Source organism: Jaculus jaculus, chromosome 1 (genome assembly GCF_020740685.1).
Source record: "Jaculus jaculus isolate mJacJac1 chromosome 1, mJacJac1.mat.Y.cur, whole genome shotgun sequence".
In the NCBI taxonomy this organism is placed as follows: Eukaryota; Metazoa; Chordata; class Mammalia; order Rodentia; family Dipodidae; genus Jaculus; species Jaculus jaculus.
The window spans coordinates 334,296,792-334,436,766 of record NC_059102.1 but is presented as its reverse complement, the minus strand read 5'-3'; the positions used below and the strand labels follow the sequence as shown (position 1 = coordinate 334,436,766).

The following is a 139,975-nucleotide window of genomic DNA, read 5'->3' as shown; positions in this document are numbered from 1 at the left end:
GATGCTAAGTGAGCCAGCTTCTTTTGCCATGATTGAGCTTCCCACGGACTCTATAAGCCTGAAATAAACTCTTTCCTCCCATAAGCTGCTTCTGGTCAGATGTTTGTCCCAACAACTTGAAGGTAACTGCAACAATATTTTTGCTCTTGCAATCTTTTTGCCCTATGTTTTCCTCTTTTATTGTAGAACCAGATCAGGGCAGCAAAGGGTACCATGCCACAGATTATCTGTCTTGAAATTTCCCCCACAAAACACATTAGCTCATTACTTTTAAAAAATATTTATTTATGTGTGTGTGTGTGTGTGTGTGTGTGTGTGTGTACGTATGCACATACATGCACCAGGGCTTCTTGTCACTACAAAGGAATTCCGGACACATGTGCCTTTTGTGCCTGATTTTTTTTTTTTTTTTTTTTTGAGGTAGGGTCTCAGTCTAGCCCAGGCTGACGTGGAATTCATTATGTCGTCTCAGGGTGGCCTCGAACTCACAGTGATCCTCCTACCTCTGCCTCCTGAATGCTGGGATTAAAGACGTGCGCCACCACACCTGGCTTTGTGCCTGATTTTATGTGACTACTAGGGAATTGAACCCAGTCTGTCAGTTTCTGTAAGCAAGAGCCTTTAATGGCTGAGCCACCTCCCAAGCCACAGGCCATTATTTGTAAATTAAACTTGCAAAGCCTGATGGCTTTAAGTTACTTTAAGTTCCCAGGACATAAGTAGAAAGCAGTTTCATTGCAGAAATATCACATGAACTGCCTCTAGTTTAATTCCTGATAATATCTTTCCCCTTCTGAAACATCATGAGCCAAGCCTTCACAGTCCACATTTCTTTCTTTTTTTTTTTTTTTTTTACACTGAGAGAGAAAGAATTGGCACACCAGGACCTCTTATCAAACCATGTCCAGATACATGTGCCACTTTGTGCAACTAGCCTTATGTGCGAACCAAGGAATTAAACTCAGACCATCAGGCTTTGCAAGCAAGTGCCTTTAACTGCTGAGCCATCACTTCAGCCCTGCTTTTATTTTCTTTACTTTTCTTCTTCTCAATCTCCTTCTCTTTCTATTTATTTACTTATTTATTTATTTTGTTTTTTCAGTTTTTTGGGTTTTTGAGGTAGATTCTCACTGTAGCCCAGGCTGGCCTTGAATTCACAGCAAGCCTCCTACCTCAGCTTTCCAGGTGCGGGGATTAAAGTCATGTGCCACCACAACAGGCTCTCCTTAAAAAAAAATTACTTTTTACTTTCTTTGAGAGAGAGGCAGAGAGAGAATGGTTGTACCAGGACCTGTAGCCACTGAAAACAAACTCCAATAATATGTGCCACCTTGTGCATCTGATTTTATGTGAGTATTGGGGAATCGAACGTGGGTCCTTAGACTTTACAGGCAAGCATGTTAATAGTTAAGCCATCTCTCCAGCGCCCCCTCCCCCTCCCCCGGTCCCTTTTAGCATTAAGTTCTCATACTAGCACAAACTGATTTGGAACTCATTTTGGCCTTGAACTCATGATCCTGCCAGTTTGGAGTGGTTCTGCCCAGGCTGTGAACAGCACGGCTGGAGGGCAGAATCAGCAGGCATTTGAGCTGTGGCCTCTTTTTGCAATGAGAATGTTCACTCTGCGCTATTATGTGTATGTGACCTTGTGTTTTGATTCTGTAGGACTGTCTCTGTTTTCAGAAGAGACTTTGGACTTTTGACCAGTGTTGAGAATAGTAAAGGCTATGGTGATTTTTAAATTTATTTTTCTTATTTTTTATGGGAGAGGGAGAGAAGTGGCATGCCAGGGCCTCTGGCCACTGCACTTGAACTCCAGACATGCGTGCTATCTTGAGCTCATGCACCACCCTGTGTGCATGTGTCACCTTGTGCAGCTGGCTCATGTGGGTTCTGGGGAGTTGAACCTGGACCCTTAGGATTCACAGGCAAGCACCTTAACCACTAAGCCATTTCCCCAGCCCTTTTACGTTTTGTATTTGTTTTTACTTATGATTTTCTAGTTGGATTTCATGGTGGCTTGGATGTAAAAAAAAAAAAAAAAAAAAAAATGCCCCCATGGCCTCAGGTGTTTGTAATTAAGCCTTCTGCTCAAGCCCCAGCAGGTGAAGCCTTTGGGAGATGGAGCCTTGCTGGAGGAGGGGTGTTGCTGTGGGCAGACTTTGGGGTTGACTGGTCCAGCACCTGAGTGTTCAGAGCTAGCCTGCTCTTGCTGTTCCCTCTCTTGTGCTGATGAAGAAGGGTGTAAGCTGGTTGCCGTAATTTTCTCTGCCATGATGAAACTTCCCCTCAGAACTGTAAGCCTGAAATAAACTCTTCCTGTAAGCTGCTTTTGGTCAGGAGTTTTGTCACAGCAACAATAAGGCAACTGCAGCAGAAGAATAACCACTGACTGATCATATATTTATTCAGTGTTTTTAAAAATGCTTTAAAATTGTATTTGCTCTTGTGTGTATACCACTGAAATGGAAGGCCAGATGTATGTGCTATTTTTTATATTTTGCACTATGTTGGTACTGGGGAATTGAACCTGGACTGGAAGACTTTGTAAGCAAAAGCATTTAACTACTGAGCCATCTCCCCAGCCTTTGTTTGTTGTTTGAAAAAAACATTAGACCCAGGGTAGGGAGATAGCTTATGCAGTAAGCATTTGCTTCTGGGACTGGAGAACCAGTAACCATGTAGAATGTAGTGGCTCAGTTATCCCAGCACAGGGAGATAGACACAGAGGGATCCCTGGGGATCGCTAGCAGCCAGTGCAGCTTACTTAGTGAGATCTCTGTCAAAGAGAGAGCGAGTATGTAAAAAGACGGCAAGCATTTTTGAGGATGACACCAGAGATTGTCTTGAGGCCTTTATACACATGTGCACTCATATAAAACATGTGCACACATTAAAAAAAAAAAAAAAGTGGGGCCCGGCCGGGGAGCAGAGGGACGCTCTAGGCTGCGGGGCGGGGCTGGTGAGCACCGTGGTCTGGCTGAGGCGCTGGTACCATGAGGCGCCGGTATTTAAGAGATTATGTCCAACAATGTTAAAAACGGAACTCCTGTAATAACATTGAGGATCATTCCATTGATCTTCCTAGAAAGAGGATCTCTAATTTCACTAATAAGAACATGAAGGAGGTTAAGAAATCTCCAAACAGTTGGCTGCTTGCATAAGTAGAACAGTTGGACAAGTCGTGAAAAGCCCAGATAAAGTACGCAAGGTGATCTGTCGCAGAAAGAAAGGTCATCACCTATTTCTAAATCCCTGTTACCGAAACAAACAGTCCCCTAAAAGTGGGGTCTGTGACATGGCAAATAAAGAAAAGGAACTGGCTTGTGCAGGCAACCTGCCTGAAAAGTTAAGCCATGATAGTCGAACATTTTTGGTCAACTCTAGTGATTCCGGTTCTTCACAAACAGAAAGCCCATCATCAAAATACAGTGCTTTTTACTTGAGGTTTCTCAGGAGCATGAAACAATGGCCCAAGTTTTATTCAGCAGGAATTTGAGATTAAATGTAGCTTTAACTTTCTGGAGAAAGAGAAGCATAACTGAACTTGTTGCCTATTTGGAGAGGATAGAAGATCTTGGGGTTGTGGTAGATTGCCTTCCAGTTCTAACTAATAGTTTACAGGAAGAAAAGCAATATATCTCACTTGGCTGCTGTGTAGACTTGTTGCCTCTAGTAAAGTCATTACTTAAAAGCAAATTTGAAGAATATGTTATAGTTGGTTTAAATTGGCTTCAAGCAGTAATAAAAAGGTGGTGGTCAGAACTATCATCCAAAACGGAAATTATAAATGATGGAAATATTAAGATTCTGAAGCAACAATTAAGTGGATTATGGGAACAGGAAAACCATTTTACTTTGGTTCCAGGATTACTGGTAATATAGCTAAGGATATAGATGCTTATTTATTACAGTTGCATTGAGAAATTTCATCTACTACAGAGCTTTTGGTTACTGAAAACATCACCAGATTAAATGATTTCCAAAAGTAAGTCTCTTCTAAGAACTGTGGACTATGGAAGAAATCAAATCATTTTTTTTTTCTTTTAAAAGCCACATGATGAAACTACTAATGAAACCCTAACAATCTACTTCACATTGAAGTGGAAAGATAGCCAAAAGGAGCAGCTTCGGCGTCCCTGAGCTGACTGCACATGAGGAGGCTGTTCGCTGTTGCTGCATCAGTTTCTATGGCTGTCTGCAGTGTGGCGTGAGAACTGATGGGTCTTCATGCGGTCCTGCGCGAGACTATGATTTATACTATGCGAGAAAATAAGACAGGACTTACTACTAGGAACTACAAAAACTAATCATTAATTTTACTGTGTTTTATAACATAAAAAAAGACACTTCAATGTCTGCAGCTACTTCTGTTGAAAAGACTGAAAGTTTAAAGCATCAAAGTAAATAATCAGTATAAAATTGTTTTATCCCACACTGATACTGTGTATACAAAATGCCTTAATTATTAATAAGCCAATGTATTATTATACCAGTATCTCTTTTAAAAAAATTAGAAGACCCAATGCTTCTGGCATAATAAAATCATGGAATTAAATCAAGGGTTTAGCATTCATAAAGGATGTTGTATTGAAATATATCCCACACCAGTTTTTATTTTTTTTATTTTTATTTTTTTATTTATTTATTTATTTGAGAGTGACAGACACAGAGAGAAGGACAGATAGAGGGACAGAGAGAGAATGGGCGCGCCAGGGCTTCTAGCCTCTGCAAACGAACTCCAGACGCGTGCGCCCCCTTGTGCATCTGGCTAACGTGGGACCTGGGGATCCGAGCCTCGAACCGGGCTCCTTAGGCTTCACAGGCAAGCGTTTAACCGCTACGCCATCTCTCCAGCCCCTCCCACACCAGTTTTTAAACTTGAGAATATTTTATTGGCTCTTTTTTTTTGCCAAAATCTTCATATTATATTTGTATGTTTATTTTATCCTTATATAAAGGTAAAAGGTTATTATGTATTTGTATGAATGTTTAACTGGAAATGTCCATGGATTTGGCTAATTTATATTCACTTTTTATTATATATAGATTTCTAATATTTTTCATTTCTGTAACATTCAAACTTCTTTCATTTGAGCAAATTTACTAATTAGTTCTATTTTTTGCTTTTTTAATTGATTTTATATAAATTCCAATGCTTTTTCACTACGTGGATTTTTAAAGGTTACCTACAATGTTTTAGAGTTGTTTACAGTATGCTGATGTATTTGAAGTTCTGACACATTAAATTACTACCTCCTCTAATGGTTAGTATAAAATTCCAGCAAACTGTATGTATTATTTGTTTTGTTTTTATTTCCACTTGTAGTGTCAGTGAAACCAGTTTGAGAATGCTTTAACAGTTCTGGATTATACCTGTCTTGAACATGATTGGGGCTTAATACCACTGTTGGTTCATCCATCCTCTTTCTTGAATAACCTTAATAGATATCTGAGCAGAGATAATCAAATTACTCTTCATACCACAGTGAACATTAACACTTACCTAGTTAGTGACTACTGAGAAAAATCCTCAGCATCTTTCCTGTTTTAAAACATTGTAAAGGGCTGGAGAGATGGCTTAGTGGTTAAGCGCTTGCCTGTGAAGCCTAAGGACCCCGGTTCGAGGCTCAGTTCCCCAGGTCCCACGTTAGCCAGATGCACAAGGGGGCGCACGCGTCTGGAGTTCATTTGCAGAGGCTGGAAGCCCTGGTGCGCCCATTCTCTCTCTCTCTCCCTCTATCTGTCTTTCTCTCTGTGTCTGTCGCTCTCAAATAAATAAATAATTAAAAAAAAACATTGTAAAATGTTTACAATGTTCTCCTTTACTGAGCTCCATTTTTATATAGCTGTGTACTCCTCATGGTGAACATCATTGGTTGTAACTGCTTATAAATCTTGAGAATAATTCCAGATTACTACACTTTTGTGATTTGAGAAGTGAGTATTTAAGAAGTCATCAAGATATGATGATTTGAGCCCTAAACCTGTGATAGCTCTGTGAATCTTAAGGTGATGAAATACCACCTTTTTTTTCCAAAAAAAAAAAAGATTTCTCTCCTCAAACAAAATCCCTCCAACTATAGGATGGATGGATCATTTTCCTTATTAATCCCTCCAGCTTTCCCATTGCTTCATTCCCCGTGTCAGAGACTCCTGGTGAGGTCAGCTCTTGCTCACAGACTCCCAGAAAGAACTATAGGAGCCTGAAACACAGTGAGCCAGGCAATAGCCATCTACTAGAAATGAGCTCAGCCTGTAACTCTCAAAGCCTCTGGCCTATAGGGATAGGGACTCTTAACTCTGGAACTACAAAAATAAAAAAAAAAAATTTTAAAAACTAAATAACATAAAGGAGGAGAAAGAGAAAGAGGAGTTGGAAAACTGGGCCATGGTGATGTACGCCTTTAATCCCAGCACTCAGGAGGCAGAGGTAGGAGGATCACCTTGAGTTCAAGGACAGTCTGAGACCTGGGATAGAGTGAGACCCTGCCTTACAAAAAAATACTGAGAGATATCTCAGCAGTTAAGGCACGTGGCTGCAAAGCCTAATGACCTGGGTTCAGGTCTCAAGTACCCATGTAAAGCCAGATGCACAAAGTGGCACATGTATCTGAAGTTTCTCTCTCTTTCTCCCCCTCTTCCTCTCCTTCTTTCTCTCTTTGCAAAGAAATAAATAATTTTTTTGAGGTAGGGTCTCACTCTAGCCCAGGCTGACCTGGAAATCACAATGTGGTCTCAGGGTGGCCTCAAACTCATGGTAATCCTCCTACCTCTGCCTCCTGAATGCTGGGATTAAAGGTGTGTGCTACCACGCCCAACTTGAAACCGTTTTTTGAAAATACTTATTTAGAGCTGGAGAGATGGCTTAGCAACTAAGGTGCATGCCCGTGAAGCCGAAAGACCCAGGTTCAACTCTCCAGGTCCCACGTAAGTCCTACGTGGTGGCACGTGCATCTGGAGTTTGTTTGCAAGGCTAGAGACCCTGGCATGCCCATTCTCACTCTATCTGTCTCTCTTCCTCTCTAGCAGCTGTTTATTTATTTAGCTGGGTGTGGTGGTGAGACCACGCTGTGAATTCTAGGTCAGTCTGGGCCAGAATGAGTCCCTACCTCAAAAAAAAAAAAAAAAAATGGTTTCAGAGGTGAAGGAAGAGAGCACAAACCTGAATTTTATATCCTGACTACCAAAGTCGATAGATGTATTTCTATTTCAAAAGTCTGGACATCAGAACTAGAGGCATTGCTCAGTGGAAGAGCATTTACCCAGCAATTGTGAAGCCCTGAATTCATTCCCCAGTAATGTGAAAAAAGACAAAGCTTGGGCACCAAGAGTTCTTGAATTCATTAGCCCCACAGGTTAGTGAAAGAAAGAAAACCTAGCAAAGGTGGAGTACTCTGACCTGTCCATCAAGGAGTATTTGCAGAGCCCCCATCCTTCATCAGTGTAGATGGATGGGCTCACTGCTGTCAGACTGTCTATTAAGCCATCCTGTTATAAGTGTTATTTGCACATTAGCAAGTCCAACTGTATCATTAGACGGCTTGAAGATTGCAAAACAAAAAGAAAAAGGATTCACAAATACAACGATGTAGGAAGATAAGCTTGTCTTGGTGGTATATGTTGGCAACCCCAGACAGAGACAAGATTGTGACTTTAAGGCCATTCTGGGCTACAGAGCAAGTTCCAAGACCACCTGACCATACAGGAAGACTCTCTATCATAAACAAATAAATAAAACAATCATGCCCAGAATTGAGAAAACACTGCCAGACTACAGGGTTCAAAAAGAGAAAGGACTGTCACCATGACAACCTGAGATATTTTGACTGAGAGCAATACAGGCCACATAGAAACGCTGTCTGGCATTTGGAGGTGGGAGAGAATGAAGTACGGAGCCTGGGTGGGAGCTCACAGCAGCTGCACTTTGGTTTTCTTCCTTGTTTTTAGCCTTTCCTTGAGGTCCGCACATCAACCAATCCCATCTTATGTTAGCAAAGGACCAAAGTAATTTTATAGCCCACAATTCTATATGGATGCTATGAACGTACATGTATGGTGGTGTAGGTATTAATTTGGGAGATTTTTACTTAACAAATAAAAGAACAGGAGAAATTTACATTTATCAATAATTGAAAAGCAATTATTGTACAATAGCATACTCATTCTTTGCTAGAAAACCCCAAAATCTCAGAGGCATACTGCCCTTATATATTATTTTTACTTATTATTTTTGTTTTTAATCTTCTTTGTGCTATCTCCATAAAGTTTTGTTATATGTCATATATATATATAAATATATATATATATATATATATATTTTTTTTTTTTGTTTTTTGGTTTTTTTTCAAGGTAGGGTCTCACTGTAGCCCAGACTGACTTGGAACTCACTCTGTAGTCTCAGGGCAGCCTCAAACTCACAGTAATCCTCCTACATCTGCCTCCCAAGTGCTGGGATTAAAGGTGGGCATCACCACACCTGGCTATCAGTATACTTATTACCCAAGTTAATGTGTTCAACACTGCATACAAAGCTGGTGAAAAATACAACATTTTTGAAATATTATTTATTTAGTTCCATGTTTGCATATGGGTGCTTTAGGCCCGCTTGTTGCTACAAAAGGGAATGCTAGATGCTTTGGCCACTTGTTGTGTCTGGCTTTACATGGGCACTGGGAAATTGAACTCGGATCAGCAGGCATTGCAAGCAAGCACCTTTAATCACTGAGCAATTTCCCAAGCCCCAAACAAAACACTTTATCTTCCTTATAGCATCATTGAGTTTCAGAGTATTTCATTAAATAAATATTAGCACCCCTGTTTCACAGATGAGATAGCTGCTATCAAAGAGATGGTGCATAGCCCAATGCCACAGGTGGCAAATGTCAGTCTGTATACATATACTGTTTTTTTTTAATGTTTTAATGTAGGTAGTGTCATGAATATCTAGGCCACTTTGTGTCTGGAAAACAGTATTGTAAGCATTCCTCCCCTTCCTTTGGCTCTTACTTTGTTTTTTGTTTTTATTTTTTGCCACCTCTTCCACAGTGGTCCCTGAGCCTTGGAGGGTATGATAGAGATGTCTCGTTTAGTGTTGAACACTCCACTCTCGCTTTCTTGTAGCATTCTGGTGAAGTTTTAAAAAATATTTATTTGCAAAACAGAGAGAGAAGAGAGTGAAAAAGAATGGGCACACCAGGACCCCCCACCTCCATAAAGTCCAGACGCATGTGCCACCTCTTGCATCAGGCTCTACATAGGTACTAGGAAATTAAACCCTGGCCTGCAGGCTTTGCAAGCAAGTGCCTTCAACCACTGAGTCATCTCCCCAGCCCCTGTGGTGCGTTTTTTTAAGTTTTACCCTTTACTTATTGATTTATCTATTTATCTACTTATTTATTTACTTGGTTTTTTGAGATAGGATCTCACTCTGGCCCAGGCTGACCTGGAATTCACTATATAGTCTCAGGGTGGCCTTGAACTCACAGCAATCCTCCTATCTCTGCCTCTGAGTGCTGGGATTAAAGGCGTGCACCCCCACACCCAGAAAGGATTTTTTAAAATATTTTATTTATTTATTTGAGAGAGAGAATGAGGCAGAGAGGCAGAGGTAAAGAGAAAGAGAATGGGCATGCCAGGGTTTCCAGCCACTGCAAATGAACTCCATATGCATGCACCACCTTGTGCATCTGGCTTATGTGGGTCCTGGGGAATTGAACTGAAGTCCTTTGGCTTTGCAGGCAAGCACCTTAACCACTAAGCTATCTCTCCAGCCCTTTGATGAGTTTTGAGTCAACACTTTCTGAAAAGAGAAGCATCTCTAACCAAAAATGAGAGAACCATTAATATACAGGCACAAACATAAGTACGTAGAGGATAATTTGGTGGGTATAACATATCCATTTAGCTAGACAACATTAGTAGTTTTCCCCTAGGGCTTATGACCTCTTAAGCCATAGGCTTTTGATTAGGTTTTCAGTACCAGGCGAGAATTCCCTCTTGTGGAGTGGGCCTCAAGTCCAATCAGAGCAGCTGGTTTTCCCATAACAGTCATGCCACCATCACACCAGTTGGTACATTTGGCCTGGATGACCAGTCATAAAGCTTGCAGGGTCCACTGCTGGTTAAAACCATTGATGACTTTTTGTAATGTTCATACCCATATATTAATGCTACTCTCTCTTTTGGTTAGAGAACTTTCTCTTTTCGGATGGCAGTGACCACTGGGATGACTCAAAAGGCACCATGGTGCTGAGAAGTGATAGGAATGCTCAGCACTGAGACATCTCTGTCACACCTTCCAAGGCTCAGGGTCCATTGCAGAAGAGGTAGGAAGAATGTAAGATCCAAAGGAAGGATAAGACTCCTTACAATGCATTCTTCCAGACACAAAATGGCCTGGATATCCATGACCTCACAGTGTCTATCACTGCCTACACAAGACCAGTATAATAGGAGGAAATGATGATGACATCAAAATAAAAGAGAGACTGAGAGGGGGAGGGGATATAATGGAGAGAGGGGAGGGAATTATCATGGTTTATTGTCTATAATTCTGGAAGCTGTCAATAATAATAATAATTAATAAAAGACCATCGATGACATTTTTCCTCCCAATAACTGTGACTTGCATAGCTCTTTCCAATATCCTGATAGCTAGTCAACAGGGAGGAGGTTTCAGCTCAGCTCCAGCTTCAGTTCTCAGTGACCTGCAGCCCAGGCATATGAAATCTTCAGCAATAGAGTCTTAACATCTGGTTCTGGTGGACAGCCAAGAATCTTATCAATAGTTTGTAATGTTTTGAGAGCATCAGGGGCCTCCTTGGCAAACAACTTGCTAAATGGTATCCTGACACTGAAAATTTTTCTAATAACAATTTATGGCTTCTGGATATACCATTATTCACTTCTATCAGATACTTCTGCCCAAATTCTCTCTCTTTCTCTCTTGTTTTTATTTTATTTATTTATTTATTTATTATTTATTGAGGTAGGGTCTTTCTCTAGCCCAAGTGACCTGGAATTCACTATGTCATCTCAGGGTGGCCTCAAATTCATAGCAATCCTCCTATCTGTGCATCCTAAGATTACAGGCATGCACCACCATGCCTGACAAATGTGTAGCCCAGGCTGGCCTTGAACTCCCGATCCTCCTGCTTCTACCTCCCGCTCCACCTCCTTAGCAATTTCCTACCAGCATGTACCATTACAACCAGCTCTTCTTTTAAACATATATATTATTAGCTAGCAAAATGGGTTTACATGTGGCTTATTCACAAATCTTGAATTATGATTAACCTTCTTCCCACCTTCTCCCCTCTTATATCCCCTTTCCTTAGACCATCCCCCACTGCATTCTGCCCCCCTATTTACCACAACCTCCCTCAAGCCTTCGCCTCTCTTCCCTCCCTCATAGCACCTTTTCTTAGAAATCTTTGTATTTCAGGCTGGGGACATGGCTTAGCAGTTAAAGGCACTTACTGGCAAAGCCCAGTAGCTCTGCTTCGATTCCCTAGCACCCATATAAAGCCAGATGTGCAAAGTGGTGCATGCATCTGGAGTTTCTTTAGCACTGCAAGCGTTCCCAGCATGCCCATAGTCTCTCAAATAAATACTTTAAAAAAAAAAAAAGAATCTTCGCATTTCACTGTTGTGATTTTGTGGTTTATGATCAGAAGTATACATATTTGGTCTTTGGCCCTGCTTCCTGGTACACATTCTATTTTGGAATGAGCACTATTTCTTTGCTTTTTGTACCTGTTTTCCTGGCACACATCTGATAAAACATTCAGAATCTCTCAAGTAGCTCTGAATATCTGCTTGTATATTAACAGCTGGGCCTATGGCAGGGCTCCTTCATCAGGGCCTGGCCACCAGAGGGGAGACCAACTGGGGGTTTAGAGGATGATAACTTTCAGTCTATTCCCAACCTGCAAGTGAAGGAGGAGGTGCTAAAAGTTAAACTGACCATCGATGGCCAATGATACAGTCAGTAATATTGCAGTATCAAAGCCTTCATCAAAGCTCGAAGAGGTTTCACAACCCCCTGGATTGCTGAGCACAACAAGTGGGCGGGGGGGGGGGGCAGATAGGAATGAGAATGGATGCTCACTGCCTTCCTCCCTGTCTTCTATTTCTGGCTACTCTTCTAGAAACTGTGTAATGTTGACATGAGCTAAGGCCTACACACACCTTGACACAATGTCCTCACATAAAAAATTCTTAAGTTGGGCTGGGGAGATGGCTCAGTGATTGAGGTGCTTGCCTGCAAAACCCAACGACCCGGGTTTAATTCCCCAGTACCTATTGTAAAGGCAGGTGTACATGCATCTGGAATCTGTCTGCAGTGGCTGGAAGTCCTGGGGCACCCATTCTCTCTGTCTATTTTCTTTCTCAATCTAGCCCAGGCTGACCTGGAATTCACTATGTAGTCTCAGAGTGGCTTCGAACTCATGGTGATTCTCCTATCTCTGCCACCCAAGTGCTGGGATTAAAGACATGTGCCACCATGCCTGGCTTCTCTGACTCTTTTCTATCTCTCTCTGCTTGAAAATAAATAAATAAAAATACTTTCTTATAACTGAGGGTGAGGTGGCACACTCCTTGACTCTACCTCAAAAAAACAAAAAACAAAAAAAACAGAAAACAAAATAAAAACTTTTTAAGAAGTTCTCTTTTTTTTCTTTTTTTTTTTATTGACAACTTCCATAATTATAAACAATATCCCATGGTAATTACCTCCTTTCCTCCTCCCCCACTTTCTCCTTTGAAACTCCACTCTCCCTCATATCTCTGCCCCTCTCCATCAGGCTCTCTTTTATTTTGATGTCATCATCTTTTCCTCCTATTATGATGGTCTTGTGTAGGTAGTGTCAGACACTGTGAGGTCATGGATATCCAGGCCATTTTGTGTCTGGAGGAGCACATTATAAGGAGTCCTACCCTTCCTTTGGCTCTTCCATTCTTTCCACCACCTCTTCCGCAATGGACCCTGAGCCTTGGAAGGTGTGATAGAGATATTTCAGTGCTGATCACTCCTCTGTCACTTCTTCTCAGCACCATGGTGCCTTCTGAGTCATCCCAAGGTCATTGCCATCTGAAAAAAGAAGCTTCTCTAACCAAAAATGAGAGTAACATTAATATATTGGTATGAACATTGAGAGAAGTGCTTACTGGGCAGTTTGGTGAGCATAGTATATACTTTCAGCCAGACAGCAGCAGACATTACAACCCTAGGGCTCATGACTACCCCTGTTGTAAGTTTTCAGTATCAGGAATGTATTCCCTCCCATGGAGAGGGCCTCCAGTCAAGTTAGAGGGCAGTTGGTTTCCTCCATAACATATGTGGCACTATTATACCTGTTGGCTCATTTGGCCTGGCTGGCCACAAAAAAAAAAATTCTTAAGTTATCATGCAGGAGCTGCTGTTCCAATCCACTCACAGGTAACATGACATAGTAACATTCCCCCCCACCCTTTGGCTTTTATTTAAAGTTGAGTTCAGTCTCGTATCTTATATTTTTATTGAGTGTGTGGGGAGGGAGTAATATGTGTACGGTGGTGTGTGGCATGTGTGGTGTGCTGTGTGTGGTGTATGCATGTATTTGTGCAGGTGTGTATGACATATGCACCTGTGTATGTGCCTATGGAGGCCAGAGGAGGATGTCTGGAGCCCCCTCCACCTCTTCTCTTTGCTGGTGTTTTAGTGAACCCCATCTATCCTTGGGTCTCTGCTTCCCATAGGGCTGGGTTACAGACATGCATGCCCACACCCAGCAATTTATGTAGGTGTTGGGCAATTGAACTTAGGTGGTCTCAGGACCCCTCGTGGCCCACATGGTTGCAATGGAAAGTGCTCAACCAGTGAGCCATCTCTCAAGACCCGTCCCTCTTTTGTATTTTTATTCATTTATTTTTCTTTGAGAGAGATATAGAGTGCACCAGGACCTGGGGAACTGAGCCTCGAACTGGGGTCCTTAGGCTTCACAGGCAAGCGCTTAACCGCTAAGCCATCTCTCCAGCCCAAATAAAATATTTTTAAAAGATGAAACATACTGAGTCTGTTAGCACAAAACACATGGGTCTAATATCAAAGGGAATGAGAGAGAGTTTATTTCAGAGCCAAGTAAGAATGACCAGGGCCTAGGAACATACTTAGGTTATTCCAAATTCCATGTTCCAACATGTTAACAATTCAAACAACAATTCTATGTTACAAACAGAAGAAAATCATAAACCAAAGCACTTTTCAAAGACACTGATGGCAACGACAGGTGGACCAGCAAAATGGAGATGGGGGACTCTGCTGTCCGCTCCAGCTGTTATCTGGTGACATTCGTAAAGAAGCCTTTGGGTTGCTGGAAGCTGGTGGTCTGTTAGTGTATTCTTAAAAGGTTTCATTCTGCCGGGCATGGTGGGACACACCTTTAATCCCAGCACTTGGGAGGCAGAGGTAGGAGGATCCCCGTGAGTTCGAGGCCACCCTAAGACTACATAGTGAGTTCCAGGTCAGCCTGGACTAGAATGACACCCTATCTCAAAACAACAACAACAACATAAAAGGTTTCATCCTATCACCTGACAGTCACAAGGATGTTAGGTCAGACCCAGAGGTGGACCATAAGTGGCTACCGAAACAGCCCAAGATAATTTGGCTCTGAATATGTAACATTCCATCTCTCCACAATCACCGAAGCTCCGTCAGCCAGCCTTGCAGGATGTCTGGAGAATGTGCTGCTGCTTTTCAGAGCTTTAGTTTGCAACCTTGAAGAGCCGAGTGACCACCTCTACCTGTGTGGCAGAACCTGAGCCTTTCCTTTCTTGTCATCCAATCGTGAAGCAGCTCTGGGGCTGGGAAGATGGCTCAGTGGATAAAGTGGACCCCTAGCACCTCTGTAAAGCCCGATGCCTTAGCAGGCACATGTAATCCCAGAATGCAGAAGACAAGACAGGGGAGTTTTGGGGCCGTCAAGCCTGGAGAACACAGGGGTGTACAATGACAGAGCGTACCTCAAAAAGGAGGAGGGCTAGGAAACTCAAAGTTGTCTTCTGGTTGCCACACATATTCCACTGCAGGGGTGCACATTCACACGCACACACGCACACGCACGCACGCTCTTCCCTCTCTCTGAAGACAGAGCCTTGCCTGAGGGGGTGAGGCAGATTTGAGCTTTGTTTCTGGGCCTGTTATTTGTATTGGTCAACTGCTCAGTAGAGCTAGGTCTTTCTTTTGGCAAAGCCTGGCACTGTAATATTGGCTCCCATGCATGTTGGGCAGCCAGCCCTTGCTCAGAGTCAATATCCTTTATAATGTGCGAGTCGATGTGAGTAAGGTCTTTCCTTGACTTCTGTGAGCTGCTCCAGCAAATAACCAATCCTGAGGGGAGGGGTCACGGGAACCCCCAGTTTACAGCTGCTTGCTCAGAACTGTGGTCACAGCAGGACTGCCTGCTGGCATCTAAAGTGGAAGGCAGGCTGGCAGGGCGAAGCACTCGGCCTGTGAAATCACATGCTCTCTGCGTCTGAGGAGGCTAAGTAAACCCATTCGCTCCACCTGCTTTTGGTCAACTGGAAAAATCAGATCTCAGCTCACAGAGCTGTCTACTAGTCTTGTAACGGGGAAATTGGGGTTCTGAAGTGCTTCCTGGAACCCCAAGCCCTGCATTCATATCTGCAGACTAACCAAAGAAGTGGCAATTCCAGATTCAAGAGAATGAGTATTAAAATACCACATGTGATTCAGATTTTACAAAGGAGTACAGAAAGGGGAAGGCTGGGAGGTGAGGGGAGATGAACTGGGGAGACGAGAAGTACAGCATGTGGAGCCCCAAAGCCCATAAGGTTCACGTGTAGCTCAGGAGTCCATGTGACCAGATACAGATCTAGGGAAAATAGCATGGAAGGAAAAGAGAAAAGAAAGGTCAAGGAGCTCCTGCCATGTGGGGACCTGGAGGAGATAATGCACCCATGTGGAGAGTAAGGGCCAGGCCTCCAGGCTGGGCCTGGGCTAGGGCCTATGCCAAGCCCTTCCTGAGCCAGCCTGGCCCAGCCACGGGAAAATCTCACCCACAACTGGAGGTTTCCAAGTGATCAGAGAGAGAAAGAGAGCAAGAGAGACTTCCCTCCCCTTGCAAAGGGATTCATAACCGTAGGGTGGTGGGCTGTCTTTTTGGCCCAGGCGAACCAGAGGGCCAGCTGTTTGGTCAGGATTAGGGCTGGGTCAGGAAGAGATGAGCTCAGGCACCTTGAGTTCTGGGGAGTGAACACGACCAACCATGTTTAAATCCTATGAAAGACCTCCCTCCAGGAGGGGTCCTGACTGTGTCTCTAGGGAACTAGGCAAACTATAAGAAGTCAGCCTGCACTTTCACTCTGAGGGGTCCAGTCATCCTAACTCTACCTCCTTTTCAGTCTATCACTAATATTTCTGTAGGTGACATCTCTGATTGAACTCACCCTTGGAAATTTGGCTTTTGCAGGGCGTGGTGGCGCACGCCTTTAATCCCAGCACTCTGGAGGCAGAGGTGGGAGGATTACTGTGAGTTCGAGGCCACGCTGAGACTCCATAGTGAATTCCAGGTCAGCATGGGCTAGAGCAAGATCCTACCTCAAAAAACAAAAACAAGAAAAAGAAATTCTGCTTTTGTCTTCCTTACCTTTGCTTGGCATTCTAAATTCCAAAGAATAGCCCAATTTATTTATTTTGTTTCTTTGTTTTTGTTTTTGTTGTGAGGTAGGGTCTTGAGACAGTTAGGGTGACTGGGCCCCCAAAAGTAAAGGCAGGAATGTCCTTAAGTCTGCCCTTGCAATCATTACTTTGCTAGAGATCAAAAGATGATCTGTCGGGGCTTTTAGCAGGTCTTAGTAAAAGCTTTCTGATTTCAGAACACTTTGTGATTCTGCTGAGATCATGTTTTGAGAATAAAGGCGTCTGTGCTTATCCTGGGCTGCTGGGAACAGAGTTTGTGATGGCTGTCCTCCTGCTGTTAGGGACAGAGTTTGTGATGGCTGTCCTCCTGTTGTTAGGGACACAGTTTGTGATGGCTGTCCTCCTGTTGTTAGGGAGTCTCATGTTCATCTATAGTTTCAAGCCAGCCAGCATGCCTCTTGCTTCAGAGATAGGAAATCGGTGTCTACTTTGTTTTGTTGAAGCCACTATCTGCATAAATTGCATGAACCTGGCACACAGAGCTATTCTAATAAAAGTTCTACAGGCTGCTGCCTCTGGGCTCCTATGCAAAAGAAATTGCCTGGAGTGCCCTGGTTCTGTTGACTCACCCAGGCTCACAAATTCTGGCACTGGTCATTCAGGCCCTGGAAACAGGTCCAGTTGGCCAGCAGGTGACAACACCGACTTCTCATCTCTTACCTAAGGGAGTTCCCTAGGCCTGTTTTTCCACAAACCACCTAACCTGAGCCCCGCCTGAGGGAGTTCCCCTTTCCTAGATTTAAATCAGATCCTGACTTTGTGGCTGGTTAAGCTCAGCCCCAAACCTGGTGTCATGACAGTGCCTGGCCCAGAGCAGTCAGCCCTCACTCTGGCTCACCTGAGCCTGGAGGCAGCAGGAGACAAGCTCCTGAACATGCAGGTCCTGCAAGTCTCCCCTCACCTCAGCCCAGCTGAGGGGAGAACTGCTTCCCAACCTTATTCCCACACGGGCTCTCTGCCCCTCCTGACCTGCACAGGAAGGAAGCTCTCTGCACTTTCTTCACTTTTCTTCTCTCCTTTTCTAAAAATATACTTTATTTAGTTATTTGAGAGAGAGAAAGGAAGAGAGAGAAAGAGACTGGGCATGCTAGGGCCTCCAGCCACAGCAGGTATCCTAAGTTTTATCTTAATTTTAAAACTTTTATCCTAAATTTTAGGGTATCCTAAATTTATTGGTGCACTGGCATATTTGTGTATTGGCAAGGAACCCCACAATTCCCATTTCAGTCTCACTGTAACCCATGATGCATGTAGCATGGTTCTGAAACAGGGTGCTAGGGGTTTGGGAAAGTCCTTGGGCCCCAAACCCTGGGTTTGGGTTTGCATTTGGCCAAAGAACTGGGCAAACCAAACTGAGAAGAATAATTATAATTGCTAAATTATTCTATTTATTTAGAGAAGTACAGAACCAAGTGAAGGAAAATGAATACACCCACGTGGCTTGAGAACCCATGTGGTTGGCCTGGAAAAACCATGGAGAGAACAGAAAAGAAAGTACAAAAAGCTTCTGCCATGTGGAGAAAGAGCCCATGTGAAAAGTGAGGGTTAAGGGGGTTCTCCCCTGAGATGAGCCAAGAAGAAACTTGCCAGACGAGATGAATGGGCCTCCAAGAGAAAAAAAATAAAAAGGCTTGTTCCCTCGCAGGCATCTATTTATAACCTTATCGTGGTGGGCCCTGGCTTCTGGTTCAGGTGAGCCAGAGAGACAGTGAATGCTCTGGGCTTGGGGCTGTCTCAGGAAGAGGCCAGCTATGGCACCGAGCTCGGGGGCTGAACTTGACCAACAACAGTGCTGGGCTAGCTTTAAGTTCTAAGAGATACTCCTCTCCCAGGAGGGGCCCAGGTTGTTTGTGGAAAAACAGATCTAGGGAAAAGATAAGAAGTAAAGATCATACTTTGATCTCTAGCAAAATGGAGACTGCAAGGATAGGCCCAAAGGCATTCCTACTTTCAGGATTCCAGTCACCCTAACTGCCTCACAAGGCTACCCTTAAGACTCCCTCTTGGCTGGAGAGATGGCTTAGCGGTTAAGCACTTGCCCATGAAGCCTAAAGACCCCGGTTCGAGGCCCGGTTCCCCAGGACCCACGTTAGCCAGATGCACAAGGGGGGCGCACGTGTCTGGAGTTCGTTTGCAGTGGCTGGAGGCCCTGGCACGCCCATTCTCTCTCTCTCTCTCTCTCTCTCTCTCTCTCTCTCTCTCTGCCTCTTCCTCTCCCTGTCTGTTGCTGTCAAATAAATAAATAAAAATAAACAAAAAAACATGTATGTGCCACCATGTCTGGCTTTAAAAAAAAAATGACTCCCTCTTAATTTGACAGTGAGTCAGCAGGGGCTGTGGTGGTTTAGTGTTGAGTGGCCCTCCTTGATATGAGCCTGGTGAAGGGTCTAGGAATCTTCAGCTCAGTTCACAAACCATGCTTTCTTTTTTTCTTTTTGGTTTTTCGAGGTAGGGTCTTACTCTAGCCCAGGCTGACCTGGAATTCACTATGGAGTCTCAGGGTGGCTTCAAACTCATGGCGATCCTCTTCCTCCCAGTGCGGGATTAAAGGTGTGTGCCACCACACCCGGCTCACAAACCATGCTTTCTGATAAGATTTTTTTTTTTTTTTTCTGGTTTTCCAAGGTAGGGTCTCACTCTAGGCCAGACTGACCTGGCATTCACTATGCAATCTCAGGGTGGCCTTGAATTTATGGCCTCCTACCTCTGCCTCCCAAATCTCCCAAGTGCTGAAATTAAGGGTGTGTGCTACCAGGCCAGGCATAGATATGCCCATGTGTTTATGATCTAATCTGATACATTCATAACCAAGAGGTTATAGTTTATTTGTGCAAATAAGTTATTTATCAGTCCGGGTCTCATAGTTTGTGCTGGACAGATGGTGGCTGTTCACTTGTTCAAGCAAACATAGAATCATTCTGCCTCAGCATTCATGCTCAAAATGGAACAAATTAATGTTTTTAAAAAAATTTATTTATTTAAGAGAGCAAGACACACACACACACACACACACACACACACACACACACACACAGAGGCATGCCAGGGCCTCTTACCATTATAAATGAACTCCAGATGCATGTACCAGTTTATGCATCTTGCTTTATGTGAGCATTAGGGAATTGAACCCAAGCCCTAATGGCTTTGCAAGCCAAGCACCTTTAACTGCTGAATCATCTCTCCAGCCCAAATTCAAATTTTATAAAGTGGAGTCACTCAAGGCAAGGCAGCATCTGAATACGAGTTTTTTTTTTTTAATTTTGTAAAATATTTTATTTATTTGAGAGAGCGTGAAAGAGAGAAAGAGGTAGATAGAATGGGCACACCAGTTCCTACAGCCACTGCAAATGAACCCCAGACTCATGTGCCACCTTGTGCATCTGGCTTTACGTGGGTACTTGAAAAATGAACTCTGGTCCTTGGGCTTTACAGGGAAGCACTTGAATTGCTGAGCCATCTTTCCAGCCCTATATTTTGTATTTTTTTCCTCAACTTTTATTAACATTTTCCATGATTATAAAAAATATCCCATGGTAACACCTTCCCTTCCCCCACTTTCCCCTTTGAAATTCCATTCTCCATCATATCCCCACCCCATCTCAATCAGTCTCTCTTTTATTTTGATGTCATGATCTTTTCCTCCTGTTATGATGGTCTTGTGTAAGTAGTGTCAGGTACTATGAGGTCATGGATATCCAGTCCATTTTATGTGTGGAGGAAGGGAGCACTTTGTAAGGAGTCCTACCCTTCTTTGGCTCTTCCATTCTTTCTGCCACCTCTTCCGCATTAGACCCTGAGCCTTGGAAGGTGTGATCGAGAAGTTACTCAGTACTCCAGTCACTTCTTTCCAGAACTATGATACCTTCTGAGTCGTCCCAAGGTCACTGCTATCTGAAAAGAGAAGATTCTCTACCCAGAGTGAGAGTAGCATTAATATAAGGGTATGAATATTAAGAGAAGTGCTTACTGGGCAGTTTGATAAGCATACTATATACATTTATCCAGACATCAGCAGACGTTACAACCCTAGGGCTCATGACTACCCGTTTGAAGTTTTCAGTATCAGGGATGTATTCCCTCCCATGGAATGGGCCTCCAGTCCAACTGGAGGGCAGTTGGTTTCTACCATGATAGATGTGCCACTATTGCACCCATTGGCTCATTTGGCCAGGCTGGCCAATTATAAGGTTTTCAGTGTCCACTGTTGAGTATCTTCACTGGTGGTATCTCTTTCTCCCATTGAACTGCATGCAGAATGGCTTCTTCCAGCTTTCTATCAGCTGAATATAAGTTTTGTACCAAATGGAGTAACTCAGAGAAGGCCATGAGGTGATCTCTGAGATCGGGTGCATTCAGGGTATTATGGCCGTAGATGGTGAGGTGATCTCTGTGAAGCAAGTTGCTGGGAGGTTTAACTTGCAGATGGAACTAAGCACAGAAGGAAGACCCAGACTCGTGCCTTAGCAAATAAGATCCTGCAGCATGTGGTCTTTCTGGCCAGTTTCCTTCTGTTCCCCATTTCCCTCTCTACAAAACCATTTTGTGTTCCCTAAGAAGGAGCTTTGAGGACGACAGCCCACCACCTTCTCAGGACCGTGTCCTTGAATAAACATGATTTCCTTCCCACCAACGTTCCTCTCATTAGAATTTGCTTCTGAGCATCAAGCAGCCCAGACTTGGGTCTAGTAACAACAGTGTTGATATGGGAATTGGAGAGTGATGAAATCTTTCTCAGCATTTTTTTCTTTTTTGTTTGGATGGGGAGGTCTTTTAAGTCACAAATTAGGGTGCTAGGTGTTCAAACTCATACACAACTTCCACTAAGTCAGTGGTCTCCAAGTTCTTGTCTCATGAATTTGATGAATGAAATCCTTGGAACATAGAAAGTGAGGTTCAGGGGCTGGAGAGATGGCTTAGCGGTTAAGCGCTTGCCTGTGAAGCCTAAGGACCCCGGTTCGAGGCTCGGTTCCCCAGGTCCCACGTTAGCCAGATGCACAAGGGGGCGCACGCGTCTGGAGTTCGTTCGCAGAGGCTGGAGGCCCTGGCGCGCCCATTCTCTCTCTCTCTCTCCCTCTATCCGTCTTTCTCTCTGTGTCTGTCGCTCTCAAACAAAAAAAAAATAAATAAATAAAATAAATAAGAAGGTGAGGTTCAGAAAGATTTTATTATAGAGCTTAAGAGAAGGAAAGGAGGCAGAGCTTCTGTATGGTATGGGGTCACCAGATATGGGTATTGTTTTAGTCATTTCACATTGCTGGGATGAACATCCAAACCAGGCACAGGTGTGGGAAGGAAGGGGTTTCCTTTAAGCTTACAGACCCATGGGGAAGCTCCATCAATGGCTGGAGAGCTACTTCCTTCCAACCAAGCATGGAGAAACAACCAAACAAACAGCAGAAATCCAAAAGCAGCAGGCACACAGTTGACGACAGCAGAGACCCGGGCAGAGCTCAGACCTTTCTGCACACCTGGGGTTGGAATTCACCACCCCTGTGGGTTCCTGGGTTCTTGCTGGGGGCGGGCTGCCGTTCCCCCTGATGGCGCCCAGGCAACGGGGGGCGGGGGAGGGGGAGCAAGTGATGAGAGAAACACTCCCGGGAGATAGTTGAACAGCTCTCTCAGTTTATTGTCAGTGAGATGGGTTTATAAGCATCTGAGGGTGGAGGGAAGAGTCCTAAGGGGATTGGATGTACCAAGTTCATTTCTGATGCCTAATTAGCATATGGGGAAATTCATTCTAACACATAGGCAATGGAAGGGGGGTTCAGGTGATCTGGGGTCTCAGGGGGATGGGCTATGTGAAGGCTGATAAGGAGTTTCCTAGGCAACTGGCCAGAGGTTACAGGGCTATGGGCAGAGCCTAAATTCGGGGTGCTGGGCTTGGAGATGAGTGGCCTCCTGTAGCCTGGCGTCCTTAGCCATGCCTGGAAGCTCAGGCCCCTCTCCTGAAGGCTCCAGCCTGTGCCTGACACTGCCCGACACACCCCTAGTGAGACCCCCCCCCCCACCAGCAGAAATCTGCCTGCTAGGGACCGAAGCTGTAAACTCAATTTTAATAAGATACCTGAGTCTAAAGGCCAGGCATGGTGGCACACGCCTTTAATCCCAGCACTCAGGAAGTAGAGGTAGGAGGATTGCCATAAGTTCAAGGCCACCCTGACACTACATAGTGAATTCCAGGTCAGCCTGAGCTACAGTGAAACCCTACCTTGGAAAACAAACAAACAAAAAAAGCTATCTGAGTCTGTGGGGGAACACACATTCACCCTCCCAGGTATTCTGGGAAAGAAAATAAAGCAGAAAGCTCCCGAGTTGGGAAGGGTCCTAAACAGATAACTCACATGGTGACATAACCCTGAGGATGGAATTAGGCAGCGAGTTGAGATGAGCTTTATAGGCTAAGTTTAGGAGCCTGATTGGTTGGGAGGGTCAGGAAGCACAGACTCAGAATAATAAGCTTTTCTGTATCAGCAATGAGTTGGTCATTTCAGTTCTCACGCCAGGTGTTGCGTCGGGGTTCTAGAAAAGGGGATAAGGGAAAAAGCAGACCCTGCCTTTTGTCATTCTGGCCTCCAGCAAGATGTAGGCTGCTAAGGACTCCTTTTTTTCTTACAATCTAGGTCTTATTTATTTATGATATCTATTAAGCCATGAATTCACAGGGAACAGGCTCCCGCAGCCCAGGTGCTTTTCCATTAGTCCTCACAAAGCGCCCTTCTCTGGGCGGGCGGAGCGGGCAGCCGCGTCAGCCGCCCCAGGTTCCCTTCTCTTGGCCTCCTTCTTCTGGTCATTTTCCTTCACCCGTCTCAGAAACTGTCTCGGCTCTTGGGTGCTTAATATGCCCAATACACACATTAATGCTCTTGGCGAAAATCCTGCCCTTGACTCGCTTGTTCACAATAACGCCAACAGCATCCAGTCTTCCTGTGATGACATTTATGTGGCATTCCTTTTTGGATAGTACCCCTTCCCTTAATATCTACAATATCACCCTTCTTGTAGATTCGCATATACATGGCCAGTGGAACAACCCATGTTTCTAAAAGGCCTGGAGCACACGTGCCGGTGCCTCTCCTCGTTCCCTTTGTGTTTGTCATTTTGGCAAACTATTGGAAGATGACAGCTCCGGCCTAAAGGAACTGAGGACTCCTCTACGGAAGAAGAGATAAGGAAAACGCAGATCCATCCTTCCTTCCTTCCTTCCTTCCTTCCTTCCTTCCTTCCTTCCTTCCTTTCCTTCCTTCCTTCCCTCCCTCCCTCCCTCCTTCCCTCCCTCCCTCTCTCCTTTCTTTCTTTCTCTCTCTCTCTCTTTCTTTCTTTCTTTCCTGGCCCAAGCTGACCTGGAATTCGCTATGTAGTCTCAGGGTGGCCTCGAACTCATGGCAATCCTCCTACCTCTGCCTCCTGAGTGCTGGGACTAAAGGCGTGCACCACCATGGCCGGCCCTTTCTTTATTTCTTTTTATTTTTATTTACTTAGTTTTATTTATTTATTTATTTATTTTGGTTTTTCAAGGTAGAGTCTCACTCTAGATCAGGCTGACCTGGAATACACTATGTAGTCTCAGCCTTGAACTCACAGTGATCCTCCTACCTCGGTCTCCTGAGTGCTGGGAGTAAAGGAGTGTGCCACTGTTCCCGGCCAGATCCTTTCTTATGGGCTTAATATTTCCCACTTTTAGCCAAGAAGAAGAAAAAAAAACTGTTTACTTTTTGGGCCCTGCTATGCTAAAATGCCTAGACAATTTCTATCTCCTATTCTTCTTCATTGTCAGAATTCAGTTGAATTACAGGACATCCTGTTGGCATCCCCTGCAGAATTTGAAGCCACCAGACACATGGGTCACAGACACTGAAAAATCAAGCTGGAAGCTTCTTCCCTCCTAGCTAGCTGGTGTAGCGCTGCTGGGCAAGAAGGCTCATCAACAGGCTTACACAGCTGCTGGTCAACCTCTTGCTCCAAAGCTAGCAAGTCAGGTTACAGGGCCGGCCCTACCAGCACAATAGTGGCCTGACTGTGAAGGAGGTATCCGTAGGCCTTCCACATCTCACACCCACTCCATCAGAGGGAGTGCATGCCTGGCAATGAAATCCTAGTCAAAAGCCTTTTAAAGTAAAGTATGGCTTGGCACATAAAGCACTTACCTGGGAAGCCTAAGGACCCAAGTTCGATTCCCCAGAACCCATGTAAGCCAGATGCACACAGTGGTACATGTGTCTGGAGTTCATTTGCAGCAGCTGAAGGCACTGCTGTGCCATTCTTTCCTTTTCCTTCTCTCTAGGTCTCTTTTTCTGCCTCTTTCTTTGCCTATTTCTCAAATAAATAAAAACTAAAAAATTAATCAAAATAGAAAAGGGTCAATAAACATGAAAAAAAAAACAAAAAAAAATAGAAGAGGGTCTAGTTGGAAAGAAAGAGTTCAGTGGAAGGAAGGGTGGGTGAGGGAAAGACCAAAGAAAGTATTAGGAGAGGATTATGGTCAAATTATATTATGTTCATGGATGAAAATTGTGAAAAGTTAAAAAGAAAATAGGGCAAGCCAGGCACCATTAATCCCAGCACTCGAGGTATCGCTGTGAGTTCAAGGTCAGCCTGGGCTAGAGTGGGACCCTACCTCAAAATAAAAATAGGACAGCTTTGCGGGGAAAGTTTTTCCCTAGGGAGATGTAAACATGTCTCTTCACTCCAGACTGGGCTCAGACAACAGACCAAAGGATGCCTTCACCAAAAGCAGTTTTGGTGGTGAACCAATGAATTTGTTGAGATTTCTTACAGAGCAGGGTAAAGGGCGGCTTTCAAGAGCATGCATGACTCGAAGGCAGCTGCATCGCCAAAAATCCCGCCCCAGCATGGGTGAATCATAGAATCTGCATCTCTGGAGCACACCACAGGACCTGAAGGCAGCTGGGCTCCACTGGGGGACAGTCTCCTCCATACGCAGTTGTTTAACCTTCATGTGACCTTAGGAAGGAGTTTGCAACCTGTTCATCAGATCTGTTGACCTCTTGAGTCTCCCTCTTTCTGCTTTCAGGAGCGAACATTCACTTCAGAGAAATCGCTGTACAACACTGGTCAGTCTGCGCCTCAACAGTTGTTTGATGCTCCTATAACCTTGGGAAGTGGTCCTGTGACCTTTGTAAGTTTCAGCTCTGGGTAGACTTGTTGACCTCCTGACTCAGACAAGAGGGACTATTTCAATTCTGAGGAATTTGCTACACACTTAGGATGTGTTAGAAACAGTATCAATCTTCATTTGTGACTCTATATTTGCAAATTTGCACACTCCCTTTTTATCTGTAATTCTGAACTCAATATTGGTAGTGCTTTTGCTGTTACTCTCCAGTGCTGGGAGCAATGTAAACTTGTTGCTTGGTGTGCTTGCTCCTAGCTGAGGCAGAGCAAGGCACGCTTTGCTTTCTTGTTACAGTTCTCATACTGTATGAAGTGTCCATTTTACATCCTCTTTAGTGCCATTTTCCACCTGTCTCAATGAGGTGGAGTACAACTAGGGAAGACATCTGATATTGATCTTGGCCTCTATAAGCATGCATTCCCACATACAAACACACACACACACACACACACACACACACTTTAAAAAGTAATACAAGAAAAAAGTATTCCCAAGAAATTGCTACTGATCCCCAAATAAACTTACGAAAGCAGCAAACCTATCTTCTAGTATCTTCTGTTCCTTCCTCTCTATTCTTCCTGTGCATCTTTCTCTCTCTCCTTAATGCTTCCCAAGAAGGCAAGGCCCTATACAAGATTTGACAGCCGGATACTCAAGAAACAATGTTCATTTAAAAGTAGGATCTACTGGGCTGGAGAAATGGCTTAGCGGTTAAGTGCTTGCCTGTGAAGCCTAAGGACCCAGGTTTGAGGCTCCATTGCTCAGGACCCACGTTACCCAGATGCACAAGGGGGCACACGCTCTGGAGGCCCTCGCGCGCCCATTCTCACTCTGCCTCTTTCTCTCTCTCTGATCTACGGTTATACTTCCATAAAATTAATTGCAAAAGTCAATGTTGCAGTCAGCTTCGCATTGCTGGCAGAAATCATCCAACCAAGAGCAGCTTTTGGGAAAAAAAGGGTTTACTTTGGCTTTCAGACTCGAAGGGAAGCTCCATGATGGCAGGGAACACAACATGAGCAGAAGGTGGACATCACCCCCTTGCCAACATCAGGTGGACAACAGTAACAGGAGAGTGCGCCAAACACTGGCAAGCGGACAGTGGCTATAACACCCATAACCCCGGCCCCCAGCAATACCCTGCCTCCAGGAGGCGTTCATTCCCAATCTCCATCAGCTGGGAACCCAGCATTCAGAACACTTACATTTATGGGAGACACCTGACCTACCATCACAGGCAGTAAGACTGTATTTCCATGGAAACCCATAGAAGGATAGATCAACTTTGGCATCCACCTTTAACTCTGCCGAGGTATGTAATGAAAGCACCATAGAATAACATTCTTTTCTTCGCAGCGCTCATACAGCAGCTGCCCCGCATCTGTTCAGAGGCCCTGCTAAAGCTCTCTCCCTCTCTTCCTGTTGCTTTAAGAAGGCCGGGGCCTTTTGCCCTGTTCGCCAATGGCGGCCCTGGCTTCACACGCTCTGCGCATGCCCTGTGACCGGCGATTGGGCGAGGCGCAAGATGGAGACTTGGCGCGCGGCGGGACGCTTCTCCCAGCATGCCTTGCGGCGGGCCGGGATTGAGGCTCGGGGCGATGGGGAGCCCGGCGTGCGGGGCGGCGGGTCGGGGTTGAGGGGCGGCTGCGGGCCTGGGCGGCGTGCGCCCGCCGAGGGCGAAGATGGAAGCGTGGCGCTGTGTGAGGAGGGGCTACGGCCGCTGCGTGGCGGGGAGAGGCCGGTCAGTAGGGCTGGGCGGCCCGCGGGAGGGGAGGAGGAAGGGGCGGGCGGCCCGGGGCGCTCGGGGCGGGGCGCGGGGCCGGGGCGGGCCGCGGCGCGCCGGGACGGGACGGGAGCCCCGGGAGAGGTAACCCGCGCGGCGGGCCGGGCCGGGCCGGGGCGGCGGGCGGGCGGGCGGGCGGCGCCTCCTCCTCCGCAGGCCTGCGCGCCCGAGTCCGCCGCTCCCGCCGTCCCCGCCCGGCCCGGCCCCGAGCGGGCTGCGGGCGTCGCGTCGGGGGGTTGTCGGTGCGTTCGGGGCCCTCGCGCCGGGGCCAGGCCGAGCTTCCCGTGGCCCTGCGTGCCGGGAGCCCTGCCCTTGGCCGCCCCGCCTGGAGCGCGGGGCTCCGGCGTGTGAAGCCCGCACTCCCCCGAGAGGCCGGGGCGGGAGCATGGCTTCGAGTCCCCGGACAGCGGGGCTACCGCAGTGAGACCCTGACCCCAAACACGAGGATGAGCGTATACAATAAACTCACTTCTAAAAGCCCTGGAGTCCGTGTGGCCGGCATTAGTGTCCCCCTGGGTGCTTCCCACCTACTCAGTATGTATTTTCTCCCAAGAAGCGGTAACGTACAGACTTACCTGCGTATCAGAAGTCCAGAAACTTGTGTAACCTTAAGAACTGACTGGTGTGCCACGCATGGGAAATGCAGCGCTGTGTTACATAAGTCTCTGCAATCTGGCTGTAACTCCCAGAGGCCTGAGAGTGATGGCAGGTCAGCAGTGTTTCCTGAGTGCCAACTGTATGCCAGGCGCTTGTGAAGACAGATTACGGTGCAGGGGCCCTAAGGAGCTCAGTGCCTTAAGAGACATCTTAAAAGACATCTGTGTAAATAACCACAGACAACACGTGTTAGAGTGCAAGTTCCACATTGCAGTGTGATAGGTAATCAGCACCGGGACTGTGGGGACTAAGTTCGCCTGTATCCAGCGCTCAGGAGGTGATGATAGAAGGATTAGAAGTCAAGGCCAGCCTTGGCTACATGAAACTTGTCTCAAACTACATGAACCAGTGCCCAAATCCCCTTGACTACCTTTTAAGGTTGTCACAAAATGAGGTTAGTGCCCACGTCATGCCTTTAAAGATTTATACTTTAGAGAACATTCTGAAACTACATAAACTGCAAATCATTATATATATATATATATATATATATATATATATATATATATATATATATATATATATTAAATTTTTCTTTGGGTTTTTTGAGGTAGGGTCTCGCCCTAGCCCAGGCTGACCTGGAATTCACTCTGTACTCTCAGGCTGACCTCAAACGTAGCAGTCCTCCTACCTTTGCTTCCTGAGGGCTGGGATTAAAGGTGTGTACCACTGTGCCCAGCGAAAAGTTAATGTTAAGTGAAAGTAACATAGTAAGTGAAACCTAAGCATTGCTTCTATTAGGGATAGCCATTACTGACTTTATAATTGTAAGAATTCCAAAGGAGGGCTGGAGACATGGCTTACCTGTTCAGGCACTTGCCTGTGAAGTCTAAAGACCCAGGTAAGCCAGGTGCACAAGGGCCCTGGCACATGCATCTGGAGTTCCTTTGCAGTGGTTAGAGGCCCTGGCGTGCCCATTCTCTGTCTGTCCTCCACCTCTCTCTGTCTGTCTCTGTCTCTGTCTCTCTCAAATAATGAAATATTTTTTAAAAAAGAATTCCAAAGGAAAGGGGACTTCAGGAGCATAACATTTTTCCATAATAATAGAGTGAGGATTCAGTTTTTTTTTTTTTTTTTTTTAATTTGAGAGCGACAGACAGAGAAAGAGGCAGATAGATAGATAGAGAATGGGCATGCCAGGGCCTCTAGCCACTGCAAAGGAACTCCAGACACATGTGGGTGCACTTGTGCATCTGGCTAATGTGGGTACTGGGGAATTGAGCCTCGAACCGGGGTCCTTAGGCCTGACAGGCAAGTGCTTAACCGCTAAGCCATCTCTCCAGCCTGAGGATTCAGTTTTTAAGTTGCAGTGTTTTTTGAGAACCTGAGATCAACGTGTCTATTAAAACAATCTTAAGCACTGGGGAGGCTGAGATAGGAATGCCATGAGTTTTAGTTTAGCCTGGGGCTACAAGTGAGTTCCTGGGTTAGCCTAGGGTAGAGTGACACTCTGCCTCAAAAACATCAATAACTAGCGGGGCATAGTGGTACATGCCTTTAATCCCAGTACTTGGGAGGCAGAGGTAGGAGGAGCACTGTGAGTTTAGGTCCATCCTGAGACTGCATAGTGAATTCTAGGTCAGCCTGGGCTAGTGAGATCCTACCTTGAAAAACCAGAAAAAAAAAAGCCAATAATCATCTTAACAGTTTCTTGGAGACCCATTAGATAATAGTCAAATTGACGTGATTGAGTTTGGAGTGTTAATTACTGGCAAATAATCTCTACCTCTTTCATTTCCTCCAGGGAGCAGCATGCTTAAAAACAGGAAAAGAATGGAAAAGGAATTGTCTGCCCACTGATGAGCAAGAGAATTAGTTTTGTCAAGTTGGGACAGGCTTTTGTTTTTTACCTTTACAAGTGTTTGGGAAAATTTAACTTGGATATAAGAAACTATTCAAAAACATGTTTGGTTTTTTTCATTGTGTAGTCTCAGGGTGGCCTCGAACTCATGGCATCCTCCTACCTCTGCTTCCTGAGTGCTGGGATTAAAGGCGTGCACCACCATGCCCAGCTGGAAACAAGTTGGGAGATTAGCTTTTATTGTAGTTCGTGTTCAATATTTAAGTATTATGTTTGCTGTGGCTTTTATTTTTCCATAGAAATTTTATTCCTAGAAAACCACTCTGAATACTAGTTTCATAGTTAACTATCTCTCAGGGGGACTGTGGACCTTTTGAGAGGTATGTAGCACTTTGGGAGTATAAGTGGTAATTTCTTGTCAAGTATTGAGAATACTATTCATGGTTGTTTAGAGGGAGGATGAATACTATAGTTAACATGGGCATGTTTCCCTTCATCCTTGACAGATTTAGAAGTTGGTTTTATATATTGGATGCCATCTTCTCCAGAGAAAATAGATTTTGTGCCTGTAGCTGAGCAAAAGTGGTACCTCAAGGAATGTGTTTATTTCTTTTAGATACCCCATGTTTCCCCATGCATCGAAGAGTCTGGGCAGAGACTGGATGACTCCGTGGGAGGATCTGCAAAAGTGTTGTTGGAGCAGACATATTTCTAGTTGCATGAGGTGGCCTGGACACCCCTCACGTGTTCCTTACCCATACTTGAGCAGCAGGCATTTCTCTCTGAATTGGAGGCCATCTTGTTTGTTTGCATCCAGAACTCAATTTCAGTGCTGTACTTGGAGATCTGACCGCCTGAGCCAGACATCCTTGATTCATCTCTCTAGTTACGTCATGGACTCTGAGGGAAATGAGCCTTCATCCAAACGAAGAAAACTCCAAGGTAAAGGTGACATTCATCTTGGTGAGCAAATGGACATAAATGGTAGATTGACTTGAGACCTTTCATATCTAACTTACACATCCTGTGTGTTTTAGAGGTGTTCTGGTGCTTATTCCTAGCCAGTAGTAGTAGTCGGTTAGGAATAAATAGATCCTTTTTAAAATGATGTCTTTATTCTGCCTATAAAAGTAGAAATGACCTTAGATAGAATATACCTGGAAAAAGACGGAGAAAGAGATTAAAACACACAGTTTAAGAATAATCTCCACATCCAGTGTTTTTGAGAGAAGAGCTCTTTGATGGCTTAGAAATTTGTGATGCAGTCTTGTAAGTCATTGGTTTAAAAAATTAATTTTGTGGTTTTATTTTTTAAAATAACTATTTATGAGAAAGAGAAAAAGAGAACATGGGTGAACCAGGCCCTCTTTCTGCTGCAAAAGAGCTTCAGGTGCATGTGCCACTTTGTGAATCTGGCTTTACATAGATACTGAGGAATTGAACCTGGGCTGGCAGACTTGGCAAGCAAATGCCTATCTGCTGAGCCATTTCTTCAGCCCTGTGGTTTTATTTATTTAAAAAAATATATTTTTTTATTTATTTGAGAGAGACAGAAAGAGGCAGATAGAGAATGGGCACACCAAGGCCTCTAGCTGCTGCAAATGGACTCCAGATGCACATGCCACCTTGTGCATCTGGCTTATGTGAGTACTGGGGAATTGAACCTGGGTCCTTAGGCTTCCCAGGCAAGTGCCTTAACATCACTCTAGCCCTAGTTTGGTTTTGAGGTAGGGCCTTACCTAGGTTGACCTGGAATTCACTATGTAGTCTCAGGCTGGCCTTGAATTGACAAGTGATCCTACCTCTGCCTCCTGATATAAGGTAAAATGATTCTTTTATTAGACAGAATCATAAAAGAAGCATTTCCTTACAAAATAAGATTTGGCTTCTTTACTCTATTTCTCAGATTGAATCTACAAACGCAATCTTACATGCATGCAAGTATGCTTTACTTTCGTATTGCTGGTAGCTGAACCAGGGCCTTGCACATTTTAGGCAGGTGTTCTACCACTGAACTACATGGCTAACCCTGTAGGTAAAATCTTGAGTCTTTTAGAAAGATAGCTATAAATTCAGCTTTGAAAAACTTTAAAAGATATATTGATTGCATCTATTTTTCTCATAGTATTTACTTATAGATACCTTATATGCTCTCACCCTCAAATCTCACAATGTTGAAGTGAAGTATCTAAGAAGAATTTGAATTTTTCTTATTAAACTATAGTTTTCCATAAAGATAATTCCTCTTAAGATACTTGAGGAGGCCACATGGGTGTAAATGTGTAGCGGCTGGCATACAACTTTGTCAAAGGAAGATGGGTGTTAGGCAGAGACCCAGAATACAAGCTACAGGAGCTTATTCGCCAGTGTTTCCAGGCTCGTTGTGTCTTTGTTGTAGAAAGTAGTTTGAGGCACCAACTGGGATCCAGGCAGAGTTATGTTCAAGTAAATGTATCGTTTATTGCTATGCAATTACAAAGAGCTACTTAGAATAACAAACATATGGATAAAACACTGTAAGTACTTAAAAGTGAATCCTATATTACAGTATGTAATTACAGCATTTGGAGATAAATATTTGGGTTAATGAATGACAGGTATATTTAAAAGCATTAAAAACAATTCACGGTCTTTATATCCAGGTCTGTATACTGAAATTTAATTGCTTTTTTTTCATGTGATTTGCTGTTCATCAGGTCAACACCTTCCTCTTGTTTATCCTCTGGTAATTCTGCTAAGTGGAGTTTTGATGTTATGCCATAAGCATGGGCTTAAGAACCGCTCCTGCCTTCATTTATGCTCTACAACTAGTTGTTAGAACTGGGACTTCCTTGCTTGTAACTTCTTTGCTTCTTGGTTTCCAGGTGTAATAAATAACACTTCCTTTGAATATTAGTTGGGATAAAATAAGGTCAAAGTGTGTTATACACTCTTGGCTTTATAGTAGGTACCCAGAAAGTTATTGTTTTCCGGCTAATGGCTAGGGTATGACATTTGCAGACTAACAATCTCTTATTGCAACCTGACTCTTTATATGTCCATTCTTCCTAGGTGTTGTGAATAAGGAAAAGGCTCTCCGTTAAGCCACATGTGTGACTTCTGATATTTCACTAATACTTGCCAATCAAGAGAACAGCATTGCTAATTTGCGTATCACTTTAAAGTGGTATTTGAAGGATTTGTGTGACACAATTATGACTTTTTAATTAGGCGCCCTAAAAACCTGATAAGGCCTATTGCTTACTTTCTTTGATTCACCTGTCTTCTCTGCTGTGACCACTTGTTCCTCCTGACATGGAAGGTATCTAAGTTTTTGTAGTGTGAATTTTGTGTTGTGCAGTATATGAAGACCAGACACTTCACTGTGTGGTTTTTGAAGTTGTATCTGTAGAATCCTAGCACTTGAACACACTTCTGCATGCTTATGAAAAGCAAATGTGGTCAAGATAAAATGTGTCTTAAACTCTTACCCAGTGCTAGTCCTGACATGAAAGAAATCAGTGTTCTATGACAGGAAAAATACTACAAAGGGGTCTACAATGTGGAAGTCTGAAAGCCACTGTGTTATGTCAACCAGGTGATCAGTGGTTTCTGCTTAAAAGTGGAATTACAAAAAGGGTCTGTTGCAGTCCAGTTTGCATTGCTGGTAGAAATCACCCAACCAAGGAGTAGCTTCTGGGAAAAGGAGGTTTATTTTGGTTTACAGGCTTGAGGGGAAGCTTCACGATGGCAGGGGGAAACGATGGCATGAGCAGAAGGTGGACATCACCCCCTGGCCAACATAAGGTGGACCACAGCAACAGGAGGGTGTGCCAAACACTGGCATGGGGAAACTGGCTATAAAGCCCATAAGCCCGCCCCCAACAATACACTCCCTCCAGGAGGCATTAATTCCCAAATATCCATCAGCTGGGAACCTAGCATTCAGAACACCTAAGTTTATGGGGGACACCTGAATCAAACCACCACATTCCGCCCCTGGCCCCCATAAACTGATATCCATACATGATGTAAAATACAATGCATTCATCTCATTTTAAAAGTCCCCATAGTTTTTATCAATCTCAATGATGATCATACATCCCCATAGTTCAAGATCTTTTAACTGAGCCATAATACCAAAATATAACCTCAAAAAACCCATACTGGCACAGATTAATATTTACACTGCAAAAGATGGCATTGGGCATAGCAAAGAAACATTCAACCAATACAAGATTTAAAACAACCAGGGCAAATATCAAACTCTGTAGCTTCAAGTCCAGCAACTCTAGCCAGTGACAAATCTCCAAGTCCGATAATTCTAACCAGCAACAAGTCTCTGGCATTCCAATTCCACCCCTCCAGCTAGGCTACTCACAGTCCTGGGAAACTTCATTGGGGCCGGCAGCTCCTCGGCAGCCATCTCATGGTCCCGGCATCTCCACTGGGTCTCCACTGCAAGCCACGGTTCAATCCTCATGGCCCCATGGGGTCTCTATGCAGGCAACCAGCAAACCCGCTTCACACTGCCGATGGCCATTTCCAAAACACAAGACCGTGTTGCAAACTCAATGACCCTCTTTCCAGCATTTCTTATACTCCACAATACCAGGTAGGGTGCCAATTTGTTAATCCAGGGGGGAATAAAGCAGACTTTGAAGAACAGGACTCCTTGAGCACTCAGGCCCCTTCAAAAGAGTCTACATTCTTGTTGCCCCAGCGCAGGTCAGCTAGCCCAGTCTCAAAGGTTGTAATCTCTCAGTTGCAGCTGAACGGGCAATAGTTCACCCAAAGATTTTTCTTTCTGTGCCATATCCCTCTGCACACACCAGTTCATTTCTACGCAAAGCAACCCTGCACAACTTCTCAGGACATGGGCACAAGAGCAAGCTTCTCACACAAACTGCTAGCCCAGTCCAGGCAAAGCTTTTTCTCACCCTCATAAGCCAAACCTCACAGTCCATAGTTCTTACAGCCTTCAGGTCTTTCAGCTCTGACCAGATTAGTCCATCAGGCTGTACTTACAGTACTGCAAGGCATCTCTTAGGCCAAGATTTCAACTCCTTCCACATTCCTCTTGAAAATCAGCTACAAAAGGCTGAAGCCACATAGTCAGGTGTCCAGCAGCAATCCCACTCCTCCGTACCACTTTTTACTGTTGCAGTCCAGTTCGCATTGCTGGTAGAAATCACCCAACCAAGAGTAGCTTCTGGGAAAAAGAGATTTATTTTGGCTTACAGGCTCAAGGGGAAGCTCCACGATGGCAGGGGAAACGATGGCATGAGCAGAGGGTGGACATCACCCCCTGGCCAACATAAGATGGACCACAGCAACAGGAGGGTGTGCCAAACACTGGCATGGGGAAACTGGCTATAAAGCCCATAAGCCTGCCCCCAACAATACACTCCCTCCAGGAGGCATTAATTCCCAAATATCCATCAGCTGGGAACCTAGCATTCAGAACACCTAAATTTATGGGGGACACCTGAATCAAACCACCACAGGGTCGTTGACAAGCTCTTACTTGCATTTTTGTGCCACTGTATGTACATATTTTATAAGAAACTATGGACAAGGTTTTTTAGACCATTTTTTTTGTATTTTAATATAGCAGTGACATCAGGATAGTGCTGTCTTGATAGCTTACATGACTAGAGCGCTTTTTATCATATGTATATATAAGGTGAATTTGTGGCTACACCATCATAAGTAATTCCCAATTTGTGAATGGAGGTTCTGTACTCTCAGTGTAGCTTTGTGTGTGAATACAACAGCCTTAGTTCTGAGCGTTTGGGAAGATAATTCTTCAAATTGAGTCAAGCATAGGGGAGGGAGTAATTTCCTTCCTTTCCCTAGTCTGTAGACATAATTGTATAACAGTTGAAGATTTGTCTTTGGTTTGGTTTTGCTTCCTTCCACCTTTTTTTCTTCACCTTCCCTCAGCACCTTCATGACATCAACTCCTTTGCCTCATCCAGTCCTCACTAAGCATACAAATTATTTTCTGTCTAGTCAAAATACCTGTTCCTTCCATGTGGCAAGTAGAAGATACGTAATATTGAGGAAAGTAATCTCATTAACAGGTGTTTCAAAGTTATTAATTTATTGATAGCTATATATAGTATATTAATATTTTAATTGTAAATATTATTCTTATTTTAAAAATTTTTATGCAAGAGAGAGAGAATTGGTGTGCCAGGGCTTCTGGCCACTGCAGTCAAACTCCAGATGCATGTACCACCTTGTGTGCATGTGTTACCTTGTGTGCATGTGTCACCTTGTGCATCTGGCTTATGTGGGTTCTGGGGAGTTGAACCTGGGTCCTTAGGCTTTGCAGGCATGTGCCTTAACCACTAAGCCATCTCTCCAGCCCTATAGATACAGTTAATTGTAGAAGATTTAAAAGTCTTCCACAGTTCTATGGCTCAGAAATAACTTTTTGTTCTGTTTTGTATTGTATTATATTTTGTTTTTTGAAGTAGGGTCTCACTGTAGCTTAAACTAACCTGGAATTTACTATGTAAGTCTCAGGTTGGCCTTGAACTCATAGCAGTCCTTTTCCTTCTGCTTCCCAAGTGCTGGAATTAAAGGCATTTGCCACCACACCTAGCCAGAAATAACTTTTTATTTTAGATTTCAAGAGAGAGTGAGGGGGAGAGAGAGAGAATTGGCATGCCAGGGCCTCAGCTACTGCAATCAAACTCCACACACCTGCGCCACCTAGTGGGCATGCATGACCTTGTGCTTGCCTCACCTTTCTGTGTCTGGCTTACTTGAGATCTGGAAAATCGAACATGTGTCCTTAGGCTTTGCAGGCAAGCGCCTTAACCACTAAGCCATCTTTCCAGCCCAGAAATAACTATTTTAAAAAATGTTGTTATTTGAGAGAGACAAAGAGACAGAGAGGTGCACTGGGGTCTCTTGTCATTTTGTGCATCTGCTTTATGTGGGTACTGGCCTGGGCTGTCAGCACCTTTAACCACTGAGCCATCTCTCCAGCCCTAGAAATAACTATTTTAACAGTTCTAATGTATTTCCTTTTAGTTTTTGTTTGGCTACACATGTAAGTATATATCATATTTTAACCTGAATTAAAATTTATTTTGTTTTGTTATTTTTTTTTCCTTTGTTCTTTCTTCAAGGTAGGGTCTCACTCTTGCCCAGGCTGACCTGAAACTCACTCTGTAGTCCTTGGATGACCTTGAACTCACAGCGATTCTCCTACCTCCACCTCCCAAGTGCTAGGATTAAAGATGTGTGTCATTATGTCTTTTTTTAAAAAATTTTTTGGTTTTTGTTTATTTTATTTATTTATTTGAGAGCAACAGAGAGAGAAAGAGGCAGAGAGAGAGAGAGAGAGAGAGAGAGAGAATGGGCGCACCAGGGCCTCCAGCCACTGCAAACGAACTCCATATACATGCACCCCCTTGTGCATCTGGCTAACGTGGGTCCTGGGGAATCGAGCCTCAAACCAGGGTCCTTAGGCTTCACAGGCAAGTGCTTAACCACTAAGCCATCTCTCCAGCCCCCCCCTTTTTTTGTTACAGGGTCTCACACTAGCCCAGGCTAGCCTTGAACTTACGGCTATCCTTCTTCCTCAGCTTCCCTGAATGCTGATATTACAGGTGTGAGCCAACACATCCAGCCAGTGGTGTGTGTTTGTTTTGTGCTTGGTGATACTAGAGATTGAACTCTTGTCCTCATGCATATCAGGCAGGCATTCGGCCACTGAGCTGTATCCCCAACCCATGGTTGATTTTTCAGTTGTGATCCTTCATGCAGGACAGAGGAAGATTTTCTGTGACTGAAAGTTTTCATATAATCTCACCATGCTTGGTAGTCCATGTCCAAATTAAATTTTCTTCCCATTATATGTTTTCTTCTGATGAGCTCCTAAGCTTGCTAAAAATTCCATGTTTCATGGTTTTCCTGGCATTGTGTCTTTTTCGTTTATTTATTTATTTTTTAATATATTTGAGGTAAGAGAATGAATGGACAAAAAAATCAGGGCCTCCTGCCACTGCAAATGAACTCCAGACACATGCACCATTTTGTCCATCTGATTTTATGTGAGTACTGGGGAATTTAATTCAGGCTTATAGGCTTTGCAAGTGCTTTTAACTGCTGAGCCATCTCTCCAGCCCTAAGAATGTCATCTTTCATGGGGATAACAGACCCAAGATCCAAGGTGAATATATGTACTTGATTTCTTTCCAGTTTTGGATATTGAGCCCAGCATCTCAACACATACTGGGCAAGTACTTGACCACTGAGCTTAATTGCCCTTGGTTTTAAAATTGAATTTTTTTTTTTTATTTTAGAGAGAGAAAAAAATTGGCTCACCAGAGCCTCAGCCACTACAATCTAACTCCAGATGCTCATACCACCTAGTGGGCATGTGTGACCTTGCACTTGTCTCACCTTTGTGCGTCTGGCTTATGTGGGATCTGGAGAGTGGAACATGGGTCCTTAGGCTTTGCAGGCAAGTGCCTTAACCACTGAGCCATCTCTCCAGCCCTGCCCTTGGTTCTTTGAAAGTCTCTCACTGTGTAGTTCAGTCAGTCAGCAGGCCAGGATAATATTGGATTTACATCATGCTCAGTTAATGCTATTGCCCCTTCCCCTAAGAGCTGAAATTACAGACCAGGCTACAAATGTGTGTGTGTGTGTTTGTACACACAACGTGCATGCTTATATGTGGTGATCGTTTCTTGTTGAGGACTACATACAGTTGCAGAATCTCATGGTTTTCTGTGCTTTTTTTCAAAGAATGTTTTTGCAGAATAGAAATTGACCCACTCCTGGAGGTTGCTGGGTTCATCATCCAGCATTCCCACTTGCTCACCAACATTCTGTAGCTGACATACTTCTGCTTTGGTTCATGTTACAAAGATTTCTTGTGTTCATTTTGTTTTCATTGTTGTGCTTCAGATACTAAATACTGACTCCACATACTTCCACTGTACCCCTTAATTCATGTGGAAACTAAAATTCTGAATGAAGAGTTGTTTCTGCAACAGCTTCCTTTCTTTTCTTTCCTTTTGTTTTCCTTTTTCCTTTCCTTTCTCCTCTCCTCTTTTCTTTCTTTCCTAGGGTCTTGCTCTAGCTCAGGTTGACCTGAAATTTGAAATTCACTATGTAGTCTCAGGCTGGACTTGAACTCATAGCAATCCTCCTACCTCAGCCTCTCAAGTGCTGGGCTTAAAGGCATGTACCACTATGCCAAGCTCTTTTTGTTGTTGTTGTTATTTTCGAGGTAGGGTCTCACCGTAGCCCGGGCTGACCTGGAATTCACTATGTAGTCTCAGGGTGGCCTTGAGCTCATGACAATCTTCCTACCTCTGCCTCATGAGTGCTGGTATTAAAGGTGTGGCCACCATGCCCAGCTCTCTTTTTTTTTTTTTTTGTGGCAGAGTCTCATTCCAGTAGCTAAGGCTGACCTGGAGCTCATTTTTTAGTCCAGGCTGGCCTCGAACTCATGGCAGTCCTACTCCGTCAGCTTCCTGAGTGCTGGGTTAAAGGTGTGAGCGACCCATGCTCGGCTGGTGGTCTTACTAATAGAGAATGAAATGTGAAGTCATCTCCTTGGAAAACCAGCTGTAACAGACAGGGTTGCTAAGTGTGGCTGTGGAGAAGTGCATAACCACACCCTGTGCAGTCTTAGTTTCACTAGCACATGCTCAACCTGCAGACAGGTTTGCTAGGTCCTTTCAGGCCGGGTATGTGCCCATCTCACTCTTTAGTATTAAGTTGCCATTTTCTAGGGGAAAGCGCTTTACTCATTGAATATAGGTAGATTTTAGAAAGCCAGAAATTACTGATAGACAGGAAATTATATGCCCTCTTTTTTTCTTTATATCTTGTGTAACATGTTTTTACAGGCACGATAAGAAGGAATTGGGAATACTTATGCAGTCATAATAGAGAAAAAAGTAAGATCCTAGAAGACGGACATGCTGACCCCCAGTGTGAAGACAGTGAGAACAAGTTTGACTTCTCAGTGATGTCCTATAACATACTTTCCCAGGATTTGTTGGAAGATAACTCCCATCTATATAGACACTGCCGACGCCCAGTGCTGCACTGGGGCTTCAGGTTCCCTAATATTCTGAAAGAAATCCAACATTTTGATGCAGATGTAAGTGAAAAATACCAATTTTTTCATACAAGGGAATGTTTAATTGAACATTATAGTTGTACATTTTTGAGCAAAATGTTTTTTCCATTTTATTGGGTAAAAGGGAAGCTACTGAAGACCAGTGATGGAACAATTCTGACAAGATATGGCTTTCTTGCCAACTAATTAATGGTTGGTATAAACAATTATCTGACTATTCAAAATGTCTGGAAAGTTTTAAAGGATTAGTCAGTTCTGAATAGGAACTGGACACATTAACATTTTCTTGGATTTGAAATTTGAATAATTTGTGCAGATGGTAGCATTCAAAGGATGCCAACCTTTTTTTTTTTTTTTAAGCAATAGTACAGGAAGCTTGCTAGTTAGCTAAGAATTATCTTAACCTCTTGATATTTCTGCCTGCACCTACCAAGTGCTGAGATGTCAGTGAGTGCAGTCATGCCAAGCTTAAGGGAATGGCCCCGCCTTTTAAAAAAAATCTTAAAAATATATATTTTATTTATTTGAGGGAGGGAGAGAGAGAGATAAGAGGCAGATAGAATGAGTGTGCCAGAGCCTCCAGCCACTGCAGATGAACTCCAGATGCATCTACCACCTTGTGTATCTGGCTTATGTGGGTACTGGGGAATCAAAGCTAGATCCTTAGGCTTTGCAGGGAAGCGCCTTAACTGCTAAGCCATATCTCCAGAACCCCCCCCACTTTTTTTTTTTTAATGGCAGTTCTTGGAATTAAATCTTGTGCATGCTACGAAAGTACTCGTTCACTGAGCTACATTCCCAGTGACTTTTAAGGACCCAAGCCAAGTGTGATGGCACACATCTTAAAATCTCAGTTCTGTTCTGAGGCAGGAGGATTGCTATGTGTTCAAGGCCTGCCTGGGACTATAGACTGAGTTCCAGGTCAGCCTGGGCTAGACCCTGCCTTGGAAAAAGTCAACCCCAAAAGGACCCTACTGATAGTACTAAGGAACATGTAAACTGAAGATAGCTTAACCTGGGACTGCAGCAATAGTGGCTAAAGCCACTTGCATGTAAAGCCTGACTGCTAGGGTTTGACTCCCCAGTACCCACAGAAAGGCAGATGCACAGAACTGCATACATCTGGAATTCACTGTGGGCCCTGGTGTGCCCATTCTCTCTCTCCTTTTTCTTTCAAGGAATAAATAATTTTAAAAAATTGCTTAAGGGCTGGAGAGATGGCTTAGTGGTTAAGGCACTTGCCTGCAAAGCTGAAGGGTCCAGATTCCATTCCTCAATACCCAGGTAAGCCAGATGCACAAGGTGGTCCATGCATCTGGATTCATTTGCAGTGGCTGGAGGCCCTGGCACATCCATTCTTTCTCATCTGTCCTGCCTCTCAAATAAATAAATAGTAAAAATTTAAAATAGCTTAATTTGTGGGTTGGAGAGATGGCTTAGTGGTTAAGCACTTGCCTGTGAAGGTTAAGGACCCCGGTTCGAGGCTCAATTTCCCAGGACCCACGTTAGCCAAATGCACAAGGGGGTTGCACGCATCTGGAGTTCGTTTGCAATGGCTGGAGGTCCTGGCACGCCCATTCTCAATCTCTCTCTCTCTCTCTCTCTCCTCTCTCTCTCTCTCTCTCTGTCACTCTCAAGTAAGTAAATAAAAATGAATAAAACCCTACTTTGGAAAGAAATAATAATTAAAAAAAGCTTAACTTGTGAAAGTAGTTCTTTTGGGAACTAGTCAGTTTTGGATAGTAAAGGAACTCTGTGTGATTAAAGGCTATGGTTATTTTTGATTTTTTTGTTTTTTGAGGTAGGGTCTCACTCTAGCCCAGGGTGACCTGAAATTCACTATATAGTCACAGGGTGGCCTCGAATTCATGTCACTCCTCCTACCTCAGCCTCCTGAGTGCTGGGGTTACAGGTGTGCACCACCACATCCAGCTAAAGGCCGTGGTTTTGAAATCCATTTTATTTGTCAGCATTTCATTAATAGATCTATGATTAAAAAAGAGGGAGAGACTTGTATATCTTCAACTCTTACCAGGTTTGGAATTTGAACAGCCTGCTTTTTAAATTTTTAATTAATTAATTAATTAACTTTTGGTTTTTCGAGGTACGGTTTCACTCTAGTCCAGGCTGACCTGGAATTCACTCTGTAGTCTTAAGGTGGCCTTGAACTCATGGCGATCCTCCTACCTCTGCCTCCTAAGTGTGCCACCACGCCTAGCAGAGCAGCCTGATACATATATATATATTTTGGCTTTTCGAGGTAGGGTCTCACTCTAGCTGAGGCTGACCTAGAATTCATTATGTAGTCTCAGGGTGGTCTCGAACTCACAGCAATCCTCCTACCCCTGCCTCCCGAGTGCTGGGATTAAAGGTGTGCACCACCACGCCTAACAGCAGCCTGCTTTGAAAGTACCAAAGCATTCATTCTTATTTGCAGCAACAGGTTTTAATTCAACAATTATTCTCTTCCAAGGTACTTTGTTTGCAAGAAGTTCAAGAAGATCACTATGGAACAGAAATCAGGCCAAGTTTGGAGTCATTGGGTACAATATCACTTTTATTTATTTTAGCCAAGTTACTTGTGAAGAGTTTTGTGTTACTGAAGCAAAACTTGGTAAACAAAAATGTGTGACATATTGGGCTAAAGCTTTACTTATTTATTTGGTTTTTTTGAGGTAGGGTCTCACTCTAGCTCGGGCTGACCTGGAATTCACTGTGTGGTCTCAGGGTGACCTTGAACTCTCAGTGATCCTTCTACCTCTGCCTCCTGAGTGCTGGGATTAAAGGCCTGCACCACCACACCTGGCTAAACCTTTATTTTTAAAACGTGATATGTATTTCATATTGTCAACAAAAGATGAGGTCTTTCTGTTGGAAATTTTATGTGGATGAATAATTTTAATTCAAAAGGGAAAGGTGTATTAGAATGTCTTCGTAGCTCCCTTTTCCAGGTTTTACTCAGCTACCACATCTGTTAGTCTCACCAGCTCAGGGACCATTCTGCCTAGCTCATAGCAGAAGACCTAGGAAATAGAAGCCAGACACATGTTTGATGATGAAACATTTCCAAGCTGGGCATGGTGTTGCATGCCTTTTAACTCCAGCACTCAGGAGTCTGGCATAGGTGGATTTCCATAAGTTTGTGGCCAGCCTAGGCTACAGAGTAAGTTCCAGGTCAGCCTGGACTACTGTGAGACCCTGTGTTTTTTTTTGGGGGGGGTAAAAAAGAAACATAGAAACAAGTGATCTATGGGCATAGGTTTGAGCAGTCTACCTCCTCTGCATTTACTCATGCATACTTGTTGAATGCCGACTATATAGTATGTACTGTCTAGACTGAGGAGAGCATTGGGTGAAACAGGTTAAAAAAAAAATCTCCTCCCTTGTGGAGTATGCATTCTGGTGGAGAAAACCCAGCAATATACAAAATAAGTAAGTGAATATCAGTAATGCTCCACTGGCCCGTCTCCCAAGTGCTGCCACTAGAGGTGTGTGCTCCGTGCCTGGAAATGGAGATTACAGGGCTTTTCTTTTTTAAGACACAGTATCAATATAACCCAGACTGGCCTCAGCTATTAAAGGCATGCGTTACCATGTCCAGCTTATGGAGTTTGTGTTTTAGAATTAGGAAAGGGTAAGATTACAGTTTTAAGCAGAATTACTGGACAGAGTGATACTTGAGCAGTCATGGAGGAGGAGAAGGAACTGCTATGCCACGAGCATTCTAGGCAGCAGAAATAGCAAGGAAGGACCCTGATGTTAGGTTCTCTCAGAACATGGGAGAAAACAATATGAGGAGAATAACAGAACTTGGGGAAAAGAGAAGTAGGGCAGGGAGAAAGGATAGATTATTATACGGCCTTACTGTCATTGTCATGACTGAATTTTACTGAGTTGGAACTGGGAGAGTGGTAATGCACTTCACTGTATTAAGGAGTTAAGTCTGCCAACAAGGAGACGTACCAGACACATTTTGAGACAGTGTCTTGTTATGTAGCCTAAGTGTCCTCAGACTCATGCTCTACGGCCTCCTCCCAAGTGCTGGGACTGCAGGTGTGTGCCACTACTCCTTGCTTAAAAGTAAAGTAGGGTTTGTGGCATGGTGGCCCATCCTTGTAATCTCAGCACTTGGGTGACTGAGACAGGATGAATGTGAGTTCAAGGTCACCCTGAGCCATGTGGCAAGTTCAAGGATATCCTGAGGTACATAGTGAGACCCTGTCTCAGAAGACCAAAAAGTTAGGTGTATATCTGTGGGCAGAGTGCTAGTATAGCATGTGCAAGGCCACAAAAAAAGTTAGCATGTTAAAGAACTTTGTTTCCAGTGCTGAGGAGCAAACACAAGGTCTAGCCCTAAGCTTTCTTCATTCTAACAGTAAGATCCTTTTTACTAATATTTTGAGGAATATACTTTGGTAAACATTGTTCAGAAATATTAAGAGAATTGTGTCTTGGCATACAGTCCTTTGTTTTAAGTTCATTTCTTCTCGTAGGATACCACTGTGAATATAAGATGCGGACGGGAAGGAAACCTGATGGCTGTGCCATTTGCTTCAAACATTCCAAATTTTCACTCCTATCTGTGAACCCAGTGGAGTTCTACCGTGCTGATATTCCTCTGTTGGACAGAGACAATGTTGGATTAGTTTTACTCTTGCAGCCCAAAATTCCCTGTGCTGCCTCTCCCTCGATCTGTGTGGCCAACACACATCTGCTGTATAACCCAAGGCGAGGTGATATTAAGCTGACCCAGTTGGCAATGCTGCTGGCAGAGATTTCCAGTGTGGCCCATAGGAAAGATGGTAGCTTCTGTCCTATTGTCATGTGTGGTGACTTTAATTCAGTTCCTGGTTCTCCACTCTATAGTTTCATAAAAGAAGGAAAATTGAATTATGAAGGACTTGCAATAGGAAAGGTAAGTGCCTATTTGTTCATTACCAGGAGGTGGACTTAGCTGCTTCTCTGCTCATGGTAACATGAAGATGGTTGTTACACTGCTGTGCAAAACCCTGGCAGTTCAGCTCTCCACTCTACCTAGCTACAATTTCCTTCAGCTACAAATAAGTAACTTTACTGCTTGGTTTGATTTCATCTTTTTCATGTTTGAGGGAGATTCTGATTAGAGGGATTTGCAAGGCAGGAAAGACAAAGGGAAAGACAGACATGGGTAACTGAGAAATTTTCACAAGGTGGCAGAGACTTCCAGGTGCTGCCTGTGAGCAGTATAGTTGGCAAGAGAGTAACCTAATCTGTACTTGTTACCCTTTATCCTTCATGTAATCATATTTTAATTCCTTGGAATTGCCATCATTTTTATTGTGAGTAGAATGACTTTTTTTGTGCCTTCCTCTCCTTTTTTTTTTTTTTTTTAATATTCAATTTGTTTATTAGAGAGAGGCAGATAGAATGGATGTACCAGGGCCTCTAGCCACTACAGATGAACTCCAAACACACATGCCACCTTGTGTATCTGGCTTACTTGGTACTGGGGAATTGAACCTGGGTTTTTAGGCTTTCCAGACAAGCGCCTTAACTGCTAAGCCATCTCTTCCGCCCTCCTTTTTTGAATTCCTTGATTTTCAGTACCTATAATCAAAATAAGCTCTCTACCACTGGAACTTTGAATGAATAGTTTTAAATTTCATAAGATTTGATCTCTTAGTATTTGACATAACAGGAAATAAATTACAGGTAGCAGAAAAGGAGGGGCATTATTACTTAAACTATAAATTCTTTAGCGAACTAGAGAAAAATTAGAAGTATATTAAAAAAAAGACAGTCACTTTCTGAACTGTATTTGGACATGAGTTTATAATCACAAGAATCTAATATAATGAATTAAGGCTAATATATAACATTTTGGATAACTTTTCATTAAGATATAAATTTTTCAATACGTAATTGAAAATCTCTTCACTTAAGATACCTGTTGAAATTTTGTTTAGGTATCTGGCCAGGAACAGTCTTCACGGGGACAAAGAATTTTATCTATTCCAATTTGGCCCCCAAACCTAGGTATCTCACAGAACTGTGTGTATGAGGTACAGCAGGTACCAAAAGTAGAAAAGACAGGTAAGTGTTTGCAGTACATTTTGGCAGTCTGCTGGGTAATAGTGCTCCTTCGAAGCCATAAAACCAAATTTCCAGAGGAATAATAAACACGAATGTTCATTTATATACACACATATTGCTCGTTCCTTTTTTTGTAAGTGCTCTAAGTTTACTTTGTAAAAGTTGAACTTCCAAAACGCCTGTGCATGAATGACTTGCATGCTGCCTTAGGTTGGTTTGCATTTCCCCTGATTCAGAGAACGCTGGGGCATAGGCTCGAGAGACCACCCCAGCGCACACTTGCAGGCATAGGCCACATGAGTGCTGGAGGAAGGGGCTGTGTTGACAAGCTAGAACCGAGTAGTGTGCAGCAGGGCTCATCGTCTCCCTCCACTCTTGCAGATGGTGATCTCACTCGAGCACAGTTGGAGAAGACGGAGGTCCTAGTAGCAGATGAAAAGTGAGTTCTGAAAGCAACATAGACTTTCCTTGACTTTAACTGTGTAAAAAAACTTTCTCAGAAAACCTATGAAAATTGAAGCTGGAGGTGGGTTGTAGCTCAGTTGGTAGTTATTTGCCTAGCATGAAGGAAGCCGTGGTTCAGTCCCTAGGACCACATAAACCAGGAGTGCTTGCTTGTAATCCTAGAGTGCTCACTCAGGAGGTGAAGTTCAGGGTCATCTTCAGCTGCATAGCATGTTCGAGCTGGCCTGGGCTGAAACCCTATCTAAAAAATAATATTTTTAAAAAATTGAAGCTGATGAACTTTCATGCTGGCAAAGCGTGTTGCCTCTTAATCACACATGAATTCCAGACCTGACTCTGCCAGTATGTAGCTGCATAATTTTGTGTAAGAACTTAGCATCTGAGGTGGTTTCTTTCTGTGGTTAGGGCTGAGAGTTCACATAGACAAAGCCCATACAGTGGCCTCAGTGCTTAGGAAGTGTTTGCAAAAGCCACAGCTGGCATGCCTTTAATCCCAGCACTCGGGAGGCAGAGGTACATGGATTGCCATGAGTTCAAGGCCACCCTGAGACTACATGGTGAATTCCAGGTCAGCCTGGGTTAACACTATAAAAAAAAAGAAAGGAAGAAAGAAAGAAAGGAAGGAAGAAAGAAAGGAAGAAAAAGAAAAGCCACAGCTGTGGAGCTGGACTGGCTCAGGTAGCCTTTGAAACATGCTGATATTACATTCTTAAACCAGGATCATAGGACCAGACCAAAAAAAGATAACAAGATAGTATCTTCCAGATTCCAATAGGTCCTTAGTCATCTTTGACTTACTAGGTTTCAGTAGGAAAAATGATCCAGAAAAGAACATGCCCATAGGAAATATTATCATCTTTTTAAAAAAATATTTTATTTTTATATATTTGCAAGGAGAGGGGGGGGGAGGAAACAGACAGAGAGAGAATGGGTGTGCCAGGGCCTCCAGCCACTGCGAATGAACTCCAGATGCGTGCGCCCCCTTGTGCATCTGGCTAACATGGGTCCTGGGAAATTGAACCTGGGTCCTTTGGCTTTGCAGGCAAACGCCTTAACCTGTAAGCCATCCCTCCAGCCCAGAAATATTATCATCTTTTCCTGTTGAACTGTAGGGAAAAAAATTAAGCAGAAAAAAGGAGACGCCTAAAATCCTTATTAAAGTAACTTGAATAGGCTTTGACCTAAGAATTAGATACATGTCATATAACAAGACAGAGCCCTGCATTTTGTCTCTTTGAGAGTTTTGATGTAACATGAGGGCATGAGAGTATGAGACTGTCTGAGGTTTATTCCCTAGCACCCATATAAGATGCTGGGTGTGGCCACACACACCTGGAACCACAGCCCTTTGGATAGTGGAAATGGAGAGTCACTAGGGCTTGTAAAAGCAATAGAACAACTTCAGGATCAGTGGAGGTTCATTCTCAAGGAACAACAGGGCAGAGAGGAAGACAACCAGTGTCCTGGCTTCCACATATGTGTGCCTAGCCATGTGGATCTATGCATGTACCACACACACACTATACACAAAAAAAATAAAACAAGCAAATTTAGGAGCTAAACAAGCATTGTCTAAATTCTTCTCAATTTTATTGCAAAAACCTTGAGAAAACATCTTATAAATTAGTAAGAAAGGAAGCATTTTAAACAAATGAACATTTAAGGGCTGGAAAGATGGCTAGAGGTTAAGGCATTTGCCTGCAAAGCCAAAGGACCTCGGTTCAGTTCTCCAGGACCCATGTATGCCAGATGCACAAGGAGGTGCAAGCATCTGGAGTTCATTTTCAGTGGCTGAAGGCCCTGGCATGCCCATTCTCTCTCTCCCTCTCTCTGCCTCTTTCTCTCAAATCAATAAATAAAAATAAAGTTAAAAAAATGAACATTTAAGAAATAAATATTCCAAAGATAGCAAAAAGCTTCCCTGTGATTCATAAAAAAGGCTAACAAGTGCTCGCTTCGGCAGCACATATACTAAAAAGGCTAACACCACATAGAAGTTCTGAATAATTCTCAGAACTCTTTAAAAAATTGTTTTCTGTTTGTTTCACCCTATGGTCCAGGCTGCCCTCAAATGTGATATTCCTCCCTCCTAGGTTGTGGGATTACAGGTATTTAACATGTCCAGCTCTTGAATTGAGATAAAGTACTTTTTGCTATTTTTATGTAAATACATTGTGCTTAGATTTATAGCTTTTATCTACAAGCTGAACCATTGGTAGTCACATAACAGCTTGAAGGAGACCTGTTTATATTTCTTGTATATGTTTTAAGATAAGGTCTCAGTGTGTAGTCTAGGAAAGCCTCAATTTCCCACATACTGGTTTACAGGTATGTTTCTTACTTATATTTAGTAATGTGAGTCCTTAGGCATAAAAAGGTGCTAAAAGCTGGGTGTGGTGGCTCATGCCTTCAGTCCTAGCACTTGGGAGGTTCACCATGAGTTTGAGGCCAGCCTGAGAATGTATAGTGAACTCCAACCAAGTAAGTCTGGCCTAGAGTGAGACCCTACCTTGAACCCTTCCCCCCCCCCCAAAAAAAAAAAAAAAAAAAAAAAAAAAAAAAAGTTGCTAAAAGTTTGAAGGGTGCTTTCAAGAAATTACCTTTGCTCATTGACTTAGGAACTCGTGAAAAACAAGGGCTATTTTTTGGTTTTTCTTTCTTTTTTTTTTTTTTTTTTTTTTTGGTTTTTCGAAGTAGGGTCTCTGGTCCAGGCTGACCTGGAATTAACTCTGTAGTCTCAGGGTGGCCTTGAACTCATGGCGATCTTCCTACCTCTGCCTTCCGAGTGCTGGGATTAAAGGCATGCACCACCACGCCTGGCTTTTTTTGGTTTTTCGAGGTAGGTTCTCACTGTAGCCAAGGCTGACCTGGAATTCACTATGTAAATTCAGGGTGGCCTCGAACTCATGGCAGTCCACCTACCTCTGCTTCCTGAGTGCTGGGATTAAAGGCGTGCACCACCATGCCCGGCTAAGGGCCACATTTTTATCTGTGTCTCCTTAGCACCTCAAATGGTGCAGAGCACTTAGTAGATGTTTGGTAAATGTTCATTTTCCTTTATGGTATAAATGTTTCTTAAAATTCATGGTGTGTTACTAGAAAGATTTCCTCTCTATCTAGAACGTCACATGTACTGAAGCAGAGAGATAGTAAGTCATTCTGGAGGGAAGCTGTTGAAATCAGGTTCGCATTGCTGGTAAGAAATACCCCAGCAAGAGCAGTTTATGGGAAAAAAGGTTCATTTTGGCTTATAGACTCGAGGGGAAGCTCCATGATGGCATGGAAAAACGATGGCATAAGCAGAGGGTGGACATCACCCCCTGGTCAACATCAGATGGACAGCAGTAACAGGAGAGTGTGCCAAACACTGGCAAGGGGAAACTGGCTATAACACCCATAAGCCTGTGCCTGACAATGTGCTGTCTCCAGGAGGCTTTGATTTCAAAATTGCCATCAGCTGGAGACCTAGCACTCAGAACACCTGAGTTTATGGGGGACCCCTGAATCAAACTGCTACAGAGGCTCTCTCAATGCAGCACAAAATCATCTCACACATCTGAGTAAGGCTTGTAGACACAGCTCCTCCTATGTGAGAAGCCTAGTGCTTCCAGCAGCTTTCCCACGTGCTCTTTGACTGCCTAAACCTTCTTTTCGTCTTCTTTTAATTAAATATTGTGTTTAACTCGTTTACAAGGAGAGTGAGTTTGGGTACGCTAGGGCCTCTTGCTATTGCAAACGAATTCCAGCTGGTCTCAAGTCGTGGCTTCTGGGTGCTGAACCATCTTCACAGCCCCTAAGTCTTTCTGCAGAGCACATCCCTGAGGAATTAGTGGCAGTTAATGGTTGCTGGGGGAACAGGAGACATTCTTTGCAGTGATGTGGCCACTGGTAAGTTTCCCGTGCTCTAGTAAATAATCCTCTACCCATGCTCATACAGGCAACCCTAATTAAACTCAATGGAACACACACATAGGAAGAAGAAAAAAAAAGACATCAGAGTAGAAGAGAGACTAGTTGGGAAGAGAGAGGGGTTCAGTGGAAGAGGGATGGGGAAGGCAGACAAGAGAAGGTAGTGGGAGGAGGTTATGGTTGATATAGATCATATACATGTATGCAAAAATGTCAACAAAAACCACCAAAAAAGTACTAGTTATTTTACGGTTACATGTTTATTATTAAATGGTGGTTCTCAAACATTTATAAATAATTTTAAAATCTCATATTATTGAACTATTTAACCTCATTTATGGTTTTGTTAGTGGGTTTTACATGCCCGTTAGTGTAGATTCACTGCATGAATAAATGAATCCTACTAGTGATATAGTCTGTTTAAATAAAACTTGTGTAGCTGGGGATGGTGGCTCACACCTTAACAGGAAGCTGAGATGGGAGAACCTTGACTATGTAGTGAATTTGAGGCCAGTCTGAGCTACAACCAAGACCATCAGAAAAACAAAACAAGGCACTTGCCTGTGAAGCCTAAGGACCCATGTTTGACTCTCCAGGTCCTACATCTGCCAGATGCAGGGTGACCCTAGTGCCCAAGGTCGCACACCCAGCATGTAGTGCACACACCTGCCAGATGCAGGGTGCCCCCAGTGCCCCAGGTTGCACACACAGCACGTAGTGCACACACCTACCAGATGCAGAGTGACCCTAGTGCCCAAGGTCGCACACACAGCACGTAGTGCACACACCTACCAGATGCAGAGTGACCCTAGTGCCCAAGGTCGCACACCCAGCATGTAGTGCACACACCTGCCAGATGCAGGGTGACCCCAGTGCCCCAGGTCGCACACACAGCATGTAGTGCTCACACCTGCCAGATGCAGGGTGCCCCCAGTGCCCCAGGTCGCACACACAGCATGCAGTGCTCACACCTGCCAGATGCAGGGTGACCCCAGTGCCCCAGGTCGCACACCCAGCATGTAGTGCACACACCTGCCAGATGCAGGGTGACTCCAGTGCCCCAGGTCGCACACCCAGCATGTAGTGCACACACCTGCCAGATGCAGGGTGACTCCAGTGCCCCAGGTCGCACACACAGCATGCAGTGCTCACACCTGCCAGATGCAGGGTGACTCCAGTGCCCCAGGTCGCACACACAGCATGCAGTGCTCACATCTGCCAGATGCAGGGTGACCCCAGTGCCCCAGGTCGCACACACAGCATGTAGTGCACACACCTGCCAGATGCAGGGTGACTCCAGTGCCCCAGGTCGCACACCCAGCATGTAGTGCACACACCTGCCAGATGCAGGGTGACTCCAGTGCCCCAGGTCGCACACACAGCACGTAGTGCACACACCTGCCAGATGCAGAGTGACCCCAGTGCCCCAGATCGCACACACAGCATGCAGTGCTCACACCTGCCAGATGCAGGGTGACCCCAGTGCCCCAGGTCGCACACCCAGCATGTAGTGCACACACCTGCCAGATGCAGGGTGACCCCAGTGCCCCAGATCGCACACACAGCATGCAGTGCTCACACCTGCCAGATGCAGGGTGCCCCCAGTGCCCCAGGTCGCACACACAGCATGCAGTGCTCACACCTGCCAGATGCAGGGTGACCCCAGTGCCCCAGGTCGCACACCCAGCATGCAGTGCTCACATCTGCCAGATGCAGGGTGACCCCAGTGCCCCAGATCGCACACACAGCATGCAGTGCTCACACCTGCCAGATGCAGGGTGACCCCAGTGCCTCAGGTCGCACACCCAGCATGCAGTGCTCACATGTAGAGGTACATCGCAGGCTGGAGGCCTGGTGCCAGCGCTCACTTCCACTCCTACTCTCACATCAAAAAAAAAAGAAAAAAAAAAAAAGGCCAGTCTGTTGAGCTTGCCTCAAAAACAACCAAAAAACGAGGGCTGGAGAGGTGGCTTAGCAGTTAAGGGACTTGCCTGAGAAGCCTAAGGACCCAGGTTCAATTACCCAGTATCCATGTAGTCAGATGCACAAGGTGATGCATGCATCTGGAGTTCATTTGCTGTGGCTAGAGGCTCTGATGTTCCCAAATCTCTTTATCTGCCTCTCTCTCTCAAATAAATATTTAAAAAAAAAAAAAAAAAGCACTTGGCTATCAAGAGGATCACTGCAGGTTTTAGGCCAGCTGGGCTGTATGAGTAAGTTCTGGTTCAGCCTGGACTACAGTGTGAGACCCTGTCTCAAAAAAACAAAAACAAAAACAAAAAAAGCTAAGAACTCAGAAATCAAAAGACCAAATAAGACAATAACAAAAATATTGTTCTAGCTGGGTGTGGTGGCACACGCCTTTAATCCCAGCACTTGGGAGGCACAGGTAGGAGGATTGCCGAGAGTTCGAGGCCACCCTGAGACTACCTAGTGAATTCCAGGTCAGCTTGAGCCAGAGCGAGACTCTACCTCCAAAAACCAAAAAAAAAAAAAAAAAAACCCACAAATATTGTTCTAGCTGGACATAGTGGCTCATGCCTATACTCTTCACACTTGGGAGGCTCAGGTAGGAGTAGTACATTGATTTTTTTTTACCTTATTTTATTTTTTCTCAATTTTTGAAAACATTTTCCATGATTATAAAAAATATCCCATGGTAATACCCCCCCACTTTCCCCTTTGAAATTCCACTCTCCATCATATCCCCTCCCCATCTCAGTCCATCTCTTTTATTTTGAGGTCGTGATCTTTCCCTCCTCTTATGATGGTCATGGATATCCAGGCCATTTTGTGTCTGGAGGGAGCACGTTGTAAGGAGGCCAACCCTTCCTTTGGCTCTTACATTCTTTCCGCCACCTCTTCCGCAATGGACCCTGAGCCTTAGGAAGGTGTGATCGAGATGTTACTCAGTACTCTAGTCACTTCTTTCCAGCACCATGATACCTTCTGAGTTGTCCCAAGGTCACTGCCATCTGAAAAGAGAAGCTTCTCTACCCAAAGTGAGAGTAGCATTAATATGAGGGTATAAAAGGAGTACTTTGATTTTGAGGCCAGCCTAGCTATGAGACTGCCTTCATTTAAAAATATTATATATATAATTCTAATGACTGGTCTTGGTGTGGGAGTGGGATGAAGAAAGCACTTCAGGGAGTGTCCTGGGAGAGGCTAGCAGTGCTCAGTACTTCCTCTTTTACATCTAGATTGACCTCACGATTGCAGCACCACCTCAGCTTGTCATCTGTGTACTCACATTATTCTCCTGACACTGGAGTTCCAGAAGTGACTACCTGTCATTCCCGAAGTGCCATAACTGTGGACTACATTTTCTACTCTGCGGACAAGGAGAGTGCTGCTGGGAGTCCAGGTAAGGGCCATGTGGTCTTAATTCTAGGAGCACGGTATCTGAGACAGGCTGGCTGGGAGAAGGTGAGATCTGAGTGAAGGTCTTGCGTTATACGGATGGGTAGTAAGTCAACAGCTGCCCGCAGAGAAGGAGGCTGCAGAACATCAAGTAAGTAAATAGTTCCTGAAGAACTTTGTCCTCAGTTCTACCACCCAGTTTACGTCAGGGTTTTTTTTTGTTTGTTTGTTTTTGTTTTTGAGGTAGGCTTTCTCTGTAGCCCAGGCTGACTTGGAATTCACTATGGAGTCTCAGGTTGACGTTGAACTCACAGAGGTCCTTCTACTTCCACCTCCCAAGTGCTGGGATTAAAGGCGTGCACCATCATGCCTGGCAGAGACAAAATGGGCTGTCCAGGGCTTCTCACTGAAACTTTTTTTCATACCTTTTTTTAAAAAATTATTTGCTTTTGTTTGTGTCCCACATTCACATGTCAGAGTCTTTTGCCACTACAAACAAATGCCTGTCTAGCTTAACATGGTTTGGTTGGACCATCTGCTGATGTTTTGCACACAAGTGCCTCTGACTGCTGAGCCACCTCTCCAGCCCTCTGTAGTTCAGCCATGGAAAGACCATGCTCATGCTGCCAGTGAGAAGCAGCTTTGTCTTGCTAATCCTGAATTGTTAAGCTCTTGTGGTTGGGAAACTGTAATATGGCCATGTGTTTTCAGAAGCAGTGGTGCTAACGCTTATGTAGCTCAATGAAAAAGCCAATTTGGGGCTGGAGTGATGGCTTAGCAGTTTAGGCACTTGCCTGCGAAGGCTAGGAACTCAGGTTTGATTCCCCAGGTCCCACGTAAGCCAGATGCACAAGGTGGCACATGCATCCGGAGTTCGTTTGCAGTGGCTGGAGGCCCTGGCATGCCCGTTCTCTCTCACTCATTCTTCCTCTGTCTCTAGTAAATGTATGTATGTATGTATGGTATGTAGGTATGTATGCCAATTTGTACATACTAGCCAAAGATTTAGAGTGGAGAAGAAATGTTAACTAGAAGTCTAAAAATACTCAGAACACTTTTAGAAATTCTAGATGCAAGCATCCCTCTCCCTTTTCTTCTGATTCTTCTTTTTCATTTCTGTGGGTGGTTTTTTTTTTAATGCTTTTTGCCAATTCCTTCTGAAGGCTGCCTTTATTAGTAACTCTCAGAACCTGGCTTACTCCTCTTACTAAATAACCTCTACAAAATGTGTTTTCCCCTGTTTTGAGTTTTGACTATGGTTCTGGAAATGTCCTGCCGCAGAAGTTCACTAGGTGGCAGGAGAACGCCATGAACCAGCGCCCCTAAGTCTCTGGCTTGCGGGAACTTGCTTCAGTGGGGAGTGAGTGGGCTCAAACTATGCTGACATACCCTCCAGTCACCTGATTAACTTCCCACATAACTGGGGGTGGATCTGCCTAGTTTTCGCAGTTGTAGGGTAGTTGGTGGTGAATTTATTAGGTGCTTGTCATTCTCATTGCTAACATTTTTTAAATATGCTATTGATACTTTAAAAAATTAGTTGTATAAATTGAAATAGAAAAATGTCTGGCATATCAGTAACTTTTGAAACTGCTGTTTGAGAATAATTAGGCTATAGTGCAACTAAACTTTAAATGCCTCCCCTCCTCCCCTTTCGAGGTAGGGTCTCATTCTGGTCCAGGCTAACCTGGAATTAACTGTGTAGTCTCAGGGTGGTCTTGAACTCAGGACGATCCTCCTATCTCTGCCTCCCCAGTGTTGGGATTAAAGGTGTGTGCCACCACACCCAGCTTAAATGCTTCTAAAAAACATGTTTCTATTTATTTACTTATTTGGGAAAAGAACAGAGGGAGGGGACGGGTAAAGGAGAGATACAGAGAGAGACACACAGAGAATGGGCACTCCAGGGCCTCCAGCCACTGCAAACAAACTCCAGACGCATGTGCAACCTTGTTGCTTACATGGTTCTAGAGGAATTGAACCTAGGTCCTTTGGCTTTGCAGGCAAGTGCTTTAACCACTAAGCCATCTCTCCAATCCTTTAATGACTATTTCATATTAGTCTTCTGAATAGTGTGAGTTCTGTTTCCTTGTTGTGTAAAAAAAAAGGACTTGTATGGTTAATTTATCTTGACATGTTGATGCAGTTTCACTGAATGTGTGCTTTTTTAATGTAGGAGCTGAAGTTGCTTTGGTTGGTGGCCTGAAACTGCTAGCTAGGTTGTCACTTCTTACAGAACAAGACCTATGGACCATTAATGGACTTCCCAATGAAAACAACTCCTCAGACCACCTGCCTTTGTTGGCAAAGTTCAGACTGGAGCTCTGACTCTTGGCTCATGCACAGACTCTTCCTCCCAATTCATGTTCTCTTTAGAGAATGTGGAGTTACCATAAGGGTTTGTTAGTTTTTGTGCTCTGGATTTCTGAAATTCGATTATATGCTTGAAACATATCAGAAGAAACAAGTTTACAAGGTTTTTAGGAATGAAAAAATATTTGCCTGGTATTTAAGATATAAATACTCTTTTTTAAAAGTTATTTTTATTTTGAGAGAGAGAGAGGCAGAGAGAGAGAGAATGGGCATGCCAGTACCTTCAGCCTGCTGTGAATGAACTCCAAAAGTGTGTGCCCCTTGTGGCACACGTGTGACATTGCATGCTTACATCACTATATCTGGCTACATGGGACCTGGAGATTTGAACATAAGTTCTTAGGCTTCGCAGGCAAGTGCCTTAACTGCTAAGCCATTTCTCCAGCTCTTAAATCCTCTGTAAAAGCGATGTGAATAATTTTTATGCTAAATCCTGGTACAAATGGCTGTTTTGTAAACAGTGTGTTTTGTCTCCAGTCCTCCAGCAAAAGAACCTTGTGTTTCCAACAAGCTTTACAATGGGACCCAAGTACCCGTCACACCTGGAAACCACAAATTGCTGCCCTTTCAGGAGGACTGATTTCATTGGGGAACCCTGCATTTATTGAGTCCCACTTCCTTCATCTTAGAAATCATTATGCACAGGTGTCCAACCATTTTAATTTTTGAAGGGACTTGATAATGCTTTTAAATTGTTCAAGATGCACAGTTCTCCTTATTGCCATCCTGAGCCACATTGTATGCCTAGAGTTTGTTTGGGAAATGAAGGTCACTCTGGTAATAGGGTAATAAAAATTCCTTGGGGGCTGGAGAAATAATTTAATGGTTAAGGTTAATAATTTAATGGTTATGCCTGCAAAGCCTAAGGGCCCAAGTTTGATTCCCCAGTACCAGCATAAGGCTAGATACACAAGTGTTGCATGCAGCTTGAGTTCATTTGCAATGGCAAGAGGCCCTGGTGCACCAGTCCCTTTCTCCCCTCCCTCTCCCCTCTCTCTCTCTCTGCTTGCAAATAAATAAAGGAAAAAACAAAAAGGAAAAGTTCCTTGGGCTAGAGATGACATTTTATCTTGCTGAACTGTTTCAGTAGAAATTTATTTTATTAGAAAAATTGTCTTTGGAACAAAGTGGCAGCTATAAGATTATTTTTATTATGCCTCTGAAGTATAAAAAGGTAATAAAATTATAGTAGGAGTTGAACTTGGAACCCCAATACTCCGTAAGTAGTCATATTAGCTGTTGGTTGTAATGTTTTGTTTTCTTGTACAGTGATGCACCAGTGAGGTGGTGCATATACTTTTCAATGAAAAGTTATGAACAAGTCTAATAAATCCTGTGGTTTCAAACAAGTAGAAATTTCCTCTGCTTTTTTAGGTTGTAGGATCAAGGAACTACAGACATTTTTTACTAAGTAGTCATTTTGCACTGAATACAAATGTTTTTACAGTGGATTTTATTAATAGAATGTTTTAAATTGGAAAACAAGTCTTGAACTTTAAAATTTTGTATTAAATCACTTATTACAATTATTTTTAAATAAAGTAAACCAAATTGAATGCCTCACAGAAGGCGTGTGGGTTATAAAGATGTGTCTAGTGAAACTGCAATAAGCAACTCTTCTCATTTGTTGGGTTCATGTACAGTATTAACTACAGTTGAGGAAGTCCTAGTTTCTGTAGTGGTTTGTGGGCTACTGTGTCTTGGTTAGCAGAGGTAGTCCTCATATTACAATGACTATCATCCCCTTCTAATACTGGAGAAAGAGATATCTTTAGTAAATTAACAAATGTCTTTATATAAAAAAGATAGTTGTTAGCAAACTACCATTCCTGAAACCTCTGTGAAGTTTTTTTGTATCCGGATTAATATGTTATGAATTTAAGCATGTATTTCACTGAATTTGCTCTCTGTTAGCTTATCAAATGAAGTGTTATTTTCTGGCCCAGAAGCCAACAGGTAAAGGTCCCTGTTCAGGTTTTAAAGTTCCAATAGAAACAAGAACCTTTTTTTTTTTTTTTTTTTTTAAGCCAGAAAAGTTCTAGAACCTTGCAATTTCTTTCTTGCCAAGCACAACTCCATCTGATCAGTTGCAGTCAAAAATCTCTCATAGTCTAAAGTGAAAACTTTCTAAATTTTAAATACAAATGGGAATTATAAAGTGATAAATTCCTAGTTCTAGTGTCACGATGCTAGGCATGTTTGCAGTCTTGTCTTTGGGATAGGGAAGTAGCTCATCAGTTAAAGGTGCTTGCTTGAAATCTTACCTTTTGGGATTTAGTAGCTCCCTGCTTTCAATCCTGTGCTTCCCAAGAAAAGAGTTCTAAGGTGAGAGTTCAAAAGGTAAGGATAGGTGTTGACTCATTTGCACTTTGTACCTGTAAAGTATGTAATAAATAATATACTGGAACGTGTGTGTCTTGGGTTTTGGGCCGATGTACTAAGCTGCATGACTGGCCTGTTACTGCGTCATTACTTTTTCAGCTGTTAGGGGGAAGTGAAGGGATAAGTTACTAAGACAGGCCAATGTAGAGATACATGAAATGTAAAGTCTGAAAATTCTCAAAGAGGTGATAAAATGATAACTTAGTTCACTACACAAATAGAAGAGAACCAAAACAAACACCATTGCACATTGTTGCATTTCCAGAATGGTTTAATAAAGTTCCATGCTGTGTGTAAACACATACAACTTAGTGATGAGAAAGACATTAACTTGAAACATGCATTTATCTGGCATTTTCTAAAATACCATTATACAAGTTTTTGTTTACTTAGAAAAATACCACCAAAACAATCACAGTTTTCCTGAAAGATTTAAAAAAATGTATTGGCCAGAACAAAGTCTAAGAGAATAAACAAGATTCTGAATTGTATGTCAAAAAACTGTACAAAGTGTACATAAGCTATAGCTTACGAAAGCCTCGGTATAGTAAGAATTCTGAGTAAGGGTTCCGAAGTCCTGTTTACCAGTAACTCCTAACAAAGTGTTTATGAAATAACTGACTTAGAAAAAGGGACACACTCGTGGTTTCAGTGTATAGAAAATACTAAAGACTGCCTTTTGAAATAAGTGTCCTTGAGACAGCAGAAGCACGTCAAGTCAGGACTCCTGTCATTCACTCAAATCTTGCATATTTACCATGGTGGCTTCAGCTTGAACCTTGTCTTGTATAGTAACTAAAAGTTAGATTGCAGTCATTTTGTAGTTGTCTGTTTTTATCTTTTGAATTAAAGCTAACCTTAAGTCAATTTGGGGAGGTAAGACATGGCTTTTTTTTTTGCCACATTATTTTAATTACGCTATTGCATTACAATTTTATGGTTTTTTTAGAAGTCAGCATGTTCTATGGGCAATAAAATACACTTGACAGGTAGGAACATTTTAAATGTTTCTGTGACTGCTTTGTCAAAGGAAAGTGAGTGTGGGAGGACTGATTACTCAGGAGTCGTCAGCAGGTCAGGGGCAGTTTTGCACCGCTGCTCTTTTCCCACATCTTGTAGGAAGCGCGGTTGTCCACTGTCTGGATTCCACCTTTTATATGAGCTGGTCCTTAAGGGACTCTTGGAACGCACTTCCAAGTGCTGGTGTGTGGCAGCTCGCTTACTGTGACGCAGTTCGGAGGCGTGAGCAGATGGGTGTGAGGCAGGGTTGTTTCACAGTGAGAGTGAACTGCTTCTCTGGCTGCACCGAACACTGGCCTAAAGGCTGAGAATGGGCTGCTGAGTGAAGATACACTTTGAAGCTGGCCATTGAACCCAGGGTCTCTCAGTGCTAAGCGCTTGCTTGCCACTGAGCTACTCCCCCAGCCCAGATAACTCACTCTGAACCTGACTGGCATTACCATTCTTGAAAGACACCAAGTTCAGAATTTTAAACGGACACCGTGTTTTAGTGGTGTATTCCTGTGGGTCCTGTTCTCTAAGCCTTCCTTTTCCAAGGAAACATGCTTACCATTAATACTGCTTTCCAGGGCATGGGAGCCCTTGTGCGTGTAGCTGAGGAGTGAAGACTGCTCCCCTTTCCTCCCCTTCCCCCGAGGCTTTCTTGGTCTGGACTCTGAGCAGGCCGATCCTTGTATTGACTTCCTTCCTGGAAGCCCTTCGTCAGAATCTCATTGCCAAGAGATGCAGACTGAGGGCACTGGGCTAGCTGACGTGACTCGAACGTGTCCTTTGGTCTCATGAGTTGCTTGGGTCAAATAGGATTGCTTTTGATTTAGATCCCATGGTCTGCAGCCAGCAGTTACACCTTTCGTAGCTGCCATGTGGGCTAGCTCTAAGCCTCAGACTGGAAGACTTCGTGCCAAACAAGTGTTCTCTGTCTCCAGCGGTGGTGCTTCCCAACTTCGTAAGAGCAAAGCACGGGAGAATCTCATTGAGCGGGAACATAGGGTGATGGCACGTCGTTAAAACACGGAGCCCTCCAGAGTCCAAGCCTGACTCAGTGTTTACAAATGACAGAATGTAAGCGGTTACCACTTCTGCAGACTGACGGACTCCTAACGTCTGTCTTCCCAGTGCCTGCCTGGCAGAACCTTGGCATGCTACGTGTGTGTAGCAAGTGCATGACCTCTTGTGCTTTGTGGTGACTCTGCAAAGTTTAATGCTAGTGACAGGCGTAGACTAGCTTGTCAATGTGTTGTTTTGCTTTGAAAGAACATGCTTCCGTCAGTGACTGCTTAAGAAAAGTGATTCAGGTACTAAAAAATGTATTCCCGTATTGCCAGAATTTCAGTGCTGCTAAGTAAACACCTGCATATAACACCTAAAATCTCATCACATGCACCTGGAAAAACTGCAATACAAATAGAATATTTATATTAAAAAAACATTGTTAAGATTGCATATCTGATGTCAAAATGCTGAGGTAATAGTAACTGCTTAAAAAAACCCACCCATCTTTGTTTCTGTTATTGCTGAAAAAGATAGTAATACTGGTTGAGCCACCTTATAATAGCAAAAGAGGGAGAGGTTGTCACGAACACTTACTACTGGGGAGGCGTAATATCCAAAACAAGTAAAAGAAATTTGGTAAATGGAAAAAATTCAAAACTACTGTTAATGTCTTCCTTGAAATCTTGAGTGAGGGAGACAGTCCAGCCCCAGCGGGGTAGTAGCCTGTCCATGGTCTCCTCCCAGGGAGGTTTATAAAGCTCATTGTTCCCACCTCTCAGATTCCATTTCCATGTGAATCCTGAAAAGTAAAACTCACAGGACCTTGACAGACAGCTGCAGTTCCTCGGGAAGGTGGGGTAAAGTGCCAGAGAGAAGCGCCACGGAGCCGCCGCTGGCCAGTATGGCTTGGCTAGATGCGGATTTGATAGCCCACTTCGTTCAGCGCGCTGAGGTCAGCCGCCTTCTTCTCAGGCAGAGCGGGCCTAAGGGTGAAAGGCAGAAGGCGGTGGAAGGGAGGGACACACAGCCTTTTCAAGGGCCTCAACTACGTTGCGCTAACGCTTCTGTCTCACTTCCTCCACCCTATCCCCCACACCCCCAACTCTTCTTACACCTAACTTTACAGGTCTTGAGAAATATTCTAAGGCTTTCACTGTACAAATAAAAAAATCAGCATTGTGTGAGTTTTTAAAAGTTTAAATATAGTCACGTTTGAACTTTTTGTATTGTCTTTGTGATAGGGTCTCACTGTGGCTTTGCAATGTCAATCCTGCCTCAGCCTCCCATGTGCTGGGATCATAGGCACATACCACCGTGCCCAGCTCACTAACTTTTGAAACCCAGGAGCCTAACAAATGACAGACTGCTGGGCTAAGAGCCAGATGGCCTTGGCAGCAGTGACTTGGTCTTTCCCTCCTCTCCCCCTTAGGCAAGCCCAGGATCCCTGAGGTGACTTTGGTTCCAGGAGCAGTTCTCAGGTGTGTCTGTATTCCAGGCTTGAATGTATACTGTCTCAGAGTCCACACGAAACTGCATGTCACTGTGGGCAGTCACACAGCAGAGCATCTCTCCCCGCAAGCAACCCTCAGCTGTAGCTCCTAAGCGTTTATGGCGATGTCATCAGAAAGTACTGGAGGCTCAGGGGAAGGCTGGGTTAGTAGCACACCACCTGTCTCCATTAAAGACTCCATTAAAGGCTCACACAGGTTGACACTGTTCCTAAGCGCCCTTTCTAGACTGTCCTATGATGCTTTCCTATTCTGATGGCCCTCTTGGCACCTTGGATAGGAGGAGAGCAAAATAGTAAACCAAGGTTAGGATGCTCACTATGTCTAGTGACTTCAAACTCAGCACTTTCATGCTTACCCATTTTATAAGAAATTCAAAGGTATTTTTAGATGAAGCATGAACCTTATTCAGAATAGAAAATGTAAATTACGAGAAATTTCTTAGCTTATACCTTGAAAGAATTCCTAACAACACATGGTTTTCCCTTGGCATGAAACTACTCAAGCTCATTCAACTAGAAATAGCTAGCTTGGGGCATGTGTGTATGCTATAACGGCCATCCCTCCTGTGTCTCAGATCTTCACCAAGAGCTTGTGAGCATTCTCTGGAATTTTAAGGCTCCCTAACCCCACTAAATAACATTGTCTCTGTGTCACATGAGGCTCATTCTTCTACTTGACCATCAGCTAGGACCCATGCCTCATTTCTGTATGTCTTTTCATGGCTCCTGGGACACACTAATGATAATAAAGATCAAAACATTTGTGCTCAGAGTTGCTCATCGAATCAAAGAGCTCAAGGCTTCCAGCCTTCACTCAGGGTGATGGTCTTCTCCAGGCCAGGTCCCTTCTTGAGCTAAAGGGAACAGTGGATTCAGACTGTCTGTCCAGCCCTCAGCCCACTAGGTTTCTTTTTTTTTTAAATTTATTTATTTATTTGAGAGCGACAGACACAGAGAGAAAGACAGATAGAGGGAGAGAGAGAGAATGGGCACGCCAGGGCTTCCAGCCTCTGCAAACGAACTCTAGACACGTGTGCCCCCTTGTGCATCTGGTTAACGTGGGTCCTGGGGAACCGAGCCTCGAACCGGGGTCCGTAGGCTTCACAGGCAAGCGTTTAACCGCTAAGCCATCTCTCCAGCCCCCACTAGGTTTCTTACAAGTCAGGTTCAAAGCCTCTACTTAGTCTGAAAGGCTGAACAATGTCTGTTTTGTCTCCTTGCTTCGGGTGACCTCATCTTTACAAACAGCTGGCTGGAGACTGTCTCTAAGGTGGACTCCCTGTAATAGTCGTTCCATGTTAGCGCCCAGGTGAGGCACATGTGGCTATAAAGGGAGGTCAGCCTCTCACCTCCACAGTGTGCTCCCACTCGTAGAAAAAGTGGTTATCAAGATTTCACCCAGAGTGCTTGCATGCACTCCTTATTTTATGAAGGAAGTAAATGGCTGCACATGGTGGCTACTCAGGAAGCTGAGGCAGGAGGGTCATGTTCAGGGTCTACGCCTGGGCTACAGAGAGTTCAGGAACAGCGTGGGCAAGTTAGTGAAGCCCTGCCAGAGTATAAGGTCAACAAAGAGCTGCGAGTTTGGATCAGTGACACAGTGCTTGCCTAGCATGCGTGAGCTCTAGGTACGATCCACACATCACAAAACATAAATGCAAGCGGTTTCCTACAGCAACTGTGACTGCCACTCTGATCCTGTAACGGTGAAATTACACTCAACTATAAACTACATTTACATTAGATGCCTTTTCTAGATTTGTTTTTTGAGGCAAGCCCAACTGGCTTTTTTTTTTTTTTTTTAACATGAGAGCGAGACAGAATTGGCGCTCCAGGGCCTCAGCCACTTAATCAAACTGTAGGTGAGTGTGCCACCTTGTGCGTATGTGCGACCTGGTGTGCTTGCATCACCTTTTGTGTGTCTGGCTTACTTGGGACCTGGAGAATTGAACATGGGTCCTTAGGCTTTGCAGGCAAGTGCCTTAACTGCTAAGCCATCTCTCCAGCCCTCTGAATGATAATTTTAATATTGCCCTCAATATCCACTCTTTTGTGATGGTTAATCTCTGGTTGTCAACTTGACAGGGTTTAGAATCACCATGGAAACAAATCTCAAGGAATGGCTAAGAGATGTTCTAGATTAGGCTACTTGGAGTAGGAGAGCTCACTCCAACTGTGGGTGCCACCACTGCATGGGCTGGAGTCCCAAGCTGAATAAAAGCAAGGGGGCTGACGCTGTCACTCTGCTTCCTCACTGTGGCCTGAATGGGACCAGCTGCCCCAAGTTCCTGCCTGTGCCCTCCCCACCGCGGTGGACTGTAACAAACTGAAATAAACCTTTCCTTCCTTAAACTGCACCTTGTCATAACTAATAACAACCCTACTGATGCCCACTCCCACTTTCTGGCTGAGCACATGGCTACTTAAAACCCAAACTGCATTTCCTGACTTCCTATAGTCAGGCCTGGCCTCAGGCTTACTTATAGCCAATGAATGGGATTTTTAAATCGTGGAGCGGCAGGTGGTTACCAAGACAGCAACTGCTAAAGGGAGTGTGGAAGTGATGAGCTTGTACCGTAAGACAATCTAATGGTGACAGAGAAAAAAGAAACACACACCACCTCGGGCTGCTTCTAGTGGGTCACGATTAAACCGCCAGCTTCACCTTACCCACAGCCAAACCTGATCCTGATTCCAGTTCCCTCCATTGACTTAAGAAGAATAGGCTAATACACACACGTCAGTAGCAGTAGGTGTAAAAGCAGCCCAAAGAAGGTTGTGTGGAATAACATGTTCCTAGCAAGTTCTAATTCCACTTGGAAGAAAAGGGTACATTCCATGTAAAGCCAAAAGTCACACTTCTAAGACACTCTTCCCTGTAACCTCACAAACCCTGTCTCCATACATCTCTCCTTATCCCCCCCAAAGCAAGCAGTTCCCATGCTTAACAAGAGAATCCATTGCTCCATGATCCTTGAAAGGCCTACCAACTGGCTCGCTCATTTCTGAACTGTGTGTTCATGGGGGGTTAAATCCAGGGCCTTGAGTGTGCCAAACACCACCACCAAGCTACACCCCCAACCCCAGCATCTTAAGATGCCTGTTTTTTTCCTGGCCTGGCATCTTATACCAAGTCCCACTTCTCTTCTGGAGCTATAGGAAAATGCTTCCAATGGGATGGCCGCTGCGCAGGTTCCGAGGGGTTGGGACTGACCTGCACTGGCCTGTTTTCTTGGGCTGCTGGCCAACAGGACAGGGAAGAGTGAAGGAGGGAACGGAGCTGGCCCAGGGTTCCTGCAACACGCACTCACTGGAGTTACTGGCACACTGGCGGCAAGACGCTCCTTCAGAGAAGCTTCTTAGTCTTTCTGTCTTCGCACACTGGAGCCCCTTAACCCCAAGGAAGTGAATTTTGCATTCCTCAAGCTTCACTCCCCCACCTCCTGTTTTTCTTTTTCTTTTTCTTTTTTTTTCTTTCCGAGGTAGGGTCTCTCAGTGCCCAGGCTGACCTGAAATTCACTATGTAATCCCAGGATGGACTTGAACTCATGGTGATCTTCCTACCTCTGCCTCCTGAGTGCTGGGATTAAAGGTGCGCCACCACGCCCAGCCTCCTTTGCTCAATGTGAGAAACGACCTAGAGCTTTGTGCACAGTTGCCAAGCACGCTACTCCGAGCTACGCCCTAGGCCTCCCAACTACACGCTGTTACCTAAGTTCTGCTCTTGGCAACCTAAAGGCAGACAAAATGTGGTTTGGGAATTTAGCCTCCACTTTCTAGCCCTTCACCAGTCCTTCCTGAGCCTTTCAGGTACCTGAAAGTTGTTCAAGCACCTTGTACCTTTTGGCTACATCTGATGTGCCAGGAATGGCTCTAAAGTGTTCTGTGAATTAATCTGCATAACCTTGTGGGGTTGAAACTGACCTTCCCGCTCATAGAGAAAAAAGCACCAAAGTCAGGGGACTTTCTCAAAGCAAGGTCACGCAGGAGCAAGCAGTGGAGCTGGAGTTGGTCTGCAGAACCTAGAGCCCAGTTCCTCTCGTTCCATGCTCCAAGTACCTGTCCATGAGTCTGAGAAGGATGCCATGGCCACTGCTGGCTCTACACCTTGGTCATGTTGTACTGTCTGAAGTGTCCTTCACCATGTCTCCTGCAAGTCCAACCTAAATGCTACTTCCCCAGCGAGGCACTCGGGGCCCTGCCTTCACAGTCCTACCTGCTGTTTTCTGTGCGCACCGTAGACAGAGACAGCCAGGTCCCTGTACTTGTGTCTTGGAAAGTGAGCCTTTTGTGAGCAGGGACCAGGTATATTCATCTGCCCCACTGTACCTCCCAGTAGACCTTGGTCAAGTTCTGTGTACATGGCAGATGGAGTTTCAGGTGCCGCTTTAATCAAAGGACACTTTTATTTATTTGACAGAGAAAGGCAGAGAGAGTGGGTACGCCAGGGCCTCCTGCCACTGTATACGAACTCCAGATGTGTGCGCCCCCTTGTGCATCTGGCTAACATGGGTCCTGGGGTATCAAACCTGGGTCCTTTGGCTTTGCAGGCAAATGCCTTAACCATTAAGCCATTCCCTCCAGTCCTCAAAGGAATTTTTAACAAAGTCTTAAGCCAGGAATTCAAGCTACTTTGTTTTGTTTACTCTGACCCAGGTTGTACTAAAACTCACTCAGTAGCCCAGGTTGGCTTTAAACTCATGGCAATCCTTCAACCTCAGTGCTGGGACTATAAATGTGGGCCATCATGCCAGACTACAAATTATATTTAAAGAACTAACAAGTAGGAAGGCCTTCTTTTCTGTATAGGGAGGTTTTATCCATGAAAGTCAGGCAGGGACTGCCCAGTTTTTAAGCTGAATGTGGCTCTATGAAGACAGACAGCCTGCTCACTCCAAAGGAGAGGGGTTGGGTTATGTCTTTCTTCTGTATGTCTGTCTCACCCGTTTCCCCCTAGGTATCCAGACAAGGGCAGGGGGAAGGGCTGAAATCTCTGGAGAGCTGCGCGTGATGACACCCCTTCCTTTCACACGGTCAGCGGCCCGTGGGCCTGGCTGAGGGCCAGCATGGATTATCAGCGTGTGCTGGCTGCCTGAGCTTGTGGCTCTTATTAGCTCAGGTCAGGCCAGGACTGGGGAGCTGCTGTGTGCGCAGACAGCTCTTCAGGGCTCTCATTTATAATTAGAATATCACCAGGGAAAAGTATTTTTACAAAACATGTGCACCTCAGTGATGATTCACAGCCTCTTAACAGACCCCAGGGGTTATTATTTTAGGCTGAACAATGCACTTCTCCAAGTCCTCCCCAGTCCAAACAAGGTGATGACTTCAGGGCCTTAGCTTTTAAATGCTGAGCCATCTCCCCAACTCAAGAATTTAGCTTTTGCAAAGTTCTAGGGTGGCATTCTGCTGGGGCAAGTCTGGGATTGCTGAGTTTCCCTCTGATTCACTTTGTAGGAAGACAAGGGACCTCTCTCCACACGTGTGATGCCAGTCTCGTGTGTGGTTGCCTAGAAGTGTCTGGTGTGAACCAGGGTGAAAGCTTGACAGCCCTGGCCGCGTCTCCCCGTAACTGCAGCTTCTGGTGGAAGGACAGAGGCCCAAAGGGGCACACAGTGCTGCCTCTTGGGAAGCCAGGAGCAGCCTGAGAACCAGTGTGTCTGTGGGACTCATACCAGAGAAGTAGCAGTGACTGGAAAGAAAGCACCTAGACTCGCTGGAGCCTGGCCCCTCTTCGTCACCTGAACAAGGAAGAGCTGTGTGTGCGCACGTGGTATACACTCACGCCCTCACACTCACACGGACCAGCGAGCTGCACCATTGACTGCTCAGGATCCCTGGCAGGGCCATGTGGTCAGGGCACAGTTCTAACCATGGTGGCTCAACACTTTGGGAACAAACAGAGACCTCAGGCGCTCTGTTATGGTCAGGCACGGCAGGAATCAGGCCGGGGTAGGCCTTGAGTTAGCTTTCATGGTCTCCTGGGAAGGTGACCGAGGCAGCTGCCTGCAGGAGAAGCACTGGGCGCGGGGAGGGGCTCGTTCACACCTGTCACCCTCATTCCAGGCTACACTGCTTCCCTCACATTCCTTCCTTCCCAGGCAGCTGGCAAAGCTGTTGGCAGCTGACAGGGCAGACAGCTGACAAACCAGTCTGGCCTGGCCAAGACAGATCCAGCTCTGAAGCCTCCGGCCCTGAACTCATCGCTCAAGCTCTCCCCGGCAGGAGACTGGCCAGAGCCCAAGAGACGGTGCTTGAAATGGCAGAGCACTGTCTCTGGGTTCTGAGGTCACCTCCTTCTGTGACTCAGAGCGCTCTGCGCGAGGAACCTGGACCCTGCATAACCCCACAGAACTCACTGACTTCTTGATTCATTTTGCCTTGGCATGGTCTTTCCTGAAAAGGCTCATTATGCCACCTCAAAGAAAAGAAAGAAAGAAAGAAAGAAAGAAAGAAAGAAAGACAAGAAAGGAAAACAGAAACTGGAGCCTGAGGTAGAAGGATCACTGTGAGTTCAAGGATAGCCGGAGTCTACATAATTCCAGGCCAGCCTGGCCTACAGCAAGACTTTACCTGAAACAAACAAACAGCCCAGCATGGTGGCACGTGCCTTTTAATTCTAGCACTTGGGAGGCAGAAGTAGGAGGATTGCTGTGAGTTCAAGGACAGCCTGAGACTACATAGTGAATTTCAGGTCATCCTGAGCTAGAGTGAGACACTACCTCGAAAATCAAACAAAAATCCATGGACCACATCAGATCCCATGGGGCGTTAGTCACGGAAGTCACTGGCTTGTAAACACTCTTTTATGTCAACTTTGAGATGCGCATTTTTCTCTTTTTCTAATTTCTCTTGACCTTTCACACTAAGGAAATTTCCTGCTCCCCCCTGAGGGTATTTTCTCTTTTGAGACCTAAGGAGAATGACATTTCTTTGATCTGTTCAAAGTACTTTTTTTAAATTTAATTTTTATTTGCATTTTCCATGATTATAAAAAAAAAATCCCATGGTAATTCCCTCCCTCCCCACCCCCTACACCATTCAAAGTATTTTTAACACGACTAGAATGGAATCAAATTTACTCTCTATGACTCCATTAAAAACCTCTGTCCTTGGGCTGGAGAGATGGCTTAGCAGTTAAGCACTTGCCTGTGAAGCCTAAGGACCCCGGTTCGAGGCTCGATTTCCCAGGACCCATGTTAGCCAGATGCACAAGGAGGCGCATGCATCTGGAGTTCGTTTGCAGTGGCTGGAGGCCCTGGCATGCCCATTCTCTGTCTCTCTCTTTCTCTTTCTGTCACTCTCAAATAAATAAATAAAAATCAACAACAACAAAAACCTCTGTCCTCACTCGGTAGATGCCTCGAGATGTGGAACCCTCTTGGGCAGCGTGGCACAGAATCATGCTGTCCAGTATGGTCCTGTATTGAAGGGAGACAATATTTTCAGGTAGGGCTTACTAACCTCTGGGACCCTGAGGGTCTCCAGCAGAGTGAGCAGAGGCCACTAGAGTCACAAGCTGCCACAGAGGCCAAAACTCTGGAGCTGAACATAGCGACACACCTGCAATCCTAGCGCTTAGAAGCTGGAGGCAAGAGGATCATGAGTTCAAGGCCATCCTCAGCTACATGAGCTAAAAAACAACAAACAAACAAACAAAAAAGATGATAACACAGAGAGAAAACAAAGAAGAAAAGGAGGGAAAGAAATGTTAACAGTTCCCTTGGGATCTTGAGAACAAGTTCCTGAGCCATTCCAACAGCATGAGCGGCTATCATGCCAATGTGGAGCCAAGCCAGAAAACCGCTATCTAGCTCTCTTACTCTGGGAGGTCCAAGTCCCAGGCAGCTAGCCAAGTTGTGACCTGTCACAGACAGAAAGGACCTCAGAGAGCATGGCTGGCATCCAACACATAAGATCCACTGGTCAGGGTGGTCCCTGGTGGGCAGGACATTTACTACAGTAACCTAATCACTGTGAAAAGCAAAAATTCTCACTGTCCGCTCTTCCTCCCTCCCTCCCTCCCTTCCTGTCTTCCTTTTTCTTTCTTTCTTTTTTCCTTAGAGGCAGGGTCTCACTCTAGCCCAGGCTTGAATCTAACTCTATGGCTGCAGCCTGGCCTCGAAGTCACAGGGATCCTTCTATGTCTGCCTCCTGAGTGCTGGAATTACATGCGTGCGCCACGATGCCCGGCTTCCCCAAGCAGCGGGGACAGCAGGTGCACCCCACCAGACTTTCCCCACTTTTGTAACTTACTCTTCCACAGTCAGCCTCACCTGAGAAATTCAAACCATGAAATGAATAGAGTCTTTGAAATGAGAATCTCAGCTTGCACCTCCCTTCCCCTTTAAGAACCACGGGCTGAGGGGTGGGGGTGGTATGGACAGAAAGAAACAAACAATAAATTCCCACTTGACTGTTGTAAAACGCTTCAAATGGTGCCTCGGGGTGGTGGGGGAGGGGAAGGGGAGTGACATTTGGAGAGAGGAGTCCCTGATGCTCCTTTTTGGAAACTAGATTTTAATTAAACTGGTGAAGTCATGCCTCTTACCCTCCCACTCAGCTGACTATTGTCAACCCAGTGAAAACGGATCTTCCAGAAAGGATTACTCAGGCAGGTGCAAAAAAGAAGGAACCGGGTGTGGAGGCACATGCCTTGAATCCCAGCTCTGGGGGGGGTGGGGGGTGGGGAGGCAGAGGTAGGAGGATCAACCAGAGTCAATTCCAGGTCAGCCTGGGCTAAAACCAAAAAAAAAAAAAAAATTACATATATATATATATATACACATATATATATATATGTATGTATGTATGTGTATGTATGTATATGTGTATATATATATATGTATATATATGTATGTATATATATGTGTGTGTGTGTATGTATGTATGTATATATATATATATATATATATATATATATATATATATATATATATATATATATATAGTTCAAGGCTGGAAGCAGCTCCTGCGGTGGGAAGAAATGTGGAGGCTGGAGGGGGACATAAGCCACTAAAATTATCTGTACATAGGAGGCATTCCCAAGCTTCGCTGAACCCACCAAGTTTAGAAATGCCTGGCTGGCCTTAGGTAATGCTGAGATAACAGCCTTGCAATGGCGCTGGCTTCAACAATCCCTTCCTGCTGCTGACTGGCTCACGGCAGGAGCCCGCGATGGTGGAAACCCGTGTGTGTGTGTGTGGGGGGGGGTCTCACCTGCAGCCATGGCAGAAACAGGAGACTAAAGGACAGGAGCTGAGGCTCTCACTCCTCCCCTGTCCCCTCCCTGGGCAGCCCTTTTGGTTTCTCTTCCCTTTCCACCTAGGTGGTACCCCACCAGGCTTCCCCCAGACCCGCACCTCAGGATCCCAGGCCCAGGAGGAATGGGGAGAGAATGGCCCCTCCACGTCCCCCTCAATCCATACCCCCCACTTGTGAATCTCTTGACTGTCTGCAACCGCTCTTTGCTCTCTGTGAAAAGTCTGACTTGATGAGCCCTCACCTCAGTGTCTCCCATCCCAGGGTGCCTTTTGGAGTTTGGAATGGACCTTGGGGCCTATAGGGAGGAGGATAGAAAAAAAAAGCCTGTCTCCCCACAGGTCTTCATTTGAGCTAGGAGGGCCACCCCCTCCGCTCTTTCCCTCCATTCTTAGGCCACTCAGATGTGTCAGGAGAGGTGGGGACGGCGGGGCCCTGGTACCAGGTAGCTTCGCACTCACGGCTGTGGGTGTCTAACAGCTGACTTCCTCGGGAGCAGGTGCAGGCCCAGGCGTGGCCGCTTGCCTCTACTGCGTGACAAAGTATCAGAAGTTAGGCTGCAGGTCATGAAAAACCATCTCTCTTTCTGACCCCTATAGGAGTGACCCATCAGACACTTCCCAGAATGACCTGAATGGGGCTCAGCCAAGTCCCAGGTTTAATCCAGTGAATGGCCTTCAGCACCTGTATTCCAACGCTTGTTGGGTTTCAAGGTAAACCCCTGGCTTTCATTTCACCAAATGCAGGTGTTGGAAGCTGGCTAGTGAATTGCTCTGGGGACCTCAAGATGTGGCCCTGACCCAGCAGCAGCAGCAGCAGCAGCGCCTGGACTGTTGTCCCAAATGCAGCCTCACAAGTCCCACTCCCCCAGCACCCCACACTGCTCCTTCCACCAATCTCTTTCTCCAGGTCACTTCACCTTGGTTTCCCCCACACTCTGCGCCCGGGGCGGGGGGGGGGGGGACGGCAGGTTCCATTGGCTCCACACGCTCTGATCTAGCTCCTCTCGGCTCCTTCCCAGGGCAAAACTGGGCTCCAGAGTAGTGGATTGCCCAAAGTCACCTGTTGGTCAGTGGCACGGCTACTGTGGTGGCTTAAATGTACAGTGTGTTTGAATGCTTGCTCCCGGTTGGTGGGGTGTTTGTGGCACCTTCGGGAAGTTGAAACTTGCTGGAGGAGGAATGTCACCTGGGTGTGCTTGAGTGTGACAGCCCAGCCCCAGCTGGTACTTTGCTCGTTCTTCTTCCTCCCTGCTGATCTAACAATGTGAGGCCAGTGTGCGCAATTGCCGCATGTTCTGCTTTCCGGGCTACTGTGAAACTTCCCCTGTAAGCTGAACTTAACCCTTCCTTCCATAGGCTGCTTCTGGTAAAGTGTTTTCCCTAGCAACAAGCAAGTAACAGCCAGGGTTAGGGTGAGAAATGGACATCAACTCAGGATTCATTCTCCCAGTCTCCTCCTCCTCAATCTGTCTCCTCAAAGACACAGGCAGGACCCTGGTCAGCACAATTCTCCAAAAGTCACTGGAGTCCACATGACTCGGCCCTCCTCACTCCTTCCAGTCACTGGAGTCCACAATGACTGACTCCTCACCACTTCTTCAGGTCATTGGAATCCGCAGTCATCTCACTGTGATCTACCTCACTTTGTCAAGAACTGTTTCTGAGCCCCAATATTTTTTTTTTCTTTTTCTGGTTGTTCCAAGGTGGGGTCTCACTCTAGCTCAGGCTGACCTGGAATTCACCATGTAGTCTTCGAACTCTTGGCGATTCTCCTACCTGTGCCTCCCAAGTCCCAGCTTCAACATGGTTTTAAGACAAAGTTTAAGCTTTTTCCAAGAACCATGGTGCCCTTGGGATCTTCCCACACTGACATTTGAGTGGAGCATGGCTCAGGGATGGGAGAGGGGAATGGTGGGGAACCCTCTCTTCGTGTACTCCCTAACGCCCTGGGATCAGCCTGCCCCGTGTCTTTCTCCTTATTCTCAGGCCACTTGGATGTACCCTGTAGACAGGAGGGGAGGGATGACTTCCCCTCAATCCCTGCCAAAGTGTGCCATGGTGCCTAAGGCACTTGCTTTTGGACATAAGGGCGGAGACAGTCCTGAGCAGGACGCCCCCTCTGACTATCCCTCCTCTTCTCCAGTTCCTCCTCCTCCTCTTCCTTTCTCTTCCTCAGATCCACACCATTCCTTCTTTTTCTCTTCTCTCCCCATTTTCTCTCTTCATTTTCTCACTCACTTAAACAGCTGAGTACATGGCTCAAATTTTCTTTTTGATTTTTTGAAATAGTCTCAATCTAGCCCAGCCTGACCTGGAATTCACTATGGAGTCTCAGGATGGCCTCGAACTCAGAGATCTGCCTACCTCTGCCTCCCAAGTGCTGGGATTAAAGGCATACGCCACCATGTCCCAGCTCATAGCTCAAATGTTAGCTCTATCCTTAAATTCTAGATATGTATTTTCAGTAGTTTCTAGAACATTTCCCCCAATGCCTGAGAAGCACCTCAGACACCACAGTCGAAGTTCACTCTCGCCATTTACCTCCATATGTCTCAATCCTGACATTGCCCTGGTTTTCTTCTTTACACTTATCCCCTGGCAATCATATCACCTTTTCCTGGATAAAACTAATTTTATAAGACCTTGCTGGATCTGGGGTTCACAGTGGAACTTGGACTGAAGGGCAAGTAAAGAGCCTCCTCTGGAATTGAAAACACTTTTCCATTCTGTTCTTTCCAAACAGAACCACCCTTTTGCCCTGCCATCTCCTGAGAGTCCAGGGACCTGGAATGTCTACATCATTGGCCAGCTGTCAGACTTAGAATGAGTTCTGATCTCTCCATCTGGAAACGAACATTGCTGAACACTCCGCGTGTGCACAACAGAACTGCCACTCCTGTCATAACATGCTTCTCTAGGAGCATTCGCCACGAGCAAGCCACTCCCATCACGGGCTCTACTTCAGCCCCTTGGGAGACAAGTGAGGAAGCACCTTCATCCTCCCTCAGAACCAATGGGTGCCCAGCTGCATGGCTAATATGACCCAACAAGACTCCTGTGCCCGATACCACAGTGCCCAGCAAGCCAAGAGGCTAGAATGATACAGTAGGCTGCTTCTGTTAAGAAAGTATAAGTATGGACTGGAGAGATGGCTTAGCGGTTAAGCGCTTGCCTGTCAAGCCTAAGGACCCCGGTTCAAGGCTCGATTCTCCAGGACCCACGTTAGCCAGACGCACAAGGGGGCGCACGCGTCTGGAGGTCCTTTGCAGTGGCTGGAGGCCCTGGACGCCCATTGTCTATCTATCTATCGGCCTGTTTCTCTCTCTGTCTGTTGCTCTCAAATAAATAAATAAATAACAAAAAATTTAAAAAAAAAAGTATAATGATGGCTCAAGGATTTGCCAATGGGCATTGCTGGTCACTTTGGGTGCTCTCAGCAGCTCCAACCTGTCACACCTTAACCAGTGTCACTAACACTAGGGTGAATTCAACCAGAGATGGGGAGGAAGCCAGGGCACCTCTGATACCACCAGAGATGGGGAGGAAGCCAGGGCACCACTGATACCACCAGAGATGGGGAGGAAGCCAGGGCACCTCTGACACCGCCAGCCTCTGCGGAATTCTGTGGGACACAGAGGTTTGCAGCATCTTACCAAATACATCAATTCTAACAATCCCATTTTATAAGTGGGAGAACTCGCATGCAAGAAGGTCATAAAACATGACCATGGTCACTCAGCCCAAGAGGCTGTTGTCCCTCTCAGGCCATCATGTGTGTACACAGCCCATCTTACTAGAGGTGCAAAAGATGACCTGAATGGGGGCAGTCCTCTCAGAGAAGACACAGCTTTGACCCCATGGGCCAGGACAACCCCACAAAATAGCACTACTCACGACTTGTCTCTTCTGCCCAGCCTCCTCGGAGGGCTTGCTTGTCTCCTGCGGGGGGACAGGGATTTTCCCCGGCTTCTCACTTGGGTTGGAGAGTGGGCACTTGCAGGTTTCAATATCTGAAGGAGACAGGAGGAGTTAACACAGTGCTTCTCAACGGTTTTCCACCCTCACATCACAATACAGTACAGCACCCCTGCCCTCCACCAGCCTAGGACACTTGCTGTCCCTCATTCTGTACCAGGAGAGATGGTCATTACATTTTGTCCCTTTTTCTGTCACAGAGAAGGGATCTGTTCCCAGCCCCTCAGCCTCCAGGGCTGTATTGGTTGCTTAAAAGTTTCTGTCCTCAGAAAGCCAAAGTCTCCATCACTCTACCCCGACTGGGCCTCCCCTGCCCAGGTATAGCGTGGCCATGGTTTACCAAGGTCTCCACTCCAGACCTCAGAGTGATGACAACAGGGCCCAGAGACTAAACCAACATGACCAGGCCTGAGGTCAGCGTAGCTGCTTTCTCTCAGACACTCCACAAGTCCTGGAGGGCTGAGGACAAGCTGGAACCGTGCCCTGGAGGTAGACCAGTAGAGGGAAGAACGGCCAAGGAGGATAGTGATGGTTTATACTGATGACTTAACAGGTCCTACGATCACCAGTGAGGGATTAACTAGATTAAGTTAGCCTCTGGGCACCTGGTGATTAGCTGGATCGAGGTGGGAAGACCCACCATAACTGTGGGTGGCATCATTTTCTGGGCGGAGATCCTGGACTGTGTAACTAGGAGCGCCTGCCGCACAGCAGTGTTCATCACCCTCTGTTTCCTCACTGTGAACTAAACCGCTGAACACGAACAGCTTCCTCCCGCTCCTGCCACCATGCCCTCCCTGCCGTGGTGGCTGGAACCTGGAACTAAGCTAAAAGAAGCCCTTCTTCCCTTAAACTGCTTCTTGTCAGGTATTTGGTTAGAGCCAAGAGAAGTAACCGATACAGAAAGGGCATCTCCAAAGGCCAGCACAGAGACCAGCCTTCTCATCCGCTAGCCTAACAGCAGGTCAGAAGTTGATGGCAGAGATGTGGTGCAACCGGGAAACAGACCATAAAGCGAGGTGGCCGACTCCTGTGGTTTGGAGTCTTCCTCAGCGTTAGTCCTGAGACACGCATGTCCTGGGAAACCTCCATTAGTCCTCCAGCTATGAGGTCCAAACACGAGGACTGGATTCCCATGTGAAACAGGCAACATGTCTAGATATGACTTCATAGAAGGAATTACAAACCAGGAAACATTGTGTGTGTGTAGAGTATGCGTGTGGTGTGTGATGTATGCATGTGTGTGTGCCCCATGCATGTACATGTAGAGATCAGAGAATGTCAGGGGTCTGCTTGTCATTCACCCACATATTCCCTTGAGTCAGGGTCTCCCTCAACCCAGAGCTGATCTGCGTCAGCAAATAACAGAGATTCTCTGTTCTCAGCCTCCCACAGACTAGGCTCACATCCATGTGTGGCCAAGCCCAGCTTTTTTGTTTTCCATTTTGGATGCTCAGTGACCTCTGGCCTAAGAGGCTGTCATGCGTAAGTGGCAAATGCTCTAAACCGCCGAGCCAGCTCACCAGCCCCACCAAGATATTTCTTTAACTGATGCATCTAAGATGGTTTAAATTCTGGTTTTTCAATTAACAATAATCGCGCCTCGGATAAACCTCATTGGCTACGATACTGCCACTGCGCAAAGCTTAAGTTCTGGTTTTTGAAGAAGAGCCGCCTTTCACGCCTTTCAGGATCCTCATGAGAAATGGCTCCAGGACCCCAGAGAGATAATCCAGTTCGCGGATGCTCAGGTCCCTCTATAAAACGGCCCAGTATCAGCACAGCACCTGTGCACAACTCCCCCAGCCATGTACTTCAAATCATGCCTGATGCCTTCCAATACCGAACGCCACGTAAATATGACACAGATCCCGTCACACTGAGTTGATTAGGAATGTAAGAAGAACGTCTGTACCTGTTCAGAAACAGTTGCAAGTTTTTTCCAAGTGTTTTAAATCTAAAGCTGATTGAGCTGAGGATATACAAGCCACAGCTACACAGGGCCAGCTGCATTATATGCATTTGAACGGGGTGACCAGGGATGGGGAGATGGCGTAGTCAGTACTGCTTGCCCTGCAAGCATGAGGCCCTGAGTTCAGATCCCCGGTGCCCATGTAAAGTGCCAGGGCATGGTGGCACACGATTATGATCTCAGCATTAGGGAGGTGGAGATGGGAGGATCCTCGGGGCTTGCTGATTAGCTAGTCTAGCTGGACAGTGGGCTCTGCGTTCAGTGAGAGACCCTGCCCCAAAATACAGTGGTGAGCAATACAAGAACTATGGTATTCACAGACACACACACCCACGCTTGCACCCACACACATATGTACACACACACAGGCAAAAAAAGAAAAAGATCAGCTCAAGGAAACTTTGGAAAGAGAGCGCACCACTTACACATCCTCCTGGCACTCACCTTCATTCGCATGTCCCTGGCGAACTTCTCCAGCTCCTTCCTTATGTCAGCCCTCAGCATCTTCGAGACGTTGAGCACCAGCTGCTTCCACTCAATGGGCTGGAAGCTGTGAGGCTCATGGGGGACGTACAGTCCAACCTTGACCTTTTTGACAGTGTGCAGGTATTTCTTGTAGGAGTCTTCAAAGTCAAAGACGAGGTCACTCAGAGTCCGAAAGGTCAGCGGCTTGTCCATTAGCTCCGCCCTTCGGCTCATGCCCAGGGAACCATAACAGCCATTACAATAAACACCCAGCACGACGTGATGAAAGTAGTTTCCTGAGAAGTAGGTTTTAAAGCTGATGGGGAATCGCTCGATGGAAGGCTGCCCATTGGTTAAGTATCTTAGATACGCTGAGTCAAGGAAAGGAGAAGTCTTGAGAACCTACAGAGATTGAGCTCCAGGAAGAGACGCATCTACTGGGGTCACAGAGTATCAACCAAACCAAACCAAACGAGCATGGGGCCTTGCCACCTCCTGTAGTAATTAATGCACAACTACGGAGTAACAAGCCACCTTTACCCTGCTGGGCTTTCTACAGGGCATCCTGAGCTGTCACGGGTGATTTTAAATGCAATCAGAACGATAGGTTCATAAGGGACAGGCCAGGATGTAGCGGTCTGCATGAGGCTTCATGTGAGAAATGGAAACCATAATCCAGGCAACAGACATGTGAGGCCCAGCGACCTGGAGAGCATAGGGCAGAGAGGGGTTGGAAGGGTTGGCATTTGTGCCTGTCAGCTGGTCCTGTCAGCCCTGGCACACCCACACCAGTAGCCAGCCTGAAGTATTACACATAAATCTATCTTCCCCCACCCAGGTTCCAGGGTGTTCCTCAGTCTCTAGCCCACATGGCACCACTTTCTGCTCACGGTGGATTTAGTAACTATATATATATATAATTTGAGACTGAGAGAAAGAAGCAGAGAGACAGAGAAAGAGAATGGGTGCTCCAGGGCCTCCAGCCAATGCAAACGAACTCCAGATGCATGTGCCACCTTGTGCATCTGTTCTGGAGACTTGAACCTAGGTCTTCTGGCTTTGCAGGCCAGTGCCTTATCCGCTAAGCCATCTCTCCAGCCCTAGTAACAACTTCTCACCACGATGCTGGTTTTGACCAGGAACTCTGTAGGCGCAGCTTGAAGCAATGTGCACTCATAATGCTGCCTCTGTGCTCCAACTGTGTCATCTCACCCCCCCGGACTGAGGTTGCCACTCTGACCAACAGGAGACCCAGGACACTTGAATAATATATCCCGAGACCATAACGAATGCGCATTCTCAGGCTGGAGAGATGGCTTAGCAGTTAAGACACTTGCCTGCAAAACCAAAAGACCTAGGTTTGATTCCCCATATAAGTCAGATGCACAAGGTGACGCATGCATCTGGAGTTTGTTTGCAGCAGCTGGAGGCCTTGGCACACCCTTTCTCTCTCTCTCTGCCTCTTTCTTTCCCCATCTCTCTCAAATAAATAAATATTTTTAAATGAACACACACACACTAGCATACCTTCCAAGACTGGCAGGGAGAATGTAAGAGCCAAAGGAAGGGTAGGGCTGCTTACAATGCAATCTTCCAGACACAGAATGGCCTGGATATCCATTTCCTTCATACTTGGAGGGAAAGAGGATGTCATTAAAATAAGAGACTAATTGAGAGAGAGGATATGATGGAGGGTGCATTCTCAAGGAAGAAAATGAGGGTGGGGCGGGAATTATCATGATTTATTGCCTATAATTATGGAAGCTGTCAATAAAAAGCTAAAAGAAAGAATAACACATTTGGGCCTGTTCTCAGCACATACATTCCCCTAAAATATGAAGTCAAATATAGGTGAGTATCAGATGACCTTTAAATGACCTTATGGGCTAAAGAGATAGCTTAATCAGTAAAGTGTCTGTCTCAAAAACATGAGGGAGCCAGGTATGGTGGTGCACACCTTTAATCCCAGCTGTCTGGAGGCAGAGGTAGGAGGATTGCTGTGAGTTCGAGGCGGCCCTGGGGCTACATAATGAATTCCAGGTCAGAATTCTAGATTAGAGCAAGACCCTACCTCGAACTACCAAAACCAAACTAAAACCAAACCAAACCATGAGGAAGCCAGTGGTGGTGGCACATGCCTTTAATTCTAATCCCAGCGCTTGGGAGACAGAAGTAGAAGGACAGCTGTGAGTTCCAGGTCAGCCTGGGCTAGAGTGAGACCCTACTTTAAAAACAAACAAGAAAGCATGAGGACCTTTGCTTGATCCCCATACCCATATACAATGCCAAACTGGTACCATAATCCCAGCTCTGAGTGGGTGGAGACAGAACAGTCCCTGGAGCTCACTAGCTAGCCAGTCTAGCCTAATTGGTGAGTTCAAGGTCAATGAGAGACTCTGCCTCAAAAAAGAGGTGAATGGGGGCTGGAGAGATGCCTTAGTGATTAAGGCATTTGCCTACAAAGCCAAAGGACCCAGGTTTGATTCTCCAGGTCCCATGTAAGCCAGATGCACATGGTGGCATATGCATTTGGAGTTTGTTTACAGTGGCTGGAGGCCCTGGTGTGCCCATTCTCTCTCTCTCTGTTTCTCCCTCTTAAATAAATAAAAAAAGAGGTGAATGGGGGACTGGGGAGATTGCTCAGTGGTTAAGTTGCTTGTTTGCAAAGCCTGATGGCTTGGGTTCGATTCTCCAAGTACCCAAGTAAAGCCAGATGTCAAAGTGGCAATGTGTCTGGAGTTCGTTTGCAGTGGCTGGAGGCCCTGGTGTATCTACTCTCTCTCTCTCTTAAATGAGTTAATGTTTTAATAAAGAGGTGGACAGTGTACCTACAAAGCAACACCCAGAGTTATCCTCGGGCCTCAATATGTACTCGCATTCATGGATGGACATACGTATAAACATGCATGCACATACATGTGAAAATGGCCTTCACATGGCATGACTCTTTACATTACTACACAGCTACAAGACAAAGTGATAGCTGGGTGTGGTGGAGCACGCCTGTGATCTCAGAACTTGGGAGGCTGAGGCAAGAGGGTCATGAGTTGGTCAAGGCCAGCCTGGGCTATGTACTTCAACCCTGTCTCAAGAAAGAAATTATGCAATTACAATACTTTTATAAGCATAATGCTCTTGAACAAAACTCCTCCCTCCAATGCTTCCCTCCGGCAGTAACACTACGGCTCCATTCACATGTGGTTCAGATCTGGAAGGAGCTATGCTGATGGAGGCGGGAAGACCCACTTGTGATTAACACCATTCCATGACTAGGGTCCCAGTCTGAATCAAAAGGAGAAAGCTGAGCACCAGTGGCTACAGCCTCCTGCTTCAAAACTGCAGACACGATGTGATCATCATGGCTTTCCCTCCACGATGGCCTGTACTTGCAAGTGTGAACCCAAATAGACCTTTCCTTCCTTCCGCTGCATTTGTCAGAGCAACAAGAAAAGTAGCCAACGCCCATCCTCACACGTAAAAGGACAGTGGCACTCGTCGGAGGCCAGACCACCACTCCAGGACAGCTGTCCTCTGCCCTCAGTTTAATCCAGATGCTGTTGCTCTATTAAAATGTTCACCAGGGCTGGAGAGATGGCTTAGTGGTTAAGGCGCTTGCCTGCAAAGCCTCACAACCCAGGTTCGATTCCCCAGTACTCATGTAAAGCCAGATGCACAAAGTGGCACATGCATCTGGAGTTCCTCTGCAGTGGCTAGAGGCCCTGGTGCGCCCATATCCTCCCCCTCCCTCCCTTCTCTCTCTCCTTGCAAGTAAAAATAAATACTTTTTAGATCCTCTTTTTTTTTTTGAGGTAGGGTCTCACTCTAGCCCAGGCTGACCTGGAATGCACTATGGAGTCTCAGGGTGGCCTTGAACTCATGGCGATCCTCCTACCTCTGCCTCCCGAGTGCTGGGATTAAAGGTGTGTGACACCACACCCGGAAAAATAAATACTTTTAAAATGTTCTTCAGAAATGAAACATTCACCTGCTTGCTCCTCACTCTGTCGCAAGACTAACTGGTCGGAAGGGCTGATGCCACCTGCTCTGCGCTTCTCACGCTATTCCTCACCGCCCTCTGCATGGCTCCCTGCAGCTGGGATGTGGCCTTCGCTTGTTTACGTCACTAACCAGCATGTGTGAGAGCATGACCCTGTGCCCATTGGCCTGACTGCTAGGGGTGAGGAGCTGGCGGTGGGTGAGTGAGGTGCAGTATGTGCCCAGGGGCAGCATGCCATCCCCAGGTGTGCTGCCCTGCTCTGGAGGAATGGTAGGAGACTGGCTTGAAATGGACACAAGGTAACCAAATAATAAGACTCGGGCCGGAGAGATGGCTTAGCGGTTAAGCGCTTGCCTGTGAAGCCTAAGGACCCCGGTTCGAGGCTCGGTTCCCCAGGTCCCACGTTAGCCAGATGCACAAGGGGGCGCACGTGTCTGGAGTTCGTTTGCAGAGGCTGGAAGCCCTGGCGCACCCATTCTCTCTCTCTCTCCCTCTACCTGTCTTTCTCTCTGTGTCTGTCGCTCTCAAATAAATAAATAGATAATTTAAAAAAAATAATAATAATAAGACTCACCACATGAACCAGCAATTCTGAGTATGTATACCGAACAGAATTGAAAGCAAGGACTCCAACAGGTAACCCCACACCCACGCCCGTTCACAACAAACGAGTGGACAAGAGAAATGCACATTCATAACAACAGGGTATCACTCAGCCTTAGAAAGGAAACACGGAAACATGCTACCACATAGACGGATCTTGAAGACAACGTACTACGTGAAATAAGCAGATACAAAAGGAGATGCAGATATAGCCTGAGCTTTTCCAGAGCAGGAAGTGATCAAATTCATAGAGATGGGGTACAGAATGGTGGTTTTTGGCAGCTGGGGAGGGATGGGGAATTAGCGGGCACAGTTTCAGGAGGAGGGATGGGGAATTGTTTAACTCACACACTTTCAGTTGGGAAGATGGAGAAGTCTTGGAAATGAATGGTGGTGATGTTGCATGGCATTGTAAGTATTTTTATGTTTTTTTAATTTTGTTGTTCATTTTTATTTATTTATTTGAGAGCAACAGACAGAGAGAGAAAGAGGCAGAGAGAGAGAGAGAGAATGGGTGCACCCAGGTCTCTAGCCACTGCAAACGAACTCCAGATGCATGAGCCCTCTTGTGCATCTGGGTAACATGGGTCCTGGGGAATTGAGCCTCGAACCCAGTCTTTAGGTTTCACAGGCAAGCACTTAACTGCTAAGCCATCTCTCCAGCCCTTATGTTTTGTTTTTCTTGAGACTGTGCAATCAGACTGACCTTAAACTCCCTCTGTAGCCCAGGTTGGCCTGGATCTTTCAATTCCTAGGATTATGGGTGTGCACACCATGCCCAGCTTCACAGAAAGGTAAAGCTGCCAAACTGCAAGAGAAGATGGCTGCAGTGGTGAATTCCACGCTATGAAGGTTTTACCAGAGACAAAGCCAACACACTGGCCGGGCATTGTGGCACACGCCTTTAATCCCAGCACTTGGGAGACAGAGGTAGGAGGATCACGTGAGTTCGGGTCCACCCTGAGACTACATAGTGAGTTCCAGGTCAGCCTGGGCTACAGTGAGACCCTACCTCAAAAAAACAAAAACAAACAAACAAAAAACCACGAGGGCCCAGGGAGATGGCTCAGCAGATAAGGGCACTTGCTGCATGCCTGCTCACCTGAGCTTGATTCTCTCCGTGCCCACGTAAGGCAGGACACAAAGCGGTGAGCCCCATCTGCAATTCCAGTGCGCCTGTGGCAAGGGAGGAGAGCCAGGAGAATCCGGAAGCTCAGCAGCAGTGGCAGGAGAGACCCTGTCTCCACACCCATCCTACACATACACACATACACAGGCACGAGTGATTCGCCCTGTAAAGGAGAAAAGCCAGCCATCTCTGGTGGACAGAGGAGGGCCGCTGCACAGGGACACAGGAGTTAGTCGTATAGGATAAGCCGAGTCAGGCAGTGGGGAAGGGTAAGAAGGGAGGGGACAGGAACCCACTATTCCATCATGTCTCTAGGAGTTATTTTACAACTGTGGCAATCGGCAAAGTCTTAGCACCTAGTGCATCTAGCAATGGGAAGGAGGACAACGTAAGGATGCGGGAGGGGGAGTACCCTGAACTTTTTCCCTGAAGGGAGAACAGCAGCACCCCAACTTCCTGGGACATGTTGGCACCCATCCTATGGGGAAAATGTGGATTCATTCTGGAAGAGAGAACAGAAGGGACAGGTGACCAGACACCAGCCAAACCCACGAGCTTCCCAGTTGTCAAGACAGCACTTGTTCCCCAGAACCTATGGAAAGTTCTGGAAGAGCCATGGTCTATGTCCCCACCCCATCCCCGAGGGGAAAGCAGGACACAGATAGAGTATAAGATGCTGTAACTTTGCAAATGTAGGTCTGTGACCACAAGTCTCATCTCCCTGAGTCCAACAGTGCGGCTGTTCTCCCCACCCTCACCAGCCATCCTGCCCTTCCTGAAGTGTCACCAGTAATAACAAAGGAAAATCGAGAACACTGGCTCAGATGGGGGTCCCTGATCTCTGTTCCACAGTACCCACAAGACGCTTACATGCATAAAACTGCAAGGGACAAGATGACCTATATACTCAGGTATGCAGAACTGAGCTGAGCTCTCTGCTCTGGGCTTGTGTTTTATTTGCTGGTTTCCACTAGGCTGACTGTTCACTCCCATTATCCTAGTGAGGGATTCTGCTGAAGGGCTGTGGCTGACTCCTGCCACTCAGCACCACGGCCCGGGGCATCTGTTGCCCTCCTCCGAGCCTTGGCCTTCCTGGTGGAGAGCAGGGAGAAGGGAGGATAGAGGAGAGCTGGGAGGGGCTCCGGGAAGACTCCAGTTGCCATTCCTCAAGTGTCGGTCAAAGCACTGCTGGGCAGTCCTGTTTCGGATCAAGCCCAGTAGCTCCACAGATAGAAAGCCACAGAAGCCCTGTCCTGTGACAAGGTACGGGAGCAGCAGTTGAGACATTTGGTCACTAGAACACACAGGCACACATGCATGCAGAGGCGCACGCACACACACACAGTGTAAGTTTGGGGACGGCGGTACAGCTGCCCTACAGTCTAGGAAATGTGGTGCTCGGGTTTGGTCCCGGTACCACATAAAGCAACACCGAGACAAAAATGTCCAAGTGACCAAGAAAACAGCCTAGTCCAATCCTATTGTCCCATACTCTACGATCAGTGTCCCTTTTCTCCTAGTGTTTCTTCTGCCTCTCTGACTCTCCTTCCTAATGTCCATTTCATGGATCTTTGCATTTACATAGACAGAAAATACCAAGATTTCTTTCTTGCACATTTTTTTCCTGCTCTTGAACATGATGCCCCCAACACTCACCACCCCAAATTTGCATTTCCAGCATAGATCCTCCTCACAGGTTCACATCTCAGACATCTCTGATTAGTGCTTCAAAATTCAACATGTCCCAAGCTGAATTTATGTCCCCTCTAAGTCCTCCTCTGGAGTTATGACATTACCATGCAGACCAAAAGTGGGGTACCTCCACTTTCTCCTTTGACTCTTCAAATCTCATCGATCTACAGTGGTGTTGCCCACGGACCTCCAAACCTGCCATCCGCTTCCACTGCTTGTCTCAGCTCAGGTCCGCACCACAAGACCTCACCTCTCTGCGGCTGTCATTCCCAGTTCTCACATCAACGACACATCGAGAGCCTGTATTTGTCGACTCCTTGTCAGCTCCTGTGTCCAGCTGGCCTCCAAGTTCTGCACGTTCCATTTCCTTGCTGTCTCTTGAATCCATCCCAGCCAGCCCCTCCCATCACCAGGACCGTTCTCCAAATATCCCCGTCCCCTCCCGTCACTGCTACCAACCGACTGTGCACATGGTGTCCCTCCCGCCCCTCCCGTCCTGTCCACTGTCCTTCAGAAAGCCACTCTACATTGAATATCTGATCACAAGGCCAAGTCACTCCTCAGTTCAGAGTTTTAGAAAAAGTTACTTCTCAGCCTGGCACTCAAGGACCCAAGGCAGACTCTTAAACTCATACCCTCTCTGCTTCCTGGGCCATAGTCCCTGATTGCCATCTCCCTCCAAGCATGTGCATTTCTTTGTTCCTCTATCTGGTCATCACCATCAATAAGTCAATGTCATCTTGGTTCTTCTGGATGAAATTCCCCTCAATGCAAAGAGCCAAGAATGTGGTGAAAATGGAATGAAAAGTGTGAGAGAGAGCAGAGCCCTGTGTCAGTTGCCATTGCTTGGTCTTTCCCAGCCTGTTCTGTGCTTTTCCTGCTGAGATGGGTCTGCACATTCACTCTCTTGGCTCTGACTCAACTTCCGCTTAAGGGTCTTTCCCATAGCTATGTCAGATTAATTCAAGAAGACACGATCCCCTGATCTATCATCTACCTCTCTATCTATCATCATCATCTATCTGTCAACCATCTATTTAGTTCCTTGGAGTTAGAATTCTGATGGTGGCACAGTTGACAGCTGAGACTAACACTGTCCCAAGGAGCCATGCATCGATTTGGTTGAATTCTGGCTGATAAAAGTTAAAGAGAAGCATGGGGCAGGGGGTGTTGACACTTTCCTCCAAGGAAACACTGGACGTGGCTCTGTGATATAGGACGACCCCGCAGTGGGGTCACCATCCATGTGGTAATCATGAGCACACTGAACACTGGACGTGCTCTGTGATTTAGGACGACCCCGCAGTGGGGTCACCGTCCACATGGTAATCATGAGCACACTGAACACTGGACATGACTCTGTGATTTAGGATGACCCCGCGGTGGGGTCACCATCCATGTGGTAATCATGAGCACACTGAACACTGGACATGACTCTGTGATTTAGGATGACCCCGCGGTGGGGTCACCATCCATGTGGTAATCATGAGCACACTGAACACTGGACATGACTCTGTGATTTAGGACGACCCCACAGTGGGTTCACCGTCCATGTGGTAATCATGAGCACACTGAACACTGGACATGACTCTGTGATTTAGGACGACCCCACAGTGGGTTCACCGTCCATGTGGTAATCATGAGCACACTGAACACTGGACGTGGCTCTGTGATTTAGGATGACCCCGCAGTGGGGTCACCGTCCACATGGTAATCACGAGCACACTGAACACTGGACATGACTCTGTGATTTAGGATGACCCCGCAGTGGGGTCACTGTCCACACGGTAATCACGAGCACACTGAACACTGGACGTGACTCTGTGATTTAGGACGACCCCACAGTGGGGTCACCATCCACATGGTAATCATGAGCACACTGAACACTGGACGTGGCTCTGTGATTTAGGACGACCCCGCGGTGGGGTCACCATCCACATGGTAATCATGAGCACACTGAACACTGGACGTGCTCTGTGATTTAGGATGACCCCGCAGTGGGGTCACCGTCCACATGGTAATCACGAGCACACTGAACACTGGACATGACTCTGTGATTTAGGATGACCCCGCAGTGGGGTCACTGCCCACGTGGTAATCATGAGCACACTGAACACTGGACGTGGCTCTGTGATTTAGGACGACCCCGCGGTGGGGTCACCATCCACATGGTAATCACGAGCACACTGAACAGTGGACGTGGCTCTGTGATTTAGGACGACCCCGCGGTGGGGTCACCATCCACATGGTAATCACGAGCACACTGAACAGTGGACGTGGCTCTGTGATTTAGGATGACCCTACGATGGGGTCACTGTCCACACGGTAATCACGAGCACACTGAACACCGGTCGTGGCTCTGTGATTTAGGATGACCCCGCAGTGGGGTCACCGTCCATTTGGTAATCACGAGCACACTGAACACTGGACGTAGCTCTGTGATTTAGGACAACTCTACAACGGGGTCACTGTCCACATGGTAATCACGAGCACACTGAACACCGGTCGTGGCTCTGTGATTTAGGATGACCCCGCGGTGGGGTCACTGCCCACGTGGTAATCATGAGCACACTGAACACTGGACGTGGCTCTGTGATTTAGGATGACCCCGCGGTGGGGTCACTGCCCACGTGGTAATCATGAGCACACTGAACACCGGTCGTGGCTCTGTGATTTAGGATGACCCCGCGGTGGGGTCACTGTCTATTTGGTAATCACGAGCACACTGAACAGTGGACATAGCTCTGTGATTTAGGACAACTCTACAACGGGGTCACTGTCCACACGGTAATCACGAGCACACTGAACACCGGTCGTGGCTCTGTGATTTAGGACGACCCCGCGGTGGGGTCACCATCCACATGGTAATCATGAGCACACTGAACACTGGACGTGGCTCTGTGATTTAGGATGACCCCGCAGTGGGGTCACCGTCCATTTGGTAATCACGAGCACACTGAACAGTGGACGTGGCTCTGTGATTTAGGATGACCCTACGATGGGGTCACTGTCCACACGGTAATCACGAGCACACTGAACACCGGTCGTGGCTCTGTGATTTAGGACAACTCTACAATGGGGTCACTGTCCACACAGTAATCACGAGCACACTGAACACTGATCGTGGCTCTGTGATTTAGGATGACCCCGCAGTGGGGTCACTGCCCACGTGGTAAGCATGACCACACTGAACACTGGACGTGGCTCTGTGATTTAGGATGACCCCGCAGTGGGTTCACCGTCCATGTGGTAATCACGAGCACACTGAACACTGGACATGACTCTGTGATTTAGGATGACCCCGCAGTGGGGTCACTGTCCATTTGGTAATCACGAGCACACTGAACACTGGACGTAGCTCTGTGATTTAGGACAACTCTACAACGGGGTCACTGTCCACATGGTAATCACGAGCACACTGAACACCGGTCGTGGCTCTGTGATTTAGGATGACCCCGCGGTGGGGTCACTGTCTATTTGGTAATCACGAGCACACTGAACAGTGGACATAGCTCTGTGATTTAGGACAACTCTACAATGGGGTCACTGTCCACACGGTAATCACGAGCACACTGAACACCGGTCGTGGCTCTGTGATTTAGGATGACCCCGCGGTGGGGTCACCATCCACATGGTAATCATGAGCACACTGAACACTGGACGTGGCTCTGTGATTTAGGACAACCCCGCGGTGGGGTCACCATCCATGTGGTAATCATGAGCACACTGAACACTGGACGTGGCTCTGTGATTTAGGATGACCCTGAAGTGGGGTCACCATCCATGCAGTAAGCACGACCACACTGAAAGGATACATGCCCAAGATGACAGCCTCAAGGCATTTGATAGGCAAGGACTCACGGGTCATTTCTTTTGCTGTTTCCATTAACCTGTGGGATAGAGCACAGCAGATCTCAGGACTTGTCATTTCATTCTGCAGTCCAGCTGTCTGTCACTTTGTCAGCATGCCAGTCTCAACACTAGGCACCATGCAGGAATATACAGAGAAAGGGAAAACCTGCCTTTTAGAAATGCCCAAAGCATGTCTGCACTTGACAGGACTGAGACCTTGAAGACTCCCCCTTCTGCAAGGATTACCTCTCGGAGGTGAAAACCAATCTTTCATAGCCCCCTTCCAATCCCAGTACAGGGGCTTACAATAGAGTATGTAAGCAAGCACCTGTAACCACTGAGCCATCACCCCTACCCCTGTACAATGGAGGAGGTAAGGGCCTCATAAGGAGGAGTTAACAAGACTCCCCTCTCCCGAGACTCAGTTTTCACCCCGAGTTACCTTGTCAGAGTGGCCCCAGTGCTCAGCCTCACCTCCTCCTTGTAGCCCTGGGGCATCTCCACTCTCTACAGAGAAGGTACTGGATGCCAGGAGAAAGGGACAGAGGTTGGGAGAGGAAGCTAGCAGGCTACAGACTGGAGAGAGACTACCTGGTCCACAAATCATGCACCACTTACCCACTCAGCGGTCGCATTTTCCTAATTTCAAAGAACTGGGTCCCTGTATGATTGTATCTGTGTGGAGTATGTAAAGGGAAAGTGACAGAAGCTCTGAAGGTCCCAGTCATCCAGCAGAGGAACACACACATTCTCATTTCTCAACCAAAGGGGCCAGTGGCCAGAAGTAGTCAATGGCCCTTGTCTCCCTCAAAGCCTAATTTTTAATTCACTGAAGCCCCAGAGCACTTTGAGCTTCATAATGGTCCACTTCAATCTGCTGGGACTCTGCCTAGTTGACTACATCCCTTTCCTCATTTGCTCCTGCTATTCTGAGGTAGGGTCTCACTCTAGCCCAGGCTCACCTGAAACAAACTCTGCAGGCACAGGATGGCCTCAAACTCACCATGATCCTCCGACCTCTGCTGGGAAAGCAGCCTGAGTACATGTCTGAGTTCACCTACTAGACCAGGGACTCTTACTCTTTCGTCATCTGTAGATGACTCACAAAGCCCAAAGAGACCCAGCAGATGCAGGTTAGCAAATGTTATTAAACAAGTGAGAAATAACTGACTCAAAGTATAGATGGATGGTTTGATGGTCTGAAGGATCAATGGATAGATGGAAAGGTAGATAAATGTTAGTAGAGATATGGATGCAAAGAAGGACAGACAACAGACCAATAGATGAATGGATACATGGATCAATGGATTATGGGAAAGTGGGTGGAGAAATAATAGAAAGACAGATGGATCAAAGGATGGAAATATGGATGGGGGGACTGACCACTGTGTCAATGGATGAAATGACTGGATGGGGACGCAGGGAAATAGACGGCAGTAAGGTTTTCAATAACACACAGAACCTACTGTGAAACATCACTTATTTCATGCCGGCCTGATACTTGACATTGATTTCTCTAAATAAATAGCATCATTACCCACATCTTTACTTTGGTTGGCTGCCCATTTATCGGAAACCCTGCTTCAAAGTGTTGGTCTTTTTATTTTTTTTTTTTAATCTTAGAGGTAAAAGAGAAAAATGAGAAACTAAATACTTTTACTGTGAAATGATTTCTAGTTTTGTTTTGTTTTTGAGGTAGGGTTTCACTCTAGCTCAGGCTGACCTGGAATTCACTATGTAGCCTCAGGGTGGCCTCGAACTCATGGCAATCCTCCTACCTCTGCCTACTGAGTACTGGGATTAAAGGCGTGCGCCACCATGCCCAAATGATGTTTTTTACTTTGCCAAAAATTATACTCAAATAATGGGGATTCCAGTATATATGGTAGAACTCAATAAGAAGAAAAGTACATGATATGCTCATATTGCCTGTGCACATATTTAATTTACACAACTAGTGCATAAAGATATATCCATAATTAAATAGTGAAGTTACCTGGCTGCCTTCTCTCAGCCTCTTCTGGGTAACAGCTGAGTCCCTGGAAGTGACTGTGAGAAAACCCTTCCTGGCCCAGCAAGCGTGCTTCAGCTGGCTTTTACCCATCCACCAGAGGCCAATAGCTCCTCTTTCCAAAAGCCTACCAAGATCAGCACTCAAGTTCACTGCCACTTGCAGACCATCCCTGGGGAAGGCTGATTTGGGTCCTTCACAACTCCACCACTAGTTGAGCCCATCTAGAATTAGGGATGGCCCCACATGAACCCCAAACCCTGGCCCATGTGCCCAGGATAAAGCAACAAGGCATTCCAAGGAGGTCAGTAAGTATCAGGTGTCTACTCTGCCTCCCTTGAGTGATGAAAGGCTCTGGAACCAGGAGTATGGGCCCACAGCCTGCTGGGGCTTCCCACATCCACTCCACAGTCAGTGCGTGTGGGGGTGTGACTCAGGTGTCCCCCAGAGACCCAGGTGTTCTGAATGCTAGCTTCCCAGCTGATGGGGATTTGGAATTAATGCCTCCTGGAGGCAGAGTATTATGGGGGCAGGCTTATGGGTGTTATAGCCAGCTCCCCCTTGCTAGTGTTTGGCACACTCTCCTATTCCTGTTATGTGGGCCAGGGGGTGATGTCCACCCTCTGCTCATGCCATCGTTTTTCCCTGCCATCATGGAGCTTCCCCTCAAGTCTGTAAGCCAAAATAAATCCTTTTTTCCCAAAAGCTGCTCTTGGTCAGGTGATTTCTGCCAGCAATGCGAACCTGACTGTACAGTGAGCTAGGCCAACAGTCATCATAATAGGCCACAGAAAATGCAAAAGGCACATCCTTCAAGAATGTAAGATGAGGGCTGGAGAGATGGCTTAGCGGTTAAGCGCTTGCCTGTGAAGCCTAAGGACCCTGGTTTGAGGCTCGATTCGCCAGGACCCACATTAGCCAGATGCACAAGGGGGCACATGCATCTGGGGTTCATTTGCAGTGGGCTGGAGGCCCTGGCACACCCATTCTCATTCTCTCTCTCTCTCCCTCTTTCTCTGTCTGCCGCTCTCAAATAAATAAATAAAAATAAACAAAAAACTTTAAAGAATGTAAGATGTTATCCAGAGACACAGAGGCTCCCAAGACCACATCACTGAAGTAGACCTAAAATGAACCCAACATGGCTCAGGGAAATTTGTGGAAGAGGGGGTGGAAAGATTGTTAGAGCCTCATGTTGGGTCATTATGCACAGAGACATTGCCTCTTACCCATAACTAATGGCTAACCCCACAATACCCGACCCACATTCCCCAACGAGGAGGGTCCCTTGAGGAGGGGGGAGGACAGAGAGGAGACTAGAGATGGTAAAGAGGGTATCAACATGACTGTATACATACCATGCACATAACTATTTAAAAAAAAGAATGTAAGATGAAAGAGAGCCGTGAACTTGGGAGGCAGAGGCAGGAGAATAGCCATGAGTTTGAGGCCACTCTGAGACTACATAGTGAATTCTAGGTCATCCTGAGCTACAGCAGGACCCTACCTCAAAATAAATAAATAAATAAATAACAATGAAAGAATGATGAAGACTGCGCTGAGTACGCACTGCGGTTTGCGCTCTGAGCATGTGGCATGCATGTACAAGCACACGTGCCCCAACTGACACAGGCCCAGCCACATTTACTGTCGGCCTTCTCTGGCTTCCTTCTATGTTTAGATAGAAGCAGGAACCATTCTAATTTCTGTTGCCCCCCGGAATGTTCCATGGAGAGTGACAATCAGAAAGAACACTGGTCTGTCCCGGCAGGTGCTGGTCCTCCACAAGTGAGCTCTCAGTCTGAGGACCAGCACCAGTCACAGCAAGCCTAGACACGGCTGCCAGCCTTTGGAGGCTGGGGCTGGTGTCTCCTAGCTTGGCAGCAGGAGTGCATGGGCAGGTTCCAGGCATGAAGGTGGTGACCTGCAATGGGAACTGAGAGGCTAACCAAGTTATCTCTGTACCAGAATGAACAGACACGGGCATTACTCTGGCTGGGAGCTACCCAGCCCTGTGGGGAAGGTGCTAGGGTCTGGTCTCTTCAGGAGAGGCACATGAAAGGTTCATGTCTGTGGCACAGAGAAGAAGGAACTCTCTGGGGCCTAGTGGAACACATCCTCAGTCCAAAGTCCCTTCAGCCTCAAGGTTAGGGTGGAAAAGATAGAAAGCAGGCCTAGACCCTTGCAGGAATAAACTAGTGTCACCAGAAGCTGACCTCCTAGCCACCATGCCGGGGCCCACTCCCACTGGACTCTGATAAAATCCAGACATGGCAAGAGGACCGTCACCTTTGTCGCTTTGTCTCCACAGCATTGGCTGTGATGACTCTCAGAACTGACCTAACCTTGACACAAACAAACCATGGAGACTGGAGACTACTGGCATCAGAAGTCTGGCTGGGCTGAACCCTGCCTGACCCACACAGCTCCTCATCGAGTCCTCAAGTTCAAGTTTGGGAGAGGCCCCACTGCAGAGCTTCAACCATTTGTGAAGAACTGGACGACCTTTCATTACCCACGGGGTTGCTGCCCCAAAGGCGGGGCGGGTCTCCTCAGATCATGAGTGAGCAAGTGAAGGAGGAAGTACAAGGACAGAGGAACAGGAGGGAACAGGGAGAGAGAGGGAGCTTCCGTGATAGATAAGAGGAACGGGGTGCAAGATGATCAAGAAGAAGTGGAGAAACAAGGGGGAGCAGAGGGATGAGAGGAGGAAGAGACAGGGAGGAGGAGGGGAAAAGAGAAGACACAGGCTCAAGGTGGACCACTCCTGCTCTTGGTCCCACTGCCATCCTTGTCTACTCTGCTTGAAGGAACAGGCCTGGTCACGGCCATGTCACCCCCTACTGTCATTCTTGTAGGCTCTCACCCAGGGGCATCCCTCCATGTCTGGCCTCACCAACCTTAGAGAGATCTGGATGACCAGCTGGGGACAGACATGCCACCAGGCTTGGAGTCACCACGCTCATTCCCTGGCTGGAAGGATACTGTAGTGTCTTCATGTAATTCTGGATGGCCTGGAGCCAGTCTGGGATCGTCATTGACAGCCTGTAATTTGGGACCTGGGGTATTGAAGGCTGCAGAGAAACAGAGAGAAAGAGCTCTTGTTATCAAGGGTTCTTTGGGTCCAGCTCCTGTGGGATAGAACAGGGCTCTTACCATTAAGTAAGAGCTTCTCCCAATAGAAGCGAGCCACTTGGCATGGTCACTTGTTGCCACGATGCCTTCTCCATACCAGCTCCCCAGGACAGCCTGTCCACCATTGCAGCTCTCCATCCAAGCTCCCCGCAGCCACACTCCACCTCGAAACGTGGGTCTCTTTGGTCCTCCTGGTGCATGAGTGTTACATGGCTTGCCTTTCCCACGGAAACATACCTGGCTCCCTGAGCCCGGGGTCGGGTGCTATAGTGTCCCTCCATCGAACCAGGCCCCGTGGACACAGCAGCCTCAATAACTCTGACATTTTTAACTCACGACCTCTTTTGCTACGTGGTAAACGATGACCCATCCACTCTTGGACACTGTTCACACAGGATACAAGGTAAATGGTACCCTAGTCATTGTCACACTATGGCACACCCGCTATGGGAAGCATTTCTCAATAGCACATGCCCTGTAGTGCCCATGGCATCCCTCCCTCCCCAAGGCCTTTTCCTGAGTAGATGAGGACAGACTCCGTCCCTTGTCTTGGCTCTCCTGATGAGAGCAGCACCTCCATCTCACGGCCCTTCTTACTCTTCACCCTCAACAGGGCCGCTCCGGGGTGCGCAGACACCAGCCATGGCTTGTTTTTAGGCTGGTTCTTTGGCTTTATTGCCCCTTATATGGTTGGCATCTCCTGATCTCCGTCTACTGGTGAGTCAGGTCAGGCGAGAGCAGCTGGGTCCCGGCACTCCCAGGCATTTGAGAGCGGGCTCCTTCAGTGTTAGCCAAGCAGAAAGCGCTGCAGGGGAGACCAGGCCCATCCTGGAGGAAAGCCGAGCCAGCGGGGCCCAAGGGCCGTGGGCTTGGCAGACAGAAGAGGAAAACAGACTCGGGGACAGCCCCAAGCTGCCTGGCCAGGCAGGCAGCGCAGCCAGACACCTTGTGAGGAGATGCCTGCCTCTCTGGGTGCGGGCCCACTGTGAGCAGGGAACGGAGGGCATGCTGCCCTGGGCATAGGCGGCCATTCTACCCTGGCTACTCTTGCTGCAAACAGCCCCTGCTTTTCCCCTCCGCACCTCTGCTGCAGCTCCGCTCCGAGACAGCGATTCCAGCAGTGGCATTTGCTCCACCGCAGCCTGGGCGCCGCATGCGGCTGTGTGGGCGCCCGCAGGCCCGACTGTGCTGCGAGCTACATTTTCTTTACAACACTTCAGCCCAAACAGAGCACATTCCTGTCTGGGAGCGTCACTTTGGGGAGCAACATGTTCCAATTTAAACATTTGCTACCATGACTCTCCATTCACACATACTCACAATACACAAGTGTGTTCTCTTTCTCTCTCCCACATAGAAACTCTCATACAATCTTTCTCACACAAATTCTTACAGATACACAATCTCCCTCACACAAACACACACACACACACACACACACACACACACACACACACACAGCTTCTGTCCAACTAACACTAGCAAGTGTCAAGCTTGTCCTTGCTTTACTGCTCAGTACCATTCACACGTCTACCACACCTAGACTTCTGTGTAAAAGAGTGTCAGATTTCACAGAGAGGTGAAAGAAGGGGGGTGGGGACAGACCCTTCCTTAGGTCCAAACTCAAGGCCAGATACAGAGCAGGAAGCTGAGAACAGAAGAAGGGAAATTAGGGCTGGAGAGATGGCTTAGCGGTTAAGTGCTTGCCTGTGAAGCCTAAGGACCCTGGTTCAAGGCTCGACTCCCCAGGACCCACGTTAGCCAGATGCACAAGGGGGCGCACGCGTCTGGAGTTCGTTTGCAGAGGCTGGAGGCCCTGGAGCACCCGTTCCCTCTCTCTCTCTCTGCCTTTCTCTCTCTGTCTGTTGCTCTCAAATAAATAAATGAACAAATATTAACATAAAAAAAGAAGGGAAATTACAGTCCACGTAGACACAGACAAGGGATGTTTTATGTATTTCACAGAAAAAGTTGGGGAGTTGAAGAAATGGGACGGGAGTCCTGTGGCCTGCATGACTGGCAAGTGTTTGTCTCAGAGTCCACCGTGGGGGTCGACCACGAAGTTAGTTCCACTCTCCCCAAGCCCACTGGCTGATGAGGCGGTGAGGCCTCAGAATAGCAGCCAATGGTGCCCAAGGGATTTAGACAACAGCTGCCGGGTTACCTCAGCTTACTGTGGCCACATTTGCTCCGGGCTGTGGTGGGGAGCAGAGTTCAGGCTGCTGGGTGAATGATGTCATCAGCTATAAGTCACCCTGGGGCCAGGGTGAGCTGGCTGGGGTAAGCTTAGCTTCAACCAGCATCTTGGCCTGCCAATATTCTTGCTGGACCTGGGCTATCAGTCAGGGTCTAACACCCCAGGAGGCTCCTTGGGGTACTATGATGAGACCATGGGACACTGCTGTGACGATGACATGACTTACTAGATGAAGAAGCAGTGTGTGGGGGTGGGGAGGGCTATACACAGTGGTCCCTGGGTGCTGTATCATTCAGCAGTAACATGTCCTCAGTTTCTAGACTAGGGAAGTCCAAACAAGACACACTTTAGTAGAACAGGAAAATCACATACACAAGGCCCAAGTTCCTGGCATGCAACTCCAGAGCTTCCCATCGAGATGATCCTTCCCACCTACAGAAGGAGATGATAACATCCACTCCCCCACCCCAGGGTGACATGTGGTGACAATGAGTTAAAATCCTTCATTTGTGAAGAGTTCATACAAAGTGCTAAGAAAGCTCATCCGGGCTCAGTGAGAAGTGGAACCAGCCAAGTGTGTGGATTGAAGAAATGAATAAACAAAATGGACTCTAGTCACAAGTGGAATACTTTTCAGCCTTGAAACAGAAGCCTCACCTGGGAACGCTAAGACATGGAAGAACCTTGAAGACAGCTTACTAGGAAGTGAAAGAGACCACCACCACCAGGGGAATGTCGTGCAGTTCCTTGTGAGGGTCCTAGAGTCATCCAACTTACACCCAGACAGTCGAGAGCAGTGGCCAAGGGGCTCAGGGGCCACGGGCGCGCGTGTGCGCAGGTGCCGATGGCAGAAGAGGAGGTGCTGGAGACGGTGGTGGTGGCAGAAGCACTGCGGTGTCCGTGTCCCTCAGGCCACAGGGCTGTGTGTCGGTCAGCTTTCTGTGACTGTCATGTGACTTTCTAGGGCTGTCAGTTTAGAAAGAGGAGAGGCTTATTTTGGCTCACGGTTTCAGTCCGTGGTAATGGGGATGTGACGCTTTGTGTTGGTGACACATCATGGAGGGAGCATGTGGCGGAGGCCTGTTCACCTCGCGGCATCCAGGAGACAGAGGGGAGGGGCCGAGGTCCCAGGATCTCATTCAAGGGCACACCCCGAATGACCTAACTTTCTTCCACTAGTGCCCACCTCCTAGGGTAGGGAAAGTCTGGAGCCTGTGGGCTTTGGGGGGAAATTCGAGATCCAAGCTACAACAGCCATACACTCGCAAAGCGGCGGGTTGTGTACTCTGTGTGTTTGACCATGATAAATAAAGCAAGCTATGAAGAGATGATTTACAAAAGAAATGCAAATGATGAGTAAACACTTTTAAAAAGTTCAAGCTTATTAATAATTTAAGTAATGCAAACTAAAGCCACCGTAAAATGCCGTTTTCTATCTTTCCAGTTAGCTACGACATTCTGCATGGCAGCCAGCCAGAGCGAATCAGAACTGGCCTGTCCGCACACTGGGCCTGTGGCTGGGAGTGAGGGCCCTGGTAGAAGAAAAAGGACACAAACCACAGGCAAGACTGGCAAGCAGCCTCCTCTCTTCCACTCCATTCTGGTCAAACAGGAGGGAGCTGACAGAACCCAAGAGGAAGGGAGGTGGGCGAGCACAGATGTGCAGCTGGCGGGGCACCGTGGCAGAGAAGGGGAGACCAGGCATGGAGCCAGGAGGCAGCTGGAGGCCCTGGCACTAGACTAGCAACCTTGGACAAGAACAAGGAGGAGCCCTGGTTAAAAAACACACTGCACAGGCGCCACACGAAAGCGTTTTCAACCTGGAAGAAGGCGCAAGGAGCAGCACTCCTGAGCCCAGGATGGGCCCGAGGTGTCAAGGGACCCTGGTGACTCTGGTCGGGTACAGAGGTCTTGAGATCACCTTGGACAAAGCCAGCCAGCCAGGCCAGAGGAAGAGCAGGCAACCAGAGCAGGGGAGGGAGGGAGCTGCTCATGGGAGCCACAAGTCCCTGTCACACTTCCTAAGCTGGGCAAAGCCCAGAGCTCTAGTGCGACTTCCTTCCCAATTTGGAATTGATGTGAGGGTGAGACACAAACATGTGACTCTGTGAGAAAGCAACGGATATTTCCTGCAGAGCCATCCTGGTGTTCTGCCTGAGCAGAGTGTGGCTCTGGCCTGTAACCCCAGCACTTGGGAGGCTGTGATTGGAAGATCACTGTGAGTGTGAGGCCAGCCTGGACTATAGAGTAAGTTCCAGGTCAGCCTGGGCCAGAGTGAAACCCTGCCTTAAAAAAAAAAAAAAAAAAAAAAAACTGAACTGAGGGCTGGAGAGGTAGCTTAGCTGTTAAGGCGCTGCCTGCTAAGCCTAAGGACCCATGTTTGACTCTCCAGGTCCCATGCAAGCAAGGTGCACAAAGTGACACATGTGTGCAAGATGGCACACGTGTCTGGAGCTCAAGTGCAGTGGCTGAGGCCCTGACGTGCCAATTCACTCTCTCTCACACTCATAAAAATACCAACCCCCCCCAAAAAAAAACCAGAAGAGGGCTGGGGAGATAGTTCAGCTCAGCAGTTAAGGCAACTGCCTGCAAAGCCTAATGCACCGTGCTCCATTCCCCAGTAATCATATAAAGCCAGATACAGAAGGTGGTGCATGTATCTGCAGTGTCCTGGGTGCCCATTCTCTCTTTCCTTGTAAATAAATAAAAAAAATATATTTTTTAAGCTGGACATGGGGGCACCTGTCTTTAATCCCAGCACTGGGGAGGCAGGGGTAGGAGGATCACTGTGAGTTCAAGGCCAGCCTGAGACTACATAGTGAATTCCAGGTTGGTGTGGGCTGGAGAGAGACCCTACCTTGAAAAACAAAAACAAAAACAAAAATTTTAAAACAGCAAGAAGAGAAGGGGGGGGGGACTGAGGAGATGGGTGCTAAGCCTGATGACCAGAGTCTAGCACCCTAGAACCTACATACAGCTGACTGCAAGCTGCATGCACTTCGGTAATCCCAGGTGCCTATAGCAATGGGAGGCAGAGTCAGAATCCTGAGCCGGCCAGCTGGTCTGGCATTCACAGCAGCAAAAAACAAGCAAGCCCCTGTGTTAACAAGGCGGAAGGTGAGAATCAACATGAGGTTGTCCTCTGACCTTCAGAGCACCTGGGTCATACACACATCCCCCAAAAAGAAACAAGGAAAAGAAAAAAAATATGAGGAGTGTTTCCTATCCTGCCCCTGCTCCTTCTGAGCCCACCACTCTCTCTGCCTCTCCTCTCATCCTTTACTACCCTCCAGACAGCTCTCACTATTTTTCTCAAATTATCTCAAAGATCAAGCTGGAGGAGAAGCCTGCAGCCATGAATTTGGAAGGTGGATCTCAAAACAGGTGATCCATCCCCCAGGTAGAGATATCTGGACCTCCAGGCAGAACTTGCCACAGACACTAGAGGAACGGCCGGTAGTCCAAAGACACATCCAGAGCTCTGTACAGCCCTTGGGACCTTCACCTGCTCCTGTTTTGCTTCTCAGTCCACATTCAACTGCCAAAGTGATTCCTCTACCCTAACTCTCCAGCACCCTGCTTCTATGCAAATTCCTCAGCATGGCATTGACTTGGCTGAAGGAGGAAGATGAGGCCCCAGAGGAAAGAGTCTGCCAAGCTGAGACTTCCAGGAAAATCCTTGGCTTTGCAGAGAAGCAGCCCCTGACATGGTAGCTTCAAAGGCTATTCCCAGGCTTGGGCAGGGGTCAGGGCTTGGGGAACACTGGGGCTGGGGGAATGCCATGATGAGACTGAGGATGGAGAGCAAATCGTTAAGATGCAATGCTCACTTGGGAGGAAGAGGCAGGAGATCAGGAGTTCAAAACCAGCTCCAAGAGTGACTTTTGGGTGTGCTACCTGAGACCTTGTCTCCAAAAAGATGTGGGGCTAGGAAGATGGCTCAGGTGTTAAAGGCACTTACTTGCAAAACCTGCTGGTCCAGGTTCAATTCCCAAGCTGACCAAACAAGCCAGATGTAAAAGTGGTTCAAATATCTGGTGTTCGGGCTGGAGAGATGGCTTAGCAGTTAAGTGCTTGCCTGTGAAGCCTAAGGACCCTGGTTCAAGGCTTGATTCCCCAGGACCCACATTAGCCAGATGCACAAGGGGACGCATGCATCTGGAATTCGTCTGCAGTGCTGGAGGCCCTGGCGCGCCCATTCTCTCTCTCTCTCTCTCTCTCTCTCTCTCTCTCTCTCTCTCTCTCTGCCTCTTTCTCTGTCTGTCACTCTCAAATAAATAAATAAAAATAAACCAAAAACATTTTTTAAAAAAGTATCTGGTGTTCATCTACATTGGCAAGAGGTCCTGATATTCCCAAGACAGACACACACACACACACAAATAAATAAATTAAAAAGAGAAAATGCAAAGTAAGAGAGAAATGTTTGTTCTTATTTAGGTTCAAAAACCAACTGCCACCATAGGTAGTGGCACGTGCCTACAAATCCCAGCACTCAAGAGCTGAGACAGGAGGATCATGAGTTTGATGCCAGCCTGGATTACATATGGAGACCCTGTCTCAAAAAAGAAAAGGAGGCTGGAGAGAAGGCTTAGTGGTTAAATCGCTTGCCTACAAAGCCTAAGGACTCATGTTCGACTGTCCAGATCCCATGTAAGCCAAACGCACAAAGGTAAGGCAAGTGAAAGGTCGTACATGCCCACTAAGTGGCACAAGCATCTGGAGTTCGATTACAATGGCTAAGGCCCTGGCATGCCAATTCTCTGTCTCTCTAAAATAAAATTAAATAACAGAAAAAAGGAAAGTAAAAAGGGCCCACACATTCATATTTGAGTTGCAGGAGTCCTGGCTTAGAAGCAACTGTTATGACACTTTTGGGTTACTCTAACGTACAGTATCAGGAGTTGTGGGGTTGCAGCTCAGGTGGTAGGTAGCATGCCTATCTAACATGCATGAAACCCTGAGTAAAATCCTCGTAACTGCATACATCAGTGTGGTGGTAGATACCTGTAATCCCAGCACTTGGGAGGTGGAGGCAGGAAGATCAGATGTTCAAGGCCATCCTTAGCTACATAGGGATTCAAAGCCAGCCTAGGATACATAAGACCCAGTGTGAAAGAGACCTTGAACTTTTTAAGTGCTGAGATGACACGCGCGTGACACCATGTCTAGCTGGGAATGTTCCTTTTATTTTTTATTTTTTGAATTTGCATTATTTATTTATTTATTTATTTATTTATTTATTTATTTGGAGGTAGGGTCTTGCTCTTGCCCGGGCTGACCTGAAATTCACTATGTAGTCTCAGGGTGGCCTTGAACTCACGTCAATCCTCCTACCTCTGCCTCCCGAGTGCTGGGATTAAAGGCATGTGCCACCACGCCTGGCGGGAATGTTCTTAAAGAAAGTGGCGTTCAGCCACAGTCCTGGTGGAAGGATCGAGTGCTGGGCTCAGGCAGTAGAATAGAAATCTACGTTCCAAACTGCTCAACTCACAACTCAGAAAACTGTGTTTCCTATGTGTGACTAATGGCAAAGTAGTAGTTGTCATAGACAGACGTCAAGGAGAGCGAAGTGGTAAGCCGCCTGTTCCTGGGAGGTCTTGAGAGAGAGGAAGGCATTTGGCTGGCAGGTGGGCAACCATTTCATCAATACCAAGATTCTTTGCTTGCCACATGAGGGAGGAGGGAGAGCAGAGGGTACTAGATAGAAAGGCAGTGGGGCATGGTGGCATCTGACCTCTGCTGCCGGTGCCCACTTCTTCCAGGCTTAAGGGGGCTGGGTATTCATCGGTAAGAACAGGGAGATTCTGAAGTCAGAACCAGAGCTGTCCATGTTCAGGGGGAAGTGAGCAAGAGCCATGCGGGCTGCTCTCAGGCAAGCCTCCAGCTGGGCACAATGAAGAGTGATCTAAAACACTCAGTGAGGCCGCAGGAAGCTTACAGCCTCGGCTGCTTTCCCAAGGGTTGCACCAGCGGCATCCCGGTCTGCAGGCACGGATGCTTAGCGGTCACCGGCTGGGGACTCTGCCTCGTGGCCTCAGGTCTGCTGTTCCGGGTCAGCTCAGGAACTGTCTTGGGCTTCCTAGCCCAAGGAAATCATCACCACACTGGAACCACCAGGTTCGGCAGCCGTTCACCCAACTTGCATTTTGATATTTTATATTAGGTAATCAATGCAGCCTCACCCACCAGGGATGTCTCCTTCCCTCTGTAACCATACCCCTTGGCCATCAAGCCCAACTGGCTCCCTGGCATCCCTCCAAAGTAAAAAAGAGAGGCTGTCCGAGCCTCTTCCTTCCTTCTCTAAGCAGTGAGACTAATTCATCATGTGTACTGGAAAGTCCCTTTTAAGCCACAGCCAAAACCCTTCTTTTTTTTGTTCTCTCTCCTTTTCCTGGCGCCCAAATAAGCTGAGAAGAGACAGTTCACTGTTTTTGCAAGTTTCAGAGGTGAAAGTCACTGTTATTTAAAAAAAAATTGGCAAAAACTCTAGAAATGATTCAAACTGGTTGGCTGCAAATTCATTCACAGCTTAATAAATCATGTGTGGAGGTGGGGGACAGGGAGGAGGAGGCGCTCTCAGGAGGACTAGCCGGGGTGGGGGCGGGGCGGGGGTTCTGAGCACCCTTGGCAGGGCTGGTGGCGACCTAGTGGTTCTACCTAGCATTTGCTCCGCAAGGATGTGCAGGGATGCGTGCACAGTTGAGTTGGGGTGGAGATTGGGAGAGACGAGGGCCCAACCCAAGTCTATAGAGCCGGGACCGCAAGCCCCGGCCGCCCGTCCCCATCTCATTTCTAAGGCTTCCTTGGCAGGGGAGCTGTCAGGAATCGGGAGCAGGGACTTTTGCAGCAGGGGGCTGCCTCTCTTTGCGGTGTGCAGGCCGAGAGGGTCCCGCAGCAGCACTCAGCCCACCCTCTGCTCCGACCACTGACCTTTGCCAGGAAGGCGGCGTTCCTGATGGCTCCTACCATTTCTCCCCCTTTGGGGTGCACCTTGGCGACGTGCAGCCACATGCGCTCCCAGGTGTGACTGTCGATGGGGAAGCCGCTCTTGTTCACGTGAAACAGCACCCCGCCGTCTTTGTCCTCCTCCTCCGAGCCGCCGCTGGTGGCGAGGCTCACGGGCCGCGCGTGGCTGCTCCGGGAGCGGGGGGTGCCCTTGGCGCCTTTGGGGTGCGGGCAGCGGTGGGTGCCGGCGGCGGCGCCGGTCATGGCGGCGGCGGGCGGCGGGCTCAGCGCCCCGCGGCGGGGGCCTCCTCCATGCCGCGCGCGGCGGCGGGACGCGCCGAGGGGAAGCGGCGGCGGCGGGGGCTCCGCGGGGACGGCCGGTCTCCCCGCGCACCGGCCGGGCCTGGAATCAGCGGAGACACCGCGGCTCAGGAACGACCCTCCCCGCGCCGGGGGTCCCGCCCACCGCCGCCGCCCCCCGGGACTTGGCGCCGGCCCGCAGTCGCCGCGCGGTTACCCAGAAAGGCAGCTGGGCGCGAGCCGCTCTGCCTCGCCCGGCTCGGAGCCCGGGGTGGGGTCGCCGGCGGGGGTCGCGGGGCGCCCGGCGCGGGCACGGGGGGGGGGGGGCAGCGGGGCGGCGTGCCGACGCGGGGACCCCGCGCGGCCCCGGCTCCCCCGATGTGCCCGGGCCCGGCCGAGGGCGCGCCGGCACGTGAGCGCACCGCGAGGGCGCTGCAGCAGCCGCGGCGGGCTCGCGAGGCCCGGGGTCCTCCCCGAAGCCCCGGGGGTCCCGGCGGGCGAGGGGCGGCCCCGACCGGCGCTTCCCGGGGAGTCCACGCGCCCGGAGCCCCGAGAGGGTGGCCGCGGGCGTCAGGGCGCGCGGCGCTCGGGACCCACCTCGGGACGGCGGGGGCTGCTGCTGGGGCTGCGGCGGCCGTCGCCTCATTCCATGTCCCATTCTCGAATGTTATGCTGTGACATATAACCGAGTCACCCGGGCAGCCGCCGATGCTCCGGGAGCGTCCATTGGCCACCGCAACAAAGAGGGGCGGGGCCCGGGCGCGGGGCTCCAGAAGCCCCGAGCTCCGCGGCGCTCGGATTGGTTCCGGGCCCCGGGGCGGGAGGGCACCCGAGGAAGGGAAGCTGGGCGGCCACGCGAAATGTGAGCACTGCGGTGGCCCGGGAGGCGCTGGGGCCGGAGCGATGGTCCCGGGACGCACGAGCCTCTTTCCCCAGGGATCGCGGCACCGCCAGGGAGGCAGAGCAGGGCTTGCTCGGCATTGGAAGTGCGTTCTCCAGGAAGGCTTGAACACAGTTGCTGAGCCCTTCACTGGGTGATGGGTGGATCCCGGTATGCACAGAACCCTAAATGACAAGTGTCCCCCAGATTAACAAGTGGCTCGGCCTTGGATCTGTAGTTGCCAGTCAGTGGATGAAGACGCCAGGCTGCTTGGGACACTATAAAGTCCAGGAAGCCAGCCAGGCCTCCACTGTTCTGCCACAACTACTTGGTCAGAGGAGGGAGTGGGGCCATGCCTCACTGACGCAAAGTGAGTGGTCCTCCCACAGTCGCCTGTCACCATTCAAGCGCCTTTCTCTTAAACGTGACCCTTCTTTGTTTTTCCTTTTTAAATTTTATTTTATGTATTTATTTATCTGTAAAGAAAGAGAGAAAGAGACTAGGCGCCTTAGGGCCTCTCGCCACTGCAAGGGAACTCCAGATGCATGTGCCACTTTGTGCATCTGGCTTTCCGTGGGTACTGGGAAATCGAATCCTGGTCACTAGGATTTGCGGGCAAGCACCGTAACCGCTGAGCGGTTTTTCCAGCCCCCTTCTTTCTTTTTTTATTTAGTTGAGAGAGGGGGAGGAAATGGGTGTGCCAGGGCCTCCAGGCACTGCAGATGAACTCCAAATGCATGTGCCACCTTGTGCATCTGGCTTATGTGGGTACTGGAAAATTGAACTTGGGTACTTATACTTCACAGGCAAGATCCTTAACAGCCAAGCCATCTCTCCAACCCTGTTTTTTGATTTTGTTTGTTTGTCTGTTTTTGCGAGGTAGGTCTTGCTCTAGCCCAGGCTGCCCTGGAATTTACTACGTAGTCTCAGAGTGGTCTTGAACTCATGGCGATCCCCCTACCTCTGCCTCCCGAGTGCTGGGATTAAAGGCATGCGCCACCACGCCTGGCCTCTTTTTTTTTTTTTTATTTTAATTTTCGAAGTAGGGTCTCAGTCTAGCCCAGGCTGGCCTGGAACTCATTTATAGTCCAGGCTGCACTTGAACTCAGAGAGCTTCCTACTTCAGCCTCCTAGTGCTGTGATTAGAAGCCTGTACCACCACGCTCAGCCCTCTCTCCTTCCTGCCCTCCCTTCCTTTCCTTTGTTTTCCTTCTTTCCTTCCTTTAAGAGAAGAGGAACTGTGGAGATTGTTCAGCAGGTAAGAGCGCTTGCTGTGCAGGTGAGAGGGCCTGAGACCCCTCGTTTGATTCCTAGCACCCGTGTGAGAAGCTGTCGTTGTCACCGTGTCTGTAACACCAGCACTGTGGAGCGAGCAGAGATGGAAAAATTGCTGGGTCTCATTGGTTAGTCAGCCTGCCCCCCAAAAAAACAAAAACAAAAAACAAAAACTCACCCAAACCTGGCAGCAGCTCTAGGTCCGGTGAGAGACTATGTCGCAAGTAACGAATGTGACGAGTATCAGAGGCACCCATGAAAGTTGTCCCTGGTACTCCACAGGTGTTTGCAGAAGCTATGCGCATCTGCTGAATACATTATACATTACGCGCACCACACTACACATACCACAGCGACAGGAAGAGGATGAGGAAGAGGAGGCAGGGCAAGGTGAGGTGGGGAAAGCCGCAGATGCCCAACCTCAGCTGAGCTGTTGACCTTGGATACACCACTCGCCTGCCCTGGGCCTCAGTCTCTCTTTCGGAAGCGAGGAGGAGCAGTCCCCTCGCTCTTCCAGCGTCCTGGCGTTCAGGTGCTGTGCCTGCCCAGCCTGCTCTCTGGTAGACCTTTGGCTCCGGTGCATCAGGTCCTTGCTCTGAACTCCAGGCAGCTCTGAGCAGGGGAAGCAAAGCAAACCTCCAAGAAAGACTATGGACAAGAGAGAGCACAGAGAGGCTCTCCAACAAACCACCCAAGAGGGAACAGCACTTCTCCAAGGAGGAAATTAAGAGGCCAGGCTCAGCAGAGGCCCCCAGGGAGTTCCTGTGAGTTGTGGTCCTGCACTGCTCTCGGGGACCTGGGTCTTCACTGACAGCAGGCATGGGGTTCCTTGGGACAGAGTCCTGACCACCTCACAGGACTGCTTCAGCAGTTCAGATGCAACAGACACAGCGGGGAAGAGTCCAGAAACTGAAGGAAAATCTTCCCCTCACCATCTGAGTGACTTGGGAATTTCATTCCTAGTTAAAAAGAAACAGGCCTGAGAGAGTGATCTATTTTCTCTGTTTGAACATCCTTCCAATCCTTTAAATTCATCCCTCTCACCAACTTCCCTGGCATTTCCAGTCCAGAAAGGATAATATACTATGTGCAGAAAATTCGTCCTGACAAGCCCTCAAGGGAAACACAGCATTGGATGATCATACAGGATTGGGGTCACCATGTTCAGTCCTCAGAGTCACTTCTTATGTCCCCATGCAGGCCAAGCCCACATAACCCTGATCACCTTGTTCCTTCAGGACCACAATCCTGCATTACTTGAGTCACCCTCTCAGGCACCAGAAGGAGTCATCTCATCTTCTCACCTTGAAGCGCCCGGGACAGTTGAGGGAGAGTTAAAGCCCAGGATTCTGGTTGCTGTTTTTCTCTTTCCCAGGGGTAAAGGGGATGGCGTTGAAAAACGACGTGACAGGTGAAGACAGACATGAGTTTTGGTGACTTTTCTGTCAAGATGGTGTGCAGACTCCTGAGTGAACTATGTAGATCCCAGAGAAGGTTCTGCAAGGCGCAGAACTCTTTTATTTCCGTGTGTTTGGGAGCTGTGTGGGGTTGCGTGGACCATTTGACCTTTATTTCCTTTTGTAGTTTGCATTATGTGACCTTGAAGTGAACCCAGGAATACAGATGAGGGATTTTGAAAGCTCAAGCAGAGTGATGTGGCCATCTATAGGCACAGGAGACAAGGCCGGTTTGTCAAACCAGGTCATGCGACTGAGAGCAGTCCACTTGGTGCTATAACTGGTGTAGCAGAGGTGTGTTATAAGATTTGGACTGAGAGAAACTGGTTCAAATAATTTCTCATTATTATAGCGTCAAGTGCTGAAATCAAAAAGATAAGACAGGGCTGAAGTGATCGCTCAGTGGTTAAAGCACTTGCCTACAAAGCCTAACAACCTGGGTTCAGTTCCCCAGTACCCATGTAAAGCCAGATGTACAAAGTAGTTCATGCAATTGGAGTTTGTTTGCAGCAGCTAGAGGCCCTGGTGTGTCCATTCAAACACACACACACACACACACACACACACACACACACACACTCCTCTCTCTCCCCTCCCCTTTGCAAATAATTTTTAAAAGGCCATTTTTTTAAAAAAAGAGGTAAGACAAGACTGGTGGTGCATGCCTTTAATCCCAGCACTCGGGAGGCAGAGGTAGGGGGATCGCTGTGAGTTCAAAGCCACCCTGAAAATATAGAGTGAATTCCAGGCCAGCCTGGGCTAGAGTGAGATCCTATCTTGAAGAAAAAAAAAAAAAGAGAGAGATGAAGGAAAGAAAGAAAGAAAGAAAGAAGAAAGAAAGAAAGGAGGCGAGCAATACAAACCCTGCCGCGTTGATCATATGTCTACTAGCACTTGCTGATAGAGCAGTTTTGGGCAAGTAACTTAATGTCTCTGGACCTTATTTTCCTCAAAAATAGGTACAATAGGGCTGGAGAAATGCCTTAGTGGTTAAGGTGCTTGTCTGCAAAGCTAAAGGGCTCAGGGCTGATTCCCCAGGACCCATGTAAAACCAGATGCACAAGGTGGCACATGCATCTGGAGTTCGTTTGCAGTGGCTAGAGGCCCTGGTGCGCCCATTCTCTTTCTATCTGCCTCTTTTTCTGTCTCTCTCTTACTAAAGAAATGAATAAACAAATTATAGTACAATATTACCCTTGAGAGACATTGTGAGGATTCAAAGAGATAAGATGTGTTACCACCACTGTGACCAAAGAGCTGAGATACTCAGCTTATAAGAAGGAAGAGGTTTGCCGGGTGTGGTGGCACACACCATTAATCCCAGCACTCAGGAGGCAGAGGTAGGAGGATCACAGTGAGTTCAAGGCCACCCTGAGAATATAGAGTGAATTCCAGGTCAGCCTAGACTAGAGTGAAACCCTACCTGGAAAATAAAAAAAAGAAGGAAGAGGTTTGTTTTGGCTCATGGTTTCAGAAGTGTCAGTCCATGGTTTCTTGACCGCATGGCTTTAGGCCTGTGGCAGGGCAGATGTCACAGTAGCAAGCACATGGTGGAGTGAAGCCACTCTCCTCATGGCCTCTGGGAAGCAAAGAGATGGAAGAAGGAACATAGCTCATAGTTTGGAACACTTGGTCCCTAGCTGGTGGCATTGTTTCAGAAGGTTCTGGAATCTTTAGGAGATGGAGCCTCCCTGGAGGATGTGAGTCACTAATGGTGGGCCTTGAGATGTTATAGCCTGGCCCTACTTCCTGTCTGCCTTCTGTTCTACCAAGACATGAGGTGAGGAGTCCCAGCCGTCGACTCCTTTCATGATGCTGGTCACGACTTCCGCTCCATGGTGGCCTGCGTCCCCTCAAACTGTAAGCCAGAATCAATCCTCTCTCAAGGTTCTTCTTGCCAAGTATTCGGTCAAAGAGACAAGAAAAGAAATCAACATAATCCTTATCTCCTAAAGGCTTCTTCACCCCCCAGGAGAGCCACTGCTCAGCAGCCCTGACTTAGCACATGGCCTATGGGGGGAATATTTCAGACACAGACCCAAATATAATGTAAGTGAAGACACATGTTAACCATGGGCACATGGGAGTCGGGCCTTGTTGTGAACCCGAGACCTTACGCAAACGGATTTGGAGACATCTGTTCGTCGTGTTTCTCACTGTGAGTCAGGATCGGGAAATGACTGCCATCACCCAGCAAAAGGGCCAAATGTTTCAAACAAGCCTCAGGCGTTTGGGGAGAGACACTTGAGGGAGCAGGAGGAGGCAGCTGGTGCCCAGGGAGAAGTGATGGCATCTTTCTACTGTGGTGCAGAGGTGGGCCCACCAGAATGGGTGGGGTTGTGAGAGACCCCTGCCCTCAAGCTACACTCTGAGTCCTAACCCCCAAGAGCTCAGAACGTGACCTTATTTGGAAATATCACCACTGTAGATGCAGTTAGTTACACTGAGCTCATACCAGAGCGGTTGGGTTTCTAATTCAGCATGACTGACGTGCTCATGGAAGGGGGAAATCTGGACGTGGAGACAGACATGCACGAGGGAGCATGAGGTGAAGACCGGAGCATCACAACCCCAGCCAAGGACTCTCAGAGCCAGGGAAAGGCCGGACCACATCTCCCTGCTGCTGTCCTGGGGAGCCTGGTGTGGTGGTTTGATTCAGGTGTCCCCCATAAACTTAGGTGTTATGAATGCTAGCTCCCCAGCTGATGGATATTTGGGAATTAATGCCTCCTGGAGGGGGTGTATTGTTGGGGACAGGCTTATGGGCTTTATAGCCAGTTTCCCCATGCCAGTGTTTGGCACACCCTCCTGTTGGTGTGGTCCACCTTACGTTGGCCAGGGGGTGATGTCCACCCTCTGCTCATGCCATTGTTTTCCCCTGCCATCGTGGAGCTTCCCCTCGAGCCTGTAAGCCAAAATAAATCTCTTTTTCCCAGAAGCTGCTCTTGGTTGGGTGATTTCTACCAGCAATGTGAACCGGACTGCAACAGTAAAGTGGTACCGAGGAGTGGGGTTGCTGCTAGACACCTGACTGTGGCTTTGGCCTTTTGGAGCTGATTTTCAAGAGGAATGTGGAAGCAGTTTAAACCTTGGCCTAAGAGATGCCTTGCGGTGCTGTAAGTATAGCTTGATGGACTATTGTGGTCAGAGATGAAAGACCTGAAGGCAGTAAGAACTATGGACTGTGAGGTTTGGCTTATGAGGGTGAGAAAGAGCTTTGCTTGGACTGGGCTAGCAGTTTGTGTGAGAAGCTTGCTCTTATGCCCATGTCCTGAGAAGTTGTGCAGGGTTGCTTTGCATAGAAATGAACTGGTGTGAGCAGAGGGATATGGCACAGAAAGAAAAGCCTCTGGGTGAACTGTTGCCTGTTCAGCTGCAACTGAGAGATTACAACCTTTGAGACTGGGCTAGCTGACCTGTGCTGGGTAAATAAGAAGAATGTAGACTCTTTTGAAGGGGCCTGAGTGGTCAAGGAGTGTCCTGTTCTTCAAAGTCTGCTTTATTCCCCCCTGGATTAACAAATTGGCACCCTACCTGGTATCGTGGAGTATAAGAAATGCTGGAAAGAGGGTCACTGAGTTTGCAACACGGTCTTGTGTTTTGGAAATGGCCATGGGCAGTGTGAAGCGGGTTTGCTGGTTGCCTGCATAGAGACCCCATGGGGCCATGAGGATGAACCGTGGCTTGCAGTGGAGACCCAGTGGAGATGCCGGGACCATGAGATGGCTGCCAAGGAGCTTCCAGCCCCGATGAAGTTTCCCAGGACTGTGAGTAGCCTAGCTGGAGGGGTGGAATTGGAATGCCAGAGACTTGTTGCTGGTTAGAATTATCAGACTTGGAGGTTTGTCACTGGCTAGAGTTGTTGGACTTGAAGCTACAGATGTTTGCCCTGGTTGTTTTAAATCTTGTATTGGTTGAATGTTTCTTTGCTATGCCCAATGCCATCTTTTGTAGTGTGAATATTTATTCTGTGCCATTATGGGTTTTTTGAGGTTATTTTTTGGTATTATGTCTCAGTTAAAAGATCTTGGACTATGGGGATGTATGAACATCTTTGGGATTGATAAAAACTATGGGGACTTTTAAAATGAGATGAATGCATTGCATTTTACATCATGTATGATTATCAGTTTATGGGGGCCAGGGGTGGAATGTGGTGGTTTGATTCAGGTGTCCCCCATGAACTTAGGTGTTATAAATGTTAGCTCCCCAGCTGATGGATATTTGGGAATTAATGCCTCCTGGAGGGAGTGTATTGTTGGGGACAGGCTTATGGGCTTTATAGCCAGTTTCCCTATGCCAGTGTTTGGCACACCCTCCTGTTGCTGTGTCCACCTTATGTTGGCCAGGGGGTGATGTCCACCCTCTGCTCATGCCATTGTTTTCCCCTGCCATCGGGGAGCTTCCCCTCAAGCCTGTAAGACAAAATAAATCTTTTCCCAGAAACTGCTCTTGGTTGGGTGATTTCTACCAGCAATGCAAACCAGACTGCAACACCTGGCCAGCCGATGCCTTCATCTCTGAAATTCTGGCCTCCAGCTGGGTGAGGTGATCCGTTTGTACCACTCTCACAAACTAATACCTCAAGGGAAGCTGGGGCCCAAGAATTCAGCCCAGGCGCTCAGCCTTTGATCAGCCTCAGGACTGACCCACTGTATCAGCACTTGTGGTCTGTAAGTCAAGAGACCCAACAATCCTGGTCTTATCCTAAAACAGCAGGAATAAAAACCACCAGAGGGGCTAGGGTGATTACTCAGTGGTTAGAGGTGCTTGCTTACAAAGCCTGCTGGCCCAGGTTCAGTTCCCCAGCCATCCACATAGAGCCAGACCAACGTCCGTTAACAGTGGTAAGAGACTCTGTTGTGCACGTGCGTGCATGCTCGTGCATGCACACGCACACACAGGTGCTTTTTCTTAATATATAGCTTTTTGATGACAACTTCTATACTTACAGACAATAAAACATAATTCCCTTCCCCCCACTTTCCCCTTCACAACTCCACTCTCCATCATATCCCCTCCCTCTCTCCATTAGTCTCCCTTTTATTTTGACATCACTGTCTTTTCCTCCTATTATGAGGGTCTTGTGAAGATAGAGCTAGACACTGTGAGGACATGGATATTGTGGCCAATTTCTGTCTGCACAGTTGCATTATAAGGAGTCATACCCTTCCTTTGGTTCTTACATTCTTTTCATCACCTCTTCCACAATGGACCCTGAACCTTGGAAGGACACACGGGTAAATTTTAAAAGCCTATAACAAAAAAAAGAAAGAAAGAAAACAGGGCTGGAGAGATGGCTTAGTGGTTAAGGTTCTTGCCTGCAAAGCCTAGGGACTCAGGTTTAATTCCTCAGTACCCATGTAATCCAGATACACAAGATGGGACATGCATCTGGAGTTTATTTGCAGTGGCTAGAGGACCTGGAGTGCTCATTCTATCTTCCTGCCTCTCTCTCTCTTTCTCAAATAAATAAATAAATGTATTTAATGTTTTCTTTTTTTAAAAAAATTGAGGCCTAGACATCTTTTCTGGTGGGAAGGAGTACTTAAGCAAAGTTCAATTCACTTTTCATTTCTCACCTCCCTAGAGAATACTTTCTACCTGTCTTGTGATGACCTCTTGTTTGATTATGAAATATCCCCCAGGCTCATGTGCTAAAGACTTGGTCCCCAGGTGGATGGTGCTGTTTGGGGAAGTCCTAGAGACTTAAGAGGTGTGAACTCTGTGGCTGTATGTTTTTCTTTTTTTTTTTAATAGTTTTTATTTTTTATTTATTTATTTGAGAGCGACAGACACAGAGAGAAAGACAGATAGAGGGAGAGAGAGAGAATGGGCGCGCCAGGGCTTCCAGCCTCTGCAAACGAACTCCAGACGCGTGCGCCCCCTTGTGCATCTGGCTAACGTGGGACCTGGGGAACCGAGCCTCAAACTGGGGCCCTTAGGCTTCACAGGCAAGCGCTTAACCGCTAAGCCATCTCTCCAGCCCTGTTTTTCATTTTTTTAATGACAACTTTCATAATTGTAAATAATATTCCACAGTAATTCCCTCCCTCCCCTCACTTTCCCCTGGGAAACTCCACTCTCCATCATATCTCCAACCCCTCTCTATCAGTCTCTTTTATTTTGATGTCATGATCTTTTCCTCCTATTATGATGGTCTTGTTTAGGTAGTGTCAGGCACTGTGAGGTCATGGATATCCAGGCCATTTTGTGTCTGGAGGAGCACTTTGTAAGGAGTCCTAACCTTCCTTTGGCTCTTACATTCTTTACACCACCTCTTCCACAAGGGAATCTGAGCCTTGGAAGGTGTGATAGAGATATTGCAGTGCTGAGCACTCCTGTCACTTCTTCCCACCACCATGGTGCCTTCTGAGTCATCCCAAAGTCACTACTATCTGAAAAGAGAAGGTTCTGTAACCAAAAGTGAGAATAGCATTAATATATTTTTATGAACATGAAGAGAAGTGCTTACTGGGCACTTTGGTGAGCATAGTATATACAGCAGCAGACGTTACACCCCTAGGTCTCATCACTTCCCCTGTTGTAGGTTTTCAGTGTCAGGGATGTATTCCCTCCCATGGAGTGGGCCTCCAGTCCAATTAGAGGGCGGTCAGTTTCCCCAATAACAGACATGCCACTATTGCAACCTTTGTCTCATTTGGCGTGGCTGGCCAAATATAAGGCTTGCAGTGTCCACCGTTGATTATCTTTGCTGGTGATTTATTTCTCTCCCATTGGACTGCATGCAGCATGGTTTTCTCCAGCTTTCTGTCAGCTGGTCTACATGGAGGAGGTTTTTAGCTTAGCTCCAGCAGGACTTCTCAGTGACCTTGCAGCCCAAGTATGTAGAGTCTTCAGCATCTTACCATCTATTCCTGGGCCTCAAGGGCCTCAGCAGTAACCTGTAATGTTTTGGGGCCATCAGGGACCTCCCTGGCCAACAACTCACTGGAAGGTATCCCATCCCTGGCACTGAAATTTTTCCAGCAACAATCTATGGTTCCTGTGTGTTCCATTGTCCAAAAAAAGTAGGCTTCTATATGTCTTACTTATATCCTAGACTTTGATTAGCCCTCCCTCCACCTTTCCTTTACTCAATCTCTTCCCCTGATCTCACTTAGGCCTTTTCACCCCCATTAATCTGTTCTTCTACTTCCATATATACAATACCATCCTATTAAGTCTCCTGTCCCTTTCTGTTCCCTTTATATCTTCTTTCTAGCTTACCGGCCTCTGCTACTGAGTTTTATTCCTACTCACATAGAAGTACAATTATTGTAGCTAGGATCCACATATGAGAGAAAACATGTGATGCTTGACTTTCTGAGCCTGGGTTACCTCACTAAGTGTAATACTGTCCAGATCCATCCATTTTCCTGCAAATTTCATAACTTCTTTTCTAAAAATATTTTTGTTTATTTAAGAGCGACAGACAGAGAAAGAGGCAGATAGAGAGAGAGAATGGCACGCTAGGGTGTCCAGCCACTGTGAATGAACTCCAGACACATGCACCCCTTTGTGCATCTGGCTAACGTGGGTCCTGGGGAATGGAGCCTTGAACCGGGGTCCTTAGGCTTCACAGGCAAGCGCTTAACTGCTAAGCCATTTCTCCAGCCCTTCTTCTTTTTTTAACCACTGAGTAGAACTCCATTGTATAAATGTGCCTCATCTTCATTATCCACTCATCAGTGAGGGACATCTAAGCTGATACCATTTCCTAGCTATTGTGAATAGAGCGGCAATAAACATGGTTGAGCAAGTATCTCTAAGGTAGTGAAACAAGTCCTTAGGATATATGCCTAGGAGTGCTATAGCTGAGTCATATGGTAGATCTATTTTTAGCTGTCTTACGAACCTCCACACTGATTTCCACAATGGCTGGACCAGATTGCATTCCCACCAAGTGTAGAGGGGTTCCTCTGTCTGTATCCTTGACAGCATTTATGGTCATTTGTTTTCATGATGGTAGCCATTCTGCAAGGAGTGAGATGGAATCTCAACATAGTTTTAATCTGCATTTCCCTGATGACTAGGGATGTAGAATATTTTTGTAGATGTTTATATGCCATCTGTATTTCTTCTTTTGAGAACTCTCTATTTAGTTCCATAGCCCATTGTGTGTGTGTGTTTGTGTGTGTGTGTGTGTGTGTGTGTGTGTGTGTGCACGCTTTCTCAAGGTAGGGTCTCACGCTGTCTAGTCCAGACTGACCTGGAATTCATTCTGTAGTCTCAGGATGGCCTCAAACTCACAGTGATCTTCCTACCTCTCCTTCCCGAGTACTGGGATTAAAGGTGTGCACCACCATGCCCAGCTTATGGCCCATTTTTAATTGGGCTGTTTGATTTCTTATTATATAAATTTTGAGTTCTTTGTATATCCTAGATATTAATCTTCTGTCAGGTCTATAGCTGGCAAAAATTTCCTCCCATTCTGTAGGTTGCCTCTTTTACTCTATTCAGTGTCCTTTGCCATACAAAAGCTTTGTAATTTCGTGAGGTCCCAGCAGTTAGTCTATGGTTTTATTTCCTGAGCATTTGGGGTTATATTCAGAAAGTCTTTGCCAATACTGTTATGTTGAAGGGTTTCCCCTACTTTTTCCTCCAGCAGTTTCACATCATATATTACGATCTTTGACCCATTTGGACTTAATTCTTGTGCATGGAGAAGATAAAGATCTCTTTTCATCCTTCTACAGTCACATATCCAGTTTTCCCAGCACCATTTGATGAAGAGGCTGTCTTTTCTGCAGTGAGTATTTTTGGCATTTTTGTCGAGTATCAGAGGCTGTAGCTATGTGGTTGTTTCTTGCCCTGTCCCCTTTCTGTCCCTCTTTTTCTCTTCCCTAGCTGCCATGAACTGAGCAGCTCCTCTCCACTGTGCCCTGTGGCACCAGAAACCCCAAGACAATGAAGTCCGTGATTAGACCATGAGCCAAAGCAAATCTTTCTTCTTTGAAATGTTTGCCAGGTATTTGTGACAGTAATGAAAACTCTGACTAATAATCTCTGAAATACATATACTGCTTTGTATCACTTCCTAACTTTGTTGAGTATAGGCCTTGTTATATATTTAACAAAACAAAAAGTGGTATGTGGGCTGGAGAGATGGCTTAGCGGTTAAGCGCTTCTCCTATGAAGCCTAAGGACCCTGGTTCGAGGTTCGGTTCCCCAGGTCCCACGTTAGCCAGATGCACAAGGGGGCGCACACATCTGGAGTTCGTTTGCAGTGGCTGGAAGCCCTGGCGCGCCCATTCTCTCTCTCTCCCTCTATCTGTCTTTCTCTCTGTGTCTGTCACTTTCAAATAAATAAATAAAAAATTTAAAAAAATCTTTAAAAAAAAAAGTGGTATGTACCAGGAGTTTAGTTTATGCCAAGCACAATTTAAGTACTTCACATGCATTGGTTATTTAATGCTCACAAGAAACCCATGACATGAGGTTTAGTTTGAGACTAGGAAAGGTTATGATTTGCTCAAGGCCCAGAGAGCAAAAGGAAATACTGTGATTTGACTTGAGTGCCCCCCAAGGCTTCCAGCTTGGCACTATTGGGAGGTGGTAAAACTTTGAAGTGGGGCCTAGTGGGAGGTGTAAGCTCACAGGAGGGCTTTTGGCGTTTTTGAATTTTGAATTTGAAGGGGCCTTTGGGATCCTGGTCTCTTCCTCTTTCTCTGCTCTTTGCCCTTAGCATGAGGTGGACAGTTTGCTCTTCTGCACACGCCTGTCATGCTGTGCTCCCCGCTGCCCCAAGGCCTAAAAGCAGTGCTTTTAGTGACTAGGCTCTCAGGACTAGGCATGTATTCCCTTTTGTGGAGTGGGCCTCCAATCCGTCTACTGAGCAGTTGGTTTATCCCCTAACAGACATGCCACGATCGCACCAGTTGGCACATTTGGCTTGGCTGGCAAATCCTACAGGGTCCACTGTTGCTTAAAACTATTTAGGACTTCTCTCTCTCTCTCTCTCTCCCTCTGAAAAGGCTACATGTAGCATAGGTCTTTCCAACTTTTGGAAGACTGCCTTGCCCATAAAAGCCCACAGGAAAACTTAGCTTGGCCAGTACAACATTGTCCATGTCCCTCTGACCACTACATGAGCCCAGAAGAAAGCAAAAGCAACAGCACTCTGCCCACTGTGAACATCAGGCCAACAAGCAGCAGAACAAGCAGGCTGTGAGAAATCCTGTGATATCCATGTGGCCAGGGCCATCACCCTGACTAGGCTGAGAAAGAGAGGCTTATGTCTAACTTCCTCTTGATTCTTGGGTTTTGGGTGGATCATCTACACAGTCCATGTGTTAGTGACCTTTCTTGCTGCTGTGACAGAATATCTGACCAAACAGACTTTGTAATGGAGGGAGGACTCATTCTGGCCCATGGTTTGCATGGATAGAGTCCATCACGGGAAGGATGGTGGTAGGCGGCTCCATGGAAGCAGGAGTATGCAGCCAGGACTCCTCACCTATTGTTTCCCCAGAACAGGAAGCACAGGGAGTGGGGTTGGGCTCGAGGCTTGCCTCTAGCAACTCACTTCCTCCAGCTCAGTCTCACCTCCTTTAGTAGTGTATATGTATATGTATATGTATATATGTATAAAAGTATATATGCTGGGGTCTTCCAAATCAGGCAGTTATGGAGGAAGGGACATTTATTTGAAGCTTACAGATACAGGAGAAGTTCCATAATGTCAGAAGAAGCTGGCCCATTTTTACAGATCCAAGCAAAGAGAGAAAAAGCCACAAGCCGCGGACACCAGTATGCATAAGCACACTTGTTGGGACTCCAGGCTAAGCTCAAGTAAGTTGCATATCTCTAGATTGAAACTCCAAATCCACCACCACATCTTAGGGCTGGACCCTAGGATCTTCCCAGTGACATGTCTTCCATCCAGGTGGCTTCAGATCTAAATTACAAACTTTAATAAAATCCTAAATATATTGGGGGCCATTTACTCAAACTACCACATTCCACCCTTGGTCCCCAATAGATTTATAACCATCTTATATTGTATGTTGTCAAATTCAATGATCCTCACAGTCTTTACTAACTTAAGAAACTTCTAAAATTCTGTCTCATCTGAGATTCAATATGGTCTGTTAGCTACAAGTCCTGTAAAATCAAAGAAAGTTACATATTTTCAACATATAAGGACACAGAGAGTAAGCATTTCCAACTGTTATAAGGCACAGCAAGGAGGGACTGGAACAATGCAAACTCAACAACCATCAAGAAAGCATCAAGCATCTGCAGTTCAAGTCCAATGAAACCAGTGACTGACAGTGACACTCCAGATTTTCCAATTCTGTCCCTCCAGCTGGGCTACATAGCCAGGGAAAACATTCATGCCAAACCAACAACCTCCATGGTATCCCTTGCATAGTCTTAGTGTATCTAAACATCTTTAGATGTCCATGTAAACCGCAGTTCATCTTCAAATGACTTTGTCAGCCTCTTAATGAGGGTCATCATTCCCTGCCTATATGCCACGTCTCAGCAGCAGCTCTTGGGGCCATGTGTACTTTATGACTGTTCCATGAATTTTTCATCCTTTCAAAATTACCAGGTGTGCAGGACACAGCCGTATTCTACCTTGAAACTACATAGTGAATTCTAGGTCAGCCTGTGCTAGAGTGAGACCCTACCTTGAAATAAAAAAGTATTTCTACCATAGTTTCCTCAGGTATCCTTTCCATTGTTTTAATATAAAGCAGTTGAGCCATCTTATTTAAGATTGTTAATGTGTTTGACAGTAGCAGCTTCAGTAATCTAACACTAGCCTCTGTGCCAGTAAATTTAAAGTTGTTTGAATTTTCCAACTTAAAATCTTAAATCTTTTAGTCTTATGTATTCCATTATAACTTTAACCTTGATTAAATGCTCCGGGCCTGGGAATCAGAATGCAGCCAGCCCTTATAAAAGTAATCTAGTTCCAATATGGTTTTCTGCAGTCTTTCCTTATCCTTAGAAAGTTCATAAGCTAAGCCTCTAAATATAATTCTCTCTGTACTTAGAATTTTCAAACTCTCATCAGAATAGTCCATAATATTTGACTTAACCACTCCAGAAGTCATCTTCAGTTGAAAGTATCAAGTCCATGCCCATTCCTCCAAAACAAAAGTTCCAAAAGACCAAAATCCACATGGTCAGATTCATCTCACTACACCCCACTCCTGGTACCAATTCTATAGTAGACAGCCTCAGGTTGCTGGGATGAACTTCCAAATCAGGCACAGTTATGGAGGAAAGGATATTTATTTGAAGCTTACAGATCCAGAGGAAGTTCCACAATGGCACAAGAATCTGGCCTTCTTTCACAGGTCCAAGCAGAAAGAGAAAAAGCCACAAGCCATAAACACCAGTACACCTAGTACATGAAAACACACTTTTTGGAACTCTAGGTTAAGCTCAAGTACTCTGCATATCTTTAGACTGGAATTTAGACTGGACCCTAGGATTGGCCCAGTGACATTTCCTCCAGCAAGGTGGCTGCAGGTCTAAATTCCAAACTTTAATAAAATCTGTATCTCCTAAAGGTTCCACAACCTTCAGAAACAGTGCCTGTGAGGTGGGGGACAATTGTTCATACAGATAAGCCTGTGGGGAGCATTGCACAACCAAATCATCACCATCTAGTTGGCTAATTCTAAGCAAATATACATCTATAATTCCTACCATTCTGAAGGACTAATGCAGTACTAGAGACCTGGGGAACAGCAACCACCAGGATGAGAGCTGCTAAGTACAAGCTCATGAAAGCTTCTGGCAGTCAGAGGGCTGCTAAGTACAAGCTCATGAAAGCCTCTGGCGGTCAGAGCTTCTACACCAACTTTAAGGGAAAGGCTGACCTTGAACTCACTGTAGTAGCCCAAGCTGGCCTAGAGCTCTCTATGCTCCTGTCTCAGGGTCTCAAGTGCTGAGATTATACCCAGTTTCAAAAGCCTTGAGGCCAAGGTCTGATAACAGGGTAAGAAAGCAATAAAAAGCTAAGTGCATGGCCCCACAATGCAGCTGTGTCAAAGTCAGAGCCTTGATAGGGAAAGAGTGGGTCCCTGAGAGCTGGACTGGGAACACCAGGTAGATGAGCAGCCAGCACCTGAAAATCCCTCAAAGCCCTGCTCAGTGGATACCCCTCCATGGTTTGCTCTCCTCCAGGCCTGGCCTGACCTCCAGAAACCTCCATCAACATGCAGAGCCAGAGCCTAGGCAGAAATGGCTCTGTACTAGGGAGAAGAGACTGACCTGCCACAGACGTCTCCGGACTTAGCTACTGTGGACCTGCAGGGCAGGAAACGTGGTGGGGGTGGGCCTTGACAGTGACAGAGGGGAAGTGAGGCAGAAAGCTCTGGATTCTCATCCAGAGCTCAGGATTTAATAATGCTCTAACAGGGTGTCTGAAGCTCGTTCTAAGACTTGGCTAGAGTGGTAGTCTAAATCTTGGTCTCTAAAATGTCCACAAGCAAAATAGAGAAGCCTGATTGTGTGTGTGTGTGTGTGTGTGTGTGTGTGTGCGCGCGCGCGCATGCACGCATGTGCGCTTATGCACACACATGCATGTGTGTCAGGGTTGGAAACCTTCAAGAGGACACAAACATTAGGATTGACATTTTAGGGTTCCAAAGCTTATCACCTGACCAGTTCTCTGCAGCTTTTTAGTGCTGGCTAACATAGCACAGTATTGCTATGTGAAGGTTACTAGAAGATTTATTGCCCAGATTGAGCAACTTCTAGAGTGAATAGGGGTGCTAGGAAGACTTACATGGGCCAATAGGTAAATGCTAGGATTGTCCTAGTCAAACTGATTCTCATGATCACCCTACCAAAGGATGAGATAGAAACACAAGGTAACCTATGAATGTGTATTTTAGCATAAGCAATGGTTGCCTTCCTTGCCCACTGAACCTCTGACAACTACAGAATACCTTCTCCATTTACATGTTACCCCGACACTATGTCTTCAGAACAAGAGATCTACTTTGAGGTGAAACAGACCATAGTGGACTTTGATCATGGCCAGCTGGTCTTATGGTTCACCACACAAACAAAAGTCTCTAATGTGTTAATACAGCAGGAAGATCTGTTGAAATGCATAAAAGGCAAAGGTAGTGGATAGCATCTTGTGGCAGAGCCCCAGGTTATAATACACTTAGAACAAATGATGATACATAGTCTAATTTGCAATGTCTAGAAAGAATGAACTCATAAACCAATATGTAGAAGCAGAAGGAACTTCTTTCATTATAATGTTTGTGACCCACCAGAGGGATTTGTGGGTTTTGTCCCTGAAACTTTGGGCTCTGTTATGCTAGAGGTTCTGGTTTCCAGGGAGTGGTCTCTGCCAGGTACCCATGACCCATGCCCTGGAAGCTGCGGTTCCCTCACTGCTTCAGGCCAAAGGCATAGAAAAGAGCTAAAGTATAATAATTATAATTTCCTGGGAGAGGCTGCATTTTTCCCTATGGATTGCAAGGAATCCAGTGAGCACACTTGTCTACCTTTAGCTCTTCAATCTCCAGCAGCCATGTACAATGCCTGGTGTGTTGGCTCAAGCCTGTAACCCCAGGGCTGGGATGATGGAGACAAGGAATCGCTGAGATTCACTGGCTAGCTAGTCTGGCCACATCGGTGAGCTCTAAACTCAGCAAGACTTTTCTCAAAGCATGTGGTGGAGAGTGATAGAGGGAGAACCCTGACATTGACCTCTGACTTGCACACCCAGATGATTACATACAAGTGTGGACCCCCCACATACAAACGTGCATACAAATATGCACACAACACACACGCACATGTGAATAAAAGTTGGCGAGGCCAGGGGTGGTGGCGCACACCTTTAATCCCAGCACTCGGAAGGCAGAGGTAGGAGGATAGTATTGAGTTCAAGGCCACCCTGTGACGACATAGTGAATTCTAGGTTAGCCTGGGCTACAGCGAGACCCTACCTCGAAAAAAAATAAAGTTGAAGAGGATGTTTTATATTTTAAGAAAGGAAAAAGAAAAGGCTGTGGGCTCCATGTTATAATAATGGGAACTGTATAGTAACGAAATCATATTCTACCCTGGAAGCAGGGCTCCATGTTGTAATAAGGGAACTGCATAGTGCTGGGATCGACCTTATATCCGGGATCTGTGTGATTGTCCACAGGCTTCAACCAGCACCACCATGTAAGGATTTCAGAGTGTTTTATCCATTTGACTTTCTTTCTTTGTTTCTTTCTTTTTTTTTTCTTCTGGTTTTTCAACATCAGGTCTCACTCTAGCCCAGGCTGACCTGGAATTCACTATGTAGTCTCAGGTTGGCCTTGAACTCTTAGCAATTCTCCTACCTCTGCCTACCAAGTGCTAGGATTAAGGGCTGTGCCACCACACCCAACTTTACCTTTTTAAACATTTTTTTATTGTTTGAGAGAGAGAGAGAGAATGGGTGTGCCATGGTCTCTAGCTACTGTAAATGAACTCTAGATGTATGTGCCACCTTGTGAATCTGGTTTTAGTTGGGCTCTGGAGAATTGAGCCCAGGTCCGTAGGCTTTGCAGGCAAGTGCCTTAACCACTGAGCTATTTCCTCAGGCCCTATTCGACTTTCTGACTAGTGAATGGCTAGATCATACTGGATCTAACTTATGTCATCTCAGATCCCCTTGGCCTCGACTGCTGCTGAAAGCAATCATTGTGCTACCACTCAGGTCATTCACTTTGGCTGCTGCCATATAGTTACAAAAACATGTATTTCTAGACAACATGCAAGTATATGTACATACATGAATATACACATATTTTAGAACTAATGAATTCATGTCAACTCCTACAATTCCAGTTCATGCCATAGCTTTCTTTTTTGTTCCCTGACTCCATATTTGTAGGAGTCTCTATGGTCAAAACACTGTACTTTCCCTCATTTGCTCTTTTCTTTCTTTCTTTCTTTCTTTCTTTCTTTCTTTCTTTCTTTCTTTCTTTCTTTCTTTCTCTCTCTCTCTTTTTTAAGGTATGGCTTCACTGTAGCTCAGGCTGACCTGGAATTCACTATGCAATCTCAGGGTGGCCTCGAACTCACGGTGATCCCCCTACCTTTGCCTTCACACCTGGCTTCATTTGCTCTTTTCTATAAGACATCTGAAATAGTTTGGAATTGTGTGTATGCATATATGTGTCTGCATATATATGTTTGTATATTATATAGATATGCATATGTATGTATGCATATACACATACTTTCTAGTGCCATCTGCAGAAAGGAGCAAATAATGAGCTACCCCAGTAGCAATGAGTATACCTGGACTGCTTATCTTGGTTTCTAAACACCATTTTCCACGAGAAGAAATCAACATCCAGTTCCATAGCTGGAGCAGGGAAGATCAAAAATGAACCTAGCTTATCTTTGAATTCCTCAGGGTTCTCCAAAGAAAAAGAATCACTAGGATACATGTTGATGATTTGTGAGGGTATTTATTGTGGAATTGGCCAAGTTGACACATGAGACTAAACATCTCAGTCTTATGTCAGAAAGTGATTGTTTAGGTTGGAATTTAATCCCAGCACTCGGAAGCCAGAGGTAGGAGGATCTCCGTGAGTTCGAGGCCACCCTGAGACTGCATAGTGAATTCCAGGACAGCCTGAGCTAGAGTGAAACCCTACCTCAAAAAACACAAATAGAAGAAGAAAAGAAAAAGAAAAAGAAAAAGAAAAAGAAAAAAAAGAAAGTGATTGCTGAGAAGAAGTGCTATGGGCACTGTCCAAGTAAGGACACAAGGATGGAGCATGAAGGTCCCCCAGTGGTCAAGTTGGGGACAGTGCCAGCACAAGTGATGGATCACAAACCACTGGAAAATAAGTGCATGTTGATGATAAATGAGTGTCTAACTAACTAACCACAATATGTATAATCAATGTCAGTAAATATGGGATTAGGGAATACTCTCGCTCACTGTGTCAGGGGAATGTGAAGAAAGCACTAGACTTGGGAAGCATCACCTGGCAGCCACCTCTGTAAAGACTAGTTGAGGAAGGCATAATAAGTGGATGCTCAGCCTAAAGGGAAATTGTGCTGAGAGGTAGGGTATGTTTGGCCTTAAAGTGTCTTCTTCCAGGTATAGGATTAGTTGCTAGGAAGAATGTAGTACTATTTAGTGAGCAGATGGTCAAAGTTGACATGACCAACGATGGGCAGATGGACATTATGCGTCTTCAGAACTGGTGCCCTTAGAAGGACACAGATCCCTATGCAACTGTCTGGCATACATAATGCAAATCAAACTGTGAAGAAATACCAGCCCAATCCAAAATAAGAAAGTTCTCATTTTTAAAAAAGCCTAAACAGTTTGAATGGAGGTCCCTGCATGAAAGAATAATGCTGCTCCCAGAAGTCATAGGTTATTGAGTGAAAATCACAGTACCGGGATGGGACACCCCAGTATGAGTTGCTGGTCAGGGCCTTGAAGCACCTATTAATAGTGCTTTGGTTTTGTTGTAGATAGCTTCCACATTGCAGGGATGAACATCCAACCAGACACAGTTTTATGGGAGGAAGGGATTTATTTAAGCTTATGCATCCAGGGGAAGGTCCATACGCTGGAGGAAGACGCTGGCTCCCATTCATAGATGCAAGGAGAGAGAGACCACCAATAACACCTAAAACACAGCACACACAAACCCTGCCAGAGTTCACACTGCTCTCGAAACCTTTGGGATAGAATCAGATCTGCCCTCAAATGCCCCTTTGGGCTGGATCCCAGTATCCACTCCCAGTGACACCTCCTCCATCCAGGCAGCTGAAGACCCAAGTTACAATCTTAATAAAACACCTGATCCTATGAGGCCACACATTCAAACCACCACAGTTGTCCACCAGGACTAGATAGCAAGACCTTATTGTTGGAAATGCCACTCATTTTGGATGCAGGCATAGGAGAAATCAAGCTGGGACTGAGCTGCAAGCTTCCTCCCTGCTGGCTGGTTTTGACAGTGCTGGAAGGTGCTGTGCATGCTGCTGAGGGAGAAAAGTCTTACCTAGTTATGGAATCTGCATGCTATTCAAATGACCTGCCAGGCAAGACGTGCCCACTCGTGCATTAATGGCATGACTGTTATGGGGGCAATCAACTGCTCTGTGATGGGATTTGAGGTCTGTTCCACAGGAGACAATTCATTCTTGGTACTGTGAACCTGGTCAAGAGTCAAAGGCTGGGGAGGTCATAGACAGGAGGAAAGCTACTAAGTGCTGCTTTTACTAAAATGGACATGTTGTGCTCATTGCGCTGCCTTCCAGATACTTCCATTTATGCCCATGTGTCCATGCTGCTCTCAGCTTCGGTTGGAGAAGCTTCTTTTCTGCCGTGAGCAGTGGTTGTGGCTCAGACACATAACTGGACAAAGTGCTGAGCAGAAGTGACTGTTGAGTGCTCAGCTGCAAACAGCATCTATGCCACCCCTCCAACGCTCAAAGCAAACCATTAAAGAGGGGATGGAAAATATGTAAGGGCTGGAAGATGGAAGGAGTGCTGTGAAATGCTATCTTCTGAGCATGACATGGTCTGCTGTTGCTCACAGAAGGTAGGGTTTCCTGCACAAGATTGGCCCGTCAACCTTCCATCATAGATGGGGAAGGGCTCAAGATACCCCATTCCTCCCTGAGGAGTTACTGACAGTCGATGTTCAGTGGAAGAGAGGGAGTCACTTCCTCAGTGGTGGAGCCATTGGAAAGTTGCCCATCTCCAGTAAGCAACACGCTACCCACATCCATGCAGGCAATGCTAATTCATCGCACTGTGTCACAGTAACACGCTACCCACGTCCACGCAGGCAACAGTAATTCATCACAGTGTGTCACAGGAAACATGGAAGTGGTAGTTGGGAAGAAGAAGGGGTTCACTGGGGGTGGGAGAAGACATGGTCGTGGTGGGTGGTAAATATGGTAGAAATACATATAATTTTTTTGAGAGAGAAAAAGATGCAGAGAGAGAGAATAGGTATACCAGGGCCTGAAATACATTTAATACACATATGAATTTTTTTAAAAAATAAAGAAAACAAACAACTTAGTTTTTATTTATTTTTTTATTTATTTATTTGCAATTAGAGAGAGACTATGGCCATGCCAGGGCCTTTCGTCACGGCATGGCTTTGCGTGGGTATTGGGGAATCAAACCATGGCTGCTAGGCTTTATAACAAGCTTCTTAATTGCTGATCCATCTCCCTAGCCCACAGCCTAGTTTTTAAACCATCAGTGCGATAGAAGACAAAAGCTAGAAATGTCCCAGATGAAAGAAAACCAAGGAGACCCAACAAGAGAGTATGATAAACCATCAGAGGCTGGATCCTGACCTGCGAGGGAAATGATATAAGTTATATTATTGGATTAACTCACAAAACTGGAGAATAGATATTAGATTAGGTGAAAGGCACTGTGTCTGTTAATGTGCTAGAGACATGAATGGTGCTTTTGTGGTGTAAGAGCATGGCCTCATTCTTAAGAAGTGTACACCGAAGTCTGGAGGAAGAAGGCTGGCATGTATGGACGAGAGGGGGAGAAGACACAAAGTGCCCTCCGCAGTAGCCCTCTGAGGTAGCAGCAGCATTATTACTTATGTGGGTACAGACATGTGGGCCATGGCAAGCTTGTAAAAGTCAAAGAACAACTTTGAGGGGTCCAGGATCTACCTTCGTTTGACAATCACTTGCGAATGATCTGCCAGACTAGCTGGCCTGAGAGCCTGGGATTCTCCTGGCTCCACCCCCCCTTGTCACAGTCACATTAGCATCACAGATGCACGGGCCACTTTGCAGCTGGCTTTATGTGGGTATCTGGGAATTGAACCCAGGCTGGAAGGCTTTGCCAAAAGAGAACCTTTGACCTCTGACCAACTTTCTACTCCCCAAGACAGATGTTGTTATTGTCATACAAAGGAAGAAACTGAGGTTTAACAAGGTGAAATAATTTGGATAAGTTGGCGTAACCAGTAACTGTCCGAACTGAAAGTTAAACATATTCATTTCATTTAATCCTTTTCTTTTTTAAAATGTTTTTTATTGAGTAGAAACTTGTATGGACACATCATCATTGGTTAATACCACCATGTCCCTCCTCGCTGGCCCCACTCCACTGCAGGCCGTCCTCAGCGGGGCAGCGGGTGCTCCCCATGGGGGTGTGGGTTGTGAGATGGGAGAGCAGCAGTCATTCACTGTAAAGGGGGACAGTGCCTCTGGACATTCCCTTCCAGTCTGTGACTCTTACAATCTTTCCGGCCCCTCTTCCGCAGAATTCCCTGGGCTGTGGTGGGTGTGTTGTAAGTTTACTTTAGTGATGAGCTCTCAGCTCGTTCTGGATTTCTGCTTTGGTGCATTTTGAGGGTCCTGAGTGTCTGTCTCCACTACCCTGGTGCTGGCTGTCAGGCTCGCCATTGAAGCAACTCATTTTCTTTTAAATATATTATTTATTTATTTGCAAGAGAGAAAGGCAGATATATGTAAAGAATGGATGTCTGTCAGGTGTGGTGGCACATGCCTTTAATCCCAGCACTTGGGAGGCAGAGGTAGGATAGCTGAGAGTTTGAGGCTACCCTGAGACTACATAGTGAATTCCAAATCAGCCTGGGCTAGATCAAGACCCCACCTTGAAAAACAAACAAACAAACAAAAAAACAAAAAAAAAAGGGTGTGTCAGGGCCTCTAGTTATTGTGAACACATTCCAAATGTACGTGCTACCCTGTGCACCTGGCTTTACATGGGTACTGAGGACTCAAATCCAGGTTCCTAGGCTTTGCAGGCAAGCACCTTAACCACTGAGCAATCTCTCCAGCTGTTAATTATTTTCTTTCTCCTGTCTTTTCGTTTTCTCTCCTGTGTTTTCAATGCTGACCTTAAACTTGTGATTCTCCAATCTCTGTCTCTCAAGTAACTTTTTAAAAAAAAATTATTACTTTTTTTGTTTGTTTGTTTTTCGAGGTATGGTTTTGCTTTAGCCCAGGCTCACCTGGAATTCACTATATACTCTCAGGCTGGCCTCGAACTCATGGAGATCCTCCTACTTCTGTCTCCCGAATGCTGGCATTAAGACATGCACCACCACTCCTGGCAAGTAACTTATTTTTATTTACAGTACTAGGGAAGGACCCAGGACCTAGTGCATGCTAGGCAAGGGCTCTGTTCTGTTTTAGCTTAGTGTGTGTTCATGTATGTGCATGTTCATGTGTGTGCAGGCATGCCTACACATGCCATAGTGCACATATGGAGAACAGAGGACAACTTTTGGATTGACCCTTACCTTGTACCTTACTGCAAGACTGGGTCTCTTGTTTGCTACTCTGTCTGCAAGCTTCCAGGAAATTGTCTCTGCCTGTAGTCTTGCAGTAGACAAACCAAGGTTGCAGAAACCCACCACCGCTTCTGGCTTTTATATGGGGTCTGGGGATCCCAAGTTAGGCCCCCAGAGCTGTGCATGGAGTGCTTTCTCCACTGGGCCATCTCCCCACCCAAATGCTGTTTGCTTGGTTTTGGTTTTATTTGAGTCCGCAACACTCAGGCAAAATCCAGGTATGGTCATGTGCAATTTTAATCCCAGTGCTGGGGAGGTGGAGATGGGAACATTCCTGGGGCTCATGGGCCAGCCAGTCTAGCCAAATTGGTGAGCTCTAGGCTCAGTAAGAAACCCTGTCTCAAAAATAAGGTGGGGAGGGCTGGAAGTATGGCCTAGTGGTTAAGGAGCTTGCCTACAAAGCCAAGGGACCCAGGTTTGATTCTCTGAGACCCACGTAAGCCAGAAGCACAAGTTGGTACATGTATTTGGAGTTCCTTTGCAGTAGCTCGAGGCCCTGGCATGCCCATTCTCTCTCCCTCAAAAATAAAAAGTAATAATAATAAGTTGGAGGGGATTGAAGACGACCTCTCTCATCAACCTCTGGCATCCATACACATGTGCACATACATGCATGCACACCTGCACATATGAACACACACACACACACACACACACACATACACACGCAAAGCAAGTCCCCCTCCCACAAACCCACAGCGTTTATTTCTCCAACTTAACCCTTGTGGAGGAGATGTTGGAGTTGGGGAACATGGAGGAGAAAAAGAAGCTAAAAGGACCTACATATGACCCAAAATATCTGAGGCAGACACTGGGCCCTGACAATGGTCCTTCCTGGACGCTCAGGGATGGAAGGTGCCTTGGGGACATTTGGCTAGAGACAACAGAAATTTAAGTCTTTCTTGGATGGCACTTCGCGTTGGCTCAGGAAGAAAAGGATCACTGGCTGCAAGATGATGACCTTCCCTTACAATAGCCACGGCGAGAAGACACCCCCCTCCTGGCCTTGTGCCTGCAGACTCTGTGCTCTCCTCCTCCTTGGCAAACAGCCATCTTGCAATCACAGATGCAGCCCTACTTACACTGGGGTTACATCCCAGTAAGCCCATCCTAAGGGCATCGAACTGGCTGTCGTGGCTCACACCTGTAATCCCAGCACTCGAGGCTGGGCAGGTTAGCGAGAAAAAGAAAAGCACAAAAGAAAAGCAAAATGCATTGAACATGCCTGACCCACCAAACATCCCAGCTTACGCAGCCCGTCTTAGAACACTCACAGCCCACAGCTGGGCAAACCCCGTTCACACAAAGCCCGTTTCTAGTGCAGCCTTGAGAGGCTCCTGGAGCCTGTGGGACAGTGCGCTACGCTTTGGTGTCACTTACCTTCCCTGGGGTTGCCTGCCTGAGGGCTGTGCTGCGCTCCCTCATCAAAGATCAAAATGCACATTTCAAGGCTTGGTTTCCACTGGATGCATACCCCCTTCGCATCCATTGAAACCTGAAAAATGGTGAGTTGAGCCCTCTGAGCTATGTACTGTCTGAAATTCTAATTCAGAATTCAGAATTCTAATTAGAATTTGGCTCTGCAGGCCTTTACGAACCTGTCCCCTCAGAACGGTTGTTCAAATGCCTTGGGACAGCCAGAGTTGTGTGAGCAAGCTCCCTTTGGGCTTTCTAATACTTCTAGAAAGACAACAGTGAGGTTTAGCAAATTGGCATCTATGTCCCAGAAGAAGCTGGAAAGTTGCTGACCTGAAGTGGTTGCTACTGAAGGGGATGGTAGGGAAGCTGTGGGAGGAGCTTCTGGAAGTCTAGAAACCCATCTTCTGAGGGAGAAAGAACCTGCTCATCTGAGTGCTGCCTCGATGTCCCTGGGTGAGGCAGGCAGTGCCCCTCTGCATGTGTGGCCTTCCTACAGAGCTGTGTTATGAATAATAATGGGACAGGAACTGGACACTCTTCCCAAGCGGAGAAGGTGCATGTCCTACCACAGCTGGCCACTGAACTGAGCAGAGTTCTCTGTGTTCATACTTCACTGTCCCCCAGAAAACCTGGATACAGTCAACCTCTTCCCATGGCAGTAAGGGGCCCAGCAAGAAGCAGGTGGAGCTCTCAAGTTTGGTGAAGTAAATATTCAAACGGGTGATGGGCAGAGGTGTAGGCAGGATAGGGGAACCATCAGTGTGGTAGTTTGCATGGATGTCCCCCATTATATTCAGGATTTTATTCAAGCTTGTAATTTACATCTCCAGCCACCTGGCTGGAGGAGGTGCCACTGGGCTGATCCTACAGTCCAGCATAAGGTGTGGGAGTGGATTTAGAATTCAGTCTAAAGATATGCAAAGTGCCTGAGCTTCGCCTGGAGTTCCTGAAGTGGGCTTGCTTATGCCAGTGTGTTTGTAGTGGCTTCTCTCTCTCTCTCTCTCCCTCCCTCTCCCTCTCCCTCTCCCTCTCCCTCTCCCTCTCCCTCTCCCTCTCCCTCTCCCTCTCTCTCTCTCTCTCTCTCTCTTTCCTTGGTTCTGTAAGAGGGGACCAACTTCTTCTACCAGTATGGAATTTCCCCTGGGTCTGTAAGCCTCAAATAAATTGTCTGCCTCCCATGACTGTGTCTTGTCTGGAGGTTCATCCCAGCAACTTGAAGCTGATTACTACAGAACTGGTACCACACAGTGGGGTAGAGTTGCTGAGATGAATCTGACCATGTGAATTTTGGTCTTTTGGAGCTTGCATGCTGGAAGAATGGGAAACTTGGTGCTGCAACTGAAGATGCCTTCTGGAGCAGTAAACCAAGCATTATGGACTATTCTGATGAGAGTTTTAAAATGCTAAGTTCAGAAAGAACTGTATTTGGAGGCTTGGCTTATAAGCTTTCTAAGGGTAAGGAAAGACTGTAGAGAATCTTGTTGGAACTGGGCAACTGGCATTAGGGCTGGCTATGTTCTGCTACCCAGGCCCAGAGAGTTTGATTCAGGTTAAATTTGTAATGGACTGATGTGCTTGGCTAATGACATGGGGCTGAGAGATTTAAGATTTTAAATTGGAAAAATTCAAACAAGTTTAAATTTACTGGCACAGAGACAGGTTGATGAAGTTGCTATTGTCAAATACATTGACATTTGGAAGGAAGATGGCCCAACTAATTTATATTAAAATAATGGAGCAAAGTTGGGCCTGGTGGTGCACTTTCAATCCCAGCACTTGGAAGGCAGATGTAGAGGAATCACTATGAGTTCAAGGCCATCTTGAGGCTGCATAGTGAATTCTAGGTCAGCCTGGTCTAGAGTGAAACCTTCTCTCAAAAAAAAAAAAAAAAAAAAAAAAAAGGAAACAATGACTGAGGTGATCCTACCCCAAAAAGACTAAATGGCAAGAATGCAAACTTAAAAAAAAAGATTTATGTATTTATTTATTAGAGACAGAGAGAGAGAGAGAGAATGGGCATACCAGGGCCTCTAACCACTGCAAACGAACTCCACATGCAAGTGCCACCATGTGCATCTGGCTTATATGGGACCTGGAGAATTAAACTTGGGCATGTGCATTAACCACTAAGCCATCTCTCCAGCCAAGATTGCCAACTTTTTTGAGAGGAGATCTGAAAAGAAGGAAACTGCTCTTACATTTTACAATTTATTTTGTTCCTGAATTAAGAATACGGCTGTGTCCTGTACACTTGGTGCTGGAAATGTGTGGAGTGAGTCAAGAAGTGCACGGCTCTGGAGCCACTGCTAAGATGCAGAAGAGCCGGGCGTGGTGACCCCATAGGCTGGAAGAGCCTTTGGAAGACGGACTGTGGTTTGCCTGGAGACCTGAAGATGTTTTGGATATACCAGGACTGTGCAAGGGCTGCGGTGGAATGCACTGTTGGCCTGGGATGGAAGTTTTTCCTGGCTACTCTGCCCAGCTGGAGGAGTGGAATTGGAAAATCCGGAGACCATCAGTCACTGGTTATATCAGAGTTGAACTGCAGATGTTTGATGTTTGTCACTGCTTATTGAGTATGCATTGTTCCAGTCTCTCCTTGCCATGCCTTGTAGCAGTTGGAAATGTTTACTCTGTGACTTTCCATGTTGAAAGTATATAACTTGTTTTGATTTTACGAGACTCACAGCTAAGAGACTATCTTAAATCTCAGATGAGAATTGGGATTTTTTTTTTTTTTTCGGGGTAGGGTCTCACTCTGGTCCAGGCTGACCTGGAATTAACTCTGTCATCTCAGGGTGGCCTTGAACTCATGGCAATCCTCCTACCTCTGCCTCCTGAGTGCTGGGATTAAAGGCGTGCACCACCACGCCCTGCTAGAGAATTGGGATTTTTTGAACTATCTTAAGTTGGTAAAGACTGTGGGGACCTTTGAATTTGGGCTGAATACAATTTACAATGCACATGATTATGAATCTATTTGGGGACAGGGGCAGAATGTAGTAGTTTGAATGGATGTCCCCCAATATATGCAGGATTTTATTAAAGCTTGTAATTTAGATCTGGCTGGAGGAGGTGTCACTGTGGGTGGATCCTGGGACCCAGCCCTGAGGTCTGGGACTGCGTTTGGATATGTAGAGTGCTTGGGCTTTGCCTGGGGTTCCTGAAGTGTGCTTGCTTGTGATGCTAGTAAAGGCTTTTGGCTCTCGCTCTCTCTTTCTCTCTCTCGCATCCTGTAAAAGGGAGTCAGCTACTTCTGCTATTATGGAATTTCCGCTGGGTCTGTAAGCTTCAAGTAAGTTTCCTTCCGCCCACATGTCTGCCTGGCTTGGAGGCTCATGCCAGCCACCCGAACCTGACGAGGACACTCCGGGCGGTAAGGCCAGAGCTACCAGTATCCAGAGCCAATGTACTTCCAGCCTGTCAGGGTTCAGCAAGGGTTGGAGCCCCAGGAGTCCATCCTGGATGGGCACCTTCTAAACCCAGAGCAAAGCAGAGGTGCATGTCCGGGCAAATGTGGAACTTGTCCAAGGACATCCTCGGCCGTTAGGATGTCCCTGCTTTGGGAGAATCTCACATGTGAGATGCCAGGGAAAGCAGACAGGATGGCACACGGGTATAATACAAGACGTGATATACTCAGACCATCAATATGAGTTCTCTCCTTGTGATGACCCACCCTCGCTTCCAGATGTGTGAGGGAAGGTGAGCCGCCCCTGCACAGGAGGCAGGTTCACTATACTTCTGATGCTCCCAAGTATCCAATCCGAGGAAATGACATTGGAGATGTGCTTTCTGAGGCTGCAGTGATGGCTCACCATTTAAAAGGAAATTGTTTACAAAGCATGATGGAGCCCAATGTCCTGGGTTCAATTCCCATGTAAGCCATGTAAAGCCAGATGCATAGTCACTTTCTGTCTGCCTCTTTCTCTCAAATAAATAAGTATTAAAAAAAAAAAAAAAGATCCAGGCATGGTGGCATACACCTTTAATTCCAGCACTTAGGAGGCAGAGGTAGGAGGATTGTTGTGAGTTCAAGGCCAGCCTGAGACTAATTCCAGGTCAGCCTGGGCTAGAGCAAGACTCTACCTTGAAAAAAAAATGGTAGAAAGAGTAGTTACAAACAGCTAAGGAGGGAGCCTACAGCCTCAACACGATGATCATGTGCTGTTGTGACGCTTGCTAAGCTTGTGCTAAGTGGCTGATGCTCTGTGAGCACCTCATGAAATTTCTTATTCCACCTCACATAGCAACTCTAGGAACTGGGTACTGCTATGGTCTGAGGAATCATGATCCCAGAAAATTGATATACCAATGTCCTAACTTCCAGGATGGCTGGATTTAGAGACGTGGTCTCCAAGGAAATAATTAAAGTTAAATGAAAGCCAGACATGGTGGTGCACACCTGTGAACCCAGAACTAGGGAGGCAAAGGCAGGAGAGTCATAAGTTTAAGACCAACTGGGCTTCATAGCATGTTTCAGGCCAGCTTGAACTAGATCCTGTCTCAAAAAAAAAAAAAAAAAAAATCCAAGCTGGGTGTGGTGGTGCACACCTTTAGTCCCAGCACTCAGGAGTTACAAATAGTAGGATTTCCATGAGTTCAAGGCCACCCTGGGACTATATAGTGAATTCCAGGTGGTCAGCCTGGGCTAGAGCAAAACCCTACCTCAAAAACCAAACCAAACCAAACCAAACCAAAACAAAACAAAACAAAACAAAACCACAAAGCACAAACACATAAAAATGAAGTGAAGTCATAGGGTGGGTCCTGGCTGGTCTGGTGGAATTTTGTGTTCTTATAAGAGGAGATGCCAGCAAGCATTCTGTCGTAGTTGCCTCTCTCGTTCTGTCTCTACATTCATGCATTCGCACATTCATGAATGACCACATGAGGACATGGCAAAGAGGCGACTCTTCCTATGAGCCAGGCAGAGACCTCAGCAGAAGCTGAGTGCCTGGCCCTTTGATGGCACACTTCTGGCTGCAGAACCGTGAGTCCCCGAAAGTCTGTGGAGTGAGCCACCTGCCTATGGATGGTGTGATGGTGGCCCAGCCGGTGACCACAGTCACACTCAATGTGCTCAACTTATAGGTGTGGAAACAGCAGCTCAGAGATGCTGAGTGGCTTGTCAATTTCATTTGTTCACCTCTGTCTTTGTCTCATCACCTTTTCTTAGAGCGAGGGGGTGGGGGATAGAAACAGGTCAGGGGTCCTAAGCTGTGTGCATACTGTGTACATACTGTGTGCATACTGTGTGCATACTGTGTATGTACTGTGTACATACTGTGTGTATACTGTGTACATACTGTGTAGCAACTGGTGCAAACTGAAATTGCTTTGCAGAGAGCACAGCTATGCTTTGGTATTAGTTACTTTTTCTGTTGCTGTGACCAAAGCAATTTAAAGGTTTATTTTGGCTTACAGTTTGAAGGGATATGGTCCATCATGGCTGGGAAGATCTGGCTGCAGGAGCAGGAGGCTGCCAGTCACACTGCATCTCCAGTCAGGAGGCAGAGAGAATGAACTCAAGTTCCACCCCCAGGGACCTACTTCCTCTAATAAGCCTCCACCACCTAAAGGTTCCACAGCCTTGTAAGTGAGGTCAGGGGAAGAGATTGAGTAAAGGAAAGGTGGAGGGAGGGCTAATCAAAATCTAAGAGGATATAAATAAGTCATGTGAAAGCCTACATTTTTGGACAATGGAACACACAGGAGCCATAGATTATTACTAGAAAATTTTCAGTGCCAGAGATGAGATACCTTCCAGTGAGTTGTTGGCCAGGGAGGTCCCTGATGCCCCCAAACATTACAGGCCATCGCTGAGGCCCTTGGTTTTCACCAGGAATATCTGGTAAGACCCTATTGCTGGAGACTGCACATGCTGGGGCTGCAAGGTCACTGAGAAACCCTGCTGGAACTGAGCTGAAAACCTCCTCCAGGTAGACCAGCTGACAGAAAGCTGGAAAAAGTCATGCTGCATGCAGTTCAATAGGAGAGAGAAAACTCCAGTAAAGATACTCAACAGTGGACCCTACAAGCCTTATATCTGGGCTGCCATGCCAAATGAGCCAATGGATGCAATAGTGGCATGTCTGTTATGGGGGAAACCAACCACCCTCTAATTTGACTGGAGGCCCACTCCATGGGAGGGAATACATCACTGGTACTGAAAACGTACAACAGGGGTAGTCATGAGCCCTAGGGGTGTAATGTCTGCTGGTGTCTGGCTAAATGCATATACTATGCTCACCAAACTGCCCAGTAAGCACTTCTCTTAATGTTCATTCCCATATATTAATGCTACTTTCACTTTTGGTTAGAGAAACTTCTCTTTTCTGATGGTAGTGACCTTGGGATGACTCAGAAGGCACCACAGTGCTGAGAAGTGACAGAGGAGTGCTCAGAACTGAAATATCTCTATCATACTTTCCAAGGCTCAGGGTCCATTGTGGAAGAGGTGGCAGAAAGAATGTAAGAGCCAAAGGAAGGATAGTACTCCTTATAAAGTGCTCCTCCAGACACAAAATGGCCTGGATATCCATGACCTCACAGTGTCTGACACTACCTACACAAGACCATCATAATAGGAGGAAAAGATAATGACATCAAAATAAAAGAGAGACTGATTGAGAGAGGGAGGGGATATGATGGAGAATGTAGTTTTAAAGGGACAAGTGGGGGGAGGGAACCACCATGGGATATTGTTTAATAAAAAATGTATAAAATTAAAAAAAAAAGATTCTATAGCCTTCTGAAATAATACCATAAGCTGGGGAGCAAGTGTTCAAACACATTACACCACAGCAGCATTGGAGACACCACAGTAGTGAGGCCACACATCATTAGGTGTCTTATGGGTAAGTGTTTGCACTCTGTACGTATATTTAATTGACGGTTCCACTGGCTGCCACATGCTTCAAAGAAAAGGGATTGGAAAATTCATTTACAAATGTTATTGGTATATATTCAGTGATGGGTTTCATTAAGACACTTTCACTTAAGGCTGTTATGTACTTTGACCATATGCCCCCAGTACCATCCCCTAATCCTCATTATTCCTCCTACTAGTTCCCTTCCTTCTCCCAGCCAGCTCACTTCTACTTCCATATCATATGTCAAAAGGGTTTTATGTTTCTGTGTAAAACTTAGAATCTACAAATGAGAAAACATGTGGCATTTGTCTTTCTGAGGCTGAGTATTTTGTTTGATATGAACTCCGGTTGCAACCACTTTTCTACTAATGACAACTTCATCCTTCTGAACATCCGGAGAGAAAGCCAACTCCACTGTGCATATATGCCGCATGTTCTTTATGATTCCTGTGCTGGCGGACACCTAGGCTGGTTCCATTTCCCAGCTACTGTGAATAGCACTGCAGTAAACACAGACTGCAACGCTCTCAGTGTTGTGGTGACTTAGTGTCCTGTGGGCATAGGACAGGCAAATTCTAACAGGCATCAGTGGGTGCTCTGTAGAGCCCAGGGACACTGGCGGAAGGTGGAGACAGGTGAGGAATGTAGGACAACAAGAGTGACCTCACTCTAGAACACAGAAAAAGAACAGCGCCCTGCTCACAAGTGATTGGGAGGTGGTCAGTGCCGATGCCTTGCATTCCCCACTCAGAGCTCCACAGCAGCACGAATCTCACATGGCCCATGGTTAGCTGGGGCTCACGAGGGTTAAGACTGTCCAAGCCTTCCCAAACACGCTCAGGCTGCCCGTGGGGGTGGTCCTGCCCTGCTGATGGGAGCAGCTCCCCCTGTTCTGTCTCACCCTTCTCCTAAGCCTCTATCAGTGTGGGTTGCTGGCTGCTGGTGGATTTTGAATAAACGAGGGCAGATTATTTGTGTTCCAAGGCCATGACTCAAGTTCACTGTTTGCCAGCTGTGTGGAAGACAATGCAGGGTCCTCTGCGGCCAACTGTGTCTTGGCAGAGTTGGAGGGGAGTCACCAACTAAGAGGAAAAAGGTGAGCGATGCTCCCAGATGCATCTTGCTGGAAGCAACTCAGAGAGTGGGGTAGGGATGATATGGTGAGGGAAGAATGACCAGGTACAGGTGGAGGAAAGAAGGCCAGAAGTAGTCCAGGGAAGGCTGGAGGGGGCGGCGTCAGGGCAGGTGCCCTGGAGTGTACCCAAGAGACTAAACCACGCAGGGGCTGTGCTGAGAGAGGAGGCCAGCTTGGAGCTAAACCCACCTCAGCACATACAGGAACCACGGGAGGGATGAGACCAGAGGTAGAACTCTGTGTCCCCAGAACCAGGCACCCCTCCACGTGGTGTAGCTTTGAGTCAGGGGCCACCACACTCCCTGGATTGGGGGCTCAGCTGTGCCACCAGGGCTCTGTACCAACCTGGCATGTCCCTTCCACTCCCTGAGGTTTTCAGCAAGACATGGGGTGGGTCAGGTACCTAGGGCTAAACTCACCTGCACCTCAAAACCATCTGTGGAACCAGAAAAGACCCGATACCCACTGCAGCCCACATCTGTGAAATCAGAATTGTCGTGAGTGGGGCCCGCCCTCTGCAGGACTGCTCACAGTTGAGCTAGAGGCTCGCGGGCTGCAGAGTCTCTAGAGCTCTCATCTGCGCCTGCTGTGCAGGAAGTCTTAAGAAAAGAGAAAAACAACCAGGCAGTCCTCACAGAAGCGGGGTGGGGACGTGGGTGCAGACAGCCTCTCCAGGCTTCATAGCAGTTGATGATCTGAGATCCCCCAGTGGTCAGGTGCTTGCTACCAATTCCAGAAGTTTCTCTGCCTTAATTCATTCCAGAGATGTTCCCTGTGCACCCATGGTGCTGTTCTAGGTGCTGAGGGGCCCACTGAACATGGCCAGCCACCCTCCAGTATTGAGTCTTGGGACAGATCTGAAACCAGGAGGCTAAAGGGGAGGAGGAAGTGCAGAGTGAACGGGTGATGGGACTTTTCATGTATGTAGACTGCCCCAAACTTAAACACTTGCTGTCAACCCCTGAAGGTTGCTGGGCTCTGTCCTTGTATTCTGCTATGTTCCTGGCTCCCAAGAATGTGCTCCCAAACTCAGGTCCCAGCGGTCACAGCTGATAACTGGCCTGTCTTTGGGAGCACATGGTATAGCCCAAGGTCAACACACTGCCTTCACTAGACAGTCAGGACCTGACATTGCCCACAGAACTTGTCCACCCTCCTTAGATCAGCGTCTGCCCAGTGGGGTGGGGGTGTCAGAATAGTTTCTCTTTTACTGCCCAACCTTTCTGACATTGTGACTCTATGTTGTCACCAACAAAGGTCACACTAGGAAGCCATGCAATGAAGTTACCCTGAGCTGACACCTCGTTGTGACTTCCAGGTCAGCACGGAAGCTGCCTGTGTGATGAAGAAGGTAGTGGCAGATGCTGAAACAGTAGACCTGTACCTTAGTGGCTTTGCGCAGCAGGACATCACTCTTCTCATGTGACTATGGGAAGGAGGAACTCTGCCTCATGCCAGGCATTCCAGGCATCTTCAAGGTGTGGCTCCCAAGGCTTGCCTGCTGAGTCTTTAGGGGCTCAAGTGGCCAATTTGCATTGCAGGCCCCTGGGGAAGGCCCAGGAATGCAGGGGCCTCTTAGCCATTAGACTGTCCTCTCCTTATCTCAGGCACTCAGCACTGGAGGCAGCTATCTGGCCATCCTTTCTGGGACAGGCAGGATGCGCTTGATCCTCCTGTCCCTTCCTCTCTGACCTTCTCTGGTTACTTCTCTTCCAGTTCTTCTCCAACACCTGCCCGCCACCCCTGAGCCCCTGTTTAGAAAGGTCCATTGTTTGGCCTTTGAGCGCCCTTTGGACTCCTCACTGAGGGATGCTGGGGACAG

The 139,975-nt window shown here is 46.6% G+C and overlaps 2 protein-coding genes and 2 pseudogenes across 11 annotated transcripts; 2 read left to right on the top strand and 2 right to left on the bottom strand.

Annotated features, from left to right (window-relative positions):
• Window positions 1–2,996: 2,996 nt before the first annotated feature.
• On the top strand, window positions 2,997–3,939 carry LOC123458800 (annotated as a pseudogene).
• A 23,545-nt stretch (window positions 3,940–27,484) lies between these two features.
• Angel2 (angel homolog 2) lies at window positions 27,485–74,767 on the top strand. 9 transcript variants are annotated; one of them, XM_045141626.1, is made up of 9 exons: window positions 27,485–27,582; window positions 30,699–31,024; window positions 39,946–40,202; window positions 42,655–42,724; window positions 44,675–45,096; window positions 46,127–46,253; window positions 46,635–46,692; window positions 53,831–53,994; window positions 56,167–56,601. In XM_045141626.1, the coding sequence occupies exons 1-9, from the start codon at window positions 27,524–27,526 to the stop codon at window positions 56,316–56,318; spliced, it is 1,635 nt and encodes a 544-aa protein (XP_044997561.1). In that variant the 5' UTR covers window positions 27,485–27,523; the 3' UTR covers window positions 56,319–56,601. The 9 variants fall into 9 exon arrangements, 8 of the variants coding, with proteins under 8 accessions (XP_044997561.1, XP_044997564.1, XP_044997565.1 ...); XM_045141629.1 differs by lacking the exon at window positions 27,485–27,582 and adding an exon at window positions 27,673–27,708; XM_045141630.1 differs by lacking the exon at window positions 27,485–27,582 and adding an exon at window positions 28,033–28,158.
• On the bottom strand, window positions 59,634–103,771 carry Vash2 (vasohibin 2). 2 transcript variants are annotated; one of them, XM_004671297.2, is made up of 7 exons: window positions 103,493–103,771; window positions 94,213–94,301; window positions 89,835–89,891; window positions 89,180–89,254; window positions 77,923–78,304; window positions 75,426–75,541; window positions 59,634–61,741 (listed from the first exon to the last, which is right to left on the bottom strand). In XM_004671297.2, the coding sequence occupies exons 1-7, from the start codon at window positions 103,769–103,771 to the stop codon at window positions 61,669–61,671; spliced, it is 1,071 nt and encodes a 356-aa protein (XP_004671354.1). In that variant the 3' UTR covers window positions 59,634–61,668. The 2 variants fall into 2 exon arrangements, with proteins under 2 accessions (XP_004671354.1, XP_004671355.1); XM_004671298.2 differs by lacking the exons at window positions 89,180–89,254; window positions 89,835–89,891.
• On the bottom strand, window positions 77,023–77,153 carry LOC123458074 (annotated as a pseudogene).
• Window positions 103,772–139,975: the final 36,204 nt, after the last annotated feature.

Bases quoted from the DNA above. Each gene is read 5' to 3' on its own strand.
- Angel2 (XM_045141626.1), top strand. From the start codon at position 27,524: ATGGAAGCGTGGCGCTGTGTGAGGAGGGGCTACGGCCGCTGCGTGGCG. The intron at 27,583-30,698 runs GTCAGTAGGGCT...TATTTCTTTTAG, and splicing joins TGCGTGGCGGGGAGAGGCCG to ATACCCCATGTTTCCCCATG. The intron at 46,693-53,830 runs GTGAGTTCTGAA...TTTTACATCTAG, and splicing joins GTCCTAGTAGCAGATGAAAA to ATTGACCTCACGATTGCAGC.
- Vash2 (XM_004671297.2), bottom strand. From the start codon at position 103,771: ATGACCGGCGCCGCCGCCGGCACCCACCGCTGCCCGCACCCCAAAGGC. The intron at 94,302-103,492 runs GTCAGTGGTCGG...GTTTCTCTGCAG, and splicing joins ACGCCGCCTTCCTGGCAAAG to CCTTCAATACCCCAGGTCCC. The intron at 78,305-89,179 runs GTATCCTTTCAG...AGCGTATCTAAG, and splicing joins GAGGCTGTCATCTTGGGCAT to ATACTTAACCAATGGGCAGC.